This window comes from Sus scrofa, chromosome 1, assembly GCF_000003025.6.
Source record: "Sus scrofa isolate TJ Tabasco breed Duroc chromosome 1, Sscrofa11.1, whole genome shotgun sequence".
Taxonomy (NCBI): domain Eukaryota; kingdom Metazoa; phylum Chordata; class Mammalia; order Artiodactyla; family Suidae; genus Sus; species Sus scrofa.
The window spans coordinates 49867515-49991264 of NC_010443.5; the positions used below are offsets into that span (position 1 = coordinate 49867515).

General features: G+C 37.5%; 1 protein-coding gene across 1 annotated transcript; it reads right to left on the minus strand.

Moving 5' to 3' along the window:
* Positions 1670–110470, minus strand: LMBRD1 (LMBR1 domain containing 1). Its single transcript, XM_013992625.2, has 16 exons — positions 110214–110470; positions 104077–104253; positions 95057–95117; positions 77694–77791; positions 74342–74409; positions 64469–64557; positions 61146–61219; positions 51699–51824; positions 48631–48783; positions 31678–31742; positions 31221–31323; positions 30540–30644; positions 28482–28631; positions 26796–26874; positions 3265–3356; positions 1670–3127 (listed from the first exon to the last, which is right to left on the minus strand). Exons 1-16 carry the CDS (start codon positions 110289–110291, stop codon positions 3011–3013), a joined length of 1635 nt encoding a protein of 544 aa, XP_013848079.2. The 5' UTR covers positions 110292–110470; the 3' UTR covers positions 1670–3010.

The window sequence follows — 123750 nt, forward strand, 5'->3', positions numbered from 1 at the left end:
CTTTGTGTGCCCTGTAATGGAGCTTCACTTTCAACATGGGCCTGGGCTTGTTCCAGGTACACCCATGGGTTATGGCCATACCTGACTGCAGCCCTTTCAGGCTGTCTCCATAAAGCCAACCTTAGTCCTCTCCCTGGGTCTTATGGAGCCTGAGTTTCAGCACCCTGCCTCCAGCTACACCAGCAGATATGTGTCTTAGTCTGGGGAAAACAGGGCAGTGGCGCAGACCATCTGTGCAGTTATATCTGTTCTGCCTGTTGAAGATAGGCTGCTGTTTCTCCTCCAGGTTCTGAGGCTTCCCTTCTGTCCTGACTGATCTCACTAGCGAAGAGGCTTTTCAGGGTGTGGGAACCTGTCCTCTTTCACAGCTTCCTCATAGGGCCGCAGGTTCCAGTCTGATTCCTTTTGTTCTACCCAGTTACCTAGAGATCCTTGTTATTTGGGGCATCAGGTATTCTGCCAGTGTTCAGTAGGTATTCTGTGATAATTGTCTTATATGTAGATATATTTTTCATGTATTTGTTGGAGAAGGAGGAAGAAGGTGAGCTCCATGTCCTTCCCTACCTCCATCTAGATTCCTCTCCCCTAAAGCTTATTAGCAAATCTGCCTGTCAACTGAGTGCTTTCTATGTGCCTGGAGCTATTCTGGCACTAGGATAGGAGGTGAAAAAACGATGCACATTCAAGGACTTGCATTACAGAGGAAGCAGACCTGAAGGCAATAACCACAACACACTGTACAGGGAGTCATGTGAGCAGGGATAAGACAATGCCTAATTGCCTGGAAAACTCAGGGGAGGGGTACCTGATGAGATAATGTCACAGCTGGGATTAAGAATGAGGATTCTCTTAGGATTCAAAAGGGAAGGGCGTCATAAGCAGAAAGCACCTTTCAACAGAGTGGAGATATAAGAAATCAGAGCTGTGTGGATAATGGTGAGACATCTGTGAATCTGGCTCACATAAACTATGAAGATGACAGAGAAAACTGGATAAATAAGACAAAGACCAGAAAGGTCTTAGATATCATATGAAAGCTCATAGATTTCACTTTAAAATAATGGAAATTTTTTCAGAGCAAAGAAATGACATCATCTAATTTGTATTTTTATTTGTGAGGAAAAATTGACAGAAGCTGGGACTTGGCAGAAAGCCCAGTGAGGAAATTAACAATCAGTGTTATCAGAAGGCTGAGGCTGCTATAACAAAATACCACAGGCTGGGGGCCTTAAACAATTGAAACTTATTGTCTCACAGTTCTAGAGGCTGGAAGCCCAAGAACAAGGTGTTTGGCAGGGTTGGGCTTTCCAGAGGCCTCTCACTGGCCTGCAGATAGATCCTCACATGGCCTTTCCTCTGTGCATGAATGTTCCTGATGTCTCTTCCTCTTCTTATAAGTGCACCAGTCATACTGGTTTAGGCTTCCACCTAGTTACCTCTTTAAAGACCCTATCTCCAAATATAGTCAGACTCCCAGTTACTAGGGGTTAGGACTTCAACATAGAAGAAAAAAAAAATGGGGGGGGGGGAGTGGGTACAATTCAGCCATAACACAGTAAGTGCAGAAAAGAGGGGAGAAATAGAAGGATAGTTAAGTAGAAATCAGATTGGTGATATGTCAAGTATACACAGGAGATAAGGAGGTCTGCTTGATTTTTTTTTTTGTTTGTTTGTTTGTTTCGGCAATCATGTATGAGCTGGAGCCATTTGTCAAAAAATGAATATGGGAGGAGGCTTGATATGCCCAGAAAAAAATGAGAAGTTCAATTATCAACATGCTGTAATTGAAGTAGTAATTTCTAGTTAACAAAGAAGTAAAAGTTTGCAGCTTAAGAATAACATAGGTGGAGCCAAGGGTATGTGAGATTGACCAGAAAGAAAATGTGAAATAAGAATACAAGGGGATGGATCTTGGTGAATACTATTAAAGGGTGCCAAACATGAAGGGGTGCAAAGGTCTACCAAGACAGACAAAGAATCAGAACCCCAAAGTGGCACAAAAATTAAGGCAGAGAAGAATTAAGTGGGAGGTGGTTGTTAATGCCTAAGTTTTTTTCAGATACTTAATGGTTATTTTATTTCAAGGATCATAATATGTGCTTTTTATGAGTTCTAATTTGCCTGTGGTAGTAAGCTTGGATATTACTTGTGATGATCTCTCACCTTCTAGAATGAATACAAAATAGCCAATCAATAATTATATAGCTTTCCCTATATCTTTGGCAAATTCTAAATCTTTAGAATGAGAACAATATTTTTAAAAGCCAAAACATGTCATATATCTTATACTGATTAGAACATTGATTTTTTTCCCAGCATTAGCTATTATTGACAATACTCCCATTTATGCTGGCATACAAATTTTAAGGTTAGCAACCTACAAAAATGTATGTGTCTTTAACACTGTAGAGGTGATAAGATAGCTAATGGATAATTATCTTTAAATATAATACATCTTGGAATGCCATGGTTTTATTAGTGCAACATGTAGCCTTGAAATTTAGTCATGAAATCTATTTCAATGGCACTAATGATTTAATGTATAAAATAGAAAACAAGCTGTATTGGGGAGTAATATTTATTTATCAGCTCTATTATAAATATTATTTTTAGAAATCAGATATAGACACTTGAAAATTCCACATTACTCTATAGAGACCCAAAGGCACAAATATGAGTGATTTATTACATTTTTACAAAGTGACAAAAGGGAATATTACTTCTGGAAGATTTTTAATCAATTCATCACTATTATATTACACACTAGAAAAAAAATTTCCACATTCCCTCACAAAGCCAGTAGTTTTATATTTACACAGTATTATTATAGCAATTTAAATGTTAATCTATGATACAATAACATTACTTCAGAAAACATAAAAAATATAGTTTTTTAATAGCCATGCTCCCATTTTTGATGAAAGCTAGTCAGTTCATCCTAATGTTAGTTTGACACTTTAAAAATACACAAGAAATAGTCAGCTTTGTAAAACCCGTACCAGAGAGGCAGTCAGACAGAATAGATGGAGGGCTCATCATCACTTAGGTCTGAGTCATCCTCATCCACTCCTTCAATGACCGATTTCTTCCCTTTACAACAGGATACGATCAACCCAATCACGAACACCTATAAGTGTAAACAAGCTATAGGTTATTTCTCAAATCTGAAGTCATTCAGAAAGTACCGAATTTAACATCAATGCCATTACTGGGATACAAACAGGCCACTAAGGGTCAAAGGATCCTTGGGACACCTGTACTTACCCCAAGAAAGGCCCAGTTACCAAAATAGTAGGCAGCACTAAAGAACCAGAACTTGTGAAGGAACAGGTATGTCCGGGTGACAGTACATTGATCTATAAAAGCAAATAAAGGACTAAGGTAAGACAGTGTCTCTCTTTAAATAGGCTATTAATACTTTACATAAAAGGTTATTAACACAAAATGAATTATCAGTGTTAGACCTAGTTTTCAATCCTATTTCTATCTCCAAAGCCCACTCTTTTCAATCACCAAAATATAGTTTAAATTATCAACTAATACTTAGGTATAAAAAATGACATTGGCTAATTAGCTGTATTTGAACTAGAAGAAACATTTTAACTTGGAGTGCCGGACATGTCCTAAAACAAAACAAAGTTTTCCTGATGAAGAATGACAGAATAAAAGAAGAAAATCTCTCAGGATAGCTCACTTGAGAGATTTGAGGGTTTTTTTTCTTCTCAAAAACGCCATGGAAAATTATCACAACACTGTAAATCAACTACACTTCAATGAAACTTTAAAAAAATGAAAAAAGTGCTATTGAAAAAAGTGCTATTAAAAAGATGTCTGCTGCTTTGAAAGAAATACAAAAATCATTATTTACCAATTTGCTTACTGTCTGAACTTTAGAAGCATTATAGCTTGAATTTCAAAAGAAATCATTTATTTTTCTCCTTCAAAAAAGGAGTAACTCTTGAAGAGAAAGTGGCAGACTGGTTATTTGATATTTGTGTGAGACCCCATACTATTTTATACAAATACATTATTTCCATTCATTTACAAAGTCCTTTATATAGACTGGCATATACCTAGTAAATGACGACTGAGGATATACTAGTTTATTAAAACCATTTGTCACCTGGACTTCTGAAAAGTAGATTTAGGTTATATTTTATCCCAATACTCCCATCCCTTTCCCTGTAGTTCAGCATTTCCTTCTGAACAGCTCAACACCAAGCTGGACAAAGCAGTCTCTGCTTCTGGCAGGAAAACATGCTATTCAACAAGGAGGCAACCCTGCCTCTCACAAGCAGGGACAGCCACCTGAATGCTGACCTACTGAGCCCTCCAGAGCCCCTTCATATTCTCTGGTCTCCTTCTTAATAGAAAAGTCTAGAAGGAATATTCAGAGCTTCGTAAGAAAAACCAAAAAGGTGTCAAGCAGCAGGCATGGAAGAAATGTTTCTCTCCTCTCCTGCAATTACTGGCACCCACGATTATAGCCTGACACTAGGCCCTGGGAGCTCAGGCCAGCAGACGAGACCCCCTGACAGGAGAGCCACTGGTCATTCACTCTCTCCATGTTTTATCTCGCCTCTATTAAAGACCATACTTCCTGGTAATGTAACCTATTCAGCTTGTCACTTTTCCATGAGATTAGCCTGAGTATTCCAAAGTACCCATCAGAACACCTGGCATTCATCTTCAATATGCTGTTGAAGTTAAACTAAATTTTTAAAAAAGGAGGTATTTCATTTAAAAATCATATTGCTAAATCATACATTTTCTAATTTCTTTTAACTCAAATCTGACAAGATTCCAAGGATGTCAAAACAAGACGCTTGAATGTGTCTTGAAAATTAAAGTATAACTTAAATGTCCAGCATGGCGAGCCAAATCCAGACTCTGGTCTTTGATAGACTTGTATCAAGTAGCATTTGGCCACCTCTTTGCCATGTGAAGGGTCAAATCTGAACCCCTGAGACTGTGTGCTCATCAAATGGAGACATCACCATTATTTCCCTCCAGGGTCATTCTAAAGACTAAAAGAAGTTTGCAAAGTGGCAGCTGATATTAATTTTCTTCTTTTTGCTTCTTCAAAGTATAACCAAATCCACGATAAAGAATATAATTTTCAAGAGCAGTTCAAATGATGGCAATAAAAACTAATCTTAAGATTTTATAAGATTACCATGTGTCCATTAGTAGTAAGGAAAATGATCACAAAGGTGTTAGTATCACGACCACTCAGGACATGTTCATTATTTTTCTGTCTCTCTAGTCAAAACAGATAAAAATGGGGTTGGTGAAATTTTTTTTTTTTTTTTTTTTTTTTTTGGTCTTTTCTAGGGCCACACCCACAGCATATGGAGGGTCCCAGGTTACCGGTCTAAACGGAGCTGTAGCTGCCGGCCTACCCCAAAGTCACAGCAAGATCCAAGCCACATCTATGACCTATACCACGGCTTTGGCAATGCTGGATCCTTAACCCACTGAGTGAGGCCAGGGATTGAACTTGCAACATCATGGTTCCTAGATGGATTTGTTAATCACTGAGCCACAACAGGAACTCTGAATTGGTGAAGTTTAAATTATGTCTTATTCCATAACAGGATACCAGCTAAAAAGTAATACAAATTTAAATAAAAATAACCAATTTGAAATGAAGAAACGGGCTGTATAAAAAAATGCCTGTTCACAAAACTATTTTAAAAACATGAACAGTATCTTTCTTTCATGGCTTAAGTATTGTATTAGTTCTACTGTATAAATATAACCCTGTTTTTTAAAAGTTACTCACTTTCTCAACATTGTTAATGATCTAAACTTAAAAAATAAAAGTTCTATTACTCATTTCCATACCTAAAGATACTTGGGGAGTCAGAACTTGTCTGAATTAGAAATCTCAGGGCCAGAACAGGGATTATAGGATGCAGGCTAAGCTGGCAAAAGCAAGTAAAATCAAATCACTTCTCCCAGAGGTCTAATAATCCACTTTGTGAATTTTAAATTGGCCATAGCCACTGACTACTTTGCCCACAACGAAAAAAAAATCTGTTTCTTAAATATATCTCCTATCACATTGTTTTACATGTTTACCACTTTCGAAGGTAAAATTTTGACAAAAACCTTCTAACAAGAGAAAAAAAGTAAAACCATCGTTGGTGTTCCGGTTTGTTAAAAAGTGTGTAACAGTTCTTTTTAGCTACCTTTATATGTATACATAAATAGCATTATAATTATGTTTATATAAAATGGCATGTGTCCACAGAAGAATTTTGGTTAATAATCCCCATGCATGTATTTAATGTTCAAGTGATGATTCCACACTGACTATATGAAGGGGTTTTCTCCCCTCACCATCTGCCACCTTCCAGATGCTCACCTGAATCACAGGCATCTAGGCTATCTAGGATGTCTTTCTATAGTTATCTAGAAAACTATTATAAGTGTTTTGAACTTGATTTGACCTTCAAAGGAAATGTGAATTGCTGAACTTAGGGATTTTGTTCTAAAATCAGAAGTGTTTAGGAGACTTCCGGCTGTTATTCCTCCAAAGAACACATAAAAATTTCCATTAAACCAAAGAATGAATGTCTACAATGAAAGACTAAAAATAGGGGTTCAATTGTTTTTCTGATAACGAGATGCCATACAAAAAAAGATTAAAATTTAAGAAGCTAAGAAAGGGCATCTGGAGTACATGGATAAAATCAAAAGATCTGAATGCTGCTACCCACCCTCCTCCATCTAGTCTCACTTATCATCAAACTTGATGAATAACTAACAGAAAGTACAATTAGACCTTTGTTTTTCATGTACCAGAAACCTTTATAAATACACCCAGTAAGATTTTATATATTTCTTTGTTTCTTTTAGACCACTGGTTCTGTCATTGTTAATGTATGCTGACTGCCACTAAGATAACTTTGGTTATTCATTATAATGAATAGCACCATCTACTTTAAATATATTTTGAAAAACTATACTTAATGCTGATTTAAGCCCTCATTAATCATGTTATACCTTCACCTGAAAACAGCTTGGAATTAATTCTATATTTGCACTTTATAAACAAATCCTTGTATTATATATACACATGAAGAGAGGGTGTTTGAGAAAATTCATGTATTATGGAGAATTTTAAAGCAGTTTCTTTGACTAGTGACAAAAAAACAAACAACAAACAACCAAAAACAACCTGAGGGAAGAGTGGGCAATTTAGAACACCACTTCCTTTCTTAGGGTTACCTGTGATTATGCTAACTTGGTTTCTTGCAACTATTGAATATAAAAAACATGAAAATCTTAACTCTAAACAGGCTAAGGATCTCAGGCTTTATAGTTATGTGATTAGAAATTATTTATCAAATAATTTTTAAGAAAGGAGATAATGAATGCACTGTAGGTTGGCAGAGGGAATAGAGTAGAAAGAGGTCCATCAAGCCAGGAGACAATCCATGTGCAAACACGAACTGTTGGGATAAAAAGGAAGGTTGGATCTGAGGTTTGGGGAGTAGAATCCCAGTTAATCATTGCTGTCAAGTGGATTTATAGCATATAAAATATGCACGTACAAAAAGATTTGAGAAACTAGCAACATACATCCAAATAAGAAAAGAGATGGGAAAAAATTTAAAACATGCAATAAAAACCAAAATTTTATATTTATATTGAAATTTAACAAATGATATACAGCTAAATCAATGTTTTCTTAAATCTTAACTGCTGGGTAAAAGGGAAAGAAAGCATTGGTGAACATCGAAAAACCATAGATAATCTAAAGGAAATGGATTTATTATATTTTATGAATATATAAACTGTATCGGGCTAATAAAGATGACAGTGTTTTGTATTTTGTAAAGAATAAGTTTCACAGTGATCATTTTTAAGAACCAGTATGTATTAGAAAGTATAATGTGTTTCAAAGGCACTAAAATATACATTGCTAAGAAATACACCTGATTTCATTTGTCTTGATCATATGAAATGTAATTGGCCACACACAACTTGTAAGAGAGTTACAAAGGTAAGCATTAGCATATTACATGTAGAAACAATCCCAAACTGTATTAGTGAACCCTAAATTAATGAAACTTATTATCAATTAATCTTACTTTCCCAGATAGTCAAACATAAAACAGCTGATTTCTACTACTTCATCTTTTTCATAAAATGACAGTAGTTTAAAGGGCCTAGTAGAAAATAGTAGAGACAGAAAACCAAGATTTAGTTCTTGAGTCTGCCACTTATATTTACTGTGAGATTCTGGAGTCATTTAACTTTCTTTGTGTCACTGAGATAATATCTGCTTGTGATGGAAAGTGGTAAGATAAACAGACCTGGGAATTTAGAGAGAATTCTACATGTGAATTAAAGAAAAAAAAAAAAAAGATGGACATTTTAAGAATTAGCATCCTTATGCAAGGATCTACAAAAAGTGGTTGAGAAGTTTTACAAACTCTAGGTTGGCTTTAGTGTGGACTGCAGAAAATTGAGAAACTTTATGCTTAGTTAACTTGTCTTAGTTGAACTTTTATCAACACAATCAAAATGTCACCTAGAAAAAGAATTTCAACATCAGCAGACTTTCTGGATCTCAGGTAAAACCCAAGAAAAATGATGCTCTGATCAATACTCAATTTTCTGGTCTGCATGGCAACCTCACTTGACAATGGACACAATACATGAGGCTTTCTCAGCTGGATAGTATGAGCCAATAAGATCGATGAGGCCCTCTTCTGACCCCACACCTACCTAGAAACTGCACAATCATAAACTAGGCTTTCCATACAGTTTCCTTCTCTTTGGTGAGGATTTACAAACCCTGAGCCTGTAGTTTAACACTTACACTTACTATGGTAAATTAATAAGCTGCCTTCTGGCTAATACTTTAGTTTCCTCTCTGTTCACTTATCTGGAATGAAATACAGATGCTAGAGATCATGGTATGTCAAGACCTATAAGTAATAAATCTATCTCATCTCTAACCTCACTACTGCTTTACTTATTTGATGGGTGGAATTAAACTGAATGAGGCTATCAACATAAAGTTATTATTTGTCAAGTAAAAGATTTTAAGTTTATAGTACTTAACCAGGAGGAACTATTTTAACTTATTGAAACAAACTTTCTGGTTCAAGAGGACAAACTCAGCAGTTATTTGTTTCATGTCCTTCCCAGGACCTCATTAAAGTTAGAGTATAGGAATAAAGCCAGTAGAACCTTTAGCAGCAAAGGGAATGAGAGGTAGGCCATCCAATGATAAGATATTCTGCAATATTCTGGAAGATGGAAAGACAGTTAAAAGCTGTCCAGTAAAACAACTCGTTTCCCTCTCATTTATTTTAAGAGGTAATTTAAGGATCAAGGAACTCCAGTCACAGAGTCCCTACTGATGAGGCTTTCTCATTCCCAATAGTGAAATACAAATTAACATAAATATGAATGGATCATAAGACTTATACAGAAAACCATCAGCATGAAGGGAAGGAACAAGATAAATGGAACTGTTTCAAGATAAACAGAACTGCAATCTTACTTAAAGGAAACAATTAAGGAAAATACTTAGTATCTTCATATGCTGAAGGAGATATTAAAATACATAAAACAAAGATGCTTGAAAAAGAAAAATCAGAATAAAGTACCTCAACAAAAGTAAAAATGTATGAAATAATAGGGTGTAGTGTGAAGATAAAGCCAAATACAGACTTAGGAATCTAGAGCAAAATAGTAGGCAGAAGATATGAAATGAGAGGAGACAGATGACCAGTTGAAGACATCCAACAACTAGTGAACAAGAGCTTCCTAAAGAGAAAATGGAGAAAAGAGTAACTGTCAAATTAACTTCAAAAGAAAAATAGATTGGCACAAGATTCCTTACCAGTTAAAAATGAAACACGGCTGGTGCAATGTCTTTAAAGTTCTAAAGGAAATGATCCCTTACGTAGAATTCTAAGTACAAAACTACCCATCAATTCTATCAACTGCTGAGGATAAAATACTTTTCAGATTACAAGGACTTTACAGATATGTATTTCACACAAAGCATTTCTTTTCTTTTTTTATCCCTAAGAAAAGTAAGAGCTTGGGGAAAGAAATCAAGAAAGAAGATATGGTTTATCATTATAAACCATCAGAAGTCCAATGAGCAGAAATTAAGACAATAGAGCTGAAGAGAATTAGAAAACTGACCCAAATAAGAAAAGGAATTGGTAGGTACTTGGAAGTGAATACAGTGGGTTTCATCCAACAGATAAGGTGAGCAAGAAACTACAAGATTCTAGGTAGATATTAATCTTATGTCACTTTAATAACATTTCTTCAGAGAAATAAAAAGGAACAAATGAAAAAAAATGTGGTTCATTCTAGAATGCAGAACCAACATTCAACAAATGTTGGTTGAACAAAAGAAAAAAATATACTACATACATATAGTACTATGTATACATGCTTCCTTATCCCAAGGAGCTTAGATTCCTATAAAAGAGTAGGATACAGATAAGATATATAAATGACACTAAGACAGAGTAAGGTCATGTCATAAGATGTATAAATGCTATGGGAATACAAAGGATAAAAAAAAGAAACTGCATATATGTTTGGAGGTTCAAAAAAGGTCATGTTTGAAATAAACCCTGTAAGTTGGCCAGGATTCTCACTGATAAAGATGGGAGAAGCTGGATAGAAACTGGCGGTGATATTTTAAAGAACAAATAGGTGAAGAACAAAGACGGAAAAGACGGCCACGTTCAGAAAATGTATTTTAAAATGTTAGAAACATGTATGATGTGTTAAGAGTAGAATCCTTCAATCCTTGGCCAAATTCATCAGACGGTGTAGGGAGAGAACCTAAGGTCCCTACTGGAGGAATAGCATTATCAGAGGACTTTAGGACAGCAGTTCCTGCAGCACGGTTTCCAGACCAAACTATCAGAAAATTCAAGAGTCCCTCTGTAGATCTACTGAAGCAAAAATTTTGTAATTTATATTTCATGAGCCTTCCAAGGAGTGACTCTGATGTACGCAAAACTTTGATAACCACTGTTTCAGACAATTATGCTAACAGCACTGTGTAGTGTGAATCAGAATGGAGCACTACTTAAAAGGTACAGCAATTCATGTGAGATGTCATTTAGGTAAGATGTGAGGGTCAGTCACTATGGCAGCAGACTGCATCCATCCCTTAGCGACTGATTAGGTGAAGAGAAAAAGTGAATGAAGATAACTGTGCTTCGAAGCATGTGAGGTAAAGTAACAGTGAAGTCAGGAAGTGTAGTCAAAGTCCTTAACTAATAGTTTGTACTTGCCCAAGAACTATTTATTTTAAACAATTTAATAAGCATATTGCCAAAATAAAATGGCTCTGTATATTATTTTCATATGGTTGGTAAGTTCCATTCATAGGTACCTGCAGATAACACGCAAACATCTTTGCTTTCTTCCTCTGAACACCAGGTACCGCCTTAACCTACACATCATGTTACAACTACACAGATGCTTTTGGCCATAATGGAAAACTAACGAAAAAATGTGCAGTAACCAATAGTAGACTGCAAAGTTATTAGGCTTCTTGTCCAAGAACAAAATAAAATCAAACAGGCGCAAAGAAATTTTAAAAAGATAGCCTTAACAGCTGCAAACAGATTTTAAAGAAAATTATTCTAGATATTATCAAAAATAGAATATAAAATATTAAGTAACATTTTAAAATTAAACTCTAGAAACCATAGGTATAACCCCTTTCATTCTTAAAGCCTATACTAAACTACTCAGAAAATCCTACTGACGCTATCTTCAAAATATTTCCAGAATCTGACCACCATCACCGGCTCTCCCTTGGATTCCTACAAAAGTCACCTGCCAACTGGATTTTGCCCTTGGTTTATTATGGTCTATCTCAAGGGCTGGTAAACTATAATCCTAAAGGATAAATTTAGTCCACCACTTATTTAAGTTTTGCTGGAACATAGCCACAGCCATCCAAAATGTACTGTCTATGGCAGATTTCTGGTGCAGTGGCAGAGCTGAGTAGTATGAGACACTACTGCATGTCCCACAAAGCCTAAGATGTTTTCTATCTGTCCTTTACAGAAAAAGTTTGCCACACCCTAGTCTATATGCAACATAGTAGCCAAAGTGATCCCTTGTGAATATAAGCCACATTAAGTCATCTGCACACAATCTTCTAGACTTTCCAGCTAAGTAAAAGCTGAGGTCCTTATACTTGATGACATGCTATTCCTCTACCTCTTCTAGCATCTCTCACCCTGCACCTGCTATCACCTTGATCTGCAGTGCTTTCCCCCAGGTATCTGCCTGTGCTCCTTACTTTCTTAAGCTCAAATGTCAGCTTCTCAGTATGTGTTTCCTTTCTATTCTATTTAATTTCAAATCATTGCTCCTTCTGAGAACCACATAACCCTCCTTTGGCTCTTTATTTTTTCCATTAATATTTACCATCTGAAGACCCATGGGGAAAGAGAATTTGAGTTTGTTCACTGTTGCAGCCCTAGTACCTAGAATAGTGTCAGGCCCATAGTAGATATTAAATGAAAAGCACAGGAAGAGCACTTGAGCACACAACACCACAGGAGACATTAACAAATACAGCAAGGCATCAGCATCCCTTTTTTACCTCAGCCCATACGGCTAAGTCTTTAATGAAAACCCTTTTTAGCCTATTAAAACTGGCTTTCCTTAAAATGAAATTTTTATTTATAATTGTATAAATCAAACAACAAGCGTAAACTAGTGCAGTAACTCCTTTAATAAAACAAGTTTTAAACAGAAGTATCTCTTGCAAAACACCATTTTCAATAGTTCTTTTCCTGTATGTGAAAGTATGGGTGGGTAAATCAAAAAAAAAAAAAATTACCTGAATCCACTGTTAGTGATAATGTCATGAACACTATTACTTAGCTTGACTTCTAAACAAAATTTCCTAGAACCTTAGAAGGTAGCAAGAAACATTTCAAATTCTTGGAAAAAGATGGTACCAAGAATTCAGGAATCATTTTTTCAAAGTCTCAGGAACTACCGCCCCACTGTCACTTCTCAACAAACTGAAAGAAAAACACTTCTCTAATCAGTAGCTACTAGGCCTATATGCATGCCACTATCTTGTCTCTCATTGTTTTCATCTTAAAAAAAAAAAAGGCTTAATGCCATTTGCAGCAACCTGGACGGAACTAGAGACTCTCATATTGAGTGAAGTAAGTCAGAAAGAGAAAGACAAATACCATTATGATATCACTTACATTTGGAATATAATATATGGCACAAATGAACCTTTCCACAGAAAAGAAAATCATGGACTTGGAGAACAGACTTGTGGTTGCCAAGGGGTACAGGGAGGGAGTGGGACTAACTGGGAGCTAGGGGTTAAGAGATGCAGATATTGCCTTTGGAATGGATTAGCAATGAGATCCTGCTGTGTAGCACTGAGAACTATGTCTAGTCACTTACAATGGAGCATGATGATGTGAGAAAAAGAGAATGAAAACATGTATGTGTAACTGGGTCACCAAGCCGTACAGTAGAAAAAAAAAGGTTAAAAAAAAAAAAAAAGGCTTAATGGTGTTTTTTCCTTAATTATGGAATAAAAACTATTATTAACAAAAACAACAAAAGTAGTGAATATTTACTTCTTGCCTTTAGTCAACATTTCCCTAAGGTGCAGCCTGATTTTTTATATCTTCTTTATATACAAAAGCATAAAACATGAGACAGCATATACATTCTTCCACCTATATGCATCAGATGGTGTGTATTTTTCTATGTGAAAATATATAATATATATGTGTGTGTGTGTGTATACACACAATCTCATTACATTGTATATAATGTTATTTCAAATATCCTCACTGGATGGGTAAATATCCAGTTGTTTCTTATTGTCTGAGGTCTGATGGGTTGGCAGGACATACATTTCCACAGATAAACCAGATGGCAGTTAGAAGTTAGGAACAGAAATCTAACATTCTGAATTTCTTGATTAAATTATTAAATTCCTCTTAAATTATCTAGCATAACTAGGCTTATTTACTGTCAACTGTCAAATCGCCAAAACACTACTTAGAAAATTTCACTGATGAAGTAAAGCTACTAACTGCAGTGAGGGACATCAAGACGGGGAAGATAGGGGTATTTGTAAGATTTAAGGGGTTTACCAGGGTTGGACCCTCTAATTAAGGTCTTACAAGGTGAGGAACTGGCTAGAATTGGGCTAAGTTTATGATAACAGGTTTTGGACTGGTGGATGCAATGAAATAAGAAATCTTGAAAATCAAGTCTTTTGGGGCAATTTTTTTTTTCTTTTTAGGGCTGCACCCACAGCATATGGAATCTCTCAGGCTAGGGGTCAAAATGGAGCTGCAGCTGCTGGCCTACACCACAGCCACAGCCATGCCAGATCTGAGCCGCATCTGCAAACTACACCACAGCTCATGGCAACGTCATATCCTTAACCCACTGAGCAAGGTGAGATCAAACCTGTATCCTCATGGATACTAGTTGGATTTGTTACCACTGCACCACAATGGGAACTCCCTTTCTTGGACAATTAATTAAGCTATCTTTGTTGTTTCACAGTCAGGAATTAATTATTTCCTGGAGCAAGTCAACCATTTGTGTTGGTCCTCAGTAGTATTTAAAGTAAGGACAGGGGAGTTCCTGTCATGGCCTAGCGGTTAATGAATCCGACTAGCATCCAGGACCCAGGTTCGATCCCTGGCTCTGCTCAGTGGGTTAAGGATCTGGTGTTGCCATGAGCTGTGGTGTAGGTCGCAGACACAGCTAGGATCCCGTGTTGCTGTGGATCTGGAGGAGGCTGGCAGCTACAGCTTTGATTGGACCCCTAGCCTGGGAACATCCATATGCCATGGAAATGCAGCTGTGCCCGGAATTACAGAATATTAGCAACATGATGTTGGTGTCAGTTTCCAACATTTTATAGGATCAAAAAGCTTTTAAAATTTATTGAGCAGCATTTGGGAATGGCTTAAACTTCAGATAGGCTATTTTGAGTTGTTAAAATACACTGCCCTGGAATTTTTGGATAATATGTTGGAGTTAGAGTCAATATGGCAAATGTGCAGAATGAAGGCTAAGTTTCTGATACTGTAAGATACAACTCTGATTAGAAAATTCTCCTGTTCAGCTCATAGCTTTCAAAGCAAATGCTTCAGATAAGAAAGTGTAAAAATTGCTATCTTAAAAAAATTAGGTGAGGAATTTATAAAAATATCTTAAGTTGTTTAAGAAAGTTTATTATATTATCCAATAGAGACTAGCATCTTTGCATTTAAACTGGTGGATTATTTTAAAATATCAAGAAGTATTACTGTGCCTTATAAGTTTAATTTCTGAAGAGTTTTTAATATACTATTTGAGGATTTAAACTGTTTTTTGTTGTTGCCTTTTTTTTGCAGAGCCTCAAAAGAAATAGATTCTGTAAACCAGGTCAAAGAATGATTCATTTTCCATGAATGAATATGCCTATAATTAAATCAAGGTTTATTTGATGCTAGAAATTTATACTGGAAGTGACAGGAAAATGTGAGAGAAGAATTATTTTGTAGCAGTTGATAACTGAAAATAAACACAAAAGATCAACTCACTTTCACAAGAAGTTATATCTTTTAATCTAAACTGTTTAGGGAAATACTAGATAGCATACATTGTATTCTACACTAATTCTTATATTGAAAACACATCATTTTGTGGGGCAAAATATATCATGTTGAACCACTGGGCATATACATTTAGCTTTTTGGAGTCTAAGAAAAATAACATATAGAAGTATGAGGAGTTTTTTTTGGTTTGCTTTTTTTTTTTGGCCTTGACTGCAGCATGCTGAAGTTCCCAGGCCAGGGATCAAACCCATATGACAACAGTGACAAGGCTGAATCCTTAACTGCTAGGCCACAAGAGAACTCCATAAAAGCACACAAATAATGTAAATTACATAAATAATATAATGTATAATACCCTCAAAATGGTAATTAGAAATGGTTATCCTTAGTAATTCTGTAACTTGGTCTGCACTTTGTACCATCAGTTTTTAAAACAGTAGCCATCTGGTGGTGTATAGTGGTTCTCATGTGCGTTTTTTTTCCTACTTTTTATCATGATACACACTAACAGCTCAGCATTTTTTTTTTTAATGTTTTTGGTAGCAACTTTCATGCATTTTTAAAATTGAAGTATAGTTGATTTAAAATGCTGCATTAGTTTCAAATGTAAAGCAAAATGACTCAGTTACATACAAAAATTTTTTTTTCAGATTCTTTTCTCTTATAGTTTACTAAAAAATATTGAGTATAGTTCCCTGTGCTATGCAGTAGGTCCTTGTCGGTTATATAGTAGTGTGTATATGTTAATCCCAAACTCCTAATTTATCCCTCCCCTACTTTCCACTTTGATAATCATAAATTTGTTTTCTATGTCTGTGTGTCTGTTTTATATATGAGTTCATTTGCAGCTTTTTTAGATTCCACATATAAGTGATATATGCTATGTGTCTTCTCTGTCTGGCTTACTTCACTTAGTATGATAATCTCTAAATCCATCCATGTTGCTGCAATGACATTATCTCATTCCTTTTTATGTTGAGTAATATTCCACTGTATATATGTACCACATCTTTATCTACTCCTCTGCTGAAGGGCATTTAAGTTGGTTCCATGTCTTGGGCTACTGTAAATAGTGCTGCAGTAAACAGTGGGGTGTATGTATTTTTTCAAATTATGGTCTTCTCTGGATAGATGCCCAGCAGTGGGACTGCTGGTCATATAGGAGTTCTATTTTTAGTTTTTTGAGGAACTACCATACTGTTCCCATAGTGGTTGCACCAACTTATATTCCCACCAACAATGTAGGAAGTTTCCCTCTTTTTCAAACCCTCCGGAGCATTTATTTATTGTCTGTAGAGTTACTGATGATGGCCATTCTGGCTGGTGTGAGGTGATACCTCACTGCAGTTTTGATCTGCATTTCTCTAATTTTAAATTAGTGATGTTGAACATCGTTTCAGGTGCTTTTCAGCCATCTCTATCTTCTTTGGAGAAATGTGTACTTAGATCTTCTTTCTGACCATTATTTTGGGGGGGAGGTGTTTTTTCGGTATAAATCTGCATGAGATGTTTATATATTTTGGAGATTATTCCCTTGTCAGTAACTTTGTTTGCAAAGATATCTCCCATTGATTGTCTTTCTGTTATTTTAAGGTTTCCTTTGCAGTGCAGAAGTTTAATTAGCTCCCATTTATTTTTGTTTCTATTTTCAACATTCTAGGAGGTGGATCCAAAAAGACACTACTGAAATTTATGTCAAAGAGTGTTCTGCATAGTTTTTCTCTAGCAGTTTATGTCTTTAATCCATTTTGAGTTTATTTTTGTGCATGGAGTTAGAGAATGTTCTAATTTCATTCTTTTACATGTAGCTGTCCAGTTTTCCTAGAACCACTTATTGAAGAGACTATCGTTCCTCCATTGTATATTCTTGCCTCCTTTGTCATAGAATAGTTGACCATAGATGCATGACTTTACCTCTGGGATTTCTATGTTTTTTGGTTGGGGCATTTAGCCCAGTTATGTTTAAGGTGATTATTGTATGATTTCACTGTCATTTTATTAACTGTTTTGGATTTTTTTCGTAGGTCTTTTTTCTTTCCTTCCTCTTCTCTTCTTTGTGATTTGATGGCTATTTAGTATTGTGTTTGGATTCCTTTTTCTTTTTTTGCATATATATCTGTTATAGATTTTGGTTTGCAGTTACCATGAGGTTTTGATATAGCAGTCTATAAATATACCTGATTGTTTTAAGTTTCTGATCTCTTAACTTCAAGTGAATTTCAAATATCCTGCATTTGTAGTCTACTCCTCTCACGATTACTGGTTTCAATATCATAGTTGTGTGTGGATGGTTTCCTAACTTTACTGTACATTTGCCTGTCCTGGTGAGCTTTCCCATTTCTCAATTTTGTTTCTAGATGTGGCCTCTTTTCTGCCTAAAGAAGTTCCTTTAGGACTTGTTGTAAAGCTGGTTTGGTGTTGCTAAATTCTTTCAGCTTTTGCTTGTCTGTAAAGCTTTTGATTTCTCCATCAAATATAATGAGAGACTTACTTGATAGAGTATTCTAGATTTTGGAATTTTCCTTCTATTGCTTTAAATATATTGTGCTACTCCATCATGGCTTATAGATTTTCTGCAGAAAAATCCTCTGATAACCTTATGGAAATTCCCTAGAATATTATTTGTTGCCCCCTTGTTGCTTTTAAAATTTTTCTGTCTTTAATTTTTGTCAATTTGATTATGATGTGTCTTGTCATGTTTTTCCTCGGGTTACTCCTGTGCAGGACTCCGTGCTTCTGAACTTGGGTGACTGTTTTCTTTCCCATGTTAGGGAATTTTTCAGCTACTATCTCAAACTATTTTCATAGGCTCTTTCTCTCTCACTTTTCCTTCTTGAGACCCTGATAATGAGAATTTTGTTGCATCTGATGTTGTCTCAGAGGTCTCAAACTGTCTTATTTCTTTATTTTCATCTTTGTTCCTTATTCTGGTCCACATCAGTGATTTTCATGATTTTCTGTCTTCCAGCTCACTCATCGATCCTTCTGCCTTATTTATTCTGCTATTGATTCTTTCAAGTGTATTTTTCACTTGTTATTGTGTTCTTCAATTCTGTTTGGCTGTTCTTTATATTCCCCAACTCTCTGTTCAAAACTTCATGTAACTTCTCACTCTGTGCATCCATCTTTTTTTTTTTTTTTTTTTCTGAGTTCTTGGATCATCTTTATAGTCATTACTCTTAAGTCCTTCTTGGGTGGACTGCCTATTTTCACATCACTTAGTTATTCTTCTGGTGTTTTACCTTGCTCCTTTGTCTGGAACATATTTCTCTGCCATCTCATTTGGTCTAAATTTCTATTCGTATTTTTATGAATGTGAAAAGTTATGTTTTTTGACCTTAGAGAAGTGGACCTCTGTAGGGGATGTCCTATGTGTTCGAGCAGTACATTTCCCTCTTGCTACTCAATGCTCAGGGACCAGCTGGACATAGGGTAGGTTCTGCAGCTGTTAGTCTATAGTTTTCCTCCTTTGGTGTCTGCCCCATAGTGGTTGAGGCTAGCCTAGAGGCTTGTGTAGGCTTCCTGATGGGAGGAACTGGTGCCTACGCACTGATGGGTGGAGCCGAATCTTATCCCTCTGGTTGGCCAGGGCTATGTAAAAGGGTATGTTTAGAGGTGGCTGTGGGCTCAGGAAGTATTTAGGTAGTTTATTAGCTGACAGATGGGGCTGAGTTCCTGCCCTGTTGGTTGTTTGGCCTGAGGTGTTCCAGCACTGGAGTCTTGGTTCCAAAATGGCAGCCTCCAGGAGAGCTGATGCTGATAAATATTTCCTGTTATTTCTACTGCTAATCTCCTAGTCCTCACAGCGAGCCACAGCTTCTCCCCCCACCCCACCCCACCTCCCCAGAAGATGTTCCAAGACCAGCATATAAGTCTGGAACAGGCTCCTATCAAGTCTACTTTTTCCTTTCATCTCAGTGCACAAGAGATGTTGTGTGCATCCTCCAAGGGTAGAGTCCCCATTTCCTCTGGTCCTGTAGAACTCCTGTGTTTAAGCCCTACTGGCCTTCAAAGACAAATACTATGGGGGCTCATCTTCCCAATGCTAGATCCCCAGGCTGGGGAGCCTGACATGGGGCCTCAAATTCTCATTCTTGTGGAAGAACTTCTGCAATATAATTGTTCTCCAGTTTTTAGGTCACCGACTCAGTGGGTATGGGATTGGTTATATCATGTGTGTGACCTTCCTACCATTTTGCTGTGATTTTTTTTTTTTGTCTCTGAATGTCTAACATTTTTTTTTTGGTAGCTTCTAGTCTTATTTGATGGCTATTCAGCAGTTAGTTGTGATTTTAGTGTGCTCATGAAAGGAGATGAGCTCCAGGTTCTTCTACTCAGCCACCTGTCTCAGTACTTTTTAAAATACAGATGTTCTCTCATATAACCAGAGTATAGCTGTTAAATTCAGTAATTTTAAGGTGGATATTGTACTTCAAAAATTTACTCTATAGTTCATACTTTGAGATATCATTTATCCCATTTATAGTACTTTCATCCTCTACCTATTGCAACAGCCCCATTCTCCCTAGTGTAATAACCTGTTTAAATATTTTTAAAGTCTCTCCTCTACCTGTTGCAAAAGTCCCCTTTTCCCTAATGTAATAATCTGTTTAAATATTTTTAAAGTCTCTCCATTTTTTTTTTTTAACTCAAAATGGTCAATCATTCCTCCCATGGCTTATAGGAAACTATAATTCCTTATTTTCCTCCTTGTTAGTTCTCCATTGCTGGTTGTTCTTCTTTCTAACCTCCTAACACTGGACAGCCACAGAGCTCCACCCTGCACCTCTTTTCCATTTCAGTTCATCCTCTTGGTGATCTCACATCCAGCTTCACAGCTTTCCTTCCCACCAAGCCATCATAGACTTCTCTAGATATCCATACCCAAATCAAGATCTCTACTTGGATGTTCAGTGAATGACTCGACCCCAAAATAAGCAAACCTGAACCCCATGTTCTCCCTCAATGCATGAAATTAAGGAAATGGACCTATGGAATTAGGGATATATGCACTTTGTGAAAACACTCAAGAGAAACTAGCCAAATAGCTAGCTCCTGAATGCAATTCAGTATGATCTCATATTAAAAAGTAGAGTTACACACAACTTTCAGTACTACCCTGTGGCTTTTAGTTCATGTGCCATTCAACACATGGGATTTGTAAGGCTGTTTAGAAAAGATGGTAAAAATCCCAAACCTAAACCACACTCGGAATAAGAAATTTTCTTCATAGTTAAATCTTTTCACCTAATCCTCTAATACTTCGGCCCATACAACCCTAATGAAATTACATTCTCAAAGGTTTAAGATTGGTTTGGTAAATCTCTCTCTGAAGCATCAACACGAATGATCACTGCATGTAACACTACCTTGGATCCTATATGGCTATCATATTCTGTTCATCTCTCATTGTCCAGACTCATGTTTCCTTCTCAAATAACCTCATTTAAGCTCTTTGACCTGATTTTCCTTTATATTACATGTGACTTTGATTTCCTCCTGGCTTCAAATGCCCATTTCAATTACATCAAGAAAAGCAGTAATACCTTTTGTTTTTAAAGGACAGATGACACAAACAAAACACACAAAAAAGTGTTAAACATAGAAAAGAGACTTGAAATCTAGATACCTGCATTGCAGTCCCAAGTCTCATATTATCAACTTTTAACTCATCTCTTAGGGGTTTAGTTTCTATATTTGCAAAGAAATGAGTATTAAACCAGTTAGATGGCCTCACTAAAGTTTCCTTATTTTGCTTTAAGATTCTAGATTATATTTCTAAAATGGTTTACAACTTAAATGTCTCTCTGTGTCCTTTATTTCCATTTCTATAGTTCTCATACCAAAAATGAGGGGGAAAATATTCTTTGACATAATATCTTAGATAAATGTTAACAGAAGGATAAGTATTGCAAGTCAACCTGCTTTTATCACTGACAAATGCAAAACATCTTGGTAAACGAGTTTTAATTGCAGAGAATGCATTTTGAGTCACTCCTTGATAATAGGCTTGTTTGCTCCAGAACTCAGTGTTCAACTAAAGTAAGATATCAACGCACATTTTACTTTATTAACTTTTCTCCAACATTATCTTTAGTTATTCAAAATAATTCTTACTTTTCCCTTTGTACTTAGTATATATAATTATAACCCTCCTTCAGCTCTTTAATTTTAGATCTGTTCAGTTTTTATGTAATTTATATAGATTAATAGATTAGTTTAACATATCAGTTTCTATTTTAGCATCATCTAACTTGAGTCATCTTAACCATTTGTCCTAGTAAAATTATATTCTAATACTAAAATCTAAAGCCATAAATTGCTTGATGTTTTTTAAGGGTGGATATATATATTAACAAATATACTTAACCAGAATAACTCATAAAAATCAAGTTTGATTTATACTGATCATCCCATTTCTAGTTGTTTTAACGTCTAAATTAGACAACACAAGTTTACTTCAAGAAAAGATAAAATAATTAACTAAGACAGCAGAAGTAAGGCTTCAGGTTCATAGATTTTTTTTCTTTTCTTTTTTTTTCTGGCTGTACCCATGGCATATGGAAGTTTCTGGGCCAGGTATGGAATCCAAGCTGTAGCTGTGACCTATGTCACAGCTGCAGTAATGGTGGATCCTTAACACGTTGCGCCACATTGGGAACTCTGGGTTCAAAGATTTTTAATAACGACCATTTGGAAATATAGTATCTTGCTTCACTCCTCACTGTATTTCCCAAATAGTCAATGCCTCTGGTACAATTTACTTTTCTATAACATGCCAAATATATCTGTTTTCATGGCTTGTAAATGCAGTTCCCTCTCTGCCTGGAATAGCCTTTTTTGTTTGTTTGTTTCTGCATTTAGATTTAACTTATGCTTTTGGGTCTGGTTAAAATGTTACACTGCAGAGTAAACCACTGTCCCTTTTACTTTCCCATAGCAATTTGTAATTTCATTACAGCTTTCCATTTACTTTTCTATTACAATATTTATTTTCATATCTAAATCCATTATGCTGTTTCCTTTTCAAAGGTAGGGACCATAGGTTTCCTCTGATGCTTTCTTGTCTTCCCAAAATCTACCCCACTACTCTGTTCACTAAGGGATACTGATCATTCATCTTCCTATGTGGACTCAAATATTTCTTTTCTGTTACTTTTGATAAATCTGTGTTTATCTATTTTGTTCACATTAACATAGAAACTGTCAGTGTATTCATGCTTATTAGAATAAGAGGCAATAAAAGAACACAAAACTAAGAATGCAAAGGTCCTTTTGCCATAATAGCATACAAAATTTAAAACCTGATTTCTAATTTGCTCAGCTGACTCACGTTGAACTTATAAACAATGGATTACTTCTAAGAATAAATTAAGTAACATTGTTGTTTTAAAAGAACTTTAGAAACATGGTATGATAAGCAGTCTTTTTTTTTTTTTTTTTTTTGGTCTTTTTAGGGCTGCCCCCGCGGCATATGGAAGTTCCAATGCTAAGGGTCCGATCGGAGCTGTAGCCACCGGCCTAGCACAGCCACAGCAATGAGGGGTCCAAGCCATGTCTGCAAGCTATACCACAGCTCATGGCAATGCTGGATCTTTAACCCACTGAGGCCAGGGATCAAACCTGCAACCTCATGGTTCCTAGTCGGATTCGTTAACCACTGAGCCACGAAGGGAACTCTGATAAGCAGTCTTTATAAATCTACTAAATCATTATCATTTAAGAGATTATTCTAAATACAAAGAACCTAGGAGTTTTCATCATGGCTCAGCAGAAACGAATCTGACTAGCATCCATGAGGATACTGACGCAGGTTCAATCTCTGGCCTCGCTCAGTGGGTTAAGGATCCAGCATTGCCATGAGCTGTAGTGTAGGTCACAGGCCTGGCTCAGACCCTGCATTGCTGTAGCTGTGGTATAGATCGGCAACTGTAGCTCTAATTTGACCCCTAGCCTGGGAACTTCCATATGTTGCAAGTGTGGCCCTAAAAAAAGACAAAAGAACCTAAACTATTTTCAGATGACTCTCAAACACTGTAACATTCACTAAATGTTATAGGACTGCAATGTTTTTGTCTTTTTAGGACCAAACCCATGGCATATGGAAGTTCACAGGCAAGGGGTTGAATTGGAGCTACAGCTGCTGGCCTACAAAACAGTCACAGCAATGCCAAACCCAAGTCAGGTCGGCGACCCACACCACAGCTCATGGCAATGCCAGATCCTTATATCCACCGAGCTAGGCCTGGGATTGAACCTGCATCCTCATGGATACTGGTCACATTCGTTTCCACTGAGCCATGATGGGAACTCCAAGCGCAATATTACTTAAGGAAAAAAGTCTCTAAAATATACTTAATATTGGTAAAAGATCAATATATGTATTTATAGAAATTATTGCTTTAACATCATATAACACTATAAATTATAATTTTTATTTCTAAATCTAAAAACCATTCTCCAAATTGCTGTTATTTGCAATAGATAAGCAAGTGCCTTTTGGGTGTTAATATTATAGCGGCATCTATTCTAGTCAACGTGCCCACCAACATGTCACAAATAGTGTTGTCTTTTTTCTCTGTATGCTGAGATTTCCTATCTTACAAATGGATTCTGCCTTAAAAGTCTGTCACCAAACATTCCACCCTATCCCCACACTTCTGTGTCAAATCTCATCTTCTAATTTGCTTCTTCATCTTCCCCTATCATTTAAGAAGGATTTTTTAACATATAAAACTCAGGAGTTCTCCTGTGGCACAGTGGGTTAAGGATCTGGTATAGTCTCTACTGAAGCAGCTGGGGTTGCTGCTGTGGCATGGGTTTGATCCCTGGCCTGAGAATTTCCATGTGCCACAGGCACAGTGGAAAAAAACAACAACAAAAAAAAAAAAACCTCAATTTTATTTCTTTATATATGAATTAGTAGGATTAATATTTTCCTATGAGCAACAGTATCCAAAGATATCTTAATTTTGAATCTGATGGAGAGTTCTATTAGAGCCTATCATTATTTTTATTTAAAGTATTCACTTAAAAAATCTACCGCTCCACCCCAAATTCAATCATCATACTTCTACCATCCTCTTCCAAGTATGCACAGGCAAGTTTTATTTACCTATCTATCCATCCATCCATCCATTTTTTTTAGGGCCACACCCACAGCATATGGAAGTTCTCAGGCTAGGGGTTCAATTGGAGCTGGAGCTGCCAGCCTACACCACAGCCACAGCAACACCAGACCCAAGCTGTGTCTGCGACCTACACCACAGCTCATGGCAATGCCAGATCCTTAACCCACTGAGCAAGGCCAGGGATCAGACCCACATCCTCACGGATACTAGTCGGGTTCATTAATCATTGACAGAAACTCCATGCACGGGCAAATGTGACATTTAAGAGATTAGCCAGAAAACAAAAAAATTCTGGAAAAATAAATCCATAAAACTGAAGGGTATATTTTTGTACTTTAACCACCATAAATTAGATTAGAATGAAAAAGGAAAACACTGAATGTGATTCATAAAAAAGTTATGGCCACATGTATCACTTGACTAAAGCTTATTGATCTATAATACATAAGTTCATTCCATTCAGCAATACAAGGGCATTTAAAGCCTCCCTTACCAGTGCAACTTGATTTTGAAATTTTGATTTGTTCTGCTAAGGTTTCAATACTATTCTAAGAATTTAAGAAACAGAACCCATTTTAGATCTTCAGGGTTAGTGCCCTCTTAAAAAAAATTACAAATCAACTCAACAGTAGTTTTTCATTCTATTTTCCCTTAGCTAAAAGTGACAACCCAAAGCATTTCAACTCTCAACCCTACTTGTCATGTGTGTGTGCACGCACATTTCAAAGGGAAAAATCTGGGAGTAAAATCATTACAAAAGTAGAACTGAAAAATCAAGTCGTGTTTATAATAGAAACATTTTACTATTATTTCTTCATGTTGTTTTCCTGTCTCATCTCGTTTTGTTCTTTTCTTCCAGTTTTAGTATCTTCCCTTCTTTCCCTATATACCCTGAACTCTGGTCACTTGATTCTCTAACTCTCAGCCTATCCTTTGCTTTGTATCCTACTTTAATCCTTCAACCCACCTTCCCAGACAACCTAGGCACTGATGGAGAATAATACTAGCTATACAGATTTCTTCTATAAAAATACAGATAATTTCATCTCTGTCCCCTGAAATTTATCTATCACTAACTTATCTTCAGTCAGATCCTGCTTCTATTCACTCAGCAAAACTTTTGCCACTTCAGTTTTGTGTTCAGAGGCCCTCACAGCTCTCAGGAGATGAGCTGCAGTGATTTCCAGGTAAAGTTTGTTACTTCTTCCTCTGGGATACCCTGTATTCTATGCTTTTTCCTGTTACTCTGTCATAGTCCAGAGCTGACCCTGCTAACCAATTCCAAATTTATTTTTTTCATAATGGTACCCTGGAATGATTTATCAGGGAATATGCTATATTTGACATATTGCTTTACCCTGAAATAGAAGCATTTTGAAGGCAAAAGTAAAAAAAAAATAAATAATAATAATAATAATAATAATTTCTTAAAAGAATCAATCTGGAACCCTTAATCAGGATAGAATACTACAATACTGAAAAGAAAAAAAAAATCACCTTATCATACAGAAAATAGAAAAAAAAACAATTCTCTTAAAATACACAAAGGTTAAGAGCACAGGATCACAGACTTTTTGTCAGATTGTACATGAAATACTTATAACGGTGTTCCAGACATTATGCTATGTTCTTAAAAGTTAACTGCTGTTATCAACATTATTAATTATTAACTAAACTGATGAGATTGAAAGTTGTTCTAGGTCATAGGTACTTTTGGTCTCAGTCCTAAAAATTGCAGTTTTCACCAAAACTCTCTTGAATTTTTTAAGAACAACAAAAGTAATTTAAGAATGACTTACGCTAGTACACGTGATAAGTACTTTGTTCTTCAAAGGTAACTGATTTATAATGATTCTTTCCCCAATGGAAACAATTATATCACCAAAAATCCTATTGAAGAGACTTACCAATTTATTTTTGCTAAAAGTTCTTTTGTCACCACATATTAAAACAAATGCATCAAATGATTAAGACACCAAAATACAAGACAAATCTTTTCTTACAGAGATATAAACTCTAAGACAGGTGATAAAAGCTATTTTACCTTCAGGGGCATCTGCATCACATCTTTTTGGCACAGACAGAGTTGAATTGCCTTTATGGTCATCGTAAGTTATATTGCTCTGAGAGATGAAAACGTAATTAAAATGTAAATATTATCTTAATAAATATATTTTGATAAAAAGTAATCACATTATGAACTTTATATCTGTTTTCTATTAAGCTACACCTAGCTAATATTCTAAAAGGTAAATATTATGTAAAACTTCAATTAGAAGAAAAAGACTTATGGTAAATTTAACATTACGGCTTTCCTGCAACAATCTTTAGGTCCTATGTTGAAAAACAGAGCTTCTGCCAAGAGAAACAGCCTACTTATTTTTCCACTGTGGAACAAGAAAAGTATCTTTCATCCATGCAAAAAGCATGATCTTATTTCACTCATTCATAGAAGAATGTTTCATAAGCATGACTTAGTGAACTAGGTACAGGGGATAATAAGAGAGTAAGGCACATAAGAAATTAGAAAAATGACTAAAGTGATCTAGCATTGTGTTTCCCAAACTCAGGTCATTCATGTACCTCCATTATGATGTATGCCTTATCTATAGTCCACTCATATTATTATGTAATATTTTTAAATGAACTAATATTTCAAACCATAGCAATATTATGGATGGTATTGTTTAAAGGTCTGATGTGCTTGTTGTTGTTCCTAATTACATGTTAAAGTAAAGAAAGAATGGGGGAGTGCAGGATAAAAAAGGAGTGATCTGGATAGAATAGATTAATAATGAAAGATTCCCTTAAGGAGTAAGGCTTGAATTGCCCGGAAACATTAATTTGATTTGAACTGTTAAGAATCTAGCTAGTATCCATAAGGATGTGGGTTCAATCCCTGACCTTGCTCAGAGGGTATAAGGATCCAGGGTTGCTGTGAGCTGCTGCATGGGTGTAAGGATCCAGTATTACTGTGAGCTGCTGCGTAGGTCGCAGATGCAGCTCAGATCCCATGTTGCTGTGGCTGTGGTGCAGGCTGAAAATTGCAGCTCTGATTTTGACCCCTAGCCTGGGAATTTCCATATGCTACAGGTGCGGCCTTAAAAAAAAAAAGGGGGGGGGGAGATCAATAGATATTTTAAGAAAAGGAAACTAAACAAAGTTAAATTAGACACAGTCAAACCATTATAAACTGTCAAGAAAGACAAACTAGCACTCCAGTTACAACCAGGAATCACAACTGGCTTTTAAAAGATCAACACCAAGGAACCAGTGTAACAAGTAAGAGGATAATCATGTTAAAAGAATGCACAGTTACCTACAAATAAAATATTTATAAGGTCTCTTCTCAGGGGTTCATGGTATCAATGAGCAGACATATCTTTTTGCCCACCAAAACTTTTGGGGGAACCACATTAATAAAGTTACTTAAAATATTATTTTAGAGTAAATATTATGAGTTTTAGCAAAGTGCTAAGATAAAGCCCAGTAGCTTGGCACAATGGGATCCATTTAAGGAACTATTAGAATGAAATTCAATATTAGTTTTAAAAGAACATGTATGAAATATAAATATGTCCAACAATAGAATGAAAAACCAGTTTTAGCAATATTATATTTAATCTGATGAGCTAATATTTTATGCTAGCTTTCACAAATTAGAATTGGTTTTAGATACCGCTGTGTTTAAAATATAAAAATAATGACCTTTTTTGAAATTTGCACTTACCTCTATTAGGTAGTTTTGGCTTCCATACATAACATATTGGGGAGCGAGACTGTAAATCATGTAGCTAGTGTGAAGGACAATAAGCAGAAGTATCATGCAGAGAAACAGAAGAGCCTGGGGCCTGGTTCTACCCCTTCTGATTTTATACAACTGGAAAGAAAAAAGATGATGGTATTGCAGCAATATGTTTTATGTGAAGGCACTGAGTCCCACTCATTTGTGAGGGGATAACGAACACAGTTCGTTCAACCATTTCTATCTTCCAAAATAAATGCTAAGAACTCTTAATCTTTCCAGATAATTATAAGAACAACAAAGACAATTCTTTCCCTGTAAAGCTTTTAGGCTTAGATTCATCTTATTTTAAAAACTCAAGACCTAGAGAATATATTAGTATTCACATGGTCTGTTTCAAAAAAATCATCTACACTTATGCAATAGCATCTATTGAAAGTTCTCAGACCTAAGAACTGTGAACGAATTCTATCTAAAGATGAGAGGAGTGAGTTTAAACTCTAAGTATTAGTGATAAATCTGTAGTTTTGTATGATATTACTACACACAGATGTACATGTTACATGTTTTAAATACTTATTTCTTTGAAATACTCATCCTCACATTATACTCTACTACAAAACTATGAACTAGTTTATAGCAATTTATGATCATCTCACTACAGCTATTTTCACATCCATCTATATAGGAGAGAAACCAAAAACATGGTAACAGACACAAAGAAATTGGTGACAGGCTTCATTTCAATGACAGAGCATACTTATTTTAGCAACTAAGATACGAGACTTGGAGTTCCCATCATGGCTCAGTGGTTAACGAATCCAACTAGGAACCATGAGAATGCGGGTTCAATCCCTGGCCTCGCTCAGTGGGTTAAGGATCCAGCATTGCCGTTAGCTGTGGTGTAGGTTGCAGATGTGGCTTGGATCCCGTGTTACTGTAGCTCTGGCAAAGGCCAGCGGCTACAGCTCCGATTAGACCCCTAGCCTAGGAACCTCCATATGCTGTGGGTGCGGCCCTTGAAAAAAAAAAGAAGATACGACCTCCCTGTTTTATTACTATAGTACAATATAGAATAAAGGGACTCCAGTTCTGCAAGGGATAGGAATCACCTAAAAAACTACATTTCCCAGCTTCCCAACACCTAGGTAGTGGCTAGTAGTGATAAAACATTAAATATCAAAAGAAAGGCAGTCTGCTGTGGATTTCCAGGCAAGTCTTTTTTTTTTTGATACAGGTGTCACCTCTTCTCCTAGCTCCCATTTTCTGCTGGATCATGGATGGGATAAATGAAGCTGAAGCAGCCCTGTTACAATCATGATGAAGAGGCCAAGAGGAATCCAGAGATATTACTGAGCTAATGAAGCAATGCCAGATTTAAAATTTTTTTTCCATAGAAAGAAGTCTTTCACTACTTCAAGCCACTATTTAATTTTCTTTTACCCACAGCTGGAAACATGAAGATAATACACTCATTTGGATATAAATTAAAAAATTTTAAATGTGATATAAGAATAAAGTAACTCTTTCTCCATGCATACAATGATCTTTCACTCCTAGGAGTAAGGGCCATCTTTTGTGCTACAGTGTATCCATTTGTGCTTCAATGTGTTTCCATGTAGGCAAACACTAAGGAAAAGAGTAGAACTTTTAAACCAGGATTTCTTAACCTTGACACTAATGACTGACATTTTGGTCTGGGTAAGTCTTTGTGGTGGGGGCCGTTCTGTGCAATGTAGGATGTTTAGCAGAATCCCTGGCCTCTACCTGCTAGTTGCCAGCAGCACCTACTAGTTATAGCAACTGAAAATATCTCCAGACTTTGCCAAGTGTATCCAAGGAAGGCAAAATCATCCATTTAGGAACCACTGCTCTAGACAGAAAGCAGCACTTTTATGTTAACATGAAGCAAAAAAGTAATATTTCCAGTCTTTCTGGTAGCACATTTACAACTTCTGTTATAAATCTAAGATAATTTGCAAAAATGGAGATGATGCACAAAATGATGAAAAAAATCAAAAGAATATTGTAATATATACTCACTCTAATCCAGAAGAACCATATGCCAATATTTCGAATCCCCGCCATTGAAGTAAAAATAAAGTACATAATAATAATTGTTATAAGAATATAATCAAGAGGAAACACCTGAAAAAAGATAAAATTAAATTTAATACACAAACAACAAGAGCTCTAGAAGTTATGCAAAATTAACTGAAACTTCATTATTCATATTTGGCAATTTTTAAAATACAAACCCTCATTCAGGCTACCATGATGAGGCAACACCCACCCCCACAAAAAATCTTCAAAAACCAATTAACAAACCATTACTAAAGAGTCTCTTAGTATTGATATCCTAAGTAAGTTCTGTAAGAAATTTAAAAATTATACTTATATATGGAATAAAAGACTTCATTAAAAAGAAAAACAGGAATTGCTTGGAAAAGTCCATCATTAAAAAGAAAAACAGGAATTGCTTGGAAAAGTTCACCCTAAGTTTTATAATGTATCCCCCCCAAATTATGTGTAAGTTAGAATTCAGTAATATATCAATAATTTTTAAAGCAACGTAACAATGTAGAAGTTATATGTAAAGAAAAAGCCAAATCAGCAGAGGGCACAAGCATATATTGCCAAGTATTAATAGGTTTGTCAACATAATAATTTGATAGGGTAAGAATGTTTTGCTAGAGTATAAAATGACTGATTGTTTTTACTTACTGTTTGTAGTAAAGGCAAAAGCATATTCAGTGGATTACTCAGGTTAGCTCCAAAAATTATGAAACCAGAATCTATTCCAGCTGAATGAAGAGCTTTATCCAAGCTAGAACAAAGAAAAATGTATACTGAGTGAGTTTATATAGTATACCACCATATTTTTACCTTAGAATATCACTATAACTTAACCATGCAGATTCAACTGAGTCAAAGAAAACCACGGATGACAAATTAAACCTCACTTAAATATCTTACATATATTGTTCAATTGATATAGAACAACGAAATACTGTCTATTATTGAGACTTTTTAGTTATTTTTTGAGCTAATGCTGTTAAAACATTTCAAGCAAAATAGCTACTTAAGACGAATAGGCTACCCTAATGGCATTCAGCATGGAAAATGTGTACCATCACAGGATGTGTATAAGTGCTTTAGAAAATGTGTCCTCTGTACTTACTTTGACAGGAAGAGAGAGACTACAAATAGCAATGCAACTAAGATGAAAAATACTCCCCAAATGATCTACAAGCAAAAAAAAAGCATTAATATTCATTAAAATATAGTTCCAAAGTGATATTAAAAGCACAAAACCATTATGCTCAATATGAGTTGCTAGTATATGACAATGATCTAAATGAAATGACCTAAGATACATTTTAATTTAGTAGAGAATCCTAGGCACACGTCATCTGAATTTTCATTATGAGATTATTTGATGACAAATACACAAAAGAGATAAGGCATTTAAATGTCTTCAATGGTAAGTAAACAAATGAGACTCTTGGCTAAGTCAAATAAAAGGTTTATACTCAGTTACACTCAATTATAAATAGTTGAAAACTACATTAAGACAAATATACATACACATACACACAAAAAACAAAACCAAGAAACTCGTCAAGTTGTATGACACTATTGTTTAAAAAAAGAATACAGAACATTTTCTCACAGACGTAATGAGATATATAGTTGACCCTTGAAAACTTCAGAGGTTAGAGACACTGACCCTTCACACAGTCAAAAATCTGTGTATAACTTATAGCTGGCCCTATGTATACAAGGCTCCTACATATCCATAGATTCAACCCACCATGCATCGTGTGGTACTGTGATATTTACCACTGAAAAGTATCCATATTTAAGTGGATCTGCAGTTCAAACCATGTTGTTCATGGAGCAACTGTATATGTACACTTATAAATAAATTATACCACAGCCTATTAAAGCCCATATAACCAGCAATATTCTTGAAGTTGAGTATTAACAGCACAGAAGAAACTGTCACATAAAACTATTTGTATGGGAAAATGTGGTAATAAGCATTGTAATCAATGGAAGAACATTCTTCCTTGTACTCCAAATATGAACTTTATAGTATGAAAGCATATGTACAGAGTATGAAAGCATAAAGTAGGAACATTATATCAGGACTACAGAAAATAAGCAAGACAATTATTGGAACTGTGTCTTTAAAGAATAAAATTTCAGAATAAATTTATGAAATTTATGTTTGGCAAGAGCCAACAAGAAGATTCCTAGTAAGTATAGTTAAGTGTTTTGGCTTCTCCTGGCCTAGAACTGATAGGAATGGATGGAAAACATCACGGGTTTTAGGGAGATTTTTCATCTTATTTCACAAGAATTACTTCACAATTCCTAGAATTGATAGGATAAAAAACTGAAATAAAACATTATCCTTTCCAGCATATGAAGATGAATTTGGAAACAGATTTTAGGACTGTATCCTAGGGAAGTCTCTTCAGTTCTCAAAGAGTGCCTTTAGGGCTCACTAGAAGCAGCAGCTTGGCAAGAAAGGACCAAAAATGCTACAGTCACCACTTGAAATAAAAAACACTACATGTCAGAGTTCCTCTGTGGCACAGGGGGTTAAGGATCCAGCATTGTCACTGCAGTGGCTCAGGCTGCTGATGCAATGTGGGTTCAATCCCTGGCCTGGGAACATCTACATGCTGCAGGTGTAGCTAAAAAAACAAAAACAAAAACAAAAAAGCCTTAAAAAAATGTTTAAGTTTCCACTGCTAAATAAGTTTGAAGTGATCCTTTATAGTAACAAAAGTTCATTGGCAGAGGATATAAAGGAGCATACGCAATCTTTTCCTACTAGATTTGAACACCTACATTTGATACCTAAAAGAACTGGGGACGATATCCATGTTCTGAGGATACACATTACTTCCCAGTAGCATGTTAATAAGAAATAGCTTGGGGAGTTCCCGTCGTGGCGCAGTGGTTGGTGAATCCGACTAGGAACCATGAGGTTGCGGGTTCGGTCCCTGCCCTTGCTCAGTGGGTTAAGGATCCGGCGTTGCCGTGAGCTGTGGTGTAGGTTGCAGATGCGGCTCGGATCCCGCGTTGCTGTGGCTCTGGCGTAGGCCGGTGGCTACAGCTCCGATTCAACCCCTAGCCTGGGAACCTCCATATGCCGCGGGAGCGGCCCAAGAAATTGCAACAATAACAACAACAACAACAAAAAAAGACAAAAAGACAAAAAAAAAAAAAAAAAAAAAAAAGAAATAGCTTGGACTATGAGGTAGCAAAACTGCCAAATGCCAATGAGTAGAGCAGAGAAACATGACACAGAGACAGTAGAAGAAATTAAGATTCCCCTCCCTGGATGCCCATTTTGGGAGAGAAAAAAAAAGAAAGAAAATCCTTAACTATTTTCCCAGTCCATTGAGATGAATAACCCAGAGTTCAACTATCATAGCGAATTAAAATAAAAACATTACAAAGATCATTGTTTTATAAAGACCAAAAGAATCTGTATATATTTAAATATGAGAACTTAAATTAGTACTTGCAGAATCATGTCAGTGATGACTACCTTGGGTTGGCCTACATGCTACATATTCCACACTAGCTGTAATGTCAATTTTGAAATAAAAATTAAGCTAGAGATGAGATCAGTAAAGGTAACAATAAGAACCACTGAAAATTCTTTCCTCCCTAAAAGCAATGAGAAAACTGGCATAAATTGTCAGAATCAACTTTTTCAACACTTTGGAAGTTAACCAAATGCAGGCAACAATCCAGGAATATTTATTCAAGAAACAGGCTAAATCTTGACAAGAGCACAGAGCACTGTGGCATTTTGACTTGCTCTAGTACCAATCCCTCCCATCTCATGGAAGGTAGCTTTGAAAATAGCCTGTAAAAAAACAGAGGCCTAGCAGCCACCTGAGTAAGCAGAAAAGAGTTACAGTCTCTTTCGCAGAGAGTTGCCATTATATGACCTGTCTAGTAATTTCATGGAATATCCCATTTACAACACTGTGTTTGGCATAAACTGAAGCTTACACGGTGCAAAAACTCCTTTTCCCCATGTGTTTCTCAAAAAATGACAGGCAACTAATGAGCTTCATGGCCACAAGAGCTAGTCAGTATCAGGCAAAAAATAAACCAATCAGGAGTTCCTGCTGTGGTGCAGTGGGTCAAGAATCTGACTACAGCTGCATGGGTCACTGCAGAGGTGCAGGTTCAATCTTTAGTCCAGTGTGGTGGGTTAAAGGATCCAGCACTGCCACAGTTGCAGCATAGGTTGCAACTGTGGCCTGGATTCAATCCCCAGCCCAGGAACTTCCATATGCCGTGGGTGCATTAAAAATAAATAACCAACCAACCCAAAAGTTTAAAATGGGAACCTAGGGGAAGAGATATCTACAGGGGCTCTGAAAAGTTTCCACATATTCCTGGGAATGAAGAAGGCCCTGAGCATGCTCAGGGCTGGATGCATACTCGGGAAAGCAATTAGAAGGCTGAAATTCCCTCTTCTGATTGACTTTGAAACTCTGTCTGCACAAGCAGAAAGTGCAGGCTAAGGCAGCATTGTAAAAGAGCTAGCCTGAGTGTTGAAGTCATGTCCACATACACAGAGCCGTTTAGCAAATACTGGCAGAGTTACTGATTCCAGGTGTTTGAGAAAATCTCTGTCCAATTATTAACTAAACTAAGCAAGCAGAAACTTTGATGATAGCATACAACAAAGAATACAGACTTTACAGAATTATCCATAGAGTCACTAAACAAGTAATAAGGAATAATAATAGTAAACCCAGGAAAGAGGGGGAGAATCTGACCTTCAGAGTTACCATGTTGTATTTAAAAATTCCCAGGTTTTAACAAATTTTTTTTTTAAAAAAAGAAGAGACATGCAAAGCAACAAGAAAATATGGCTAATACAGAGAGGAATAAACCAATAGGTACTGTCCTTGAGGATGCTGGACTTATCAGACAAAACTTTAAAGCCGCTATTTTAAATATGTTTAAGGAACTAAAGAAAAACCATGTCTTAGAACCAAAACAATTAAAGGAGCAATGTCTCATCAAATACAGACTATCAATAAACAGAAACTATTAAAAAAGTGAATTGGAACTCTCAAGATGAAAAATAGAACTGAAACAAGAAGCTCTCTAGAAAACAAAATGAAAAATTCGGCAGATGTGAGCACGCAAAAGAAAAGAATCATTAACTTGAAGTAAATCAACTGAGTTGATCAAGTCAGAAACAGAAAAAGAAACAAAACAATGAAGTAAAATGATAGAGTATCAGAAACATGTAGGGCACCATGAAGAATAACAACGTAAGTAAAATGGGTATCCTAGAAAGAGAAGTAGAAAAGGGGCGGAGAGGATACTTCATGAAAAATAACCTACATATCCAAGAAACTCAACAAGTCCCAAAAGAATAAACTGAAAGACATCCACACCTAGACATGTCATAAACTGCAGGTGGGGAGAAGGCTGGAGAGCAAATCAAAGAGATCTTGAAAGCAGTAAGAGGAAAGAGATTCGCCACGTAAAAGTGATCCTCAGGTAAGACTATTGCTTATTTCCTTTCAGAAGCCATGTGAATCAGAAAGCAGTGGAAAAACAGTTTAGATGAACCTAGAATAAATGGAAAAATTTCTTGAAAGACAACAATTACCAGAACTGATTTAAAAAGAAAATCTGAAGCAATCTATAACAAGGTAAAGGAACTGACTAATTAAAACAACAACAACAACAAAAAACAACTTTCCACAACAAAACCCCAAGACAAGATGACTTCACAAGTGAATTTCTGTTTTGTTTTTTTGTTTTTTTTTTTTTTGTATTTTCTAGGGCCGCACCCGCGGCATATGGAGGTTCCCAGGCTAGGGGGTCTAACGGGAGCTGTAGCTGCCGGCCTACGACAGAGCCACAGCAACGTGGGATCCAAGCCACGTCTGTGACCTACACCACAGCTCACAGCAACACTGGATTCTTAACCCACTGAGCAAGGCCAGGGATCAAACCTGCAACCTCATGGTTCCTAGTCAGATTCGTTAACCACTGAGCCATGACAGGAACTCCCACAGGTGAATTTTAGCAAAGGTTTAAAGAATAAGCACTAATCTTTCAAAAACTTATTCCAAAAAAAAAGAAGAGGAAAGACCACCTCCCAAATCATTCCATGAGACCAGTATTACTCTGATACCAAAACCAAACAAATGCATCATAAAAAAGGAAAACTAGAGGCCTATTTACCTTGTAAAAATAACTGCAAGAGTCCTGAACAAAAAACCCCAGCAAACCAAACCTGGCAACATGTAAAAAGGGCTATACTGGAGTTCCCGTGGTGGCGCAGTGGTTAACGAATCCGACTAGGAACCATGAGGTTGCGGGTTCGATCCCTGCCCTTGCTCAGTGGGTTAAAGATCCGGCGTTGCCGTGAGCTGTGGTGTAGGTCGCAGACGCGGCTCGGATCCCGAGTTGCTGTGGCTATGGTGTAGGCCAGTGGCTACAGCTCCGATTAGACCCCTAGCCTGGGAACCTCCATATGCCGTGAGAGCGGCCCAAGAAATGGCAAAAAGACAAAAAAAAAAAAAAAAAAAAAAAAAAAAAGGTCTATACTTACCATGAACAAGTACAACTTATCCCAGAAGTACAAGGGTTGGTTCAACATAAGAAAATCAATCAATATACTATGCCGCATTAAGATAAAAAACAAAAACCACTCATCATCACAAAAGATACAGAAAGAGCATCTGACCAAATCCAACACACTTTCATGAGAAACATACTCAACAAACAGAAATGCATAGAAACAAAACCTGTTAATGGCACTGACAAAACTTACAGAGCAAACACCATATTTAATGGAGACAGACTAAAAGATTTCCCACTAAATCAGGAACAAAACAAAGATATTCTATGAGTGCATTAGGCAAGACATAGAAATAAAAGATATCCAGATTGGAAAGAAAGAAACACAACTATATATATTTGCAGATGACATTATTTTATAAATAGAAAATCCTAAGAATATCACAATGAAACAATTAGAGCAAATAAATGAATTCAGCAAGACTGAAAGACACAAGATCGGTATACAAAAATCAGTTATATTCTGGAGTTCCCATTGTGGCTCAGTGGAAACAAATCTGACTAGCATCCACAAGGACAGAGGTTCAATCCCTGGCCCCGCTCAGTGGGTTAAGAATCTGGCGTTGCCATGAGCTGTGGCATAGGTCACAGACTCAGCTCAGATATGGCATGGCTGTGGCTGTGGCATAGGCCTGAAGCTACAGCTCTGATTCAACCCCTAGCCTACAACCTCCATATGCCGTGAATGTAGCCCTAAAAAAAAATAATAATTTTTTTAAAAAATCAGCTATATTTTTATATCAGCAATGAACAGTCTGAAATGAAATTATGAAAACAAGTTTATTCAAAATAGCATCAATAATAAAATATTTAGCAGTTTTAAAAAAGGAGCTATAAGACTCGTACACTGAAAGCTATAAAATACTAAAGAAATTAAAGACTTCAATAAATGGAAAGATCTCTCTTGTTCATAAATATTTAATATTTTCAAATTTTACACTGGCGTACAGATCCAATGCCATGTCTATTACAATTCCAGAAATTGTCAAGCTGGTCCTCAAATTTATATGGGAATGCAAGGGACTCAGAATAACCAAAACCACCTTGAAAATGAACAAAAATTTGAAGGACTCACATATCCACTTTCAAATCTTACTATAAAGCTATAGTAATTAAGACTATGTGCCACTGGCATTAGATTAGACATATAGATCAATGGAGAGAAACTGAGATCCCAGAAATAAAACTATATCTATATAGGTGTATTAATTTTTGACAAAGATGCCAAGAAAATTCAATGGGGAAAGAATAATCTTTTCAATAAATAGTGCTGGGATAAGTGGATATCCACTTATAAAAATAAAATTGAGCCTCCTACCTCTGACCATATACAAAAATTAATTCAAAATGAATCAAAGACCTTAATATAAAAGCTAAAACTACAAAACTCTTAGCAGAAAACACAGAAAAATATCTATGACTTTGAATTTGGCTGTGGTTTTCTTGAAAACATACCTACAAAGCACAATGAAAGAAATATAAACTGAACTTCATCAAAAGTAAAAATGTTTGTGCTTCAAAGGATACTATCAAGACAACCCACAGAATGGGAGAAAATATTTGTTTCCTGAATATAAATAATTCTTACACTTCAACAATAAAAGACAACTCAATTTAAAAATGGCAAAGGATATAAATAGATAATCTCTCCAAACAAATATACAAACAGCTAAGCAGCCTCTGAAAAGATATTCAACATCATTCATTATGGAAATGCAAATCAAATTCACAATGAGATACTATTTCTCTAACAAGGATGACTATAATAAAATAAAAAGATAAACAATAAAACTGTTGGTGAGGATGAGTAAAACTGAAGCCCTCATATAATTATGGTGGGAATATAAAGTGATAAAGTGGCTTGGATACAGTCTGACATTTCCTCAAAAAGTTAAATACAGGAGTTCCCGTCATGGCTCAGTGGAAACGAATCTGACTAGTATCCATGAGGACGGACATTCGATCTCTGGCCTCACTCAGTGGGTTAAGGATCTTGCGTTGCCTTGAGCTGTAGTGTAGGTCACAGACTTGGCTCAGATCTGGCGTTGCTGTGGCTGTGGCAAAGGCCAGCAGCTACAGCTACGATTCAACCCCTAGCCTGAGAACCTCCACATGGTGTGGGTATGGCCCTAAAAAAAGTCAAAAAAAAAAAAAAAATTAAACAGAGTTACCTTATGACCCAGATATCCCATCCCTTGTTGTAATATACACCCAACAAACAATAGCAGCATTATCCATAATACTTAAAAAGTTGAAACAGGAGTTCCCGTCGTGGCGCAGTGGTTAACGAATCCGACTAGGAACCATGAGGTTGCGGGTTCGGTCCCTGCCCTTGCTCAGTGGGTTAACGATCCGGCGTTGCCGTGAGCTGTGGTGTAGGTTGCAGATGCGGCTCGGATCCTGCGCTGCTGTGGCTCTGGCGTAGGCCGGTGGCTGCAGCTCCGATTCGACCCCTAGCCTGGGAACCTCCATATGCCGCAGGAGCGGCCCAAGAAATGGCAACAACAACAACAACAACAAAAAAAGATGAAAGACAAAAAAAAAAAAAAAAAAGTTGAAACAACCTAAATGTCCATCTACTGATAATGTACAAACAAAATGTATTATTATCCACACAAAGAAATACTATTCAGCCATTAAAAGAAATGGAGCATTGCTACATACACAACATGGATGAACCTTTGAAAACATTATGCTAAGAGGAAAACAACAGATATATATTGAGTGATTTAATTTACATGAAATGCCCATAATGAACAAATCTATTGAGAAAGAGAATAGATTAGTGGTTGCCAGAGACTTGGGGGTGAGGTGGGGATGGGGCAGAACACATTTAATGGTATGTGATTTTTTTTTTTTTTTTGAGGTGAAGAAAATATTCTGGAATTGGATGGTGATGGCTGTATAATCCTATTAATATAATGGGGAAAAACCACTCTACACTTTAAAAGGGTGAATTTTATGGTACAGAGTTAGATATAAATATTTTAAAGTTATATAGGTCTATAATCATTTAACCACCAATTTTGAAATCTAAAATGTTCTAGAAATTGAACTTGTCTTCTAACTCATTTGTTGATATAAAACATGGCTTAAACTAATATATGGCTTTTTATCATTTTTAACCCTTTTTTAATGAATATTCACATATCACTGCAGAATTATTAATCTGCTTGAAAGAAGGAAAGAGAAATGTTGTTCTGGTTCCTATAGGGGATATTATTAAATGTATAATAAACATACCTATTTAAAAAATCATTTTTTTAATATCCTGAATTTTGCTGTATGTGACCCAAGGATTTTTGCTAATGATTTATTATAGTGAACATGCATATGTACACAAAGCAGAGAGATATGAACCAGTTTGGTCAAATCTTTGTAATTCAAGCTAGAAAAAATACAATCCCTCCCCCAAACATGGAATAGTATATAGCTAGCCTGAAGAAAACAAAGTGAATTCAAGGAGATAAGAAATGTGAGAATTTGGGGTACAGGCCTCAATTCAGAAAAAGCTCCATTACAAAATGGAAAATGAAGTATAAAGTTGGGTTGTCCGAGATTTTTCTTGTTTTCTGAGGTAGGTTCATTATCACTATAAACTTTCCTCTTAGATCGGCTTTTGCTGCACCCTATAGATTTTGAATTGTTGTGCTTTCATTTTTCATTTGTTGACAGGTAATTTTTGACTTCTTCAGTGAGCCATATTGTTCAGTGTTTGCATTTTGGGCAGTTTTTGTCTTGCAGTTGATTTCTAACTTCATAGTGTTGTGGTCAGAAAAGGTGCTTGATATGATTTCAATTTCCTTAAAATTACTGACATTTGCTTTATGGCCCAGCATGTGATTCATCCTGAAAATATCCCATGTCCACTTGACAACAAGGTGTATTCTGCTGCTTTGGGATGGCATATATATTTATATATATTCATTTACACAAAAATAAATTTTTTTCTGGTCTAAAATACAATGCAGAATCATTTATTGCTTATGTCTCTTTAGCATCCTTTAATTTGCAATAGTTCTTTAATTGCTTTTACTTTCTTATATTATGAAAAATCCAAGGCAGTTATATGTGTTGTCCTTCAACTGGGGTTGCCTATATCTTCACATTTGTATTCGGATCATGTATTTTTGGCAGAAATGATGTAATCATATCTATTTGCCCCTTACTGATGAGCCTAACTTGGATTACGAGGTTAAGGTGATTTAGGCAATGTGTCTCCTCTGTAAAATTATGATGGTCCTCACTATAATTAATAAGACTTATGGAAAAATACTTTGAGATTATGCAGCTGTCCTGTTCTCACCAAACTTTCACCTTCCAATTTTAGTATCTATTATGTCTCTTGCCAGAAACAATACATAGTATTTGACAAATGCTGATTTTCTAATTTTGACATTTATTTTACATTTATTTGTTAGAATTCTACTGTAAGGGAAAGTTTTCTCCATTTACTTAATTTACTTGTACTGACACAGATTAAGAGATCCCTATTCAATGGCTTATCAACTATTAACATTACTTTTTTGATACTGAAATTGCTCCAGACTTAGGCAGTGGGAACCCTTCATGGAGGATCCCTTTATTATGCTATTTCCAGCACTTTCTTTTTTTCTGACTTAAGCAGATGTTAACTCATCATATACTTTTTCCCCAGTCCCAGTATCAGATTCAGCCATTTCCCCAAGCAGCCCTGATTCCTTTTGATGAAGTTAGTGTTTTATATTTAATTAAAACATACATATACAGAAATTATTAATTTATCTATTTATCTTGTTATTTTCTTTTATTTTTCTTCCCTTGCGCTTTTTTGTTGTTTACTTTGCTCCCTTGCTAGCTTTTTGGGCTCGAAAATTATTGCACATATTTTTATTCTTTCATTTTCATTGGTAAATGTGTAAGATTATGAATTTCTCTGATCACCATTTTAAAATATATCCTATAGATTCTAATATGAATTTCTGTTAAATCTGCAATTTGTTTTTATTTCTCCTTTCACCCAAGAGTTGCTGAGTAAGTTCGGGGTCATGGAAATGTGAAATCGTAAGATCAACAGGCACATGGGGGGGGTCTACTCTTATGAAAAAAATTGTAAAATTTTCTCAGAAAAAATGGTAATTGTAGAACTTGAAGCTTTGTATTTGCAAAAGTTTTAATTTAAGACTTTTATAATAAACATGGGTTATATATAGCACACAGTAAAAGGCAACACTAACACAAAATTTTCATACAGAATATAAGTTCAATGAAATTTTGCATCAGGGAGTTCCTGTTGTGGCACAGCAGAAACAAATCTTACTAGGAACCGTGAGGTTGCAGGTTCAATCCCTGGCCTCACTCAGTGGGTTAAGGATCCAGCATTGCCATGAGCTGTAGTGTAGGTCACAGTCGTGGCTCGAATATGGCGTTGCTGTGGCTCTGGCGTAGGCTGGAAGCTGTAGCTCCAACTGGACCCCTAACCTGGGAACCTCCATGTGCCATGGGTGCAGCCCTAAAAAGACCAAAAAAAAAAAAAAAAGAAAGAAAGAAATTTTGCATTAGAAGTTTCACAGAGGTTGTGAATGACCTCTGGCATGGCTGAGCAGTGCAGAGGTAGGAGTGGACCTGTCTACTTGCTCTCACTAGGACCACTTGGATGCTAAAGTGTGAGAAGAAAATGGTAGCACGGACTCCTATTTCTGAATGAGATCAACTGTGCACAGACAAGTGATAGATAATAAATCATTTTCATATTTCCTGTGAGTCAAATTCATGTTAATTCTCAATCACACAAGTTTACATTCCTAGATTTTTCCATCAGGCATGCCTACTACTAATTATCCCTAAATGTTCCCAATTTATTCCTATTATTCCTAACTTAGAATCAGATAATCGGACAATAGAAGATAAGAATTCCCATCCATATTCATGAATGAAACATATATATAACAAAAGGAATAAAAGGTAAACGGACTATACTGAAAATTTGGGTTTTTCTTCTTTTTTGGCCACCCCTGCACATATGGAGTTTCTGGGCCAGGGATCAGATCTGAGCCACAGTTGTGACTTATGCTGCAGCTGCAGCAGTGCCAGATTCTTAACCCACTATTCCAGGCTGGGGATTGAACCTGTGTCTCAGGACTCCGGAGATGTCACTGATCCCACTGAGCCACAGCGGTAACTCCTGTACTGAAATTTTAGCACAATTAGAAAAAAAAAAAATTTGGAAATCTTGTATTTGAAAGGAAGAAGTAAAACTGTCTTCTAGTAGCTGACATAATCAGGAATCATAATAAAGCTACCAGAACTAACAATTTAGCCAGGTTGCCTGATACAAGGTCAATGTACAAAAATGAATTTCTATATATTAACAACAAATTGAGAACTGAAATTAAAATAATAAAAAATAATAGTGACAGTGTAAACAAAGATATAAATTTGTCAAAGTATTAGCAAGCATTATCAACGTATTGCCCTGAACACTACAAAACAATGCTGGAGAGAAATTTAAGATAAAATAAATAAATGAAAGATGTCATGTTCACGAGCTGAAAGATTCAGTATTAAAATAGCAATTCTCCCCAAATTTACCTATTATTTCAAAGTAATCCTGATAGAAATTACAGTGTTTTGAAGAGTTATGAGGTGATTCTAAATTTATATGGAAACGCAAAGGATCCAGTATAGCCATAACAACACTGAAAAAGGAAAACAAAACTTGATTTCATGACTGATTATAAAGCTCCAGTAACCCAAGTTTTAGCATAAGGACATATAGCTCAATGGAACAGAAGAAGAGTCCAGAAATAGACCCACACACATATATAACCAATTGATTTGACAAAAGTACTACCAAGGGAATTCAATGAGCAAAGGACAGTCCTGCCAAAAAAAAAAAAAAAAAAAAAAAAAAGTCACTGAAACAACCACATACAGGTATCCATATGGGAAAAAAAAATTTGACCCCGAAGTCATACCATTCCACAAAATTAATTTAAAATGGACCATAAGCCTAAATATAAGAGCCAAATCTATCATCTAGGAGAAAATACTTTCCATAAAAACTTAAGAAACATTTCTTTGAATGACAGCGTTAAAAAAACAAAAGCCAACATTCAAAATACACATATTTGACAAAGCCATTGGTCCAGAATATATAAACAAGTCTCATAACTCACTCATAAAACAAAAACCTAACTTTAACCACATTAACGAACTGAATAAAAACCATGATTCTTTCAATAGATGCAGAAAAATCCTTTGACAAAATCCAACACCCATTTCTGATGGGAAAAAAAACAAAAAAACAAAAAAACACCCTCCAGAAAGTGGGCATAGAGGGAACCTAACTCAACATAATAAAGGCCATATACAACAAACCCACAGCTAACATCATTCTCAATGGTGAAAGCCTGAAAGAATTCCCACTGATATCAGGGTCAAGACAAGGATGTCCACTCTCACCACTACTATTCAACAGTTTTGAAAGTTCTAGTCATGGCAATCAGAGAAGAAAAAGAAATAAAAGGAATCCAAATTGGAAAGGAAGAAGTAAAACTATCACTGTTTGCAGATGACATGATACTATACCTAGACAATCCTAAAGATGTCTGTTAGAGCTCATCAGTGAATTTGGCAAAGTACAGGTAACAAAATTAATACACAGAAATCAACTGCATTTCTATATACTACCAAAGAAAGATCAGAAAGAGAAATTAGGGAAACAATCCCATTTACCATCGCATCAAAAAGAATAAAATACTCAGGAATAAAACTACCTAAAGAGACAAAAGACATGTACTCTGAAAACTGTAAGACACTGATGAAACAAATCAAAGACAAGGAGTTCCCATCATGGCTCAGCAGTTAGCAAACCCGAGTAGCATCCATGAGGATGCAGGTTCGATCCCTGGCCTTGCTCAGTGGGTTAAGGATCTGGCATTTCCATAAGCTGTGGTGTAGGCTGCAGATGCAGCTCGGATCCTGCATTGCTGTGGCTCTGATATAGGACAGTGGCTACAGTTCCAACTGGACCACTATCCTGGGAACTTCTATATGCCATGGGTGCAGCAAGGTATACCATGCTCTTGGATTCGAAGATTAATATTATGAAAATGACCATACTACCCAAGGCAATCTACAGATTCAATGCAATTGCTATCTAATTACCAAGGACATTTTTCACTGAACTAGAACAAAATATAAGACCCAGAATAGCCAAAGCCATCCTGAGAAAGAAAAATGGAACTGGAGGAATCAGTCTCCCTTGCTTCAGACTATACTACAAAGCTACAGCCATCAAAATTGTGGTACTGGCACAAAAACAGAAATGTAGATTAGTGGAACAGGATAGAGAGCCCAGAGTTAAACTCACGCACCTACAGTCAACTAATCTATGACAAAAGAGGCAAGAATATACAATGGAGAAAAGACAGTCCCTACAATAAGTAGTGCTGGGAAAACTGGACCGCTACATACAATTAGAACACTTCCTAACACCATAACACAGAAATAAACTCAAAATGGATTAAAGACCTAAATATAAGATCAGATACTAGAAAACTCTTAGGGGAAAAGATAGGCCAAACACTCCCTGACATAAACCACAGCAATATCTTCTCAGCACCTCCTAGAGTAATGACAATAAAAACCAAAATAAACAAATGGGACCTAATTAAACTTAAAAGTTTCTGCACAGCAAAGGAAACCCTAAACAAAACAAAAAGACAACCCACAGAATGGGAGAAAATATTTGCAAATGAAGTGACTGACAAGGGATTAATCTCCAAAATTTATAAACACCTCATGCAGCTCAATACCAAAAAAACAAACAACCCCACCAAAAAATGGGCAGAATATCTAAACAGACAATTTTCCAAAGAAGACATACAGATGGTCAAAAAAAAAACATGAAAAGATGTTCAACATCACTCATTATTCCAGAAATGCAGATGAAAACTACTATGAAGTATCGCCTTATACCATCCAGAATGGCCATCATCAAAAAGTCTACAAATAATAAATGCTGGAGAGGGTGTGGAGAAAAGAGAACCCTATTACACTGTTGGTGGGAATGTAAACTGGCGCAACCACTGTGGAAAACAGTGTGGAGGAGTTCCCATTGTAGCACAGTGGAAACGAATCCAACTATGAACTGTGAGGTTGCAGGTTCAATCCCTGGCCTCACTCAGTGGGTTAAGCTCTGGCTGTTAGCTGTGGTGTAGGTCACAGACATGACTTGGATCTGGCATTGCTGTGGCTGTGGGATAGGCTGGCTGGCAGCTGTAGCTCCAATTAGACCCCTAGCCTGGGAACCTCCATATGCCATGGGTGCAGCCCTAGAAAGACAAAAGACAACAACAACAAAAAAACCCACAGTGTGGAGATTCCTCAGAAAACTAAAAATAGAATTACTATTTGATCCAGCAATCCCACTCTTGGGCATCTATCCAGAGAAAACCATGACTCGAAAAGACACATGTACTCCAATGTTCACTGCAGCATTATATACAATAGACAAGACACAGAAACAATCTAAGTGCCCATCAACAGAGGAGTAGATAAAGAAGAGGTGACATATAAACACAATGGCAAATTACTCAGCCATTATAAGGAAAGAAATCATGGCATATGCAGCAACATGGATGGACCTAGAAATTATCATGCTAAGTGAAGTTAGACAGTGAGACAGCAATGTCACATGTTATCACTTACATGTGGAATCTAAAAAAGGGACACAATGAACTTCTTTGAAGAATGGATACTGACTCACAGACTTTAAAAAAATTATGGTTTCCAGAGGAGAAAGGCTGGGGATGGGAGATAGGCTGGGGGTTTGGGATGGAAATGCTATTAAAATTGAGTTGTGATGATCGTTGTACAACTACAAATGCAATAAAATTCATTGACTTAAAAAATAAAAAACAATTCCCCCCAACTTTAAAAGTGGCCAAAAGATTTAAACAGGCATTAGAGAGCAGACATACAAATGGCCAGTAAGAATGCAAAAAGATGCTCAATATCATTAGTCATCAGGGAAATGCAAATCAAAACCATAATGAGATATACCCATTTGAATAACCATTACAAATAGTTACAATATAAAACTGACAAGGGTATGAAGCAATTTGAAATCTCATACTGCTCTGGGAATGCAAAATACTGCAACCACTTTGAAAAATGCTCTGGCAGTTTCTTATGAAGTTAAATGTGTACTAAACATTAAACCCTGCAATTCTACTCCTAAATATTTACCCAAGAAAAATGAATGAAATGAAAACACACATCTACACAAAGATTGTACACAAATGTTCACATCAGCATCATTCATAATAACCTCAAATTGTTAACAACTCAAATCCCCACTAACAGGTGAGTAGATAAACAAATTGTAATAGACACATCGCAATGCTACAGAGCAGTAAAATAGAATGAACCACTGGAAAGAGATGCAATAACATGGATGAATCTCCAAAGCATTGGTTGAGCCAAAGATTTCATATGCCATGATTCCACAGAACACATAAAACTAAATCTCAGTGACAGAAGGACATTAGCATCTGAGCTCAATGTAGCGGGAGCGGGGGGACCACAAAGTAACTTTTTGTAGTGATGTGGATCCTCTGTAGCTATGTATCTGTATTTGGCAAAATCAATCTGCACACGCAATAAAGTTTACTTGAAGATCCCTCAAAACACAGGGACAGTGAAATGGCACAGAGCATGTTTAAAACAAGCCAGCTAATGTTAGCGGCTAGGTTATAAATATTTAGAAAGAAGCTACCTAAACAATTTAATGCTGAATTCATACCTTTGGTACTATAAGGTCAATCGCCTTGGGGGAAAAAAAAAGTTGATTATAACAGAAAGTTTAAACACTGATACACAGTAGACCTAAGTGATTATGATATGTTTTGAAGAACTCTTTCAAAAGAGAAGCTTTTTGGATGAGGAGTCCGTCCATTTTCTCATTTCCTTTTGAATTATAAGAGGAAGACCACAGGCTGAAGAATTCAAGGCTGGCAAATTTGATGGTTTCCCAAAAAAAGGAAATGAACAGTTTTCCACCTTAAATACAACCTTTTACATACTTTCAGAAACATACCACCTGACAATGAAGCAAATTCTATGAAAATTTCAAATCTGAAATTGAAATCCAACTAACTGAAAAAGGTCTAATATGGCCCCAGATCTCCTATAGAAATGCACAAACTTGAAAGAAAAATGCTTGGAGCATACTATAGCACTTACATGTATTTTAAATTTCTCAAAAGCTCTGTTAATAATACTTACATTACACATAAGTAAATGAAGCTCAAAGTACCCAAACTTGCCCCAGACTTGCCCCAATTACCAAAGAGCTGTAATTCAAAACCAGAGAATTTTAACTCTAAAACTCAGGCTCTTACGTACCATGCTGCCATGCCTCATAAGAACTCATGCTCTCCGAGAGGTGCTACATAAACTGAGAAGCAGGAACAGCATAATTTTTAAAAATTCCATTTACCTTCAGGGGACGCAGAGCACCACAGAATTTTGTCCACCAGCTATTTTCAATGAATTCTAAATGTCTCTCTCTTTTTCTAAGTGTCCGTAACCTTTCTTCAAATTGTTTTAAGGCACGTCTATCCCTTATTGGCAAAGGTCGACCATCTTTGCTCTGCAAATAATAGAACAAAATAATACATAGGGTTTTTTTTAATCATTAAAATTTTAATAAAGTATCCACCAGATTTAGTGGATCAGGCAACAAAAACTTTCTCACGTTGTATTTGGCAATTTTACGAATTGGGAAAAAAACCCAAAAACTTCTATGTATACATCTCTGAACCAAGATCAGCATCAAAATGTGATGTGGGTGTGTGTACATTTAATGCTGAACTGCCTCCTGATCCCTATTTTCCAAATACTATATATGGTAAAGTTATATGGAGACAGATAAATATTTTTTAAAACACCTTTTTTTTATGAGGTACTTTATGTTTTTTGCTCACTACTCTCCTTCACCTCCAAATTCCTCATTCCTTTATCTTAATATACTGGACCCTACCCTTTCTCTCCTTTTCGTCAAGTGACTGTGTTATAGCGAACCTGAGGTGATGCTTCTCAGCTGCTGCTTCAAACACCAGCAGAAGGAAGCAATACTAGTATGTGGTATGCACAGGTTTTTAAAACAACTGTTAAGAAGTTGTTTGGCTCTTGGCTCTTTCTTATTCTCCAAGTACATCTGTAAATGAGTCATGTTTTCTTTGGCCAACAGATAATCTCTATCCAACAGATAATCTCATCTATTTTCACATGATACTTACTGTAACCGTGAGCAGCACCTTTCTGGTAGTGTCTGAGTGACACTTTTCCATGTGAATGCCCCTGTTCTTAAGTGTCTTCAACTGTGTACAGTAATAAACCACAGTAAGACAACAACTGCTAAATATTGAAAAGGAGAACTGTAAGTCTGTTCACTTTTCTTGGAAGAAACAAGAAAATATTTACATGGGACTACATTTTTGAAATGCAAAGATGTTAGATATTTAGAATGTTAAAATCCCTATTAGGGTTTAAATAGGATGCTGGGAGACACAGAGCAGTGTTCAGCAGCATACCCTGGAGCAGACTCAATTGGAAATAACAGGTACAGTGACGACAATACCCAGATCCCCTTTCATAAGGAGATGTTTAAACTGAGAAAATCTAATTTGATTTTATAAGACATATTCGCTAAGCTATATAAACCAACCCGGTTCTTTGGTTCTTTAAAATCCTTTTTGGTGCTGCTTTTTGGGTATATAAATTTTAAAACATAAAAATTTAAACCTCGCTCATTCCTTAATTTGCATTCAGGTTTTGAGTCTTGTTTATAAAGGTGTTCTACACACCAGGATAAAATTTTATTTTCATGTTCTCCTAATGTTTTATAAATGTTACATGTGATATAAATTCAGAATTTGTTTTATATAGTAGGAGGTTTATGAAAACGTATTATCTTTTATAGACTGTACTGAATTTCCACTGAAACTTACGAAAGTCTGTCCTCTCTGCAATACTGAATCTTCCTAATTAGGGACCAATGGAAGTTCTCCATTCATTTCTGTATTCCACTATATATCTCAATAAATTTTATCATTTCTACCAGGAAGATCCTGACATTTCTTATTATTTTATAGTCTGAAGTTATTGTGAATGAGATCATTTTTATTACATCCTCCAACTGCAGAATGATTCATATGTGTGTACGTAGAACTCATTAGTTCTATCGGTTTGTCAGCTGATTCTTTCAAGATTTTCTTGATAGATGACTTCTGCAAATATAAAAGTTACTTCCCTTTTTTTCTCCTCTCTCTCCCATATTTGTATCTACCTTCTTTCTCATCTGACTAGAACCTCCAGGAGTATGCTACTGACATCGCTGTCCTATTCAAGACTTTAATGAGATTTATCATTCATCATTAAGTATGATGCTCACTACGGCTTCCCTGGCTAAAAAGTTTCTTATTTCTAATTTGATAACACTTTTTTTCTAAAAATCATAACTACAAATTGATTCTTACTCCTCTTTGACATCTATCAAGATGTCTAAATTTCTCATTTAATCTCAATATATTAAATAATTATTATGAAATATTCTAACAGCATAGTTTTTGAATTACAAATATTTTTATTTATATTAAAATATCTGTCTATACTTTCATAAAAGAGACCAGTATATAAGCAGTTTTGTTTTTTGTGTGCTATTACCATCTGGTTTCTGTACTGGGATTATAATAATTTTTTTTTTTTTTTTTTTTTTTGTCTTTTGTCTTTTGTTGTTGTTGCTGTTGTTGCTATTTCTTGGGCCACTCCCGCGGCATATGGAGGTTCCCAGGCTAGGGGTTGAATCGGAGCTGTAGCCACCGGCCTACGCCAGAGCCACAGCAACGCGGGATCCGAGCCGCGTCTGCGACCTACACCACAGCTCACGGCAACGCCGGATTGTTAACCCACTGAGCAAGGGCAGGGACCGAACCCGCGACCTCATGGTTCCTAGTCGGATTCGTTAACCACTGCGCCACGACGGGAACTCCGGATTATAATAATTTAATAGGATAAATTCAGGTAACTTTCCATTTTTTCTTATCTTCTATAAATAAGATTTAACTATTACTGAAGGTGACAAAGGAAGAAAAACTTTATTGTGTTTTTAGAAGTATGTTTAATTAGCAAGTGGTTACATGCTAATTGTTCATTTAAAATAAATAAAATCTTATTTTATTCAACCAGTACATAAAACATAATCGATACTATAAAATTGGATATTACACATGGAATCAGTGTACCTGAGACCAGCAAGGTCTTAATCATATGTAAGGAGAATTTTTGTGCTTTAGTTGTCATAACTATCATAAGAACTCTCAAACTGTCAGTGTCCTACATTTCACAAAAGACAAATCTTTTTAAGATATAGATGTGGTTCTTTAAGGATATGTTGCCCAAAAACTCAATGTCAAATATGAGTTTACCAAAGTCTAAATCACAACAGAAAGCAGTCCAAAGACAAGTATTTTTATGCTCCCCAATAACAATAAAATATCAACTCACCTTCGATTTAATTGTCTGGATGTGTTGCTCCACTTCTTCAATGTCTTCAGTGTTCTCTAAACGTTCGTAAGCAGCGCTTCTCGTGCCTTTTATCAGGTTTAAAGGCAGTGCCGACATGCCATAGGCCTAAAAGAAATAAGAGAAAACATGTTTTAATAAGACCATTTTAAACATATTATACACAATTTTCAGGTAAAAAATGTCCTTTAAAGTAATAAAAAGAATAAGCAGTTGTGAAAGCACAGTCATTGAAGAACATGGTATATGTGGTGAACCATGATTATAGCATCTCATAATTCCCATTTATTTCACAGTTACAGAGATTACATCTGTAAATCTAACTATGTCCAGAACAGACAGTATCTATTTCTTAAAGCTAAAAAATTAATGTAAACATAATACTTTATCAAGGTAATGAATCACAATTTCAGGTTAATTATACAAGTATATATATATAGTAAACCCTAGTAAAATGTATTTTAATAAACATGTTATTTGATTATCATACCAATGATTTGTATGTAGTTTACTTATAAATCCTAATATTTATAATCTTTCTACTAAGTATTTTAAATATTTACCTATATAAAAATTTTTAAAATAATAATCAGCATTAAAAATAAACATACTATTATTTAATATTACCTGATTCTGTATTAGCTATCCCAAATGTGTATTTTTAATTGTAACTACTAAAAACACTTAATGGCAAATGCCTTATGACCATTATTCAAAATCATTGTTCACCTTAAATCCTTAGAGGCAAAAATGACAACTATCATCTCCTGATTAAAGCAACAGGCTCTAAAGTAGAGCTCATTTTCATTTTCTTCCTAAGGACACAAACACCTGGACCAGTCTTCCCTGAAGTTAGGTTAGTAGGACCATGAAATTGAGTTCAAACAATGAAATGTGAGCAGAAGTGAAATGATACCTCTTGGGCTTACCCCCCATCTCCAAAATATCCTGAGTGGTCCTGCATATTTTCTCTCATGCTTTCTGCTGCCTGGTTGTCACTCCCAGGATGACCTCAAATACCTTTAGTGTCAATTTTCATCACTTCAACAATCTTACTGAGTCTCCTTTAGACATTGATTCAACACTGATTAAACCACAATTCATAGAGTGAAGCATATATTCTGATACATCAGGGCTGTTTTTTAATTAAGGGAGAATATGAACAAAGAACATGACTAAAAGGAAATCTCAGATCAACCAGTTCTATCAGGTAATATCAACTCTATAGCATGTTGTTTTAGGTAACTGACTAAATGAAATTATTACCCAATATGCAAATCTCTGCATTTTTTAAAGGAGAAATACTTAAAATCTTGCATTTTAAATATTGTTAAAGCATAAGTTAATGTTTTCATGATTTCTCTGTTATATGAAAAAAAAATTTTAAAAAGGAGACTAAGGAAAGGTTCTGTTTATATTAGAAGAAAATATAATTTGTATAGAGTAGAATAATTTTCTCCTAAATTCTTATCCAATTTATATTCCTAGACCTTGATAAAATGTAAAAAGGAAAAACAGAATCAGCTTTAAATTTCTATTTTTAACATTAAATTTTATATTCTCAAAGCCCTGAAAATGTCAAGAAAAAAGCTTATGGAAGACAAGTGTCCCACAGACCTTTACACTTTCCTCATACAACTGTCCTATTCCTAGTGTCACTTTGACTTATTTGTTGTTCTAGTAGTCTACTTCTTTTAAACATTGAAAAAAACTTTAAGACTCTAATGAATATATAAAATTACATGATGATTATTCACCAATTCTTCACATTCACGTATCATTTTACCACAACTCTGTGTTGCTTTTTACAACCAGTCACCAAGTCAAAAATACCTTGCTAAACCCAGTTAATGGCCAAGTTTATTTCCTCATCTTTCCAACCATCTCCAGACTAGGCTTATTTCATCCCAATGCTTGCTATTCAGTGTTGGATGGATCTGGGTCTCTAAATCTAGCAATCTCAGTATTTAACACTATTTCCCAAGGGATTTGTTACTCTAGTTAGTGTTAAAAATGAAGCCCCTACTTAGAATTTACTGTCAAATACAAGGTCATCTAATTCTCCCAACTGGTCTGCTGGTCTTCTCACTCTCTACAAATTCATCTTCTATATTGTTTCCAAAGTGATCGCTCTCTAACACCCAAGTCAGATAATGTCATTCTTCTAATACCAACTGAAATTCTCCAGGACCAATAAGGGTATTTTTCAAAGTACTCTGGCACAAGTCCCTAGGATTCTGGTCAGGTGCCACTAGGGCCACTGCAGGGATAAGGCAGGGAGCCTTGGAGGGACCTGCTACCACTTTAGGCCAGAGCAATTCTACTTTGTTCATCTATTTATTTATACATACATACATACATACATACATATGAACACAGAGAGAGGCAGAATTACTAGTCTTGTGAATAGGCACCATTATCTAATCCTAGCACATAATCTAATCACTACTCCTAAATCACTCCAGTTTCACACTACTTTAGGTTTGCCCAGCATCCATACTTTAGCACACACAGTGCCCTCATCTCGAATTCCTATCTTCTCACCTTACTTCATTAGCAGAGTCCAATGTCCTTCAGGTCTCAGCTTAATTACACCATGTCTGAGAAACCTTCTTTGATTTGTAAATGTGCCTTGCTTATAACTCAATTATATACAAGACACTGAACATTAACATTATTGGTCTGTACATCTGTTTATCACTAGATCTGTTAATCTGAATCATTCAGGAAGCTCGTAACAATACAGGTTTCTCAGCCAGACTAGAAATAACTGCAGTAGACTATTTTGTATGGAACGACTAGGTCTCCAATTTCTTCGTCCTATCTTTATTCCAAGAATAAACATGTATTCAATTAATAAAGTAACTTCTCTAATAATATTTGACCAAAAAAAATTTTTTAAAGAACACTTTATTCATATGAACATATTTCCTTGTATGGAATTTATTCATCTATTAGTAGAGTTAAACTGAATTCCTATAGCTTAAATAAATAGCTTAATGCAAAAATTGCAGAAAATACAAATGTATCCTTGCTAATACCTTGTTGTAACATGGGACCAGAATACAATACATTTTTGTGAACTGTTACTTGTCTGAAGAAAACAAATAAAAGAAAGTAAGAATTATTTTGGTTACCTAGCTTTTTGCTTGTTTTTGGATTGCATGCTTAAGTTTCAAAAATTATCAGGGAATTTAACTATAACATTTAGATTATGATAAAACTGACATAATACATTACAAAACATTTAATCACTATAACTTTAAGATTTCTGAACAACAATCTTATGAATTTAACCCCAGACTTCTTTGAAAAAATGAAGACTCCTTTTCAGACACCAAACTCATTGCTTGTTACTGCCCTCTAGTGAATGATCAGAAAATCAACAAGGCTAAAGAGATTACCACTTAAAATGCTTCCAGGTCAGCCATAATTGCCTCTAATTTTATTTGTTTCAACTTCCAAGAATAAATCACCACCTATATTTTAAAACCCAAATGTTTTTAAAGAATATATACAAAGTACAAACATTTCTAATACCTTTTTGTCCAGGTTAGAACGCCTTTCCCTGCATATCTCTTTTCCGTGTAGGATGACAGTTTCTAACCTATGAGCCTTGGATTACTGCAAAAGATCAACGCCAAGCACTGCCTGTAAACTGAATATATATTTGCATATATTTATAAAACCTATTATTCAAGGACAAGGATCTGTTATGACTAATAAAACAACTCAACATGTACTCAATAAAGATTTCCCTTTTATTTATTTATTTTGTCTTTGTAGGACTGCACCCATGGCACATGGAACTTCCCAGGCTAGGGGTCAAATCAGAGCTATAATAGCTGGCCTATGCCACAGCTATAGCAACAATGGATCCAAGCTGCATCTGCAACCTACACCACAGAGTTCACGGCAACACTGGATCCTCCACCCACTGCGCAAGGCCAGGGATCAAACCCGTGTCCTCATGGATACTAGCTGGGTTCATTTCTGCTGAGCTGTGATGGAAACTCCCTAAAAATTTCTCTTTTAAATTATTCATTGATTCAAAAATATATATATACTTTCTCCCATTTAACATCAGTGAAATGTAGCTGCATCTTATAAACACTGGCTAGGTAAAAATTATGACACTGCTATAATTACCTGAATATTCACAAATTTGGTCACAGCTGGTTATATTAGTTACTTCCTCAGTTGAAGTACATGAATTCTTGATACAAATATTGAGTTTAATTGCCACTTACATTGTCTTATAAGATAGTACTACGATTTGACACTGAAGCAAAAAGTTACTGTGTAAGGAGAAACTGAAAAAAGGAACAAAAATTCACTGGAACAATAAGCATGATTCTTCATTTTTTTGTAAAGCAACAGTCAAAGGATTTTTGAGCTTAAGAAAGAAAGATGCCCAAAGTAGAAGACATTTTGTATTTTATGACTTGGGTAGCAAGTAAAAACAATAAAAAAACAACAAAAAACCTTAAATTTATATAATAGGTGTGTTAGCAGCTATAAAGAAAAACCCAGAGACAAGAGTGGAGCACTCAAGAAAAGCTGCATCATCAATTCTCTCGACAACACAAAAGATAAGCTTGTAGACCGAAATGCAGACAAGAACAACCAATTCAAAAAAATGACTCAGGGAGTTCCTGCTGTGGTTCAGAGGGTTATGCATCAGAATAGTATCCATCAGGATCTTTGCCTCCCAGAGTGGGTTAGGGATCCAGTGTTGCGATGCACTGTGGTGTAGGCCGAAGACATGGCTTAAATCCTGCGTTACTGTGGCTGTGGCGTAGGCCAATTCAAACCCTAGCCTGGGAACTTCCGTATGCTGCATGTGCAGCCCTAAAAAGGGAAAAAAAAAAACAAAAAAAAAAAACTGACTCAGAAGACTCATGTTCCCAATGCCAAGTTTCAGAAATACTTTTCCAACTTATTTCATTTATATTTCCTTATTTTTTATGCAGAAGGTTGACAGAATTTTATGTAAGTCTAAAACACTTCTCTCATTAATATAAAACAAAAATTATAAATAAGAAAGCATGGGCAAGGATATTTTCCTTATTGTGGTCCATAGAAGAAAGGTGCATCTTACAATCAATGTCATAGGGTCAATGAAATACAGTATCACATGGAAGGCTGAGATATTTGACTTTTAAAGTGAATTTTTGTCTTCAATCATTACTGAGAACTACTGCTTTATTTATTTCTACTTTTGAATCCTTAATTTATCATTCTGATCTTTACTCCATTAGCTTATATTAAATTCATATAGATCCACATAAATAAATACATGTATATATAACTCATAAACTCCTGGAAGATATGTTCAATTTTTTTACTGATAAGTTCAGTAGTTGCTGCTTTTATAGGCATGTCTGTGGTCCATATGATACACTTTGTATGAAAAGGGCATTATTCAACATTCTCCCACTTGGTGGCACCAAAAAATTAAAACGTCTGCACAAATATCTGTGCGTAGCAGTTTCTTCTTTTTTAATTCAAAAAGTACCAGATTCCCTTTCAATTTAAGCTGAAAACAAAAGACAAGATAACTTGTCATTTGGCGTTCTTCTTCTCCTAAAATTGAATGCTCAATTAATTATTCGGCTAATATGTGGTATGATGGATACAATCTTGGTAAAATTTAAATAATCAACTAGTTTCTAAAAACTAAACAATAATGCACAACTAAGTAATTCACAGTCGGCTGACACATACATTACCAAAACTTCTGGAGTCTTAATACTAATTGTTATAGATCCTATAACAGACATGACTTCACCTTTCATAATTAATTCTTTGTATTCGGGGCCAAAGTATTCTAAGTATTAAGTTCCCACTGTGGGTAATTAATGACAATTAAACTTATACTTCTCCACATTTCCCCATGAACAGACCAATTCTTAAGCTTTTCCCTAACAACCTAGGAGAAAACTAGATTGCATAGTTTTAATTGCATAATACTGTCTGTCATATTGCACAAACATTTTGCAAAATATGATAACCACCTATCCATAATAAAACCACCTATCAATAAAGAGTTGATTTTAATGAAGTCTGAATAGGTATCATTGGCCCATTTTTACAGATGGGGAAGCCAGGATTCAGAAATTAGATTTTTACATAACGGCTCATACTCAGCTATACACACCATGCCACCCCCTTAAACAAAGTCTTCTCTACCCCACCTATATAGGAAAACTGGCGAGACTATGGTTTGGTAGCAAAACATTCTTCCACCAAGTTATGAGTGTATTTCATAGTGCTATCTAAATGCTTTTAATCTATCATCACACCTAAAAGTAACCACCATTCAATTTATTTTTATTTATTCATCTTTTCATAATCCACATTCTCACTGATCATAATACTGTTAACACCTGGCTTCCTTTTTTTTTTTTTGTCTTTTCTAGGGGCACACCCACAGCATATGGAGGTTTCCAGGCTAGGGGTCGAATCGGGGTGGCAGCTGCTGGCCTATGCCACAGCCACAGCAACTCAGGATCCGAGCTGCATCTGTGACCTAGAACACAGCTCACGGCAATGCCGGATCCTCAACCCACTGAGCAAGGCCAGGGATCGAACCCGCAACCTCATGATTTCTAGCCGGATGCATTAGCCACTGAGCCATGACAGGAACTCCAACCTGGCTTACCTTTCACTGCAAAAGAGGTGGGAACTATAATGTAAACAAAATGAAACTGAATATTCAACAATTTGAGCTACAAGTGACTATTTATTGAATGGCCTAAAGATTTCAAGACTTGGTGAAGTGTGTAATTAATTAAACCCTTACAACCTTATTAAACATTATTCCCACTTTAGAGATTACTCCCACTTTAGAGATGAGTAAATTTAGATGGCAAGGTAGTTCAAGGGACCCATGGACTTAAGAGGGATCTACATTTAAGCCTCTCTTCCAATGATCACAATTGCATAGCTCATGCTGTTTAAAGAAAACATACAAGGCAACTCCTAGGTAGTCTGACCTGGTGTGCATCACAATGGACCCTCTCCTTTGGTCTCGGGCCTGAAGTGGACCTTCCCTACCTAACTCAGCATCTCCTGTCTTTCTTGTTCCTGTCATCAGGCCCTCTGATCATCTGTTCAATGTCCTTGAGCCAAGCCATCTGCATTCTAGAAATTTAAAGCTCTTCTAAGGGGATATGTTAACTAAGCCGGTATGATTACTGTTTAATTGGTTTAATTGATTGCATAAATGATAACTTCCACAGTTTCAATTTAAATATAAAATATCATATTAATTTGAAATATTTATCTTTACAATAATATTATTCCTACAGGGAAGCTCTCTTTAAAAGAATTTTAATAATTTCACATTTCCCACTCCCACTCATCACCCCCACAGCTTAATTCAGACCCACCAGAATAATGTTAGTCAGATCCTATTACTTTTCCATTTAAAACCTTCCTATGATTTCTAATTAATCAGAGTAAAATATAAAATCCTAACCATGGTCCACAAAGCACTATAAAACATGTCCTCTGGCTGCTTCTCACCCATACTTCAGTATCCTACCTCCAACCACGCCAGCTCTGACTCCCTGATACAGCATACCTATATTTACCTCGGTTTCCGCACTGCCCTGCCCTCCTGACTGGCTGGCCTTTCACCTCACTCAGGTCTCTGTTCAATGGTTAGAGAAGCTTACCCTAGTCTTTCGCCATTGCCCATCCCTTTACACTGCCCCGTTTGAGCTCTTCCACAGCATCAATTGTTGGGCTGTCAGAAGACAATTCTCCCTGGGTCTCTCATCTCTGCACATCTTACAAGCTAGGTACCAACTGCTCTTTTTTTTCTGTACTAGCTTTTCAAGAACCTTTGTCCAAAGACAGGCTCTTCTTCTAGAGTCTGGGAGGCATGCTTATTGTCTATTACAGACTCAGCTTCCCTACACTCAAGAGTCCCCTGCTTTGTGACAGTCTCACTTGGTGATCTTCACATCTCCACGAGGGAGTTGGGACTCAGAATACTGGCACAAGACAGCACTGATTCTGTGGCTACTGCTATGGCTGTGAGTAAGAGAGTTCTCTGTCTGCGACTAGAAGTCCTACGTCTTTGACCAAAATCCATGAAACCTCAGCAGGCTTCAAGTAGGGTAAAACCTCAGATCCTTCATACTTCTTACAAACTGATGGTGACCTTGGCTTACTGGTTTCCTCTTTTTCTATTTACTTCTCCTGACCAATCTTTCATTGACTGCTAGATCCTCATTTCCCTATACTTTCAAAGCACTTTAACAATAAGCATCATTTGATTTTAAAAATCCTGTTTTTTTAAATTCCCATTTAATGTGGAAGACACTGACCCAAGAAGGTTAAAAGACAAACTCAAGATTAGCATAACAAGTCAGTCACAGAACAGCAATCAGAGTCAGGTCTACCTCCTAATGTGTAATTAGCTTATGAATGTTTTCTAAGAGACAGTTCATTGTGCTCTACATATATTCTGTGAGATGGGAGGATAATTACCCATTAATATATTCCTTGTGTAGTAATAGAAGAAAAAAGCAAAAATGGCACTTGATAATAAAACTGAGTATTCAAATAAGCACCTGAAAGATACTAAAATGCAGTACTTTAGACTTCTTTTATTACATATCATGACACTTGAATGATTACGTAACAAAACTAGAAAGTGCTATCACACTAATAGCTCATTTCCTTTAGACCTAAAGGAAGACATATTGGAACAATATCCAAAAATTTTTTTTAAAACTAATATTTTCCATCTTTGCAAAAATCCAGAATGCTGTAAATATAAATTCCAATAATATGAAAAGGGTTCCACATAATTTAAAGCTTCCTGCACAACTCTCTTTTGGGAGGCAGATAAGAAGCATTTTTACTGGTGTTTGCTCTATAATTTGAGCATAAAACTAAAAACGCAGTCTGTACACAAGTTACCCTGGCTATTATAATTCATATTGTACCATCCCCAGAGATATTAAAAAAAAAATCAGTCTCTGGAGCTCCTTGGTGGCCTAGTAGTTAAGGATCCAGCGTTGTCACTGCTGTGGCATAGGTATAAGCCCTAGATTGGGAACTCCACAAGCCACAGGCACAACCAAAAGGAAAAGAAAAAACTCAAGTCTCTGAGAGTTTAAGATTAGATTTCCTGTTACTAGAGAACTATCAAGTTATGTAAAATATCTGATTTTATAAGTCCTATATCCCCAAATAGGATGAACTTACCGACTCCATAACAGATAGTGATCTATGGTTCAGAGTTCTAATATGCTTATATATCACTATTATTGCATACCCACTTTTCAAGAAAAAGGAAGAAAGCACTAAAATATTAAAGAAGGAAACAGATCTGATACATGAATATGGTAAAAAATATTGCTTCATAAAGTGATTCTCTCATTTTAACTCAATTATCAGCATTACACTTACTGTGTAGGTTATAGCTGCCAACATTCCAATCAAGGTCAGAGAACTAATGGAAAATGACAAGGCAGCTAAACCATCTGCAAAGAAAGAAAAATACTGTTAAAAATGTATAGTTATTCAAATGTTTACACTCAACAAATCAATAAAATAAATATTGGGTTTCTTACACATTCTATAGGAATAAACCTAATATGGATTAGTTCATTCCTGAAATGCTAACTCCAAGTGGAAAAGAGTTTTTAAATAGCTCTTCATAAGTTGATTTGTTAAAGATCTTTCAGATTAACTAATACGATTTTTCCTTTACCTCTTAAAATTAAAGGGAGAAATTACTGCCTATTAAGCCTAAAGAGAAATCAGTAAAATATTAGATGCTTAAATGGCAAAAAAAAAAAAAAAAAAATTCCTGGCCTTTCTCAATGGCAGACCTTGAGAAATAACATTATAGAAATGCCACTATAATGGATCAATGGATGTTGATCCTTTCTTCCCTCTCTGCTTAATCTCAAACTCCTGGTTTTTTGTTCTTAATTTTCAAAAAAGTTTTTAGAATATAGCCTAAAACTAAAATTTTAGAGTTTATTTTACCCTTAAACTTGAAAGAAGCTGGCATGCTCCCTAAGTTAAAAAAAAAAAAAAGCAAATAGAAAATAGATTCAAATATAATACCCAAATAGGAATACAATGCTAACAAGCTAGCTTTCTTTAGCAAACTATTTAAAGGAAGGTCAATGAATGAGTTCTGAGCAAGAGTGACACTTTCAAACAAATATACCAGAAAATGCAATGAAACACTACACAAATTTTAATATTCTTAAATGGAAGTAATACTAATTGTTCTATTGATCTAGTTTAAATGCAGGTCCTATGGAACCAAATACAATTTTTGATTAATTTAATGTATCAATATTAATCTTTCCATGAATAAAATTAGAATGACCTATCATCTTAAAACTCAGTTTTAAAATCGAACACTTAAATAAGTGATCATATTATTAACAAGTTCAGAAACTATGCAAAGCAAATTTTTAAGCCTTACTTTTTAAAATTATAATACCACATTTTACCAAATCACAGACATTGATGCTGATATACTTTCTTGATCTTACTAGAAGTATCAACCCAAAAAGTATTCATAGAAATAGGAGAGGTCTGGCTTTTGGCTGATAGCAATTTTAAGTAACTCCACTTTTAAAATACAACACAAAATCAGAGATATAAAAAGGTGTAAAAATACACATTTTAGAATTGATAAAGTAGAATATTCTGTTAACACTGCCAAGCAAAAAAGTTAGTATTACTAATAAGGATAAGAAAAATGCACTCTAAGATTTGAGGGTTTTTTTTTTTTTTTTTGTCTTTGTTGTGGTTGTTGTTGTTGCTATTTCTTGGGCCGCTCCCAAGGCATATGGAGGTTCCCAGGCTAGGGGTCCAATAGGAGCTGTAGCCACCGGCCTACACCAGAGCCACAGCAACGCGGGATCCGAGCCGCATCTGCAACCTACACCACAGCTCACGGCAACGCCGGATCGTTAACCCACTGAGCAAGGGCAAGGACCGAACCCGCAACCTCATGGTTCCTAGTCGGATTCGTTAACCACTGCGCCACAACAGGAACTCCCAGATTTGAGGGTTTTTAAGATAAAAGAGAATGAGATTATAGCAAGAGCAATAATGCTACTAAATAATCACTGCTTCGAGTTACACTAATACCCAAAGCCTAACTTAGAGTATAATGTTCAAGGTAGAAGAGAAGTTACTCAAGAGACTGAAGGAGTTAACTGCAGGACAAAAAGCAATTTCTTTCTTAACAATGGGATCAGGTGCATAAATCCTGACACTCAGTATCAGTAGATGCCAGGCCTGCTAACTATATTCCTGCTGGTATCAACAAGATATTAGTGGACCACAATTTATAAGACGAAATCTTAGGTGGAAAGCAAGAAAATTAAGAAGTTGTATAGCAAAGACTCCAAGACTTAATTTAATCATCATTTAATATTGTATCTGGCTAAAGAGAAAGAAGTGCTGATCAAAGAAAGTACAGTACCTATTAAAAAGAATAAATACAAAAGCAGTAAGAACTTTCAGCATAATGTTTATAAGTTTTCTAGGTTTCTTTGAAAATAGAGTTACTATGTTCAAATGCACATGAAATTCTGTGTAATATGTCACATTCTTACTTGATATCAGGTTTTAATGCCAACTACATTTTTCAGTGATTAAGCAACTTTATTTTATTTTTTATTTTTTTGTCTTTTTGCCATTTCTTGGGCCGCTCCTGTGGCATATGGAGGTTCCTGGGCTAGGGGTTGAATCAGAGCTGTAGCCACCGGCCCATGCCAGAGCCACAGCAATGTGGGATCCGAGCCGCGTCTGCAACCTATACCACAGCTCACGGCAATGCTGGATCCTTAACCCACTGAGCAAGGCCAGGGATCGAACCCACAACCTCATGGTTCCTAGTCAGATTCGTTAACCACTGAGCCACGACGGGAACTCCTAGGCAACTTTCTTAAGCTAACTTTCTAAACCCACTTTTGTTCCCCTCTCTAAAAACCTAGGTCATGTTAAGGGAAACTTCTGGAAAAATAATTCCAAAATATTTAGGTGAGGAAAATTTATAATAAAGTATTATTTCAGGAGTTCCCATCACGGCTCAGTAGAAACAAACCCAACTAGCATTCATAAGGATGAGGGTTTGATCCCTGGCCTCGCTCAGTGGGTTAAGAATCTGGCGTTGTCGTGAGCTGTTGTGTAGTTTGCAGATGCGGTTCAGATCTCAAATTGCTGTGACTGTGGTGTCGGCCAGCAACTGCAGCTCCAATTTGACCCCTAGCATAGGAATTTCCATATGCCACAGTGCAGTCCTAAAAAAACCAAAAACATTTTTAAAAATTGTTTCATCCACATAAAACCTCTGTAATTTATATTTCACAAAAGATTACTTAATCATGATCAAACAGTTAACACAGGGTTCCTTCAGTTAAAAATAAGAACCAATATATCTAGTACATTTTTAACATGCTATTCTATATTATCCTAAGTGAATTAAAGACCATAAAGAAATTTTAAAATCTTTACTGATAAAATACTTTGAAGATTACATTTTCTTTTCAACATGATAATTTCATGAAGTCAAGAGACTAAGTTATATAACAGTTAGATGGCTAGAATGAGTCTCAGTAACACAAAGCTCCTAATTTGTCTAGCACCCTTTTAACCACAAGTTAAAAGAATTGTCAAGTTAGCAGACCATTTCTGAAAAAAGTCACCAGGATCATGAAATATGAATTATAATGAATTTTTTAAAAAAGAATACTTACGACTACTTCCAAGTTCTTGAAACAGGAATTTCACCTTTTCCCATTCTGTAGAATTTTTGTTATTGGGAACATTCAATGGAACAAAAGCACTAGAAAGGAGGAAAAACTTTGTTTAATGGTTTTAAGGACAAAAGGTCAAATAAATGATCTGAAACTCAATTTTCAATAATTTTTTTAAACAAAGATCAACTTTCCCCTCAAAAGAATAAGCAAATCAAATCTACACCATGTACAGAGGGATGTGAGGAGTTTCTTATCTATGTGTTTATTATATCAAATTTGTTTTAATAGTTTAATTACTATATTCAGTATAATTAGTCTTCTTTGTAATCATATGTATCTCTTTCTTTGGACACACCTGCGGCATGTGGAAGTTCCTGGGCCAGATATCAAACCCACACTGCAGTTGCAGCCTGCACCACAGCTGCAGCAACACTGGTTCCTTAACCCACTGAGCTACAAGGGAATTCCCTCTATCTTATTTTTTGCATTTAAAGCTATTCTGAGAAGGAGCCATAGGTGCAAGACAGTCAAAAAGGCCCATAGCACAAAACAGGTTAAGAATCTCTTTGTTAAATCAGATGAACAGAATATAACTAATGATTTCAGTATATTCATATGCATAAAAAGAAAAGAAAGGAAATATACCAAAATTAACAGTAAATATCTCGTTGTAGAATTATGGGTGATTTCTACTTTCTTTTTAGTATTTTTTCTGTATCTTTCAAGATTCTACCCAGTACATATAATGAAAGTAAATAGTTTCTATTTACTTCTCAATACACAGCTGAGAGAGAGAAAGACAAAGGCAAAGAGACAGAAAGGCACTTCATTATCTACATCAGAAACAAGAAGACAAAGATTAAGGTAAAGGGCTGGGTATTCCTTAGATTGTATATGTGAAGAATCAAACAGGAATGTAAGAAGTAACTCTTAACACGAGCCTCCATGGCATATGGAGGTTCCCAGGCTGGGGGTTGAGTCAGAGCTGTAACCACTGGCCTACGCCACAGCCACAGCAACGTCAGAACCCAGCCATGTCTGTGACATATACCACAGCTCACAGCAATGCCAGATCCTTAACCCACGGAGCAAGACCAGGGATCAAACCTGCATCCTCATGGATGCTAATCAGATTGGTTTCCGCTGAGCCATGACAGGAACTCCCAGATATACATATTTTAAAAAGCATATTTTGAACTCATTAGTTGGAATAATCATCCATGAATACGCAGAAAAACTTTTATGTTGTACAGAATATCACCTACAGTATATTAAAATATCTATTACAAATATCTAATAATAGCATTTATAATTAGAACATTCAGTATCTACGTCAGTTTTAGACAATCAAAGGTTCGTCCAGTGGTAAAAGAAAATTAATTAACTCTCACTCATGATGACACTTTCATGTTCAAACTGCTGAGCAGGGCTCTTTAGCAGTTCAAATATTTAACAAAGAATAACACCAAAGGAAGTTTACATGACCAAAAAAATTTTTTTAAAAAGTCAAACAGTCCAAACTACTGTCAAAATGACTTCAGGAAAACACTTGTTTTGAAGAGCACTAACATTTTAGCACTATTATTTTAGGGAGGAACTACAGGGAGCAGCAAAAGCACAAATCAAAAGGGGTGGCCACCTTGTGACTGGGACTGTATAATCCAATAAACAGACATAAAATATCTTCTCATAAACTAAGAGTAACATCCATAAGCAGAATTCAAAAGAGTTATAACTAAATGTGTCCTGAGCAATAAGATTCAAAAGATTTAACAACCAATATGGCAAAGGCACTACTATTCACCATAGATTCTGGCCTTTTGGTTCTGGAGGAACCAGGCCAGCTAAACCAGGCTATACCCTCTGAATGGGCCAAGGGTGGAGTAAGAAGACTCAAGAAGGCAAAGCAGCCGCTGACTGATATGGAAGCATTCCAACCATTTAACAACCAGAAGGGGCCAATTAATGTTCACTGGCCAAATGTCAGCCCTACAAAGACCCAGACAGAGACCTGTTGGGAGCACCTCCTGACAGATACAGAGGTAACTTCAGTTAGATAGGCCTACGACAGGGACACAATCATTTTGATGGGGAGAGAGCAGTTATAAGATTATCAGCAGATGGCCAACAAGCACATGAAAAGATGCTCGACATCCCTGATTATTAGAGAAATGCAAATCAAGATACCAACTCACGCCAGTCAGAATGGCCATCATTAAGAAGTCCACAAATAACAAGTGCTGGAGGGGCTGTGGAGAAAAGGTAATCCTCCTGCACTGTTGGTGGGAATGGAAGCTGGTACAACCACTATGGAGATCAGTATGAACATACCTTAGAAATCTATACATAGAACTACCATATGACCCAGCAATCCCACTCTTGGGCATATATCCAGACAAAACTTTCCTTAAAAAAGACACCTGTACCCGCATGTTCATTGCAGCTCTATTCACAATAGCCAAGACATGGAAACAACCCAAATGTCCATCGACAGATGATTGGATTAGGAAGGTGTGGTATATATACATGATGGAATACTATTCAGCCATAAAAAAGAATGACATAATGCCATTTGCAGCAACATGGAAGAAACTAGAGAATCTCATACTGAGTGAAATAAGTCAGAGAATGACAAATACCATATGATATCACTCATATCTGGTATCTAATATACAGAACAAATGAAAGTTTCCATGGACCTGGAGAATAGACTTGTGGTTGCCCGGGGGTGGGGGGAGTGGGAGGCATTGGGAGCTTGGGGTCAATGGATGCAAACTATTGCTCATGGAATGGATTAGCAATGAGATCCTGCTGTGTAGCCTGAAAACTATGTCTAGATACTTACAACGCAGCACAACAATGGGAGAAAAAATTATGTATACATGTATGTGTAACTGGGTCCCCATGCTGTATAGTGGGAAAAAAAAAAAAAAGTGTGTTGGGGAAATAACAATTAAAAAAATAAAATAAAAAAAAAAGATTATCAGGCATCTTCGAAATGGTGATGATAACTAAAGTAACCAAGAATGTAATTAGATAGAATGATACAGATATATTCTAAATCTCAGTCCTTCTCAAAGTAATGGATGCAGAGATCCTTAGCTTTCAAAGACATACAATCTTAGGTCAAGATAAGCACCAGAACCTTGTAAGATTATAAATTTCCCTTACACTCTTAACAATAGTAAAACTGCTTAGAAAAAATATTTTACACCCAATCTGATTCAGTGAATTAGGTACAGATCATCTCTTCAGAAAAAGACAAAGGAAAGGCTGATGAATGTCAGTAGAAATTGAAATCATGAATTCGGCAGATTGAAAATAAGATTTTCACCTCCTACACTCAATCACAAAGTCATATTTATCTTCCAAACAGTTCATCTGTTTCTTCTCTGCTCTCTTTGTAACTACTCTAGTTCAGATCCTTTTGTCTCACCTGAACTATGACAATGGTAAAATAACTGGTCTTCTAATCAATCCACCATTTATATTTCACTTCCCTGACCAATTCCCAAATGCCCAACAGTTCAATGCATCCTTCAATGTTGCAACTCAACAAATTCATACATATTTACTGCATTCACATGCAAATACATACATATCTACACTGTCTTTCAAAGGCTCAGCAAAATAAAACTCAAAGCCTTAAACACTATATTTAAGATCCAGAGTCTACCTATATCGGTTAAGTCATGTTCTGCTACTTGCCAACACGAATACTTAAAATATCACATCCTTTTTTGTGTGTGCTAATGAGGGAAGGAGGATTTAAATTCACATTATCCTTTTTATATTATTCCTTAAACCATTCCAGGCTAACTTGAGCCTCTCGGTTACTATCTGCTAAAGATTCAATTGTGTCCCCTCCCCCACAAGTTAACATGTTGAAACAATAACCTTCAATGTGAATGGTATTTGGATACGGGGCCTTTGGGAAGGTAATTAAGGTTAAATGAGGCCCTAAGAGTAAGGCTCTGATCAAACGGATTGATGTCCTAGAAAGAGGAGGAAGAGACACCAGAGAGCACTTTTCCTATGTCTAGCAGAGGAAGGGCCATGTGAGGACATGGTAAGAAGGCTGCTGTCTACAAGCTGAGGAGAGAGCTCTCACCAGAAACCAAACTTGCTGACACCATGATCATGGACTTCTAGCCTCCAGAACTGTGAGAAAATAAGTGTCCACAGTTTAAGCTACCCAGCCTATAGTATTTTGCTAAAGTAGCCCAAGTAGAGGAATACATATTGTGGTACCAACAAGTAGGTTGCTACTTTGTAACAAACACCTAAAGATGTGGATGTGACTGTGGAACCCAGTGACTGGAAGAGGCCTAAAGAGTTTTGAAGGTGAATGTCAGAAAAAGCCTAAGCTGCCTTGAAAGGATTATCGATAAAAATGTGGATGTGGAGTTCCCTAGTGGCCTAAAGTTTAAGGATTTGGCATCGTCCCTGCTGTGGCTCGGGTTTGATCCCCAGCCCAGGAACTTCTGTATGTTGCAGGAACAGTCAAAAAAAAAAGTGAATGTTAAAAGGCAGTTCTGGTAAGGACTAAGAAATAAAAGAGGAGAGTTATAAAGAAAGCCTCTATCATCTTGGAGAAGACATACATCACCATTAACAGAATGTTGGTAGAAATATGGGCAACTAAAGGTCATTGTGAGGGGATCTCAGATAGAAATGAGGAAACTGAAAAAAAGGACACCCTTATTATAAAGCGACAAGTTCAGCTGAACTGTCTTGTAGTATATTACGGGAGGCAGAACTTGTAAGAGAGAAAGTTGCATATTTAGCTAAGGAAAATTCTAAGCAAAGCATTAGAAGCAAGCTGGTTTCTCCTTCCCACCAATAATAAAATGGAGAAGACAGAGATAAATAAAAAGGAACCAGCCTGTCTATACTGCAAAAATTGAGACAGCATGTTCAGAGAGTACAGCTGAATAACATTTAACAAGACTAGTATAGGAGGAAACAAAGGATTTAATCAGCTCCTCAGCAGAGGACAGGAGCAGTGACAGGATGACACCAGAAGTGACGTGGCCGACACAAAATACAGGAAGGCTATGAGAATTTGGGATTCCACAGGAAGGGGTGATAGTTCGCTGAGAACATGCTTTATCCTTCCAGAAAACCTAAGAATGACCCTAATGGCAATTCAGTTATCATCAAGGCTGCCACTTCTACAGGCCCAAGGGGCAAGGCTGCTTCCTCCTCAATTTCAGATAACAGGGTCTGCTCCTCAGTTTTACCTGCCAGGCAGCTGCTGCAGGACCTATAGCCAGAATTATGGGGGCAGGAGAGGCAGGGCCACTGCCTTGAACCATAGCAGTGACCTACCCCTTGGTGGGCCTGCAGGGCAGAGCATCCATCAAAGATGATTACTCTTGAGCCTTAAGATCTAACAGAATTTGCCTTGCTAGCTTTTAGATTTGCTTGGGACCCATCACCTTTTCTTCCTGATGTCTCCTTTTTGGGATGGAAACCTCTATCCTATGCCTATCCCACCTTTATATTTTGGAAGCACAAAGCCTGTCAAGTTTCACAGGTTCACTGATGAAGAAGAATTCTGACTCAGGATGAGCCTTACTTCCAAGTCTCATACTTGATTCAGATGATATTTAGATGAGCCTTAGGATTTAGACTTGATGCTGGGTTAAGAATTTGGGGGCTTGATGGGCTGGGATAAATGAACTCTTCATGGGAGAACATGAATTTTGAGGGGTCAGAGAACAGAGTGCTACAGATTGAATTTGTCCCCCAAAAATTCACATTGAAGCCCTCTCAACACAATGGTAGGTAGATACAGGGCCCTTAGAGACATAACTGAAGTTAAATGGGGTCAAGATGGTGGGACCCTAGTCCAACAGGACTGGTGGTACAGAGGAAAGACTGGTGGAAAGTTTCATTGAGGACTCAGTGAGACCATCCATGAGCAAGGAAGAGAGCCCCAACCAGAAACAAAACTTGTCAGCACCCTGATCATGACCTCAAGCCTCTAGAACTAGGAGAGTCTGTTGTTTAAGGCAGTGTGAGCAGACAAAAGGTTGACTAGTTAGCAGCGTCAACTCTCCACACAGTCAACAATCTGGGTATGACTTATATTGGGCCTTCTGTGCACATGGTCCCTACGTATCCACAGTTTCTCAAGATCCACAGTTCCACATACACACATTCAACCAATCACAGAGTACTGCAGTGTGTACTACTGAAAAAAACAAAGAAACAAAAAACCTGTAAGTGGGCCTACCCAGTTCAAACTGAAGTTGTTCAAGAATGAGCTGTACATTACACAAGCTATCCATCTTTTTTCTTTATCTAGTCTGCTAAGCAATTTCCACTCCATCAAATTTTGACTCAAAGAGTACTTCCTCAAGTTCCCTTGCGGCACAGGCTCTGTCCTATGCCTCTCTAAAAAGGCTGATTTTAATCTGTATTCTTTACCTGTAATATATGATAACCATGCCTTTGGAGAGCTCTGTAAGTCCTTCTAGAGAATTATCAAAAGTGAGAGTGGTTTGAGGAACCCTTAAAGCTTGCAGTTGGTTTCAAAAGAGAGAAAAGTGTTTATCAGACCAGGAGTTACATCCTCAGTTTCTCCTTCTCATACCCTCCTCCACGGCTAACCTATCAGAAAACCTTGCCACAGCTCCTGTTGTGGCTCAGCAGAAACGAACCCAACTAGCATTCATGAGGATGCAGGTTCAAGCCCTGGCCCGCTCAGTGGGTTAAGGATCTGGAGTTGCCATGGGCTGTGGTGTAGATCGCAGACATGCCTTTGATCTGGCGTGGCTGTGGCTGTGGCTGTAGGCTGGCAGCTATAGTTCCGATTCAACTCCTAGCCTGGGAACTGCAATAAACCCTGCAGGCTCTTTCTCTGGACAACAGACAGAACCTTATCTTTGCTACTACCACCCTGTCTTGCCTGGGTTACTGGAAAAACTCCCAACAGACTTTGTCATGCTTCTAGCCTCACGCCACAATGTCAACTCTCAACACACCATCCGGAAATCTCTAAAAACAGGCTATGTCACCCAAGGACCAAAAACTCTCCAACAGTCTTCCATTCCCTTGAAACAACACCAAAATCGTGACAATGGCCCCTGCTGCCCTGCGCAGTCTGGTAGCTCTAGTCCCCTCTGACTGCATTTTAAGCCACCCCAGCCTTCACTCCTAACTCCAGCCACCCTGCTTTCCTCACTTTGTCTTGACCATGAGAGACACTCTGCTGCCTTGGGACTCTTTACAGGCTGTTTCTCTGACTGAAGTGTTCCTCCCCCTACATATATTCATGGCTCCCACACCTCCTTCAAATGTCTTCTCAAATACTACCTTCTCAGCAACGCCTTCCTGAAAATTCCACACCCCCAACATAACCTATTTCTTGGTATTTTCTTTCTCTGTTCCCCTAGTCCGCTCCTGAACATATGCTCCAGAGGAGAAGGGATGGTCTTTTCTGTTTATCACTGTTTCACCAGTACACTGTACAATAACTGGAACACGACAGGTATACAATAGATATCTGGAAAATAAATTGAATGTTACATTGTTCAAAATGGCTGGTCAAACCATCACTTCTTGTTATTACTGGATCTGCAAAGAACTGTTTGCTTCACTTTTAATATATTGCTTCTAAATAAATAAATATTATGGACAGAATCAGTTAAAGCTTATTAAAATCATGCAAAATGTAAACTCTTTAGGAACGAAGGTGATTTACCATGCAAGGAACCAATAAATTTCAGAAGAAATTTTTTTCCCTTTTGTCTGGGAAAGATATTTTGGCTTCTGTAAAGATCTGCAATTTTACTGGTGGTTTCAAGTCATGTTCTAAATCAGGAGCTGGGAGTTCCCATTGTGACTGTTGGTTAAGAACTGACATTAAGTGTCCGTGAAGATGTGGGTTCAAGCCCTGGCTTCGCTCAGTGGATTAAAGATTCAGCGTTGTCCCAAACTGCAGTGTAGGTGGCAGATGCGGCTGGGGATCCAGCGTAACTGTGGCTGTGTAGGCCAGCAGCTGCAGCTCGGATTTGACCCCTAGCCCCTAGAACTTGCATATGCCTCAGGTGTGGCCATAAAAATTAATAAATAAATAAATAAGGAGCTGGCAAACTACTGACTGCCTGTGTCTGTTAATAAAGTTTTACTGGGACTCAGTCATGTCTTTTGATTTATGCATTGTCTATGACTACTTTAGAACTACAAGAGGAGAGCTGAGTGGTGCCACGTGGACCACTAACATGAAATACTTAATATCCACATGTTAAAACGTGTAAAACTTTACTGATATTAGTTTATAAAAATTTAAGGAAGAAATATTAAGAAAGGAACTCCTTGGGAATTCCTGCTGTGGTCCAGCAGTTTAAGGATCTCGCATTGCCACAGCTGTGGTTGTAGGTCACACCTGCAGCTTGGATTCAGATGCCTGGCCTGGAAACTTCCATATGCTATGAGTGCAGCTGATAAAGAAAAAAAAGAAAGGAAGGAACTCCTTGAAAAAGATTAATTCAAAAATTCAAAGATGCATCTGAAAAGATGTACAGACAAGGATTTTCATCAAAGTGTTGTTTATAAAAATATAAAATCTGCAAACATCCCAAGTGTTAGAAGATCAAATAAATTGTTTCCTCCTAAGAAGGGAATGCAATACAGACAAAATTGATGGATCTACATTCATTATCCTGAACAGAGGCCTGCAATATGTCAAACAGGAGATTTCTAAGAATGACCTAAATATAATCACATTTGTGTAAAATCACAACATGGAGGGTGTGTGGGGGAAGGGGCACTGAGCATGTATTTGAGCACACAAAGAATGTCTACATTGCTGTTCTCCAAGAAGATATACAGATGGCCAGCAAACACATGAAAAAATGCTCAACATCGCTGATCATAAGAGAAATGCAAATCAAAACAACCATGAGATACCACCTCACACCAGTCAGAATGGCCATCATTAATAAGTCCACAAATAACAAGTGCTGGAGGGGCTGTGGACAAAAAGGAACCCTCCTGCACTGTTGGTGGGAATGTAAACTGGTACAGCCACTATGGAGAACAGTTGGGGGATACCTTAGAAATCTATACATAGAACTTCCATATGACCCCGCAATCCCACTCTTGGGCATCTATCCGGACAAAACTCTACTTAAAAGAGACACATGCACCCGCATGTTCATTGCAGCACTATTCACAATAGCCAGGACATGGAAACAACCCAAATGTCCATCAACAGATGATTGGATTCGGAAGATCAGCCATAAAAAAGAATGACATAATGCCATTTGCAGCAACATGGATGGAACTAGAGAATCTCATACTGAGTGAAATGAGTCAGAAAGGCAAAGACAAATACCATATGATATCACTTACAACTAGAATCTAATATCCAGCACAAATGAACATCTTCACAGAAAAGAAAATCATGGACTTGGAAAATAGACTTGTGGCTGCCTGATGGGAGAGGGAGGGAGTGGGAGGGATCAGGAGCTTGGGATTATCAGACACAACTTAGAATAGATTTACAAGGAGATCCTGCTGAGTAGCATTGAGAACTATGTCTAGATACTCATGTTGCAACAGAACAAAGGGTGGGGGAAAAAAAATGTAATGTATATAACTTGATCCCTTGCTGTACAGTGGGGGAAAAAAAAATATATTGGTTAGTAACTAGTTAAAAAAAAAAAAAAAAAAAGAATGTCTACACTGAACAACACAGACAAAAAGATTAGTTATTCCTTGTTGGTGATACAAAGGGTAGTTTTCTCTGTTTTTAGATTTTATTATTTTCTTTCCTAGACTTTTCTGAATAAGTCTTACTATTATCATTATTAAAATAATGCTATTTCCATTTTCAGGAAAAGAAAAATCGAGACTTACCCAACTAAAAGAAGAAGTGCGCAAATCATAACAAATCCCAATGTATACTTGAGTGCTGTCTTAATTTGCTACATGTCAAAGGGGAAAAAATATATCATTTAATAAGACCTTTAAAATATAAATTATTCTCACTACCGTTTTGAAACAGCACTTTCACAACCAATGTATATTTATATTTAAAAACAAATCTTAAAATTTAAACACTGTAGGAGTTCCCGTCGTGGCGCAGTGGTTAACGAATCCGACTAGGATCCATGAGGTTGCGGGTTTGATCCCTGCCCTTGCTCAGTGGGTTAACAATCCGGCATTGCCGTGAGCTGTGGTGTAGGTCGCAGACGCGGCTCAGATCCCGTGTTGCTGTGGCTCTGGCGTAGGCTGGTGGCTACAGCTCCGATTGGACCCCTAGCCTGGGTACCTCCATATGCCACAGGAGCGGCCCAAGAAATGGCAAAAAGACTAAATAAATAAATAAAGAAAAAAACAAAAAACAAAAAAAAAAAAAAATTTAAACACTGTAAATACCACATCTTAAGTATCTTTGCAAACTACACTAGATTTAAAATATTTTCAGGAGTTCCCGTCCTGGCGCAGTGGTTAACGAATCCGACTAGGAACCATGAGGTTGCTGGTTCGGTCCCTGCCCTTGCTCAGTGGGTTAACCATCCGGTGTTGCCGTGAGCTGTGGTGTAGGCTGCAGACGCGGCTCGGATCCCGCGTTGCTGTGGCTCTGGTGTAGGCCGGTGGCTACAGCTCCGATTGGACCCCTAGCCTGGGAACCTCCATATGCCGCGGGAGCGGCCCAAGAAATAGCAACAACAACAACAACAAAAGACAAAAAGACAAAAAAAAAAAAAAAAAAAATTTTCAATGGTTAGACCTTATGAGAAGCAGTACATTCAAAGAATAATTAATTATCCAATGGGCATTTGTAGTAAAATTACCAGAATATTTAATAAAATAGCCCTCAAAACAGGAAAAGTCAGAATCTACAATGCCCCTATTCCCAATTCGCCAAAATAAGTTAATAATTATAATAAATATTTATTTACACGTTTGTATGTATACATAATATATATATACACCATATATTTATACACATATTATATAAAATATATAAAACATCTATATAAATGTACACAAGGCCCATATCATGCCAGGACTGCTATAAAAGCTTCACATACATTAACTCATTTCATTCTCACCACACCCCTGAGTCAGTTATTCCCATTCCTACTTGAGAAATAAGGAAACTGTGGTCCAGAGGTTAAATAATTTTCTGTTAAGTCACAAAGGTGGTAAGTGATTAAATAAGAACTTGAAACCAAGAACTTAGGTCTTTAAAGTCTGTGCTTTCACTGTTGTATATGTAATGGATGGTCAACAGGGACCTGCAGTATAGCACAGGGAATTCTATGCAATATTCAGTGATAACCTATATGGGAGACTCTGAAAAATAAAAATAAATTAAAAAATCAAGTCTGTACTTTGCTTAGTACCCATAATGTAATCCAAAGATAAACACAAATTGTACATTCTAAATATGGAAAGTTTAAATTCAAAGGAAAAGCTCAATCAGTGAGAAAAAAATAAAAAATAAAAAACATTACTTTGTGTCTCAGCCTAAGAAGTTCTTAAAAACTACCTTTCAAAATATAAGTTTATGCTTCATAAGATACACTGTTATTCACAAAGGAGTTGAACAGTCTTTAGGAAAATACCTAAAGGTAAGGGGGATCAACCAAAAGGGATGGGAAGTTGACCTTTAGCAGAAGAGAAGGGAAAAGCCTCTATTTTATTCAATTGTAAACAATGACTTTGTAATCAGCTACTTTACCTTATCCTTTACCTTACATACCTTGGGTTTTCAAATACAGAGTTATACATAGTATCTGCAAATAATAATTTGACTTTCTTTATAAATACTTAACACATCTTATTTTTTTTTTCCTCTAGCAAACTGCTCTGATTATCTGGGAATCATTTAAAATATTGTTGCTGTACTCTGTTCATGATGTTAATGCAAATGCTTTAGGTTTTAATAAGTATCAGTATGCATAATGCTGGCTTTTTTTTTCTTTATTCTCTTTAGGGCCACACCCACGCATATGGAAGTTTCCAGGCTAGGGATTGAATCAGAGCTACAGCTGCTGGCCTACACCACAGTTTCAGCAATGCCAGATCTGAGCCACATCTGCGACCTACACCACAGCTCAGGGCAATGTCGGATCCTTAACCCACTGAGGGAGGTCAGGGATCAAACCCGCAACCTCATGGTTCCTACTCAGATTCATTTCCACTGTGCCACAACAGGAACTCCATAATGCTGGCTTTTGAGTGAATCTATTTGTTTTTGTATTTAAACACAAAACAAAACAAGGTATAAAAAAATTTCTCAAAACTCAATAAAAAGACATTTTTTATGCTGCTTTTTATCCCTTAAATCAGAAAAAAAAAAAAAAAGTATCCGATGTTGGCAAATACTAGTCAACATACAATTTCTTCTCGGACCTGCTAAATTACTGTATATCAACAGCTGTCCTGATTCTAAACCACCCATGCAATCTACAGAGACAGGCCCAACTCAGTTATACTGTATTAATGTATTTTCAAGATGCTCCTAAATTCCATGTCGTAATGTTTTAGTGAAGATTTTTATACCAGTACTTAAGTGATCCTGTGCACATGTGCTCTATTGATCAGGCTTTTGTACTGGTGTTACCATTTATTAGTGAGAACAGTCTACAAGTGTTCCTTCCTTATGCCCTAGAACAGGGGTCAGCGAATGATAATCACATCATGCCTCCTATTTCACATCATATTCACTGAGTACTGTCTCTGGCTATTTTCACACGACAACTGGAGAGTGGAGTGGTTGAGATAGAGACTAAGTGGCCTACAAAGCCTAAGATAAATCTGGCCTTTTACAGAAACAAGTTTGCAGCGCCCTGTTCTAGAATTGCTCTAGAACATTAGTCACAAGTTCCACACGGCTCTTGCGTACTTGGAATAAGACGTGTTTGATTTGGGATATGCTGTAGATGTAAAAATACACCCTAAATTTCAAAGACAGAGTGTGAAAAAGAAATCTCAATAATCTGTTTCTGACTATTTGAAATAATAATACTTGGAACGTATTACATTAAATACAAAGGGTCATGAAAAATAATTTCAACTGTTCCTTTCTACTTATTTTAATGTGGCTACTAAAAAATTTAAAATTTCATAGGTGGATTACATTATATCTCTATTAGACAACACTGTTCTAAAGCAAATTCAAAGTCACATCAATCCTTGAAAAAGGAGGAAATAAACTTTTCCCCTCAAAAGAGAAATCTAAAATAAAGCTACTTACAGTGCATTTACCAGTATCATCATCATCTTTTTCTTCATAGTAGAAGTAGACAAAAGGGATCCAGAAGAACACACAGAATAATATAACAGAATATAAGGCTGCGGAAAGAAATAACAAGCTGCGTTATATGAAGAGATGAACCTAATAACTGCTTCATATGTACATATGTATACACACAATTTACTCCCCTATCTATTCTCTTGGCCCATAACTCTATATATACATGTAATATCAAAACCATCCTGGAGTTCCCGTCGTGGCGCAGTGGTTAGCGAATCCGACTAGGAACCATGAGGTTGCGGGTTCGGTCCTTGCCCTTGCTCAGTGGGTTAACGATCCGGCGTTGCCGTGAGCTGTGGTGTAGGTTGCAGACGCGGCTCGGATCCCGCGTTGCTGTGGCTCTGGCGTAGGCCGGTGGCTACAGCTCCGATTCAACCCCTAGCCTGGGAACCTCCATATGCCGCGGGAGCGGCCCAAGAAATAGCAACAACAACAACAACAACAACAAAAGACAAAAAATAAAATAAAATAAAAAAAAATTAAAAAAACCATCCTTTTCTGACCCCCGTTCCAAGAAATTAACAGTACTATTACAGAACAAATCATAATTCAAGTTAACTATGGGGCATATTTTAGCAATAAAAATAGTATTTGTGCCAATAAAATTGTAGCAGTTAACATCCCAGGTCTCACTCATACTCACCAGTGCTAAGATAAGAACTTTCTGTGAACCATCTCATTCCCCCCCCCCCTTTCTTTGGCTGCACCTGCAGCACATAAAGGTTCCCAAGCAAGAGATCAAACCTGAACAACTACAGCCACCAAAGCCACTACAGTGACAGCACTGGATCCTTAACCCACTGCTCCACAGGAGAACTCTGAACCACCTCATTTAAACTACCTTTTACTGGTAGTTGTCATTGTGGCTCAGCTGGTTAAGAATGCGACTAAGGGAGCTCCCATCATGGCGCAGCAGAAACGAATCCAACTAGTATCCCTGAAGATGTGGGTTCAATCCCCAGCCTCACTGAGTGGGTTAAGGATCTGGTGTTGCCATGAGCTGTGGTGTAGGTTGCAGACACAGCTCAGATCCCGCACTGCTGTGGCTGTGGTGTAGGCCGGCGGCTACAGCTCCAATTTGACCCCTGGCCTGGGAATCTCCATATGCCATGGAAGCGGCCCAAGAAATAGCAAAAAAAAAAAAAAAAAAAAGTTAACTGATACAAATTTCTATTTATCTGCTTTAAAATAATTTTAGATTTGAGATACTTTCAACCAGAGTCAATCAAAATATCTCTTTTAATTCAATATAGAACTTAAAATTTGAAGAGCCAAAGATGTAGTATTTAGCCATAAAAACAATATAAACAACTTTTCAAGACTTAACAAACCTAAGAAATCTGCTCTTAAAACCTGTATATTTACATACCCATAAGTTCATTGAAAACAGTGGCTACATATTTATATAAAGCAACAACAGGATGAAAATTATCCTACTCCTTTATAAAAAATGTATTTGTTAGTAATGTATAACAAAGCCTAAATTACTTATTCTCTTAGAAGGAATGACTGTCCGGGTTATAGGATTTTTAAACATGAGCTAACTACTTGCTAGCACTATCTCATTTATTTGGAAGCCACTTAGCAAAAGAGCCCAAATGCAACATAGTTTAAAAAAATCAGAACAAGAGTTCCCGTCGTGGCGCAATGGTTATCAAATGCGACAGGAACCATGAGGTTGCGGGTTGGATCCCTGGCCTCCCTCAGTGGGTTAAGGATCCGGTATTGCCATGAGCTGTGGTGTAGGTCGAAGACACAGCTTGGATCCCGCGTTGCTCTGGCTGTGGTGTAGGCCGCCAGCGGCTATAGCTCTGATTAGACCCCTAGCCTGGGAACCTCCATGTGCCATGAGAGCAGCCCAAGAAATGGCAAAAAGACAAAAATAAATAAATAAATAAATAAAAATAAAATAAAAAACTTAGAACAAACAGGGCCCTAAATAACTTATAGGTCAGAGTTAATTTATACTGAATAATCACAAAATGACTGTCAGCACACCGAATTTGGGCACTACAGATATTTAGTAAAATTTATGCAGTCTTTTAATATTATTAGAAACTAATAAAACAGTGAATCTTTAAAGAGTAATGAATATTGGTGTGTGTCTACTACAAACCAGAGTAGTTAGTATTAACACTTCTACTACAATCTAAGAGCTAGTGGAAATAGTTCTCTGGTAGCTCAGTGGGTTAAGAATCCAGTGTTCTGTGGCTCTGTTTACAACTGTGGTGTGGGATTAATCCCTGGCCCAGGAACTTCCACATGCCACAGGCTCAGCCAAGAAAAAAAAAAAAAAAAAAAAAAGAGCTAAATACTGAGAAAAGAAATGAAAATTCAAGTATTCTGAAAGTTTCAAAAAAAATTAAACATAGAAGGGAAAGGACTATAAATCACCATAAATGCCCTAACAATACCATGATTAAAATAATTGAGTAATCTGTACAGAATAGGAAAAAACCTAAATTAGCACAACAGATTTTAATGGGCTGACAGCCATATGCGAAAAACTTTGATAAACTGAAAGATGAAGTAAGGTCTGGTTGGCTTCAGCCTCAACATGCCACTTCTGTCTACCACTCGGTGGCCTTGGCCTTGACACAAAGAGACTAATGACTATTTCATAAACATTCTGGTATTCCTGAACTTGTGTGATCTTGTGTGAACTTGTGTGATCAATGGTCTTTTAAATGTACAAGTTACCATCATACTCATTTAGAATAACAGGGTATAAAATTAATCCCTATAACTCAAGAAAATACAAATAACTCTTTTTCTAAATGGACAAAAGACAAACAGATACTTCATCACAGAAGATATACAAAATGGCCAACACATTTAACAAGGTGCTCATGGTCTTTAGTCATTAGGAAGATGCAAACTAAACCCATAATTAGATATGACAGACCCACTAAAATGGCTAAAATTAAACTGGTAAATACCAAGTGTTGCCAAGAGTGAAGAACAAAAGACATTTCCATATTTTGCTAGAAGGAGTGTAATATGGCACAACACTATAGAAAACTGTCTAGCTTTTTTGCACCAAGTTAAACATATACCTACCATATGACTGAACAATTCTATTCCTCCAGCAGTGAAGGGCAGTAACATATGCAGTCTTGATGCACAGAGAAGCCTGCCTGAGCTACAGGCTAGTGCTCTTACTAGGGACTTTATATATAACATAGGCTCATTTGCCTGAGTGATAGCTATGATGACCACGGGTACAGACCCCAAGAAGAACAGCAAATGTTCACCATAAATCACGTGCATAAACTGTCTAAACAAGTTGGTACTACATGGTTCCACATTCAGCTGTACATAACTGCTCATCAATTGGTATTATTAGGGAATATCCAAGGGCCAAGTTCCCAAGTATTGGTCAAAGGTCAGCCACACAAGCAGGTCCTCCTAAAGATAAGTAAGAGTTAAACAATACCGGGTATGATTCACAATAAGTATGCATGTTGGGAGCAGCATTAATAGTGATTAAGAAATGGAAATGATCTAAATGTCCATCAACAGGTGAACAGATAAGCTGAGCGGAAAATCATACAAATGACCTACCACACAGCAATAAAAATGAGTAAACTCTGAGTACATGTAATGAAGATGAATCTCTCAGCCCTTAAGCAGAATAAAACCAGCACAGACACAAGACTACATTTTCCACAATTAAAAAAAAGTTCCAGGAGTTCCCGTCGTGGCGCAGTGGTTAACGAATCCGACTGGGAACCATGAGGTTGTGGGTTCGATCCCTGGCCTTGCTCAGTGGCTTAAAGATCCGGCACTGCCGTGAGCTGTGGTGTAGGTCGCAGAGGTGGTGCCTGGGAACCTCCATATGCAGCGGGAGCAGCCCTAGAAAAGGCAAAAAGACAAAAAAAAAAAAAAAAAAAAAAGTTCTAGAACTTGCAGAACTAATTTATTAAGACCCAAGTCAAAAATGTGGTTGGGGCAGCTAATGATAAATGACGAAGAGACTTGAGTATGTATAGCAACCAAAAACTTCCTATGTTGCCAGCAGAAATACCCAGAAAAAGATAGTTTCTAGGAATCAACACCTGGAGGAAGTAAGTAAAAAACAGACACAATTCTGAAGAGACTATAATAATATCGCCATAGAGTCTGGGGCTGCTCTAAATCTTTGTTTCCCTGACACCACATTCTAAGCTATCTTCTTCTGGTAATCTGACTGTTCTTTCTCAGTGTCCTGCAAAAAGATTTCTTCCTTTAGCCTATAAATGTTTAACTGTAAAGAAGGAATTAAATTAACATTTTTATGTGTTTCGGATCAGTTCTAATGCCAAATTGGACTTATAAACCTGTAAATGGGGAAAAAAAAAAAAATGCTGCTACCAGTATCATGAAACAGAGAATTGCTTCTTTTAAAGTTCTACTTCAAACTGATAGCTATTTTCAAAGGAAAATTATTCTTAACTCCAACAGCAATGATATTCTCATATCCTGATGTCTTTATAAAATAAGCTTTTACTCGTAACTGTTTTTGTTAAAAGATCGCTACTACCAAGTAAAAGATAAACAGACTATTTGGTTTAATAGTCCCACTAACATCAAAGAAAACATACTAAGAAAAATATTTTAAACCTCATGTCCACAGAAATTGGCAAAAATTAAACTCATAAAACAAGTTGTTTTTTTTTTAAACAAAACTAGCAAAAACAAGCGAACAGAAAGCCATCAACTCTTAAAAAGCCAAAAGCCTTTTAATGTGGTAAAGAATACATGATAATTCTTATGATTTTTTATATGTATGCAAATACAACAATCTTACCTTTTAAAAACTGTATCATTAAATTATAACTCACATAAGGATTAACTTGGATAAATTAGCCTTCTAAATTTTTAGACATTTATTCCTCCCAACTACCAATGAAAATATAAGACAAAGAATAACTTACTCAATATTGTAATAGTATAATTAATCATTACAAAGCTTTTTGTTTTAAAAGGTCAAAGTATAAAGATATTCTGGGAACTCTAAAAGCCTTCTAAAATTATCCCATTTGCCCAGCTGAAGAAATCTGGGGTTAAGATTAGTTAACCACTAAATGCATATATACCCGTATGTACTCATTTTCCTTTCAGCTCACATTCCCTTTTTTGTCTTTCTTCCTTCCTTCTACTTTCTGCCTGAAATGGACACATGATAGCTTAAACTCCAGCCCCTATTTTGGACTCTCTGGTTACCTTAAGATAGAAATCATGTTCTAAGGATGGACAGCAGAGAGCAAACAAGCTTAGAGACTCCTAATTCTGCCACATCAGCTCTGGATAACCTATCTCCAGACTTACTTCAAGCAAGATTGAAAACCACCATACTACTTAAGCCGTGTATTTCCAATCTATTAATAGCAGCTGGGTGTAATTTCTGGCAGAGAATTTTTAGGAGAAATGAGGGACTCCAAACACTCACTCCTGAGCTATCCTGAGTCCTTGGTGGTGCTGCTGGTGAGAGGTGAGTGAAATGATCTACTAGTTTTTACCAATGAACATGGCAGCATCACAAGGCACCAAAGGCTCTGGGTTCAAGATATACTTCTCCTTCCCTACTTCCCCTAAAATCAGCACCAATCACTCCAGCTGATACAGTAACTATTTTTGCCTGTTCATTCAAAGGAAAAAAGAAGCTAAAATGGTCAGGTAGAAATCACACCTCCTAATTCATAAAATCACTGTTTCATCATTGCTGGAAGTACTCCCATATAGCTATTAAGAATTCTGAAACAGGAGTTCCCGTCGTGGCTCAGTGGTTAAAGAACCCAACTAGTATCCATAAAGACTCGGGCTGGATCCCTGGCCTCACTCAGTGGGTTAAGGGTCAGTTGTTGCTGTGAGCTGTGGTATAGGTTGCAGATATGGCTTGGATCCCAGGGTGCTGTGCTTGTGGCGTAGGCCAGCAGCTCCAGCTCCAATTCAACCCCTAGCCTGGAAACCTACATATGCCGCAGGTATGGCCTAAAGCCTGGGAACCTACATATGTTGTGGGTGTGGCAGAAAAAAACAAGACAAAAAAAATAAAATAAAAAGAATTCTGAAACAGCAGAGCTCAGCTGCAAGGTAAAAAGCAAGAGCTTTGTGAGTAGTTCATTACAGATAGCAGTACAAACTACCATGCTCACTTCTATCCCTTAGTTACCAGTAACACGGATAGAGGTCATGGGAGAAAAGAACCATATGATGAGTGCTCCCAGGTTCACAGCATTCTCTAACACATAGAAAGAGCACTTCCCAATTCATTTATGAAGCTAACAGAGCCTTGATACTCAAACCTGATGAGAGTAAGACAAAGGAAAATTACAGCCCAGTTTCACCTCTGACTCAATTTTTAAAAGAATCCTAAACAAGATAGCAGTAATCAAACCCAGCAAAGAGTTTAAAACAAACCAAAAAAGCCACCATCATGACCAATCTGAGTTTATCCATGGAATGCAAAGTTGGTTTAAGAACAATCTATCCATGCAATACATCACTTGGAAGAACTAAAAAGAAACAAGCCTCACATAATTATCTCCCCTGACAAATGTATTCAATTTAACAGACACCTACTGAATACCCTCTAGGCATCGTTTCAGGTTGTCAAGGACATGGTTAGATCAAAACTCAGAAGTTCCCCAATCTTATCTCACCTAATTCCACTGGGGGAAAAAGAAAATGGTTAGAATCACTATGTGAACTACTCAGAATAGATAAAAAACTTTCTTAAATCAGAAAGAAAAACACAAACGCTCCAACTGCAAAACAGCACTTGAAGCAGAAAACTGAAAAAGACAATACATTTTAAAAGACATGCAACTTCATTTCCAAATAAGTGAAACACAGATTAGTGAACAATCATTTCAACTCACCAGATTGGCAAAAACTAAAAACACATGGTATAGAGCCACCAGAAGGCTTATGTCCTCCTAATGGGACTTAAAACCGGTACTTTTAGAAAAATGATGTCGTTACTTAGAATGTCAAAGATGCACAGAGCTTATGATTCATCAACTCCACCCTATGTATGTATTTTGCACACATGCAACAGGAAACATGTACAAACATGTTCACTGCACATTTTTTAATAGCAAAAAACTCAAATGTCCAGATTGATTAACATGTGGTACAGCCATACACAATCAAAATAAACTTTCACAATAACAGGTATGAATCTCAGGAACAGGTAGTTGAATGAAAACAAGTAATTTCATTAAAATTCAAAAAATGTAAAACTAAGGATAAAACATAGTAACACTATAAGGCAAGCAAGGAATTAACATAGATTGAATTTAAATAGTGGTTATTTCTGAGGGGACTGGGGAAGAGAAGTTGTCAGGGAAAGGCACACCAGGGATTCCAAAATGTGACTTCAAACTCACCTCTTGCATGCTTCATATTTTGCAAGTATAAAAGTACCATATGTTGAGTAAATATCAGAGCTGTGAAGAGTTGGAAGCCAGCAGTGCTGGGCAGCCTCTAAAATGGCTCCTGATGATCCCAATCCTCACGCCCTTCCTTTGAGTGTGGGCTAGACCAGTGACTCACTGCTGATGACGAGAGTATGACAAAAGGGTTGGGATGAGAGACTAAAAGACTCTACTTTCAGAGTTCCTACTATGGCGCAACGGGATAAGGGCTGTCTTGGGAGTGCTGGGATCCAGGTTCGACGGTCGGCCTGGCACAGTAAATTAAGGATCTGCGGCTTGGGTTGCAACTGTGGCTCAGATCTGATCCCTGTCCCGGGAACTTCATATGCTGCAGGGCAGCCGAAAAAGAAAAATAAGTAAAAATAAAAAAGTAAAAGACTCTGCTTTCTATATTGCTCACTGCCATGTTGTGAACTGCTCTGTGGAAAGTGCACATGGCCAGGAACTGATGTTGCCAGTGACAGACAGCCAAGACCTGATGCTCTCTCTATGTCCACGAGAGGGAGCAAGGGATCCAGGTCTCCTCTAGCTGAACTTGAAGATACCACTACAGCCTCTCAAGGGGATAACCTGAGCAGAGTTCCCAGGCTCAGCTGCATATGGATTCCTGACCCACAGACACTGTGAAATAACTCTGTTTTAAACTGCTAAATTTGGAGATAAATTACACAACAGATAACTAGGACCATTGCTGACAGCACAGCAAAGGGATTAAAACATCCCGGTGCATGATCTAACAGTATAGGACTTAGAAAATAAAGTCATTGACAGGTATTAACGTTGAATATGTCTTTTAGGGAACACTCGTTTCCCTTAAGTTTTGGTTGATTGTTTCTTCTTTCTATGGTATTTATTCCAAGGTTGACAATGCAACGCCATTTTGATAATAAGAAATTGTTTGTTAAATTACATGATCAGAGAAAAGCCTAAGCAATTTAAAGTGTAACTCACAATTGTGTAGCAATTAATGATGACTAGACTGTTGACTCCAAAGCTGCACAGAAACATTAGCTGAAATAACAGTACACAAAAAAACACATAATGCAAATTAGCATTACTAACTGACAATTCTTTTGGAGTCCATGTTGTGTGATACACAAAGAACCACATTCCAATTTATAAAACTTGGTACTTCCTAACTTTTCAGCCTCATTTTCTTTTTTTCCGTCTGTAACTTAGGGTAAGATTCCAACTGTAGAAAATAAAAAGAAATCATAAAAATGCGAGTTCCCTCAAGTTTTAAGTCATAATAGCAAAACCTGTGCTGACAGCCTATCATGTATCCAGCACTATGCTGTATTCTTGACTTATATTTGCTCAGTATTTTTTCCAACAACTTCATAATTTGTGTATCACAAGATGCACAAATTATAAGTCTACAATTCAACAATTTTTTAGTAAATGTATACAGCTGGGTAACTACCGCTATAATCCAACATTTCCATTGCCTCGAATAAGCTGCTCTGCGCCAATTTGCAATTAATCCCACTCCAATCATCATTATGAGGCAACCACTGATCTGCTTATGTCTCTAGAGATTTGCCTTTCATATAGATGTAGTTATACAAGATGCAGTCTTTTGTATCTGGCTTCTTTCACTAATAAGCACAGGGGTTGGGACATTTTTTTTTTCCATTAAGGGTCAGATAATATTTTCAGCTTTGCAGCCTATACAACTCTGTCACAACCATTCAATTCTGCTGTTACAGCATGAAAGCAGCCACCAAACAAACAAACAAAAACAGGTAAACAAATCGGTATGGCTAGATTTACACTAGGCCCCTGGGTTGTGCCACAATTTGCTGATCCCTGACTTAAGACTCCTAAACATGCATCTCATTATACAGACATAACACATCTTACTTAAATGGTCACCAGTTGTTGGCCCATATGGATTCTTTCCAATTCTGTGCTATTATGAAAAAGCCACTATGGCATTTGCAAACATATCCTTGTGTGGACATTGTATTCATTTCTCTGGAATATATTCTTTGAAGTGTACTGCTGTTTCATAAAGTTTAACTTCTTAAGAAAGTTGAAAACTATTTTCCAACTCATCTTACCATCTTACATTTCCAACAGCAGTATTTAAACATTCCAGTTTCTCCCTGTCAATACTTAGATATTGTCTGTTTTTTATTATATAGCCCTTAAGGACTAAATGTTCATTCCCCTGCAGAATGCACAAGTTGAAGTCATAACATCCAATGTGATGATATTTAGAGGTGGGACCTTTGGTAGGTAATTAGGTTTAGATGAAGTCATGAGTAGGATCCCCATGATGCGATTCAGGTCCTTAGGATAAAAGGAAGAGTAGCCAGGCCTCTTTCTCCGGACTCCTCCTTTCCCGCTTCCTCTGCTCTGTGAGGACACAGCAAGAAGGCAGCCTTTTGCAAGCCAAGAAGGCCCCACCAGGAACTAAACTTGCTGCCACCTTGATCTTACACTTCCAAGTCTCTGCAACCATGAGAAATACATGTCTGTTGTTTAAGTCACCCAGTTTCTGGTACTTTGTGATAGCAGACCAAGCTAAGACAACCATTCTAGTCAATGAGTAGTAATATCTCACTGGGGAATTAACCTATATTTCCCCAATGATTAACAAGTAGCATTGATGGTATAGTGGTGAGCACAGCTGCCTTCCTAATGATTAACAATGCTGAACATCCGTTTATGTGTTTAAAAGCATTTACCGATCTTTATTGATGAAAGTATGCTCAAATATTTTGCTCATTTTTAAACTGTGTTATTAATGACTGGTAAGAATTGTTTATATATTCTGAATACAAGCCCTTTATGAGATAAATGATTTGCAAATATCTTCTCCCCGTGGCTTAATGTCATTTTTTAAATTATGTCTTTTGAAGGACAGAGTTTTTAATTTTGATAAAGTAGAATTTATCAAACTTTTTCTTATGAATAAAGCTTTTGGGGTCATATATAAGAACTCTGTCTAACCCAACATCATGAAAATATGTCCTCTGATTTCTAGAAGTTTTAAACTTTTATAGTTTAGGTCTCTGATTTTCTAAAATAATTTTTATATATGATATGAAGTAAGTTTCATTGTTGTCATTGTTATTGTTCTATCCAGCTTACCCAACAATTTTTGAAAGTGAATTAAACTGCACTGCCACAGCTGTTTAAAATCAATTGATCATGAATATTTATTTCTGGTCTCTGAATTCTATGGCTCTATATCCTATTTATCTGCAATATTACAGTGTCTTATTGTGCTTTATAGTCGGTTTTGAAATCTAATAGTATAGTTCTCTAACATTATTCTTTTTCAAAATTATTTTTGGCTTATCTACATCCTTTGCATTTCCACATAAATCTTAGGAATCGTTTGTCAATTTCTTAAAAAAATAGAAAAAGATTACAGATAAATTTGAAGGAAAATTATTGTAACTGCCATCCTTACAATATTATGCCTTCAAATCCATTAATAATAAATGTCTATTTATTTAGATCTTTAATTTCTATCAATAATTTTTTGTAGTTTTTAGTGTATAAGTCTTACACTTTTTTGTTAAATGTATTCTCAAGAGTTTTTTTTTCCCCTTTTGAGGCTTTGTGAATGGAATTATTTTTTTCATTTTATTTGAACTGTAGGTTTCTAGTTTTCATATTAATCTCACATCCCATAGGCTTGTTAAACTTGTTTTTTGGTTGTATTTGACTTTATACAATTCCTTGAGATTTTCCACCTAAAGGATCTACGTTAGCTGAAAATAAATCTATGTCATTCTTCCTCTCCAGTTTGGATGCTTTTATCTCTTTATTTGGACTTATTGCCTTGACTAGAATCCCCATGGCAGTGTTGAACAGCACTGGTGAGAACAGACATTCTTACCTTGTTCCTAATCTTAGAGGAAAAGCATTCTTCGGTCTTTCACCACTAAACATAATGTTTAAAGTAGATTATACATACATGTCCTTTATCAAGTTAAGGAAGTCCTTTTTGTAACCACATAGCTGAGAGTTCCTATCAGCAATGGCTACTGGATTTTGTAAAGCTCATGCTTTTTTCGTATCTATTGAGTTCTTTTTTTTTTTTTGTAATCAATTGTGTTTTTTTTCTTTATTCCATTAATATGGTATGTTACACGACTTGATTTTTGGACGTTAAACCAACCTTGCATTCTTGGGATGAATCTCACTTTGCATGGTATATAATATGTGATTTATATTTCACTGATTTCTGTTCTTTTTTTCTTTCTTCTGCTTGTTTAGAGTTCAGCTGGCTTTTCTTTTTCTAGTTTATAAGGCAGCAATTTAGGCACTGGCACTCAATTTCTCAAAGAGAAATAATTTAAGATGTAAATATCCTCTAAGCACTTCTTTAGCCACACCTCATAAATTATGATATGGTATATTTTTATTTTCATTCAGTTCAAAACATAATCAGTTTGAGAGGGAAGAACTGGTTAGGGGGAGAAGGCAACAGACCTAGTCTAAAATATTACACACTACCACTGTCCTTAACAGTTTTCAAGGATAAACACTTCTCAGACTGTTCTACACCTTTGGTTGATTTCCAAAGCATTGAGGTTGTTCTGTCAATTTTTTATTGCCTTTTGGGGAGAGGATCTGCCACTCTAATTCCATGGTCATGTATGAAATCACACTACCAGATCATTCAATCTTAACATGGAGGTACACACTATCTCTTCTCATCTACAGAACATTACAGACTAATTGTTGGTATCTCCCCAAAATCCATATGTTGAAATCTAATCTCCAATGCCTGGTGTTTGGAGATGGGAGGTAATTAGGTTCTGGGAGTAGATGACTTGTGAATGGGATTAGTGCTTTTAAGAGGAGACGGGGAAAGCTTGCTTTCTCTTCCTCTGCCATGTGAAGACACAACAAGGACAGCCATCTACAAACTAGAAAGCAGGTCCTCACCAGACAACAGATCATCAGCACCTTAATCTTAGATCTCCTGGTCTCCAGAACTGAGAAAAGTAAATGTTTGTTATTTAAGCCACTGAAGCTATGATGCTTTTCTTACAGCAGTCCAAGCTGACTAAGACAGTACTGAGAAGTGGTCAGATTCTGGATAAATTTTGAAACTCAAACACAAGAGAATATACTGCCATATTTGATGTAAACTGTGAAAAAATAGAGTCAAGGATAATTCCAAGTTTTCTAGCCTGAGCAACTCTTATCCTTCCAGTTGCTCTTCACTGAAACCAAGAAATTTATAGCATATAACAGATTGAGGATCAGTTGTTCTGGAAATGTTAAGTTTGAGATGTTAACCTCTTGGTAAAAACTGTCAAGTGGACTATTGAACACAAGGAGAGGTATGCACAAAGATTTACATCTGAGAGTTTGGCACACAGATGGTTATTTAGAATCGAGCAACGCTATAAAATAACCAAGGAATTAATCGAGATGAGAATAGGCCCAAGGATTAAACTCCAGGGCACATAAACATTTAAAGAGATCAGGAAGAAGAGAAAGAACCAGCAAAGATACTCAAAAGGCACAACAAGCAATGTAAGAAGGAAAAATCAAGATTCTATGTTTTTATCCCCTTGGAGTCTTAAGGAAGGTTTATGATATGTTACAAATTAGCAGCTTGTTTAGAGATTGAATATACAAATAACATGAGATATAAGACCAAGAAAACCCTTTTCCTAATATTTCCACTTGGAAACAAATTCTTAAGGTCACTAAATCTCAAGAAGTCATTATCTAGAGAGTCTTTTGCATAAACCTAACTAAAAGCCACTTAGAAAAGTCCCCCAATGATTAAGAATACATGTTTTTTAAAAGGGAGAGAGGAATTCCCATTGTGGCTCAGCAGTAATGAACCTGACTAGTATCCATAAGGACACAAGTTCAAGCTCTGGCCCCATTCAGTGGGATTCCCATGGCATTGCCATGAGCTACATTGCAGGTTGCAGATATGGCTCAGATCTCAAGTTGCTGTATCTGTGGTGCAGGCTGGTAGCTGTAGCTCTGATTTGACCCCAATCCTGGGAACTTCCATGTGCTACAAGTGTGGCCCTGAAAAGACAAAAATAAATTTTTTTAATTAAAAAAAATAAAAGGGTGAGGGAAACAGGAAATAGGGCACAACTCCAGTTCATCAAAAAGAACTTTACAGACCTGAATCACTAAACAAGTCCCCAAAATATAAGTCTCAGTTTTTCTATCTTGCCTGGAAAAGCAATGAAATGAAAGAATTTAAAGATAAAAATAAATTTGAAACCAAAAATAAACTCAGATAAAAGGCTAAACACATATAGAAGAGATAAAAGATTTCATAAGAAGCTCAAATATGAGATTAAAACAGAACTGAGAGCCAATAAGTCGGACAAGTTTTTTAAAAGAAAATATCAAAGAAATTTGAAGACACAGATGAAGAAATAAATAAAAACATTCAAATGGAGAAAAAGAACGAGTCCTTAATGTTTCTGAAGTGGACCCAACATCCTCAGATGAGGGAGTCCCCTTCTGAGCAGAGGGTCCCCTGAGTACAGGGCAAAGTGGCAGAGATTAACAATTCTATCCTCTCATCCTTCAGTGAGCTCCAGGAATGGTATCTCTGTAGGCAGCTTCAGTTAATGAAGACTGGTAATAACTAATCAACAGCTGGGGGTACCCGTGGGTAGAAGCAGGAGGCCTGATTTCTGCAAACTTTCCAGAAAAAAAAAAAAAAAAAAAAAAAAAAAAACCCTAAGCTCCACTAGAATAACACAAGTTCCTCAAAATGTGGTTTCAAGAAGTTCCCATTATAGCTCAGCAGAAACAAACCCAATCAGCACCCATGAGGATGTGGATTCGATCCCTGTCCTTCCTCAGTGGGTAAAGGATCCAGTACTGCCATGAGCTGTGGTGGGGGTCATAGACCAGGCTTAGATATGGTGTTGCTATGGCTGTGGTGTAGGTCACTGGCTGTAGCTCCAATTCAACCCCTAGCCTGGGAACTTCCATATGCCATGGATGCAGCCCTTAAAAAAAAAAAAAAAAAAAAAAAAAAAATTGGTTTTGAGACATTAGGATTAGTAGAGATCCTTTCAGGGTATCCACAATGTGAAATTATTCTCATCACAGTGTTAAGATGTTGCTTCCCTTTCCACCAGCAGTTTCTGTACTCTTCACCAATGGGGGCACTTTAATTCAGGAAAGTCCCTTAAGCAGTAACAATTCTCTGAGATGTCCACCCTTGACTGCACATCTTTTTATATTCTGAGTTTAGGGAAGTACACATATAGCATACCTGTGGGAAGCACTTGTACTATTTCAGTTGTGAGCTACACTAGGCACTTCCTTTCAAAGAACATCATTTTTACTTGAAAGAACAGCAGATGGAAAAGCAACAGTTATCCAGACTTGAGTATCAGGCAGACTTTCTCATAGATAAATAATGAGCCTGTCACTTTGAAGAAAATAAATAACCGTATTTGTTGCCAGTGTAAAAATGTGAGCTCTCCAGAGAAAAATCAGAATTATTGGAAAACTTGAATCCAGCACTTTAAGCCTTACAGCCTTCCAACACATAAACACTTCTCTGATAAGAACAGTGGTGATTAACAGAATACCAAAGTAAATCAGAATCTTTCCAGATGTAATCTAGCAGTCCACATTACTTAAAAGGTCTCCAGATGATTTTTGAAGCTGCCCCAGGGGTTCAGTGCTGCTAAGCATCCCCATAGGTAATATCCCCAGAATCATTTATGAAAAGGCAGCTCAATTAGTAGTAAGCAACTCCTGCTGAGGACGTAATATCCACTCCGGGCTTCATCACTCACTAATAGGATCTTTAGTATCTCTAAGTATCAATTACTTCATCTGCAAAATGTAGAAAACGCCTTCACAAAATGAAATTCATGATATCAAATAAAATGTTGACCGTGAAATCCTTGCCTCGCAATATCTGACAATGAAAATGTGTTGATATTTAGGAGAAGTTAGACAACTACAGAATCTCACAGAAGGGAATGGATGAAAACATTTTAGATTCTCCGCAGTCCGTGTAGTCCTTAGGATCCAGAAGATGACATCGAATGGGTAGTTAGATAATATCTAGCCTTTCTGGGAAACAAAGCAGGCTTGGGAACAGTAACTACCTCAGAAGCTGTGGGTCCTAGCTTTAAGTAACCAACTGAGTTAAAGTTAAATCAGTCATAGCTAAAATGGATATGACTAACTTTATGACAATAGCCATTAATATTATCAAATTAAACCCTATTTTGATTATTTTCTGGATTCCGTCAAGAAATTGTCTATTCATAATTTGGCTTTCTGAGCAAATTTCTTCCCTAGATCAGGGTCTCAACTATCCTATCCCAAGGTAGTTGTATTTCTTACTACAACTTAAGTTATATGGACAATCAAGCCCTAAATTCTTGAGCCATCTTGTTTATAATGACTAATTTATCCCCCAGGCATTTAAGCACTTTTTTTCCTTTTTATTTCTGCATCAGCAGCATATGCAAGTTCTTTGGCTAGGAGTCAAATCAGAGCTTCAGCTGCAGGCCTATGCCACAGCAACACTGGATTTGAGCCACATCTTCAACTTATACCATAGCCCCCAAAGGTTGCAGCAATACCAGATCCTTAACCCACTAAGTGAGCCAGGGATCGAACCAGCATCTCCAGAGAGAAAATGTCAGGTCCTTAACCCACTGAGCCGCAATGGGAACTCTAACCCCCCATGCGTTTAAAATGAGATACCCTATCCTTGGGAGGACTAAGAAAAATAACAACAAAAGTCACTTCCTGTAAGCTTAATTCTCTCCAGGAAACCAACTGGAAAAGCTGCTGAATTAATACTCCAGTGTAGAAATCTTTGTAACCATGGTAACAAGGGATTAATCCAGTAGCCTCTAGGTTCAATGATAAGATATCATTCATAAAACTGGACTACACTAAGATAAAAGCTGGCTTATCTTGTCATATGTCATATAAATACACTTTAGTGTTACATGGGAGACAGGCCCCATCAGCCAGAAATGTTTTTGAATAAGTTATTTATATCCTGCCAATAAGTTTGTATTGAAAAAGCAGTATTCTAATAATACTAATATAGCATTTCAAAAGTTTTAACTTAAATAGGTCAAAGTTAAATCATGATATATATTTCACTGGCAATAATAAAGACTATAATAAAATATCACAAAAATATTTCTAAAATCTGTATCAATGGGATAGAATTTCAAAGGTCCTATAGATTTCAGACCAGAAGAAAAGACAAAAGTTAGTGCCAAAGCAGCTAAATTAAAATCCACTGAAACCCTTGAAAAAAAATTATCCCATCAACAGAATCTTCTGTAGATTTTTTGTGTCCTACTGAAATCTTAGTCAACCTCTTGATTCACTGCTGAAAAAAATGACATCTCTTTCCTAACTGAGCACTTAAAAATTTTTTATAAAAGCATGAGTCTTACGTTTACTCAAAGAGAAAATTTTGGAAACACTTAGGTGGTTATTATAAAGCTTCTCTAATCCCACACTAGGGAAGGAAGAGAGAGGGAAAGAGGGAGGGCCCAATCTACCAAGACCCCTAGATTAATGTACTCTATAGAGTATAAGAAAGGCTATGCTGCAAACTCCAAGATTTAAAAAATCTTACGGCAAGTGGGAAATTTGTAACATGTAACACTACCAAATAACGGTAACAAAGGAAGATAGCTGAGATTTAAAGTAATTTCATTGAACCCCCACAAAGAAGCACTGCAAGTGAATCTAAGTGAAGAAAAGGATATTAGGAAGTTTCAGAATGATGAGGTGAGTTCCACATTACTTATACATGGTATAAAAACAGTCATCTCAAGTCTGATATCAAAACTAAACATTTACATGTAGCTTTATTCTACATTTTGTGAGCAACCCAGATAGGAAATGAAATGGAAAGATACTTACTATAGTAACCATATAATACCGTGTCCTCGATCTGTCTGCTGACATTAGCATTAGCCCAGTCCTAGGATAAAAAGGAAACAATAGAAATATTAATGAAGCATCCATTTGCTTAACAGTTATAATTAACTTCAAATATGATTGAGTATCCCTTAAAAATGTATCAATTGTCTCCTACAAGTATGGTCTGTGCCTCAAGAGGTGAGAGACGGGCAAGGAAACTGACAAATTTCAACAGGTAAATGCTGATAAGATGACAACATGTCTGGGAAAACAGAAGCAGGGGGCGGCTGTGGGCCCACTGAAGGCCAGAGATGGCTTCCCAAAATGACCCTAAACTGAGACCTGAAAAAAATAGTAGGAAGGAGGGAAGAGTAAAGGAGCATTAAAGAGAAAGTCTGAAAAAATTCCAAGAAGCTAAAAATAGATTGCCTAAAGCTTTTGGAAAGGTAAGAGAAAGCAGGTGGAGTGAGGAAGAGGAAGGATATAGGTTTGAGGGACTTGTGAGCCATGCTAAGCATTTTGGCCTCCGTCCTAAGGGCAATGGAAAACAGTGACACATTTTTACGCAGAGTGACAAGTATGATTTGTGTTTTTGAAAGAAGATAGCATAATATAATTTTTTTTGAAAATACCTAAAAAAAAATAACAGTTAATCTGAAGTTCTTTACATTCATCCTACATGGTTTAAATTAGCAATCTAAACTTAATAATTTAACTTAGAACATTAATTCAAATGAATCTTTTCAAAAAAAAAAAAAAAAAAAAAAAGAACCTGAGGTATAAGAGCAAGTCCTCTGGAATATCCTAATCTTATGCACATGAAAAATTAAACCTGGAGAGTTTATGTTACTGGTCATTGCTATTAAGTAGCAAGGCTCAAATTAGTATCCACATCAGTTTTGTTCTATCACCACTCTGAGAGCTCAAGTCTGTATCAACATCCCACTACAAGGTCTCTTAAGGAAGAGTACCAACATTTAATTCTAAAATAATTTAGGTTTTTCTTTTTTTCACCTACAAACATCTCTAGCAATGAATATCTATGAATTTCTTAGTGACAGATGCCTAAAAGAACAAAAATGTGGAAAATACAAATTTAGCACTACAAATGCAAACCTTGACACACAGTGCACAATAAAAATAGTATTTTTTCCAATAGCAATTAAGACTATTAAAAAAAACTTAATAGGCTAAATTTAAAAATTACATTAACTATATAAAGAAAAAAAGTATAGCATATAAAAAAATCCAAATAAATGAAGTCACATGTTCCCACATGAAAAGACTGTAATGTAAATACCAAATCTCCCCAAATCTATAAAAACAGTATATTGCCAATCAAAATCCCAATAGCAGGTACAGTGTTTTGACATGCTGACTCTAACAGGCATCTGAAAACTATACAAGCAAAAGTGAAGAAATTTTTTTTTTTAGGCCCCCATCTGCGGCATATGGAAGTTCCCAGGCTAGGGGTCAAATTGGAGCTGCATCTGCAACCTATGCCACAGCCACAGCCACAGCCACACTGGATCCTCATCCACTGAGTGAGGCCGGGGGTCAAACCAGCATCCTCATGACTTGATGTTGGGTTCTTAACCTGCTGAGCCACAACGGGACTCTGGAGACATTTTTTGGAAAAGACCAACAATGAGGAATTTACCCCATTACTAAACTTTACTAATAAAGCACGAAAATGTATTTGCTACCTACCTAAATGGCAAAACGTAAAACCATCCAATAGTGGCAAATGTGGAGGAAAAGCCATCTACACACAGTATTAGTAAGAAAGATAGTCCATGACATAGACATTCTTCATTGGAATATACCCTAAAAAGAGTCACGCAAATCAGGGCAGTATGAGTACACAGGCATGTTTTGAGACAAGTGGTCCCATCCACTGAGTGACCTCAAGGTCTTCTGCTGGGATGTCTGGCAACAAGTTAGCCCAGATGGGTCTCCCCTGCCCACCAGGAGGAGGGGTGTCCTCCACCTCAATCACCGAGGTGACCAAGGGGCCCAAGGACACTGAAATGTTCCATCGCCCCATGAATAGCCTGTATCCATACCAAGTCCACAGTGTTTATCTACCCAGGGGCCCACTCTTCTGCTTGCCCTGCAGGAAGAGAGAACAAAAAGAGGCAGGGGTGGCTGCTGAAGCACTTCCACTTCAGGAAAACTCACCACTGTGCAGACTCTCAAGCATATAAGAACATGTGTAGTTGCTGACCCTTATCCCTGTAAAGTCCAGCCTGTACCAAGCAGTGTTTATTGATTTTTCACCCAAGATTCTCTCCCAATAATATTCACGGTAATGTGATTTAAAAACTAAAAAACTGTAAACAACAACAAAATGGAGACAATATTATTGCCTGGGGAGAAATGGTAAAACGTACCACTATTCATTTATAACATGGAATATCATATAGACATTAAAAACAATGAATGCCCTATAAACTGGCCTATGTGGCTATCATCCATGAAGTAACTTTGAGGTGTGTGTGGAGGGGAACAAAACAAGTTGCAACCAATAGTTTTAACAATGAAATCTTTGTCTAGAAAATGATGAAACACTGTACATATACTACAGAAAAAAATGTAAAGAAAATTAAATAGTGCTTACCACATAAGACTGGAAAAGCACTGGGGAGAATTCTAGCCAATGACCAGAAAAATTTTCATCAATGATTCAAGTATCCAAACGAATATATACACAATCAAAGCTTCAGCTCCCCAAAGCTGTGTTTCTTTAGTGGTAGTTTATGCATCAAAACAGAAATTTTAAAAGATTTCTAAAACTTGAAGATTTTTTGAAACAGAGGATAATTACATCTATCCCTACGCAAGCTTCCTATCAATGAGGTCTTAATGTATCCACTGAGAATCACTTGAAAGTTCAATTTTAAAACTGAAGACCCAAACCTCAGAAAAAAAGTAAATGTGGAAAGTCTGAAAGTAACCTAATGCTAAAGGTTCATTGAAATTTAGCATCTTTTGCCCTCCAAGGTTCTTTTGTCTAACCAAATCTTATGGCAGTTAGAGTATTACTGTTACTATTTTAAATCAAAAATATGTGTAAAGTATACAACATCACTCAACTACTATTTGTGTATTTGGCTTTTATATACTCTGATGTACTCTCAAAAAAGTACTTAGTTTACGAAATCTTTTTTTCTGCATTCTGAGAAATGTTATGCCCTTGGTACATTTTACAAACTACAGCCTCCCCAAGTAGAGACCAAAGGGAACTTCAGAAGACTCAAAGAAACATGAGACAATCTTAAGAATACTAAATAGAGAATATTAAAGAAAATAATTTTGTATTGTTTTGTTTTGTTTGGCCATGCCCACAGCATATGGAAATTTCCAGGCCAGGGATCAAATCCACAGCACAGCAGCGACCTGAGCCACAGCAGTGACAACAGTGACCCTTAACCACCAGGCCACCAGGGAAATCCTAAAAAAGAACATTTTAGAACAAAGGAAAAGAATATAAATTCCATAGAATAAAGATGTAATGGTCTGTGTATATAAAACTCCCTTTCCTAGTTCTCAAGATGACTTTTTGAAATACTCAGTCCCACACAAAACTATACTTTGACTCTCCTTAATTTAACCTCACTTTATACCAGTAGTTCTCATTCAGGGGTGATTTAGTCCCCTGTGGGATATCTGGCCATGTTTCGGACACTGCGGAGCTGGGTAGGGGGAGGTCTATATGCTACTGACACCTTGGCATCCAGTGGGTAGAGGCAAGGATGTGGTAAACATCAACAGAGAATTACCCAGCACAAAATGCCAATGGTTGAGAAACACTGACAAGTTCTCTAAAACAATCTGAAATAAAAGACCAGAGCTACTCAGTTTATTCCCAAATCTAAGACCTACCTCCATCTGTACTCAAATGCCAGCTCTTCCTTCTGCCAAGCGCCTGCACGATTTACAGCCAATCCTTTCACTTTGAGGTTCCCGACCCCTCTGCTTTCTCAGGGACACTGCACCTGCAATGATACCCTCACTCCCCTCCCAAAAACCTCACGGATACAAACTCTAGTAGTTTCCACTAAACAAAACATAACCACCACACAAAAAAAACACCTCCCTTGACTCCATTTCCCTCTTCCCTGTGGACAGGAAAGTGAGAAAGTAGTGAGGGGGACACTTTCCTGTCCACATTTGACTACCCGTCTACTCCACTGAACTTACACTTCACATTCTTTGGTCACCACTGGCCAAAGCCAATGGTCACTTCTCTACCTCTCTCCCTCCACCGGCAACATCACTCTTCCTGTAACACATTCTCCGCCTGAGCAGCCTCCCTCTTCCACCTCTGAGGTGGTCGCCTCTCCCCTGGGCTAGCCTCCACATAACGCAGCACAGCAATCCATGGTTCAGGCCAGCCCTTCTCTGACCACCCAGTCTCCCCAGCTACTGTTCAGTCCACAGTTCTAAATACATCCACATGCTGATGACTTTCAGATACTTCTCTCCACCTGAAGGTTTCCCTGAAGCTTCAGCTCTCTACTGGACATGGCCACTTGAATATATATGACAGGCACTTTGAATGTAACTTGTCCAAAATACAGCTAGTTCTTCTTTTACATTCCTTCACCTGCCCATGTGCAAACATAGGTCTTATTATTCCCCCAGGTTTCCCTATTTCTCCAAGGTGTACAAAGACCTAGGCATCAATGCTTCAGATTTCTTTTTCTGTCAACCCCCATATCTAATCCATCAGCAAATCCAAGCAGTTCTACCTCCAAAGTACATACCAATTTTAATCACTTTTCTCCACTAGCAAGCACCAGTCTTACCCAAGTCACTTTTATTTTTTTACCTTCAATAACTTTACATTGCAGTTATAAGAAAATCTAAACCCATTAGCATGACCTGAAAGTCATAAAAAACTGGTCCCCACCTTCCTCTCATTTCAGCTCATAACAAAGCCTGACCCCCAACATAACACCTCTCAGCCAAACAGGCCAAGTTCTGCCTGCCTAAGGCTCCTGTACCAGATGCTCCTCAGTAAGGCTCCCTCAAACAGGACACTTGGCAGCCTGGTCTGCCGCAGCAATCCAGCCTTCCAGTCCTCCCATCTGAATACCTACAACCAAATTGACTCACACATCAATCTGTTCTATATCCTCACAGAATTGAGCACCTCAAAGTGAGCTTGTTTTATTTGTTTGTTTACATGAGTCTGGTCTTACAGAATGTAAACTCCCTGAGACCAGCGGCCTCATTGGTTGTCATTGTTAATCTCCAGAAATCATTTGTCAGGTATACGTTGCATATTTAAGAAATATTAAGTGAAACAGAGTTCCCGTTGTGGCTCAGAGGTAACTAACCTAACTAGTATCCATGAGGATGCAAGTTCGATCCCTGGCCTCGATCAGTGGGTTAAGGATCAACTATTGCCTCGAGTTGTGGTGTAGGTTGCAGATGAGGCTCAGATCCTGAGTTCTGTGGCTGTTGCAGAGGCTGGCAGCTGCAGCTCAGATTTGACCCCTAGCCTGGGAACTTCTATATGCTACATGTGCGGCCCTAAAAAGCAAAAATAAATAAATAAATAAATATTAAGTGAATGAATATATTAAAGTGTAGTGAAGAATACAAAGTTCTAAAATACAATTACTAGTATTTGATAATAGCAGTGAGGCAACAGTAGAGAATTCAACCCAGACATCTCACAGTAATAGGCCATAAAGACATTTAATCACTGGCAGTGGGAAGAGATGGACACTTTAGCTACCAAAATATTAAATGTTTTGATGCCATATCTTAATTACTAATTTTATTTTCATTTTATGCACTGTATAAAATAAAAATCATCTGTTCACATTAGTGGCCATTTCTAATTTTTTGATTGGTTCACTATGTGTATATCACTATCCAAAGTTATTGGCCAACTATACAAGACACGTAGCAGAATACTTCCAGCTATTCTTTAATTTTTTTTTTTAATCTAAAAAGCTAAATTATTTTATAAAAAAACTAGAAACAGATTACCTGGTTAAAATTATTTATAATTCCATGTATTGAAAAAAGGGTCAATGGAAACAATTCAAACATGATTACAATATACCCTTGGCCAAAAGAAGGCAGAGACAGGTAGGAAGGTAAATAAGACAAAATAGAGAAAGTATTGTTGACTCCCTGCCTGGCACCCTTGATTCCTAAGCCAAATGTTAGCTGTCATTGACATCTGGAGCTTTCAAGCAGTTATCATACCTTAAAGCAGGTCTATAACCAGTCATAGATTCCAATATTGGAGATGGAAATAGAGAAAGACAATACATGTATTCATTTAGGAGCAAGAAATACACACTGTAAAACAGGGATACAAAATAATTCATTGTAGACAATAACACTGTCTTGTACTGTATATGTTGACTAATAAGGATGGAATAGATTACAGACACTGTGGCATACATTCACCCTAGGATAGCTAAATAGAGAGCTGTGGCATAAAGTCTGAAAAGTAATTCTTAAATACTTTTGTCTTTCACTAAGCACCTCAAGAGAATTCATTAATAAGTTTTCGAAGAAAATACTCTCTACAGTTTATTGGGAAAGAGTTCTATGAAAGTCTTTTCAGTTCAACTTTGCGTATAATCATAGGCCAGGTCAAGTTGGCTAAAAACAAACAACTAAATAGAAACAACTAAGTAAATGAAAAGTAGGAGGGGGAAAAAAAAAAAAAAAAGAGCATACAATTGCTGAATGAATAACCCCTCAATAATTTAAAAAAAAAAAGTTTTTTTTAAAGTAAGGGAGGAGTTTCCTGTGGCCTAGTAGTTAGGAATCCAGCATCATCACTGCTGTGGCTTGGGTTCAATCCCTGGCCCAGGAACTTCCGCATGCCACATGCGCAGCCAAAAAAAAATGTAGGGGAAAAAAACATTAACATGGAATTTTCCCCTTCTAATTATCAGTGCCACATTTTGATTTAACATAATATAAGCACATTAACTACTGCTATACATTTTCTTCTCTTATGGAGCATTTAATAAGTTTATAGGAAATACTTCTGTTTCTTCAGGTAGATGAATTCCTAAAGTCTTGTTTAAACAAGTATAATGCAATCTTATTATAAATTAGATGAGACAAAAAAACAAAATATAAAACAAAAAACTAGTACCCAGAAAGTGACTACTAAATTAAGCATAGTTTCAGAACAACTACTAAAGAGAAGGTTTATAGTTTCATGAAAATACTTACTTTAGAAATTTCAAATGAAAACATAATCCCACAAAATCTAGACAGATCAAGTATTCTAAATTGAAAACTTAAAAAAAAAAAAAAAATCTCCCGCTCAAACAATAATTGTACAAGGGAAAATACTATATCCACTGCATCAGACAGATATAGATACAGGTACTGATCTAGAGCCCTGTGAGCAGAGCCCTGGAGCCAGACATCAGAGCTTCAAATCCCAGCAACAGCACTCAGAAACCCTACAACCTGAGATGGGTTCCATCAACTCTGAACCTTGGTTTCCTGCCCATAAAAACATGGATAACACTATCTACCTTGTAGGGTTGTTTGGGACATTAACAGCAGTTAGGATACATAAAACATTTAGGACAAGATCTGAAGCATAGTAAGAACTCGACAGATGTTAGTTACTATCTCTCTTTACAGCATTTGGAACTTACTAAGTGCTCAATTAATACTTGCTAAATGAATGACTGACCAACAGAAAGTAAATGTAGTTTTCACAAAAATCAGAATCTATCCAACCTAACTACAGGGAGTACCCACTGTGGCTCAGCAGGCTGATGTTTTCTCTGTGAGGATTCAGGTTCGATCCCTGGGTTAAGGATCCAGTTTGCCACAAGGTGCGGTGTAGGTTGCAGATGCGATTTGAGTCCAGTGTTGCAGTGGCGTAGGTTGCAGATGAGGTTTGAGTCCAGTTGCTGCAGCTCTGATTTGACCCCAAGCCTGGGAACTTTCATATGCAACAAATGTAGCTGCAAAAAACAACAACAACAACAAAAACAGGCAAATCTAACTACAGAAACATTTTTAAATTATTTAAGCCCAGTTGGTCCACTTCAGAAACTTATTTTGGAACCAAGCATTATTCAGATAGTTGAAATAGTATTTAATTCAAATATCTAAGTACATACTACATGTTAAACACTGGCCACACAGAAACAAACAAGACACAGTTCCTGTCTCATAAAAGCTTATGTTTGCATAACTGAAAAAGAACTCAGAAATCTTCGGTCCAACACCACTCATTTTAAAAATGAAGAACTTGAAGTTCAGAAAAGTTCATTTTGGCCAATGACACATGCTAGATAGTGAAGAGACCAGAACTCAGGTCTGATAATCCACAGACTACGTACGCAAGAGTGACCCAGAATATTCAATATGAGATAGAGATGAGGACCCTAAGTCTATCACCAACAAGTGCCCTCCTAAACTATCTACTTACTACATTAATGCAAATCAAGTCAAACAGAATTCAAGGGAGCAATGACAGGCACAAAGATAAAACCCATTATGATTACTCAGTATTGCCTCAGATTAACAAAAGGCATTCTTCGCACTTGAGTGGCTGTTGCATTAATAGTCCTTAGGCCAGTGGAGGGTCTGTTCCAAGTTTGTTGTCACATTCTCAGCCTTACTTCCATTCTCTCTTATTTCCAGAGACATGGATAAAACACAATAAACACTGCACTGTGACACTTAAGCACTTCATTGCCAAGAATATGAAAGGCGAGGCAGTTGCCCGCTGTGGCTCAGAAGAAAGGAACCCAACTGCAATCCATGAGGATGTAGGTTCAATCCCTTGCCTCACTCAGCAGGTTGAGAATCTGGTGTCACGATCCCGATACGAGAGCTGTAGTGCAGGTGGCAGACCCGGATCAGGCATTGCCATGGCTGTGGTGTAGGCTTGCAGCTACAGCTCCAATTCAGCCCCTAGCCTGGGAACTTCCATATGCTACAGATGCGGCCTTAAAAAGCAAAAAATAAATGAGGGGGGGGAAATCACAAAATATGATAATAATTACCTTAAATGTACCATTTTGATTTTTCATGTAAGAAACCAAAAATATATCCACTGGGAGAAGTGCTGATGTGATCAGTGCAATCGCCAGAGAAAAAATTGCTGTTATGGTGGAGACAACTTCACTTTCCCGCTGACTTTGATATTTACGAACATATATCCAGCAAAATGCCAAAATAGCCTGAAATAGAACAAAAAGAAATGTTTTGTTACTGCCCTGAGAACACATATTCTCTAAAACTAATTTTAGTATGTATTTGGAAGTCTTCAATGGCAAACTATGGCAAGTAAAGATTCTTTCAGATGTGTAAGGTCTGCCACCCCTTATAAACTTAAGATTTATAGTTTTTAAAGCTTATTTCATGAATGCCATATAACTTCACTTGGGTGCAAAGACAAACACACACACACACACAAACAAGCAAAAGTTATCGATAACATTGCTCAGTTACATATTTCCTCATCGAACACAGTGCAACCATTAATGGTCTCACACAATCATTCCAGTTGTAATGAGCTCAGCAGATTTCTTCCTTACAGATCTCTTAACTGAAGATTAACTGGAAGTTGTTCTATTCTATTCTTACTATGGAAGCATTAATATATACCACTAACCAACCAGGTACTCTTAATAGTCAACAACGCCTTTCTAGAAACTAATTGAGTATAGGACTTTACTCTTCAGCTCCTCTGACTTAGGGAGCATCAGAACCCCTTGGATGGCCCTGCTCCCAAAGATTCAGATTCAATAGGTCTGGAGAGGGTCCAGAAAAATCTGCATCTGTAACAAATTCCCAGGTGAGGACGATATTGGCCCAGGAACCACACTTTGAGAATCTCTGCTCTGCTCAATCATAGGGGATTGCAGATAGATACTAAATCGTGATTCTCAACCTTGGCTGTGTTAGAATCACCTGGGTAAAAACTTGACTACCCTTACACCCTCCCTGCAAATCAGTTCACTCAGAGAGTGAGGCTCCTCCAGGTATCAGCACTTTAAATGCCTGAGGATTTCAATCAGAGCCAAACTTGAGAACCATTGTTTTAAGTAAGCTCTACAAAAGCTCTGGGACAAAAGCATTGTTTTGTCCTTTCATGCCTTGATTGTTGAATCTGTTGAATCCCAACAGATTCAGCTTTGAGAGTAAGCAGGAAAGGCAGGGCTTCCCTAGAGAAAAGAGAACCCGGAATGACTTTCTTGACGAAGGAGAAGCCATTTTCGCCCAAGTCATCCTATGATCTAAACCCAGCCATAGTACAAGTCCTACAAGGAACTACCTAATTAAAGATCTTAAAGGAAAAAAAAACACTGTTATTGGCAAGAGAAGTAACAACACTAAAGATAAAAAATCAGTGGTAAACGCCCCATTCTGTTTCAAGGGTAAAGATTAGCCTGAAGCTCTTTCTGGGGCTGTTCAGCATAATTTAAACCCCCCTCAAGCACTAGGTCAACAGGAACAAGGGATGATGATGTTGGTCTTTGACTTCAGTCAACTAAAGCATGGACTCCACTGACCTTTGCCCCAGTCTTAAATTAGAATTCTCCTCTGCTCAAGCCCCTTCATGAATATGTATAATACCTTTAGCTTACAAGTTCCCTAATCTTGTTGCCGAGGAGACACTAATTTAGGAAGATCCCCAGAGTTCTCCTTGCTTGCCTCAAGAAATCTTCCTTTCTCCCAATCTTTGGCTCAGTTGTATATTTTTGACTCCACACCCACCAAGAGGTGAATCCTGTTTTTCGGGATTCTGGGTATCCTAGTTCAGGAGCCAGAAGTGAAGTGAGAACATCACCTAACTAGTTCCAGTTTCCAATTTCTACCACAATCAAGACAGAATAGTTCCATCATGGTAGAAAAATCCCCTATGCCCTTCCATATTTAACCTCTCTCTCCAGCCCTTGACAACCACTATCTGTTATCTGTCCCCTTAACTTCTGTTTTTTCTAGAATGTCATAATGTACTTATATGTCTTTTGGATCTGGCTTCTTTCACTCAGCATAATGCATTTGAAATCCATCCAAGTTGTTGCATGTAATTCCTTCACATTACTAACATTTCAGCTGGTGTCAGAACAGCAAGAAAAAGTAAAGTGAAAAGGGAATGTGTACTTTGGAACCTGGATGCTGAAGAAGAGAGAAAAAGGAAGGAAGGAAGGAAAGGATGAAAAAAGGAAGGACGGAAGGAAAGAAAGAAGGAAAGAAGGAAGGAAAGCAAGTAGGCTGGCCTACCTAGGTTCAAATTTGGGCTTAACTATTTACTAATTTCTTTTCGTTTGGGAAAATTATTTTTCATTGAATATTACTTTAATATTCAATGAGTCTGCTTCTAAATGATCTCATAAATATTTAAAATATTTCTCAAGTTATATTGGAGTTAACTGGAAGACAAGCCTTTTCTTTCTATTCTTAGCAGTCCCTGACACAAAGTCCTCAATAAATTTATTGTTGGACTTCCAGATCTGAACTTTTACAAAGTTCAAGGTGATGGGTATTACTGCAAAGAAGGAGTCTATCAATAAAAGCAGGCATTCAGGTAAAAGACAACCTAAGCAAAATAGTTAGGCCAGAGCTTCCCAAACTTTCTGGTCTCAGTTTTAAAACAGAACCACAAAGAGCTTTTTGTTTATGTGGGTTATATCTATCAGTAGTTACTATATTATAAATCAAATGTTCTCATCTAGAAGATAGGTATAAAATACTTCTTTCATAGCAGGTTATAAGAATTAAGTGACATGTAAAGAATTTAGCACAGTGACAGGTCATAGTAATTGCTAAACAAACAGTAATTATTGTTAAATGTCATATGAAATAACATCGTAGAGGATTTCATTAAATAAACTAATATATAATTTTGCTAACAATTATAAAGAATGGTTTAGAGCTGTCCCCAACCCTTCTCAAGAGATTCTGATTTAACTGGTCTAGGCATCAGGACTTTTAACACTCCCTGGGTGGCTTAAATGAAGCATCAGGGTGGACAACCACTGGGGAAGAGGCAGGAATAAGAACAGATGAACATTTGTTAAGCTAAACCAGCACACATAAGGCCTGGGATATTGTGAAACTGCAGATTCTGAATCTGTAGGGCTGGGGTCTTATATTTTGTATTTCTAACAAGTACCCAGATGATCCCTTCACCTTGAGTAAGAAGAGCAAAACTTATAGAAATGGGGAGCCCATCTTGCATAGTAACAGGAAATGCAGTTAAACATTAACTTTATTAAACTTCAACCCTTGAGTCTTTCAATACTCCATGGGGGAAAATGTGAAGTATGCACCCAAGTTGCGATGGCTGTCTCCAGGGAAAGTACATCAATAATTATGAGTTGAAAGCCAAACCAGGCACTATTTCCAAGAAACATTTTCACTTGAAAGCACAAGTGACTAAATATGGTTATTCAGAGTTGGATATTTGGCAGATTTTGTCTAAATGAACAAAGGGAGCCTATCACTTCAAGAAAAACAATTGACAGTATTTGTTGCCAATGATAAAAATTCAAGCTCTCAAATGAAAATCAGGATTTTTGGAAAATCTGTATCCAGGACAATGAGCTTGACAATTTCTTAATACTTATTTCCAACACATTTCTTCTGACAAGATCGGTGGTGATACTGATGAATGCGGTTTTTTGATACTATGTAATGAAACGTTCCCCTATTTGGAAGATCTGTATATAATTCAGTGACCCAGTATTTTCTAAATGACCAAATGTATCATGCTATCAAATCATGCATAGGGAAAGACCCAGTCAAAATGCAAAATGGACCAAGGGATTTTAATGCAACAGAATGAAAAATTTACTGACAGGGTTTCAGATTCCTTATTTCAACTAACATTTAAGGAGCTTCTACTTACTGAGTTTTGGTATAGTGTTACAGAATAATATCCACAATTATCTAAAAAATACTCTGCTTCCAACCACAAGACACTCACACTTCATCTACTTCCACCAAAACAACATCTCAAAAGGCTGACTGCAGGAGCAGACATGGGAATCCAGCTCTTCTAATAATCCAGGAATTAAAGAGATTTGTAGAAAATTAAACAACGGCCCCATTACTAATTTTTTTCTACTCCAACATCTAGTTTCAAACTCTTAATTCCCTTCTCATTTTATTTTGTTCCTGATGAAGGCAATCATCAACTTAAATGCCTTCCCCTTTTCACCTATCCAAAGTTTTCCTTAATTCCACTTTCTTCCAATATTATTCTCTTATACCCTATTTAATTCATAAAATCCTACTTTGGTTTTCAATACTTAAAACACATTTCAGGAATTTTTGTTTTCCCACCTATCTTCTGGCCCTACAAATAAGCAACATTTCATTTTGTTTGCATCCTCCTACAATTTACAGCACAACTGCTGTAGCTTAAATGTTTATTAACTGATAACTGCCAAGATATTCCCCTTAGGCTTTGATACAAGTTACATGCTCCTTTTTTTTCCTCTAAACTGTCTTAGAGGAACTTTCCTTCTAAGTTCTTCTGGCTGGCCTAAGAATTAAATTGACATGATATAGATTAACAGGAAAAAATCAAACAAAAGCTTAGAAACATGCATATATCAGAGACCCAAGAAAACTTGAATAACTGGCCAAAATGGCCAAAGCCCTCACCTCAAACACCACCTTCAGCTATAGACACATGAGGATGCTGGGGTTAAAGATCTGGAACTTCAACATGGAGGAAGGCAATTCACTTGCAGATACCAAAGCAAAAGTTTGGTAAACAAACGTTTTCAGGGTCAGGCAAAGACAATGGGCCACTGAGTGGACTCCTGAACTCTAGGCCCAAGGGCATATCCTCCACCACAACCACACCCAGCCCACAGTCTTTGCTGATATCTCTGGTGATAGCTCTATTTTGGGAACCGGACTCTTCTAAATTCCTTAAGCATCTAAGAGGTAAAAACGAAGTCTTCCTGAGTCTTCTGCTTCTTAAAAATAAGCCTAAATAAGTCCTTATTAAACCATAGTTATATTTTGGGGTGCCCAAACTCTGCTCTCCTACAAAGTCAACTGAGTATGATGGCCTTAAAGCCACGTGAGCTCTCCAGGTACAGGACTGGACGGGCTTTGGAGACTACAGTCAACCTTCACGGCTTCCATTTTCTCCAAGCAGAGTAAAGCATGTTCCAGAGTAAGGGCAGTATTGTTTTATGGGTGAGTGGTAAGGGCAACAAGAGAAATCTTCTCAAGTTTTCACGCTTTGAATGGGGAGGGAGGGTTTCTGCTGCAACGTCTACTAGAAAAAAATACTGCATAGGTTGCAAACACGGTAGTAGAATCTACAAAGTAAAGTAAAATCGGAGAAGTCTTGAATTCAAAAGAAGTAAACAATTTTTAGGTTTGATTTTGTTTTCGTAATGCAAAGTGGTAAAATATTCTGGGACACTGAGGAGGGCTGAAGACCACGAGGGAAGTGTGAGAATTCGGAGAGGTACGAACAGAAAAGAAACTGAACTCCCAAATAAAAGGATTTTAATACGGGTTAGGGGAGTAAAGGCTAGGCCATTTGGCCCTTTAGGTCCACGTTTTGTTTAGTGCCTAAACAGGAGTCAGGTGGCCAGAAAAGGCGGCACCTGAGGTCAGACAGGTGGTCGTACACACCCTAACAGGGGCAGTGAAGAGGGCCACAGGTCTACTCTGTGCAGGCTTCTCGCCCATCAGAGAATGGGAAAGAACGAGAAACCCAGGAGTGGAACGAACGCCCACGTCATCAAGGCAGGACACCACAATGGGGAGAGAAGGCTGGAGACTCGACCCCCGGCAGGTGTCAACACTTAGGCGCAGGTGGCCAGCACAGCGCTCACAGGATGCGCACAGACAAGCGCTCCTGGCTCCTGCGGCCCCTCCTCACCCATCCCCCTCACCCACCCGCCTCAGTGCCCAGCTTCCCTCGGCCCCGCACTCAGCCAGGTCTGCAGCCAGCTTGGTCGGGAACACCTTCCCCAGAAGCTACAGGCAGGCGCGCGCTCTATCCACCCGCCCCACTGCCCCGGCCCTGTCCCCGCCCAGGGCCCAGCAGGAGCTGGAGGGGCGGGGCGACAAGGGTCCCGACCAGGAGGCCAGCGGCGGAGCCGCCTCTTTCCTCCTGCCCCCAGCCCAGGCCCAGAGAAACGCCAAGCGCCTCCCCTACCAGGAGCAGGAGGCCGAAGATGCACCAGCCGATCACTAGCTCGGCAGACGCCGCGCCCGCTGCCGCTGCTGCCGCCATCTTCGCTTCCGGCCGAGGAGGCCTGAGCGAAGGGGCGGAGAGGGAGTGAGCGCACAGACGCGGCGCCCGCGCACCCTAAAGGTTATAGGGGCGGAGGGGCGGAGCTCCTGTTGCCAAGGAGACCAGGCCCGCGAGCGGCCCCTGGCGACCAGCGTCCCAGAGAGGGGCACTTCCGGGACGCCGTGACGTCATCGCGCTGCCGGCTCGCAGGGCGGTGCTCTGAAGAGGCGTGGCCTCACAGCAACCCCGCTGCACCTCTGGTCAAAGCTCTGGGACTGGCAAAGTTGGGGAGTACGGAGCGCTGTGGAAAGGGTGTGTCGGGATTGGCCTATTACCATTGTAAAGAATGAGGTCCCTAGTGTCCAAAGAAGAATGAGCACTTGATTTGCAGAAGTTCTGCCCAGGTTTCAAGAATGGCTGACTTTCAAGGAAAAGTTTCCCGATTGCCCAAATGATTTCGTACTTTGCCAGAGTAGCTGTTGGGCTGGATGTTGTGTTATCGTGTGATGTTATGGCTTTTCTGTTTATATCTCTGCATGCTTGTAATTTTCCAAGATGACCTTATACCCTAAAGGTATCTGAATTTGCATACATATCATAATGAAATCTCATCTTCCCCCATAATGTTCCCAGTAAACAAAATACTGCCAAAAGCCCACAGTGAGGCAGAGGGAAGTGGTCCTGGGATGTCTTGCCTGGGTCCATTGGCGTGTGGGCACATTTTTAACCGCTGAATTAAGTATACATAACTTGTAACCAAAACATAACTTTATGGATGAATCCCACCATCTCTTTACAATGTATTAATGCGGTGATGTTATCTCCCACCTAGAACCTCTTTCAGATTGAAATCCCACTGAAGAGAAGAAGTGGGGTGATCTCCCTGCCTGGACAAAATGAGAAGGGGAAAAAAAAAATAGAGATGATGCAGTGTACCATCAAAGATGGCTTCCTGCCCTCTGACCTTGGGAATATTTGAGCAAGACTCTTTTCTCTTCTGGGCCATTCACTTCTCTAGATACCTCTCTCATATAGTTTGCTCAAAGTTGATAGAGACATCTCTCTTCGAAGCGGCCACTTAGAATTCCCTAACTAGCTGCAGGACTCACTGTTGTCCCCGCCCCCTTTCCCCACATAACCCAAATCCCTGATACACAACATTATCACACATGCCTTGCACCAGTAACCTTTGACCACTGGCCATTCCCAATGTAGCTGCATTCTCCAACTTCTACCATTAAAGCAATTGGCCCTTCTTAGATATCTCGGAGGAAGTCAGCTTGTACTCCACAGTTGGCTGAAGTTCTCCCAGGCCTGAGTTGGATACCAGCCCTCTCTCAGATTCAAAGACCATATTTCAGATTTTCCAAGTAGCTCCTTAGAGGCTTCCCTTACTAAGTTAAGAAATGGATGGTAACATCGCACCCCGACCTTCTATACACATATCACTTCTTTGTGTTAAAGGTGGAAATTCATAAACCAGCACCAAATCTCATTAAAAAAAAATCTCTTCAATTTCTGTTCTCTAACTCCAGTCCATTTATTAATATTTTATTTGGCTGAAGGACCCAAGAATTTAGAATAAATTTCTCTTACATCCCATTTTTTTTTCTTTCTCTTTTTACAGCCGCACCTGTGCCATACTGAAGTTCCTGGGCCAGGGGTCCTATAGATCTGCTCGGACCTACGCCACAGCTTATAGCAACATCAGATCCTTAACCTACTGAGCCAGGCCAGGGATTGAACCCACATGCCCTCAGAGACAACTTTAGGGTCCTTAACCTGCTGAGCCTTTTAAGCTCTGCATGTAAAAGAATTTATGGTTAGGATAGAGACAAAGAATTAAAGGTCATAATCTTCCCACCACTTTAAGTTTTACGTAATAAAATTGATGCTTTTTTCAAGACTGGAATGAACCTTTTTGCAGACTAAGTGTTGGGGTAGTATTGGAAAGTTAATTGATTTTTCAATTTGGAAAAGCCTTATAAACTTCTGTTGCTGATAAGAATGACTAGTTACATACAAGGACAGTAATGGTTTGAATCAGGAAAATTGGGAGAGAGGTCAAAAGAGAAAGTGAGGCACCTGAGCAGATAGAAATGTGCACATCAACACGTCTCCCATTCTTTCACGTGATCCAGATGTACTATCCGGACCAGCAAGAACTGAACACACTGTCCTGAATGACGTTGTTAAATCTAGGAAGGCTTCCATTACTCTGGTTTAAAGACCAGACTTCTTTAAAAATAATATATCACCTTTATTGGTTGTTTATGATTTAAAAAGGAATACATGCTCATTAATAACATTTCCAAAACATGGATAATTTAGAAACTGAAACTCCTAATAAATGATGAATACAATCTTCCTCACCCCTGGATACTTGCCTTTATGAAGGAACTGCTTTTTCTCATCATTTGAGGAGGGGAGATACAGAGAACTGTCCAGTAATCAATTTTATAATCCAAAAATTATCTTTTAAAAGGTAAATCATACCATGCCAATAATCTGTCAAAAACATTGCAGTCTTTTCTTTTCTTTTTCTTTTTTCTTTTTTTGGGCAGCACCCACAGCATACAGAAGTTCCCAGGTCAGGGATCAAACTCAAGCAGTGACTTGAGCCACTGCAGTGATAATTCAAGGCTTTTTGTGTGCACATTCTATTGTATTGCATAAGGATGTAAAAACCCAATAGACAGTCCCTTCATGCTCCCCTAACGCTGTAGATTAAATATTTGAATATGTACACCCCTCCCCCAAATTCATATATTAAATTCTAAAGCCCAAGGTGATGGTATTGGGAGATGGGGCCTGTGGGAGAAGCTTAAGTCATGAGGGCAGAGCTTTCAGGATTGGTTAGTGCACAACTTGGAGAGCTCTTTAGCCCCTTCGCTATGTGAAGTGAGAGAGAAGATAGCCCTAGCCAGACACTGAATCTGTCAGCACTTTTCATCTTGGACTTCCAGCCTCCAGAACTGTGGGAAAAAATGTCTACTGTCTCCAAGTTACCCAGTTGATGTTATTTTTGTTGCAGTAGCCCAAATGGACCAAGACACCTGGAGTTACTGTAGAAGCCCTTGCCCTACCCCCACCCCCCACCCCCACTCAACATCTCTTGGAAAGATACCAGGACTTAAGCTCAAAGATAGAGCCATGTATAGCCCATCACTCCTATCAAAGCCTAGACCCCCTTGATATTAAGAAAGCAAGACGCCTTTGCAGGAAGGCAATGTGTGTAAGGAAGCAACTATCCTCCATTTCTCTCTCTTGCAGGGTTTTATTTGGGGAGGGGGTAGGAGGCGCACCCGTGGCACATGGAAATTCTGGGGCAGGAATCCAACACGAGCCACAGCTGCAACCCTAGCCACTGCAGTGAAAATGCCAGCTCCTTAACCTGCCAATCCACTGGGGAACTCCATCTCAGCTTTTGAATAGTCTTTCCTCAAAGCCAATTGCAGGGGGATACACAAGAGAATTATCCATAAGGTTGGAGGGCATGACATGAATTTTGGGAGAGGCCCAGCATGGCTGCAGTTTCAGAGGGTAGACAATCACAGAGGTGTGCAGTGCTGAGCTGGCCTAAAGGTCTTGATGAGGAGTTTCTTGGTTCAGAAGGGGTGTGGATTAGCTTCTTCCCATTCCCTCTATTCCCCCCTCCCCCCACATATACACACTAGCTCATTAAACTCACCCTGAAGACTTTGGTGGAACCACCCTTTCCATGTGCTTATTCCTGTGGAGGGCTAAGGAGAGATGCGACAACTTTTACTGGGAGAGGCCTGCTAGAGAATTCTCTTGGCCTGGACCAGGAACATGTGGCTAGCAGGACAGAGTGGCCCAAGCGGGAAACCAAACCAGACAGGGATGACCTATTCCTGTCAAGAAAGGTGATCTTGACACCAAAAGCAAAGAACAAGAGAGGAAAACTACCATGAACAGAGATGCCAAAACTCTCAACAAAAGAGTCTGTGAAGCAAACACAATCACTCCTCTTAGGCCATCCTGATGGCACTGAGGAAGCTCCCCTCAGTGTGCAGGGGGTTGGAGGGTGGGTGTGGGAAGGAGAAGGTGTAAGAATGGTTTCTCATTTTCTTTATAAGGTGCTTTTGGAAACCCAAAGTTAGAGTTATGATCAAGTGACAAGTTCTGTAAGATAAAATTTATAAAAATAATCTTATATAGAAATTGGTAGAAAGAAAAAAAAAAAAGATGGACAGTTTAGGAGTGCCTGTCATGGCTCAGTGGTTAACGAATCTGACTAGGAACCCTGAGGTTGCAGGTTCGATCCCTGGCCTCGCTCAGTGGGTTAAGGATCTGGCGTTGCCGTGAGCTGTGGTGTAGGTCACAGACAGGGCTTGGATCCCGCGAGTTGCTGTGGCTCTGGTGTAGGCCAGCGGCTACAGCTCCAATTTGACCCCTAGCCTGGGAACCTCCATATGCCACAGGAGCAGCCCAAGAAATGGCAAAAAGACAAAAAAAAAAAAAAAAAAAAATTTGATAGTTTAAGAGGAAAGAACAGGCTGAAAGAAAAACTTAAACCAATAGGTCATAAAGAAAGGAAATAGGATATAAAGGCCGACTTAGGCCTAAAACTGGAGAGTAGGAGGGTAGATGAGTTGGAAATACGTAAGGGGCTATGGGGGGGGGGGCGATGCAGTTATCGATTTATAAGAGCCCCATAGCAATGACTGCAGAGATTAGGCCCATAAGAGAGAGTCCACCAAACTGCCTAATGGTAACTGGACAAGTTGATGTGGCTTGCACCCTGAAATTACATTTAGACTACAGTGAAATCTAGTTATGCACCCAAATTAACTGTGTTATTATACTACTGGATTTAACATGTTGTGTTTCAAAAACAACTGATTTTGGTGTTCCTGTTGTGGCGCAGTGGAAACAAATCCGACTAGGAACAATGAGGTTTCGGTTTCATTCCCTAGCCTTGCTTAGTGGGTTAAGGATCCGGCGTTGCCATGAGCTGTGGTGTAGGTTGCAGACACGGCTTGGATCCTGCGTTGCTGTGGCTGTGGCAGAGGCTGGCAGCTGTAGCTCCGATTCGACCCCTGGCCTGGGAACCTCCATATGCCGTGGGTGCAGCCCTAGAAAGTAAAAAACAAAGCAAAGCAAAACAAACAAAAAAACACAGCTGATTTTTATATGTCATTTTTAAAAATTTTGTTACTTTGTGGGAAATTTAAGATATCAGACTGTCCTTCCAAATAAGACACTTGAAAATCCTCAGAATTTATCTTTCTGTCATTTTGTCTGTGCTTCTCTTGCTAACCGATAATCCTCCTTCTGATTGACAAGTTCTCCTTTAGCTACTTTAATACCTTCAGTTAGGTTACAGTTAAGCCTTCCTGGCCTCAGATCCTAGTGACTTTGCATGTCTGTGTCTGTCCTGATCCATTATGTGTTGATTTAGAATTTATTTCACTGTTGCGCTCCCTGTTCTGTCTAAACTTAATCTTCTGTCGAAAGGATTTAACAACGATTCAGAGTGAACATAACCGTGGGCTTGAGGAAATTTGAGCAAGACTTTTCCTCCCAACACTGTACTATCTCCCCCCCCCACCCTATTCTTCCACTCGTGTGAATTGGTCATCACAACCCTAAGGAAGTTCTTTTCTTTGTGAAAGAGCTTACAATGTGTTTATAAAGCAGTTGGCACATATGGTTGAGAAGCCCATTTGGTTCTGCAGGAACATTTGCTCATTTGTATATAACACAGTGGGGAGCCAGAGGTTCTCACACAAGAGCCAATGCATGAAAAATTAAATATCTGTGTTCTCACAGGTTTTTTTTTTCCATTTAAAATCAAAATAGTTTTTTTTTTGGGGGGGGGGAGCCCTAAAGTGTAAGGCATATTAAAAAATGTAGTTTACCTGCTTCTTTGTATAGAAAACTGCCCAAAAGAAAATGACACCGTGAAATGTTAATATCTCAGTGTTTTTAATTTGTGGACACAGAGGCAACTTTCCAATTTTTCATCCTAAAATTAGATTGCACACAGTATCATAATGTGAATTGTGAAATTTGCAATTCTGTATTTCTACAATCATAAACTCTTAATGGATACAGTTTATATACTTCTAATGGAACAAACATTCCCACATGAACTGGTAATACATGTTCCTTTTCTTCTTAAGATTTTTCTTCTGGCTATGCAAGAAATGATTTATCCATAGACTAGACATATTAAAATATTATTTAAAACCTTCATGTGTTTTTCATTGTGTCAACTCCTAAACCTGATGTTTATGTACATTAAGGTATAAAAAATAAATTTGGTGATACAACTTAAATACAGAAGAATGTCAAAGTCAGTTTATAATATTAGTAGAAATTACAATAAAAACTGATTTTCAATTTATGATATTTTAAAATGATCCACAGCACTCTCAATATTTTTAACAGAGGATGAATTTTTTTTTTCATTAGCAGCATATGTTACCTTTTTTTAACAATAGGTTTTCTCTCCTGACTCCAAAATCTATTCTTTTTTATTATGAGGTTTCATTTGCCTCATATCTGGGCAGAGTTTCTCAGAATATATTTGAAATCAAAGTGTAATTTTTGGTGTTCAATTCCCACATATTGGTGATTCATTGGTCATAAGATTTTGTAAAGCCAATTGGTTCTCTTAGTGTTTAGGGGCTAAAATAGCCCAGGTCTAGATAGCCACATTGGTAACACAATGTGAAAGAATTTAAAATTGATCTTTAACTTTTCAAACAATGGATAGACTAAAGACATTCATACTTAGGTTTTCATTTGTTGCCAAATAGATACTGTAATTTTTCCTATTGTTTTTTAAGGATACAAAGTAGGAAGTTTCAACCATTGTACCCAAATTCTCTTTTAAAAAATATTTCTTTTTTTTTTTTTTTTTTTTTTTTTTTTATCTTTTTGCCTTTTCTAGGGCCACTCCTGCGGCATATGGAGATTCCCAGGCTAGGGGTCTAATCGGAGCTGTAGCCACTGGCCTACACCAGAGCCATAGCAATGCAGGATCCAAGCTGCGTCTGCGATCTACACCACAACTCCCGGCAACACGGGATCCTTAACCCACTGAGAGAGGCCAGGGATAGAACCCACAATCTCATGATTCCTAGTCGGGTTCGTTAACCACTGAGCCACGACAGGAACTCCTAAAAAATATTTTAATTAAAAATACAAAAAATACTCATCAATCTTTAGAAAGGACTCCAGGAGGAGGTAATATTGGGCTAGGTTTTAACTGCTGGAGAAGAGTTTATCAAGTAGCCTAGGAGAAGAGTAAGCAAACATTCCATCAAGGGAACAGAGTATGTAAAGGATAGAGCACAGGTTCGGTATTGCTTAAGCAATCAGGGTGCAGGTGAGAATTAGCCAATTAAAAGACTAGGTCCTGAATGGATGTATATTCCCTACTAGGCAACTTGGGCTTCATCCTGTAGGTTATGAGAACAGTGAGGTGTTCTAAGCAGAGAAAGATATAATTAGACTTTCATTTTAAAAAGTCCCTTTAGGATAATCTGAATGCTTAGGTTGGAGATGGAGAAAATTTGAAGCAGGGATTTATTTCAGTTAAAATGCTGTTGTTATGATCAAACCAAGAGATGATGAAAGCTAAACTGAGGCTGTCGAAACGAAAGGAGAAGACAAATTTATGATACAGTAATGAAGATTCATTTTCAAGACATGGTGTCTAAGGGTAGAGGGCGAAGAGATAGAGAGAAAGGGACAATTTATTGTAAGGTGTTGGATTATGCATTTCTGGGGGCTGGCAAGGCAAGGCTGAAATTCAGAGCAGGCCATCAGAAGGCAGACTGGAAATTCTCAGGCAGAAACTGACATTGACAGTCCACAGGCAGAATTTCTTCTTTCTCAGGCAATCTCAATTCTGCTCTTAGGTGCTTTCAACTGATTGGATCAGATCTATCTAGATTATGGAAAATAATCTCCCCCACTTAGTCAGCTGATTGTAACTGTTAATCACATCCACCATATACCTTCACAGAAATATTTAGTTAGTGTTTAGAGAATTAAGTGCTCTAGCCTAGATAAGTTGACCCATAAAACTGACCATTATATATTCTTTTTTAGGATTCTGAAATGAGAGATGGGAAGGGGGACTGTGACACTAATTAAGATGGGGAACACATGAGGAAGAGCAGATCAGGAATGACAATGTCAGGGAAATCTACTGTATTTCATAAATTCTTGTAAATCAACTATAATAGAAAAAATGAAAACCTAAAAAAATACATAAATTCCAAGATGCATTTTCTTTTCTTTACATTTTAAATCTCAAGTTAGGATGCCTTATAATTGATGAAATCTCACCACTATAAATTTTTTTTTCCTTAGTAGTTTTTAAAATGATGGTGTATTTTATAGTCATGACACCTTAGGAAACAAGGTAGTGGCTCTGATTTGGTATCTTGAATTTGAGGGGTCTGAGGGACAAGGATAGAACATGTAGGTAAAAAACTTAGTGAAACTCAGGTATGAGGCTTGCCAAGGAGAGGCAATTTTTGTTACCTATGCTCAAGTGAAAGTTGAAGCAATGGAAAAGATGAAATCCCTAGGGAATGCAAGTTAGAGTGAGAAGAATAGCCAGCTGAACAGAAAACCCTAAAGAACAGCCAAATTTAAAGAACAAAAGGGAAGAAGTAATCAAAAAAAAAAAAAAAAAAAAAAAGACAAGGAAATGTAGAAGCAGAGGAAGCAGATAATTAAAAAAAAAAAGGCCAGTGATTACTGATATCAAATGTAGAAAAGAACTAGTAAGTACACACTGAATATATCACTGATGACTTCTAGGACAATTTCAGTGGGGTGGTGAGAAAGAAGACAGGCTTTCAGAGTCACCTGGTGGCCTAATGGTTAAGGACCTGGCATTGCCACTGCTATGGCTAGCGTTACTGCTGTGACTTGGGCTCAACTCCTGGCCCAGGAATTTTGCATGCTGTGGGCAGAGGTGCTTCAAATTGAGGAATGACAGAGAATTAGGACAGCAGAGATCATGGATATGAACCATTCCTTAAAGAAGCTTTACTACAGAGGGAGAGAAGAATGAAAGAAACTAAAGGAAGGGGATGAGGTCAAACGTGGTTTTCTTAGAAAAGTAGCCTAGACTTGAACTTGTTTCTAAGTTAAATATTAAGGACAGGGGCCACAGCTAGCAGTAAGTTTATCAGATCATTTGACTGACAGCTCAAACTCTAAAGAAATGTAGCAGTCAGGTGAGAGGGAAGAGGCGAATCAGTCTGCCAGGATTCAGGCAGAAAACAGAGCACACCCCAAACGGATGATTCAAGACAGTTTAATGACTGGACTGTTAGCAAAGGTGTGAGCAGGATATGGAGAAACTAACCCTAAGGTTGGCAACAACAGGAACTCCTCAGAGGAGAAGGATAAGAAATTACTGGAATCTGGAAAGACCTATAAGCTTAGGACAGAGCTGCCTAACAGCCATTGTCAACCCACAGTCCCTCAGGGAGAGCCAGAGGAGTGAGTCCTCCAGGCTTTCTCCTTCCATCCTCCTATCTCTGCCAGTGCCTCCTTTTGGATGAATTTAGCAGGAAGCCAGGGGACATATTTTGATACAGAGCATAATAATCAGCCTTATGGGACACGGAGCAGGGTGGAGGATGGATCTGGTGCAGTAAGTGGAAGGCACAGGACAGAAGAGAGATGTGTCCAAATGAGAGGAAGACCTGGGACAATGGTGCTCATGGTGACAACAAAGAGATTCTGGGATGCATTCTTGCAGCAGTGACAAAGGATGCTGTTCTTTTTTTTTTTTTTTAAAGTAAATTTTATAGGAGTATAGTTGACTTAAAAAAATGCTATTCCAATTATTGTCTAGTTAATGAGAAACTGATATTTCTAAATAAGAAAAGGCCCATAACCTTGTCTTAATTAGATTCCATTGTTCATTTTGTATTGTATATAGTGAAAAAAACAATAATATATGTGGTTTTTATTTTATTTTTGGTCTTTTCTAGGGCCACACCCACGGCATATGCAAGTTCCCAGGCCGGGGGTCTAATCAGAGCTGTAGCCGCTGGCCTACACCACAGCCACAGCCACGTGGAATCTGAGCTGTGTCTCTGACCTGACCACAGCTCACGGCAACGCCAGATCCTTAACCCACTGAGCGACGCCAGGGATCGAACCCGCAACCTCAGGGTTCCTAGTCGGATTTGTTAACCACTGTGCCACGATGGGAACTCCTATATGGTTTTCAAAAGATTCTAATTATCTTCAGAATAACTAAACTACTGACATAATGTTTTGTCTTTACATTAAAATACAGCTTTCCATTAAAAGGATGCTTCTTGTTGAAAAAATTTGAATACATTGATATTTTAAAAAGTAACTACTACAGGTTAAATTTAAAAAAATAATCAATGTTAAAACTTTCTGGAGTTCCCGTCGTGGCGCAGTGGTTAACAAATCCATGAGCTGTGGTGTAGGTCGCAGACGCGGCTCGGATCCCGCGTTGCTGTGGCTCTGGCATAGGCCGGTGGCTACAGCTCCGATTCAGCCCCTAACCTGGGAACCTCCATATGCCGCGGGAGCGGCCCAAGAAATAGCAACAACAACAACAACAACAACAAAGAGAGACAAAAAAAAAAAAAAAAAAGACAAAAAAAAAAACAACTTTCTGTAGGTTTTGTAGACCAAGTGACTTCCATAATATCGATTCCATATCTATTTGATTTTTAACAGCATTATAGACAAGCTTTAGCTAACAGACAATTTAAGAACTGTATCAATGGAGTTCTCTTATGGATCAGTGGCTTAAGGCTCCGTTCTGTCACTGAAGTTACATGGGTTCAATCCCTGGCCTGGGGAACTTCCAAAAACCACAGTTGTATCAAAAAAGAAAAAAAAGTATTATATCCAAGAAGAAGCCAATGCAATTTCTACAAATATGAGATTTTAGAGAAATAACCTAGAACTAACAGCTTTCAAATTTTTATTTTAATATTACTCCCATCAATGCATATGTCCACATGCACATTTTTAGGTTAATAGCTCATTGTCATTCAAAGAAGATTTTTATAATATTAAAGTGGAAGGAAACTTTGGTAATAAATCTGATAGAACATCCTCAATAAATTTCCCTTTCATAACTTTTAAACAAACTACAAAAAAAAAAAAAACCACTACTCCCAATACTTTTTCTTTGCTAAGCCATAAAAAACAATCAATATCCAACCAATTCTAGAATATGCTTAATTTTGAAGGAAATATGGAGGTTGTAGCAGATGAGGAACTGTCCCATTTCTGATATTTACAACTAATTTTCTTAGGTCACATTGCAAATTCAAATTTTCACAACTCTTTTTGAGAATCATTAGTCTTTACTTGTCTACCCAAGATAACGGTCTATTGACTGATACCTAATTGTCTGGTAACCTATGTGATTCTGGGGCTACTCATAATCCAGTCTTTTGGACTCACATTTAAAGAATTACCAGTTGGGCATAAAAATATAATTAGAAGCAAGTGAAATCTGTACTCAGTCTCTTGAGAAATCACCACAGAATAATTGGGGTAATACAACTTATTTAAACTCCTCTTCAGGCCTTATTCTCATTTACTCTCAGATGTCTGCATAGGCAGATTGACAATGGTGCTAAGAAAGCTTAAACTTCAATGACCCACTTGCACAGGCATTTCCCACAGTTTCTGACATAGGCCCTGGCAAGGTATTCACATGATCTTATGTTTTTTGGTAAAATTTTGGAAAAGTAAGGTATTTTTACTTCCATCTCTTGATGCCTCTGTGTCTTTCCATTTAGACTATCTCTCCATCACAGTTGCCCTCACAGGAGTGCATTTGAGTGGTCACAAGCATGCTGAGGATGCAGCTCTGGGTAAGTAGGGTTAGGGTTCCATTTAGTTTAGGGTTTAATGGAATGTATTTATGTGGCTCATAGTTATGCTCCCACATAATTAGTGGTAGGTGTCCAAGTGTAGAAATGGCCCCCAGGAACACTGTCATTGACCACTATTCCAATTGTGGTGTGATAAGAAATACGTTTTGTTTTTATCCCTGATCTCTGGCACAGTGCTCCTTATACAATACTTGCAATTTCCTGAGTAATAGGAGTATCTTTTGTTATTCATAATGAGTTCCTTTTCATCACTGCTAAGTTGAAACTAATGATACAATAGGGTAGGGTCCCCAGGTAACCTCAGAATAGGGCTGGTCACTAGAAAGAGTCAGTGATTGGAGGGTTGGAACTTTCAGTTCCACTCATAGATCTCAAGAAGGACGGAGTTCCCATCGTGGCGCAGTGGTTAACGAATCCGACTAGGAACCATGAGGTTGCGGGTTCGGTCCCTGCCCTTGCTCAGTGGGTTAACGATCCAGCATTGCCGTGAGCTGTGGTGTAGGTTGCAGACGCGGCTAGGATCCCGCGTTGCTGTGGCTCTGGCGTAGGCCAGTGGCTACAGCTCTGATTCGACCCCTAGCCTGGGAGCCTCCATATGCGGCGGGAGCGGCCCAAGAAATAGCAACAACAACAACAACAACAGACAAAAAAAAAAAAAAAAAAAAAAAAGGAGAGGAGAAAAGTGGGTTAGAAATTAAGTTCTAAAAAAACCTGTTGAACAAGATTTGTGAGCTTCCCACTTGGTGAACACATGGAGGTGCTGGGAGGGTGCTGTGCCCAGAAAGGGTGTGGAAGCTCTGTGGAATTCCCCTCTCCAACACCTTGTCCCATGCATCTCTTCCATTTGGATGTTCCTGAGTTGTGTTTATTATAATATACTGGTAAACATAAGCAAAGAGCCATTCTGAGTTTTGGGAGCCAATCAAGCAAATTATGGAGCCTAGCAAATTATCAGGGGAGTTGTGGGAAACCCAGATTTATCGCCAGTTAGTCAGAAGTACAGGTGACCCAATCTTTGAGATTTGCATTGAAATAGATGCAGTTTCCTGGGACTGAGCCTTTTAACTTGTGGGCTCTAGTGATAACTCCAGGTAGATAGTATTAGGATTGAATTGAATTGTTGGACACCCACTTGGTGTCAGGAGAATTGGAGAATCAGTTGTAGGTATTGGTAAGTACACCACTCAGCAAACATTGGGACACAAAGGTGAATGTTACCAAATTCAAGATTGTGTGCCTGAAGCACCATGAGGACAAACACACCAAAGGTTTGCGTTTGGAGCAGAGAAATGTTTATTGCAGGGCCAAACAAGGAGAACAGGTGGTTATGCTCAAAACCTCAAACTCTGTGATGGTTTTTGGGGAGAAGTCTATATAGGCAAAATTTGGGATGAGGACTGGAGGTTGTGTGACTCTTTTCTGCCTGGTTGGTGGGGAGGTAACAGGGTGATGCTCCCGGAATCCTGGGCTCAGCCTGAAGTTACCATCCTCCACCTGGTGGGGGGCATTGTTCCTGCAGAAACACTTAAAGATATTGTTATGTATTTTCCTTGAGGAAGAAC

Bases quoted from the DNA above. Each gene is read 5' to 3' on its own strand.
- LMBRD1 (XM_013992625.2), bottom strand. From the start codon at position 110,291: ATGGCGGCAGCAGCGGCAGCGGGCGCGGCGTCTGCCGAGCTAGTGATC. The intron at 77,792-95,056 runs GTAAGTATCTTT...TTCTTTCCGCAG, and splicing joins GGTATTATATGGTTACTATA to CCTTATATTCTGTTATATTA. The intron at 61,220-64,468 runs GTAAGTATTCTT...CTTTCTTTGCAG, and splicing joins TCAAGAACTTGGAAGTAGTC to ATGGTTTAGCTGCCTTGTCA.